The 144,179-nt window shown below is 44.8% G+C and overlaps 1 protein-coding gene and 2 pseudogenes across 1 annotated transcript; 1 reads left to right on the top strand and 2 right to left on the bottom strand.

Moving 5' to 3' along the window:
- Nucleotides 1-45,519: 45,519 nt before the first annotated feature.
- On the bottom strand, nt 45,520-94,319 carry LOC133746950 (protein-L-isoaspartate O-methyltransferase domain-containing protein 1-like; annotated as a pseudogene).
- A 15,758-nt stretch (nt 94,320-110,077) lies between these two features.
- Nucleotides 110,078-110,638, bottom strand: LOC133776686 (biogenesis of lysosome-related organelles complex 1 subunit 3-like). Its single transcript, XM_062215853.1, has one exon. It carries the CDS (start codon nt 110,636-110,638, stop codon nt 110,078-110,080), a length of 561 nt encoding a protein of 186 aa, XP_062071837.1.
- An 878-nt stretch (nt 110,639-111,516) lies between these two features.
- Nucleotides 111,517-122,986, top strand: LOC133746949 (uncharacterized; annotated as a pseudogene).
- Nucleotides 122,987-144,179: the final 21,193 nt, after the last annotated feature.

Raw genomic sequence — 144,179 nt, 5'->3', positions numbered from 1 at the left:
TGGCTGCAGGGGGCCCTGCATTCCCCGCGGTTGGCTCTGGAATCTGTGGCCGTGGCCATGGCCATGGGCAAAGCACAGTGAGTGGCAAGCTTGATCAGCTTCCCCTTTACCTCCAGGCCAGGGAGGCCAGCAGCACAGCCTGCAGGGGGACAATGCTGAGGTGATGTTTCCAGGTCTCTTGCTGACGTTCTCTATGCTAAGAATGCAATTTTTCTTTTCAATCAGCATAGTGTGTTGAAATGAATCTTTTGGGGCCAGTGTTGTGGTGCAGTAGGGTAAGCCACAGCTAGGGAGCCTGCATCCCGTACTGGACGGCCAGTTTGAGGCCAGCTCCTCTGCTTGTGACCCAGTTACCTGCTATTGTTGACTTTTAGGATATCAATACAATTCATTTGAACTCATTGTTTTTTAAGTCTTAAGACAATGAGTTGGCCGATGCCGTGGCTCACTAGGCTAATCCTCCACCTGCGGCGCTGGCTCTGCAGGTTCTAGTCCCGGTTGGGGAGCCAGGTACTAGTCCTGGTTGCTCCTCTGCCTGTCAAAAAAAAAAAAAAAGAGAATGAGTTGGCAAGTGTTTTGGTAGAGTTTGAAAAATATTGTTATTGTATCTTTAAATGCTAGATAGAATTCACAAAGGAAACCATCTGGGTCAGGACTTTGTGGTAATGTTTTAAATTGCTGATTAAATTCATTATTATTATTATTGTTTGATTTTTGACTGCTTTAGGCTACTAATATTTTTAGTTTCTTCTTGAGAGTGTGACAATTTGTATTTTTCTAGCAATGTATGTGCTTCATATAAATTGTTGGATCTTTTGACATATTGATTCACAGTATTCCTTTATAATCTTTTAAATTTCTGTAAAGTTATTGGCAATATACCATTCTTCATGTCTTAGTTTATGAACCGTGTCTCTTCTGTTTTGGTCTTGGTCTAAGAAAAATCATACCATCTTGTTGACCTCTGCAACAAACCAATTTTTGTTTCACTGCTTTTCTCTTTTGCTTGATGCCCCATACTTAAAGAGGTCTGGCAATTTAACTATTTCTGTGTGGACATCTATACTTATACCTGACTGGAAAAAGCAAGGAAGGTACAGAAGAATAAAATTCAAGTCCCTGAAGGGCTGTAGTAGAGAAGAAATGATCAGATTCTTCTACTCACCTAAAAGTGGAACTCCTATCGTGGAGTAGACAAGGCACAGATAAGCAAGCATGGGCATAGTTTGCCCCTATTCTGTAACACACACTGCATACTCAGATTTGGGCCCAGATCCCAAACTAGATGCTCTGCTACCTGTATGCATATAGTTATATTTTACACATAGTTCTTTTGATTTCCCTAAAGGCAATGGTGAACTTTTTACATAAATAAGATAACAAACCATCATCATGTGGACATCCATGAAAGGATTGAAGTTGTGAGACGTAGGTGTTTGGTGCAGGGGTGATGGTACATTTGGGATGCCTGTAGCCCATATTCATATGTGTGGGTTCATGGTTTAACTTTGCTTCCAATTCCATCTTCCTGCTAATGGGCACCGTGGGAAGCAGCAGGTAGTGACTCAAGTAATCTGGTCCCTGCCACTCCATGGGAGACCTGGATTAGGTTCCCAGCTTCTAGCTCTGGACTGGTGCACCCACAGGTCTTTAGGCATTTGGGTAATGAACCTGTGGATGTGAAACCTATTAGGTTATCTGTCTTGATGTCTCTCTGCTAGTGAAATAAATGGATGAAATAAAGTTAATAGTGGTGGGTGCTGTGGCGCAGCTGGTTAATTCCCTTGCTTGAAGTGCTGGCATCCCATATGGGCACCGGTTCATGCTCCAGCTGCTCCACTTCTGATCCAGCTCTCTGCTATTGCCTGGGAAAGCAGTAGAAGATGGCCCGAGTCCTTGGGCCCCTGCACTTATGTGGGAGACCTGGAAGAAGTTCCTGGCTCCTGGCTTCAGATTAGCTCAGCTCCAGCCATTGTGGCCAATTGGGGAGTGATCCCTCGGATGGAAGGCTTCTCTCTCTTTCTGCCTCTCCTCTCTCTGTGTAACTCTGACTGTCAAATAAATGAATAAATCTTTTTTAAAAAAGTTAATTACTTATCACTGCAAGGAATGCAGAGTTTGGAATTTGAATTTAGTCTATTGACTACATTGTAAAACAACAATCACTTGAGAAATATAACAGTACTCAATTTCTATAACATAATTTATAATATCCAGGAAGAAATTCAGAATCAACACCCATGTAAAGAAAGAAAAATGTGATTCATAATCAAAAGAAAAAGAATTACTAGAAAGAAACTTAAGTTAACCCAGATTTTGAAAGTAAAATATAAGATGTTTATGCTATATTTATGCTATATGTTTATAATACAAAGAATGATATATCAAAATTATCAGTAGAAAAAACAACTTGAAAAACAAGGGAAAATCTAGAGCTGTATGATACAGTAATAAAATAAAATAATGCACGTGGACTAAACTACAGGTTACAAAAGACAAAATAATAACCCATATTTTAGCTTTAAAAATACCATGGGTTTTTTTAAAGATTTATTTTATTTATTTGAAAGACAGTTACAGAGCGAGGTAGAGCCAGAGAGAGGTCTTCCATCTGCTGGTTCACTCCCCAAATGACCGAAATGGCCAGAGCTGAGCTGATCTGAAGCCAGGAGCCAGGAGCTTCTTCCAAGTCTCCCATGTGGGTGGAGGGCCCAAGGACTTGGGCCATCTTCTATTGCCTTCCCAGGCCATAGCAGAGAGCTAGATTGGAAGTGGAGCAGCCGGGACTCAAACCGGCACCTGTATGGGATGCTGGTGCTGCAGGCTGCAGCTTTAACCCACTGCACCACAGTGCTGGCCCCCAAAATGCTATGGTTTTAACATACCCCTTGTAATCATGTGTTTTAAAAATAGTCCTTAGTGGAACAGTTTCTGTCCTTAGGAATGGATTAATACCAGTGTTGAAAGGTCCTGAGTCAATGAGTTTAATTTCTTGCCCTCTCTCTCATCATTCAACTTTTTAAAAGATTTTATTTATTAGAGAGGTAGAGTTATAGACAGTGAGAGGCAGAGAGAGAGAGAGAAAGAGAGAGAGAGAGAGAAGTCTCCCATCTGTTGGTTCACTCCCCAAATGACCTCAGTGGCTGGAGCCGGGATGATCAGAAGCCAGAGCTTCTTCCTGGTCTCCCATGTGGGTGCAGGGACAGAAGCACTTTTGCCATCTTCCACTGCTTTACCAGGCCATAGAACAGAGCTGGATCAGAAGAAGAGCAGCTGGGGCTTGCTCTAGCGCCCATAAGGGATGCCAACAGTGCAGGGTTAGGATTAGCCTACTGTGCCACAATGCCAGCCCCTCATCTTGCAAGTTTGTCTGCAACGCTATGATGTGGTGAGGTGACCTACTCTAGATGCAGCTTCTTGACTTCATATTTCCTGGACCCCAGATTATAAGAAACAAATTTCTTTTCTTTTTAAACTACTAATCTGTGGTATTTTTAAGCAACCCAAAACATACTAAGAAAACAAATCAATAGTTGTTATCCAGTCTTTATAAAAGAAAAATGGGCCGAGGTCCAAACACATGGAGTGATTTACAAATCAATCTCATATTCAAAGACACTTTGAAAGTTTGTGGAGAGTGGAATTAATACCTAATTACATTTCAGGGTGAAAAATGCTGACAGCTGTGAGTACAATATCCATCCATTTTCATTAATATTTTAAAGCCTTCTATATTCATAGATTTGAAAAAATGCATGAAAATAAGCTTGTTTTACTTCTAATTCACAAATTTTTGAAGTACCCTCAATACATGAAACTAGAGTTTCAGAAGGAAGAGAAACAAAAAAATGTATGTTTGAATAAATCATAAAAGCTTCCCAAATTTTGTGAAAGACCCCAGTATATAGATTTTAAATGTTCAAAGTCCCCCTAATCAGGAATGATACAAAGAAAACTAGATGAAGCATCAAAAATTCAAAAATATCAAAAACAAATGCATCCTTTTGTAAATTAAAAATAGATTTATATGGAGTGGCTCTTTCACATTTTTATTTTTTACTCAATGATAAGAGAGAGAGAGAGAGAGAGAGAGAGAGAGAGAGATTATCTTTCATCTACTGGCTTAACCTCCAAATGCCTACAGCAGCCAGAGCTGAGCAGGTGGAAGCAAGGAGCCTCTTGATTTACCACTCTGTGGCAAGAACCCAAGTACCAAAGCCATGGCATGCTGCCGCCAAGGCTGTGCACAAGAGCAGAAAGCTGGAGTCAAAATCAGGGCCAGGACCCAAACTCAAAGACTCCAGCATGGGATGTGGGTCTCCCAAGTGGTATCCCAAGGGCCATGCCAAATGCCCACCATGAGGCAGAGATATTGAAAACAGCAAGAAAAACAACCCTACATGGCTTACTCAGGTACAACCATATGTGAATGATTGCTGACTTCTCAGATACAATGTTAGGGCATCTTCAAAGGGTAGAAAGAAGCTACCCTGCAGTATATGACTCCATATTCAATGGAACTATCCTCAAATATGAGGCAAACACAAAACATTTCTCTAAAAAGATTTCTAAAGCAATTATTAGAATACTTGCACTATAACAGGAAGTTCTCCCATTTGAAATAAATACTACAAGATATTTGGATGTACAGGCAAGAATCGAGATCATGAAAGTGGTAAATATGTGTTTGGGTAGATAAAAGGGAATATACATTTGCTTATTAATTCCTTTTTAAGTATTAGTTATTGAAAGTCACAGTTAAAGAGAGGGATATGCAAAGAGAAGAGACCTTATATCCACTGGTTTACTTTGGTCCAGACCAAAATCAGGAGCCAGAACCTTCATCTGGGTCTTCCTTCTGAGGGGCAGGGGCCCAGGCATTTGGGCCATCTTCTACTGCTCTCCCAGATGCATGAGCAGGGAGCTGGAAGCAAGTGGAGTAGGCTGAACTTGAACCTGTACCCATGAGGGAGACAGAGGAAGCTCCTGGCTTATGGCTTTGGATCAGTGCAGCTCAGGCCATTGCAGCCACATGGGGAGTGAACCAGCATATGGAAGACCTCTCTCTCTCTCTCTACCTCTCTCTCTCTACCTCTGCCCCTTTGTAACTCTGTTCAAATACATAATCTTAAAAAAATAGGGATACCTTGCCACACCCAGCAAATTAGTTCCCCAAATTATATTTGAAATATCAACATAGTGTGCAGCAGGTTAAAGCCATGGCCTGAAGTGCCTGCATCCCATATGGGTGCCGGTTCTACTCCCAGCTGCTCCTCTCCCGATCCAGCTCTCTGCTATGGCTGGCCTGGGAAAGCAGTAGAAGATGGAAAGTTAAAAAAAAACAAAAACCCAAAACCAAAAAAAAAAAAACCACAAAGAAATAGCAACATAGTAAGGATGCATTAGTGACTACATCCAATTAAATTGAATCAGTTGTAATTATCACTCACATTTGATCTTAGCCAAAAGGCCAAGAAGCAATCCATGAATCATCCACTTTCTCACTAATGTGCTTTGGAGACTTTGCAGATGCAAGTTGATGTGTCTATAATCATACTTTTAAACTTTAATTAATTAAATTATTGGATTAGAATGTTTAATAAATTACTAAAAATTAAATAAAATTTTATTTTAAATTAACTAAATTTAAATAGTGGTCATCACCTGTTAATTTAATAGCTAAAACTAGTGCAAGTGTTGAAAAAATATAAGGTGTCATGAAAGGCTGCCAAGGAACTGAAAAATCCACAATGATCACTGTGAAATTAATTTAGCAGATAATGATAAAAAGATCAAAAAAGCCTTCATCATTTTTTTTTTCTGCAGGAATACATTTGTGGTTTATGGGATAGTATTTTCCTGTGTGTCACATCTTAAGAATTAATTTTGACTAACAGTTTATTTTTTTGTTCTTTAAAGATTTCTTTTATTTATTTGAGAGTTACAATTACAGACGGTGTGAGGGAGAGACAGAGAGAGAGGTGGTCCTTCTGTTGGTTCACTCCCCAGATGGCTGCAACATCTGGAGCTGAACCGATCCGAAGCCAGGATCCAGCACTTCTTCCTGGTCTCCCATGTGGTGCAGGGGCCCAAGGACTTGGGCCATCTTCTACTGCTTTCGCAGGCCATAGCAGAGAGCTGGATTGGAAGAGGGCAGGTAGGATTAGAACCTGGTGCCCATATGGGATGCCAGTGCCACAGGTGGAGGATTAACCTACTGGTCACAGTGAACATTCGTTTAAAAAGTGCAAGACCTTTAGGAAAACATGTCTCATGCTGACTGGTCTGACATGTCTCATGCTGACTGGTCTGTATTACTAGAGGTATAAATTTTTATTTAACTTTTAGTTCTCATTCTTCATTTCTTATCTTTAGTAAATGTGAACACCAAATATCATAATACTCTTAGGTGATTAATCATTTTTCTACTTTTCATCAGTGTGTTTTTTTTTATTAGAGAAAGCATGTAGGTTTTTTTGTAAAGGTTTTATTTATTTATTTGAGAGGTAGAGTTTCAGGCAGAGAGAGGGAGAATAGAGAGAAAGGTCTGCCATCTGCTGGTTCACTCCCCAGATAGCCACAAAGACAGGAGCCAGGCTGATCCAAAGCCGGGATTTCTTCTGGGTCTCCCATGTGTGTGCAGGGCTCCAAGCACTTGGGTCATCTTCCATTGCTTTCCCAGGCCATAAACTGAGAGCTGAATCAGAAGAGGAGCAACTGGGACATGAGCCAGCATCCATATGGGATGCTGATGCTACAGGCAAAGACTTAGCCCACTAAACCACAGTGCCAGCTCCCTCATCAGTTTTAATGTATATTCCATAATATGGATTGTATTAATTTTATCTGTACACAATCACCAGATATTTCCATTCTAGTTTGTGTAAATGTAAACAAATGTTTGTGTGACTGTGTGTGTTCCCAGATTATGCAGTCATAATGAAATCATTACTATGAGGAACCCTTGCTCTCATTTTATTTTATTTTATTTTTAACTTTTATTTTATGAATATAAATTTCCAATGTACAGCTTATGGATTACAATGGCTTCCCCCTCCCATAACTTCCCTCCCACCCGCAACCCTCCCCTCTCCCACTCCTTCTCCCCTTCCATTCGCATCAAGATTCATTTTCAATTCTCTTTATATACAGAAGATCAATTTAGTATATACTAAGTAAAGATTTCAACAGTTTGCACCCACATAGAAACACAAAGTGAAACATACTGTTTGAGTACTAGTTATCCTTGCTCTCATTTTAAACACTAAGTCCCTACGGAGCTGGTTGCCTGTGCAGCAGAGCCCTGGGTCCCTTACTAATGTGCTGGACTAAACTTTTTCTCCCCAAGGTTTATACCTTAAATCCCTGAGCCCCTGTGTGACTCTATTTTGAGACAGGGACTTTAACGAGGTTATTAAAGTCAAACGTTATCAAAAGGGAGAGGCCATAATCCAAGCTGGCATGTATCCTTCCGAGGAGAGGCACCAGTGTGGATAGAAGAAATGCCATGTGAGGACACAGCAAGATGGTGGCCACTTGGAAGCCTGAGGGAGAATTCCCAGGAGAAAGAAATCCTGATATCATTCCATGTGGAACTTTCAACCTCCAGAGCTATGGGTCATAAGTTACTATCATTTAAACCACCCTATAAGTGGTATTTTATTATAGGAACCATGACAAATAAGTACACTCTCATCTCTGCCTACTTTTCCTGCAGATAGCTAGAAGGTTCATGCTATGATGTAACAGAAATACAGATATTAAAATTGTGACTTCAGATTTCATTGTGCCTAGACCAGGAAAAGAGAGAAAAAAGAAGCCAAGAATAAATAAAAAAAATATAAAAATCTAGACATAGAAGAAAAATAAAAAGTGAATGACTATACATGTATTAATTTTTGAAAACTCCATAATCTGATAAAATTGGAAGTCTAAAATTTACTTAAAAGTGGTATCAAAAGCTCTTCCAGGCCAGCTCTCTGCTATGGCCTGGGAAGGCAGTGGAGGATGGCCCAAGTGCTTGGGCCCTGCACCCGCGTGGAACACCAGGAGAAGCACCTGGCTCCTGGCTTCGGATCAGCGAGATGCGCCAGCCGCAGCGGCCATTGGAGGGTGAACCAACAGCAAAAAGGAAGACCTTTCTCTCTGTCTCTCTCTCTCTCTCACTATCCACTCTGCCTGTCAAAAAAAAAAAGCTATTTAAGGTATACAAGTTTCATGTCTTTCACACAGATCGATTTAGGAACATAGTGATCTTTCCCACTCTAGCCTCCATCCTGCCCACACATTCCCATCCTTCTTCCTCTTCCCTCTGCCATTCCCACTCATTTTTTACAAAGATCTATTTTCAGTTTATTTTATATTCATAAGATTCATTCTACACTAGGTAAAGAGTTCAACAAATAGTATGAAGAAAAAAACACTATTCCTCAATAGTAGAGACAAGGGCTGTAAATGTTCCTCAAATCTTAAAGTGTCAATTTCACTCCTTATGCATTACATTTCAGGTACTCTATTGGTAACCACAGGTCAGGGGAAACGTATGGTATCTGTCTTTTAGGGACATTATGCTTATTTCAGTAAGCATAATGGTTTCTAGTTGCATCCATTTTGTTAAAAAAGACAGGAGTTTATTTTTTTAACCATTGAATAGTATTCCATAGTGTATATATATCATCATATTTTTTATCCAGTCTTCAGTTAATGGACATCAGAGTTGAACAAAGCTGGAGGCAACACAATACCACTTTCAAGACATATTACAGGGCAGTTAAAAATCAAAGCATCCTAGTACTGGCAAAAAAAAAAAATGTGTAGACCAATGGAACAGAATAGAAACTCCAGAAATCAATCCATGCACACATCTATAGCCAACTTATCTTTGACAGAGGAGCTAAAACCAACCCCTGGAGCAAGGGCAGTCTCGTCAACTGCCCCTATTCCCACCCCCACCCCTAGCCCTCCTAAGATAAAAAAAGGCTGGGCAGCTTGTGTCTGGGGCCTCCTGCCATGTGTTCCACCAATGTGCACGGCTACAGTTGGTCACCCACCTCTGTGGATTTATTTTCTCTGAATAAATTCAGTCTGGCTGTAAATTCATATTCTGCCTCCTCTCTGTTCTGTGCCTCTTTTCCTAACACAGGGTGTGGAAGCACAGCAGGAAAACATGAGATTTCACATAAACCAGTGCTTGGAGAAAACTTACACACTTTAATGAATATGTTAGAATTGAACACAGAAAACCAATCATTTTGGTTCATTCTTAAGAATATATGCAACATTAAAAATATAGAAAAAAGATAACAGTAGGCATAGGTGAAATAGATACAACAAAAACAACAAAAAACAGTTCTTAAAAACTACCAAAAGTGAACAAAGAAAGAGAAAAGTAACAAAATCAACCTCAGTAATCAAAAGGAAATCATTATTTACAGAGTTTGTAGATCTTAGCAAGATATGAATTTTCTGAAATATTTAAGAGTAACTTTTTAAAACAGACACAAAAAATCCACTGAATTTTGGAAGTCATTTTATCAAAACACAAATGTAATATAAAAATAGAAAACTTATATAAATGAAATATATTTAGTTAATATTTGAAAGAGCATAGCAACCAACAAAAAGTATTTTATTATAAAGATTTTACTTTTTTTAGAATTTACTTATTTCAAAGAGTTACACAGAGAGAGAAGGAGAGGCAGAGGCAGAGAGAGAGAGAAGTCTTCCAACTGCTGGTTCATTCACCAATTGGCTGCAATGGCTGGAGCTGTGCCGATCCAAAGCCAGGAGCCAGGAACTTCTTCCAGTCTGCCACATGGAGGGTGGGGGCAAGGACTTCTGCTTTCCCAGGCCATAGCAGAGAGCTGGATAGAAGTGGAGCAGCCGGGTCTTGAACCAGTGCCCATATGGGATGCCGGCACTGCAGGCAGTGGCTTTAGCCACTATGCCACAGCACCAGCCCCCAAAAAGTTTATAAGCAAAATTTTAGGCCTAGATTTAATGAACATTCTAAACTTTTAAAGATGGAAAAAATTCCAAAGTTCTGGAGATTCACACAAAGTGAAATTAAACACAGTAGTCTGAATTCCTTTTGAAAACAAAATTAATGATCCAGACCATGACATAAAATAATAGGTACTTAAGGAGCATCTGTTCCATAAACAGATGTACAGGGGCTGGCACTGTGGTGTAGTAGGCTAACCCCTCCATCGGTAGCACTGGTCCATGTCCAGGCTGCTCCTCTTCCAACCCAGTTCTCTGCTATGGCCTGGAAAAGCAGTAGAAGATAGCCCAAGTGCTTGGGATGCTGCACCCACCTGGGAGACCTGGAGAAAGCTCCTGGCTCCTGGATTTGGATCTGTTCAGCTCTGGCCTTTGTAGCCATTTGGGGAGTGAACCAGTGGATGGAAGAACTCTCTTTCTGTCTCTCCCTCTCTCTGTAACTCTCTCAAATAAATAAAATTTTAAAAAAATATAAATATTTAAGTAAAATATTACATCAATTAAACCACATATGAAATTATAATACATAATTACAAAGTGAATATACTATATGATACTATTAAAAAGTAAAGATAAAAAGTCAGTAACACTAAAATAAATTATATAAATCATCCATGTGGGTGAAAAATACAAGAAACTCTAAATGATTACTTAATTAAATGTTAAACAGTATTCAATAAAATTCAGCATCTAGAAATCATCAAGCAAGTGACAGCATAATAGTAAAAATAATACATTGCTTATTCCAGTTAAGGCTGCGTACGATTATCCTGTAACAGTATAATTAACACAGAGCCTTTAAATCTTTTTCATGGGAGGAGGCCATCGCTCATTCTCAACAATTATACTGGAGATGCAGTGAGGAAATCAATACACAAAGGAAACATTAGATATGAGGAACGTTTTTTAAGAAACTAAATTGTCCATATGTGTGGAAGACACTACTATACACAGAGATGATCTAACATAGTCCAAAAAACAAATCCTACTGATAAGTGAGTGGAAGACGATCTGGGCTCCTGCTTCAGATCGGCGCAGCTCTGGCCGTCGCGGCCATCTGGGGAGTGAACCATCGGATGGAAGACCTCTCTCTGTCTCTCTGTCTCTCTCTCTCTCTCTCTCTCTCTGTGTGTGTGTGTGTAACTCTGCCTTTCAAAAAAATAAATCTTAAAAAAAAAAAACACATAGAAAACAATTTTAAATGACCAGACTAGGAAAGGATTTTTTAATCAGCATGACTTTATAAGAGAACTGAAACAAAGGATTAATCTATGTAGTATTCTGAAATATTCTTCAAATCAGTGATTGCTGCAGGTCCCTGCTCCCAGGAGGCAGGGGCATCAGGGAGGAGACAGCGCCCCCTGGTGTCCGGACAGTCGGGCCCGAGGACGCAGAGGCAGCGTCAGAGGAGCCCAGGCCTCTCCCTTCTCAACCCGCAGGGGTCACAACCCTAAGTGACCGCCCCCGTGCTAGAGGCGATTCTGATTGGCTGCGTCTTCTATGACGTCTTGCGTGCTCACTGGCTGTGCGAACTGTCTATTCAGGCGCACCAGGCAATGCTGCGTAACCTGGCGGGGTCTTCTCTGGCCGCCATACTGGGCTTCACTGCTGTGCGCTGAGGGCGCCCGCGGGTGGCTTAGACTTCGGCAGTCTGAACGTCCGCGCCCCTGAAGCCCTGCGGAGCGCCCGGGACTCCGTGGAAGCCGGGGAATGGTGAGCGTGCGGGGCCGTTCCCGGTGGTCAGTGGATGTGAATGCGGCCTACAGCATACATATATATTATTCTCAGGGGGGAAATGTCATATTTTTCTGTCTCTATAAGAGATGGACACAGTGGATACTTTTTCTCTTGGTAATGATTGAGCTCACCTCTTTCAGAAGACATTTTCTTTCTCTTCTGAGTAATTCGAATAAAATCTGGCCCTTGTGAAACCCTGGAAATCTTGTCTGTGGAGATACCAGGTTAAAGACATTCGAAGAGATTTGAAGTTCTTCTGTTTGCTTCCAAGGTGCCTGAAAAAAAGACGTGGTTACTGATGAGAAGATGAACTTATCTCGGAAATTGTGTTCCAACAGTAGCTTAATATTTTGTGGCGTGAATGCTTGTGAAGCTGACAGGGGACCATCTCAGAAGAACCAGGAAGGTTCCTTGACTTTTTGCTTGCTTTTCTGAACATTGTGAATATTACACATTCTTTCTAAATTGTTCTAGAATATGCAAATGTCAATGATGTGAAACTCCACTGTACTGGAAGAATTAATATACTGCTTTAGAAATGTACCTGAGCTAATTGAGGCATTGGGTGCATAGAAACCACCGTAATTCCTGTGACATTTTGAAGTGAATTTAATATTTTTGAAAATGCTTCTTCAAAAACCAGTGTTATATTTTTCAAATCAACACAAAGCACAATGATTACTCTAAACTTAGTATTTTCAAATTCACATATTTAAAGTCATGTGAGCCGCAACTTCCCTGTCAAAATTACTGCTTGCCAAATTTATACCTGTTTCCTCAGCTGTAATTTTTGATATTAGAATTTTTAAATTTCTGTAAAATTGATTTTGTAGAAAGTAATGTGTTCACTGCCTTTGTGAAGCGGTATATAATTGTATAATTTCTGTGTGTAAACTTGGCTTAGGCTTTCAATAAAGTATTCATATAAAGTAATAAATATTAATGCTATAAAATATTGGAGTACCTTTTTTATCAAAACATAAGAGAACACCTTTTTTAGTTTCAGATACCTGAAGCACACAAGTAAACTTATAAAACTGATGCAAATAATTCCTGACACTATACCAAATGCTTTTGCGCTGTTTGGAGGGAAACCACAAAATTTTGCATTTTATCAATTAAAATTGCTATGACTAAAAATACCAGAATGATTTGGATCCATAAAAGTTTGTAGGATAATATACTACTGACTAACTTGACTGCAAATTCATAGCAGCTAGATAATATATTTATGAATATGTCTTATATATCTATATATCTTATAGTTGAAATAAAAACTGAATAATGAGTTGCTGTACTCAAGAGGGAAGAAAAAACAAACTAAATTTTTCAAAAATTTTTTTGCAAAATGTTAAGATGAGGCTAATTTAAAATTGTGACATCCATTTTGTAGTGACCTATTAATTTTATCAAGGGATATTTTGCCAATAGGAACAGATTTTAAACATTCTAAGTTTTGAAATTTTCTTTAGAATATTTATGAAATTATTGTCAATAAACCTAGTCTTTAAGATCCTGTGACCTTTTGATATTTTTTTTTTTATTCTGCCATGGACCATTTGCAAACAAGTCAATTTAGTTTTGTTGGTTATTAGTTGAAGATTTAACATCACGACTTTTGAGGTCTGTGGTTTTATTTGTAAACTTGCAATGAATTGTTTTTGCAAGGGCAAATGTATTTCTTTATTAAATAAAGTACAATAATGGTGAATGCACCAAAATGACATCACTTAACTCTATGAGAAATCCTGCATTTTACTCTATAGTTAATAGTTTCACTATTTATTAGATATTCATGTTGATCATAGATCAAAGTTGTTTCTGTTTATACAGATAATTGTAGAATGCTAATGGAGTATCTTTAGGATAGTTGGAATACTTCTGTAGTTAAATTGGGAAACCTTGTTCAGCTGGTTTTAGGTACTGATGACAATTTGAAGTAAAGTTCCACAGGTATGTATAGGTGCACTTAACGTGAACTTTGCTTAATGAAATTGTCAGTTCCAATTTATTTGTGAATTTTAAAAAGGCAAATTTTAAGCAGGAGGGTGGCCATGGAAGTCGGAATCTGCTAAGGAGTGTGTAACAACTCACCTGCCAAAATCAACTAGCCCTGAAAATGGATGGCGCTGGAGTGTCGGGCCCATACCCGGCCATAGCTGGCAGCTGCCATAGCTGGCAGTCGGCAGAGCAAGAAAGAGAGTGGATTGAGCCGCGGGGCCCCCCCGCGGGTCCCCAGCCACCCCCCTACTGTGGATGCTACTCCACGCCCAGTAGGAGGGCCACTGCGGTGAGCCTTGAAGACTAGGGCACGGGCCTAGGTGGAGCCCCACAGGTGCAGATCTTGGTGGTAGTAGCATATTGGATTTTGAGACTTCTTGGCATTCTTGAAGGCATTCAAAAAATCAAAGTTTCAAACGATCTGGACTCTAAAATTTCCAGTAAATCCTGGACTTTGGTTTTTCCAGTTTGGGCCCAGCTGAAAAAATCAAAGGACCTATGTCTCTCATCTTATAGAGACACCAACTAATCAGGCTATTTGGATTATATTAGAAGTACTGTCAAGATGTGACATGGTACTAAATTTTAAGTTTCTAGAATGGAAAATGCTATTAATACAAATGTTTGAGAATTAAAAAGTCTAATGATCTTGTGTTACTAGACATGATAGTTATCTTAATGAGAAAGCCACAGAGGCCTAAAGGGTTAAATACTTGTAAAATTCTGCAGGTGCTTTCAAAAATACTGTGAAGTAAGCAAGTGCCTCTTGTTTGTTGATGAGTTTATAATTTTAAACATGGCAACTTAAAGTCTTTTGTCATCCACAGTTATATATGATGTGCTGCTCATAAAACTAAAGCATTGTTGGTTCTGTGTTTAGCTGTCCTCCTATAGGTTCCTATGGACTTTTTCCAGCCACTTCTATTGTATTCAGTACTTTGGGATGGCTCTGTAAACAGATGAAGCCAATAATGTATTAACAGTACCAACTGAGAGAAAGTATGGTTAACCGAGGTTACTAAAAACAAAAAGCAATTCAAATCAATTGGCAAGCCACAAAAAGAGTTAAAGATTTTAAAAGCTATTATTAAAATTGCTATATTGGTCTATTATGTTATGTTATATGTGTTTACATATTGTATGTCCTCATGGGAAAATATTATTAAGAATTTTATTTTAATTGGCTTATAGATAAGATTGTCCATAAATTTAAGCTAGTAAAATTAATCAAAGGTACATTTTAATTCCTGTGAACTGAATCTCTTCATCATATGTTTTAAACTTGTTGGTAGAAAGAAACTAAAAACATTTTATATGGTTGTGCTTAAGTTTACTGGCTAAACAAACTACACCATGTTAGATATTTAAGAGGTGTTTTCAAATACATGATTCTTAAAATTTATCAAAGGCATCAGATCTTCCGGTAAATGTTTTCTTAAGTTGTTATCTAATGGTTGAAACTGTTTGCTAAGTATTCATGTGATATTGCTATTGTCAGCAAGCGATCTAGGACTTGCTCCCTCATTTCTCTATTCTAAGCCCAACTTGTTCTTTCATTTCTCTATTCTCCTCAAGGTAGGAAACTAATTCTATTATGAAGGAATCTGTAGGACGCACAATTTAATCTTTAGACCTTATAAAAGAGATGGCTAACATTTTTCTGTAATAGCATAGCCAAAATAAGAACTTAAATAATAATCTCATAGCTAGATTCTCTTCGCCATCAGCGAAGTATACAGTAAGTAGAAGAAACCTCCCTTTCAGACGAAAGGGAAAGAAAGTTTTAAAGTGAGAATATAATTTTCCTCATGGGCATTGTCTACCTTAGAAAAACTACCTACAGAACATGCCTGTGACTATAGACTTGTAGTTCAGGCCACCGAAAATTAGAGATGGGACTTGGGCACTCCCTTGACTTGCATCCTCTGGTCTGCTTTAACAAAAAACCAGGAGGAAAAGAAAGCTCGGCATCAGAAGCAATGGGTGGCAGGCCTATTAATGGCTGATCTGTACAGTGATCTGCTCTCAAGGAGACCCAACAGGCCAGTCCACTGCAGTGGCTTTCAATGTGGTAAGCCTGGGCTTCAGCCGAAGTCAACTTGTGAAGAGCCCTGGCAGCTCTGCCAAGAGTTGGATCACTGGAAATGGACCTGCCCTGGAGTCGAAGGATGCCCAGGTCAGAGCCACAGATCTTATTGGCTCTAAGCTGAAAAGCCCTTTACTCAGCCCAACTTCCAAAGTGACCACTGCAGCTCAGGGGATGCCCAAGTAGGGTCAGCAACATTGCAGGCAGGACTGTAAATTTCTTGTTAGAGATGCCCCCTGCCTTTATCTGGCCAGCTCTCCTCCCAGGCCAGCCAAGTAATGAAAGTCAACAGAGTGCCTTCCCCTAGGAGGTTCACACCTCCCTTAGGATGTACCCCATGTGAAGAGATAGATAGGTCTGGGCCTCTTAACTTACAAGGCCTAAAGCCCACCAGATTATTATCAAGCCCCTTCTATCAGGTTCTATTTGTCTCTCAATCAGAAAACTTAATTGTAGCTTAGACAGCACCTTTCTTAGCTCCTCTAATAATGACTCTGTCCTTTGTTCTAGACCCTGTCTAGTGCACTTGGGCCTCATTCCTTCATAATCATAACCTCTACTCTACCTCCAATGGCTCTACTCCCAACCTGTGTGTACTGATGGTCCTCTTCCCCACTTAATACTGTATAATTGTTCAGACCTTGTTAATGCCACCCTTAGGATCATTGGTTACTATCCTCACCCTGTCTTTTATGACCTTGTCTAAATATGAGCAGAGTCGGCGAACTTGCAAGGCTTCCATAGCCTTGGCCACTCATGACGACAGCCTAGGGTGGTTACTGGCGCCATAAACTAGAGTGTCAATTTGTTGGGTCAACAACAGGAGCCACTGTGCACTTGCTCCTCATGTGGGATCTCTGTCCTTAATGTGCTGTACATTTTGATTTAATGCTATAACTAGTACTCAAACAGTATGTTTCACTTTGTGTTTCTATGTGTGTGCAAACCTTTGAAATCTTTACTTAATGTATACTAAATTGAGCTTCTGTATATAAAGAGAATTGAAAATGAATCTTGATGTGAATGGAAGGGGAGAGGGAGCAGGAGAGGGGAGGGTTGCGTGTGGGAGGGAAGTTATGGGAGGGGGAAGCCATTGTAATCTCTAAGCTGTACATTGGAATTTTATATTCATTAAATAAAAGTTTAAAAAAAATCATAGGTTCCATACAGACACTGTTAGGTGAAGTAAATGATTTCAACAAGGATATTTTTATAAGGGTCATGCAGCATTACATGTATGTCAGTTTAATTGATGTCATTAAAACATTTTCTAGTTTGAGCATGAAAAGCAGTACTTCAGAGAAAGTATTTTTAACTGCAACAGTTGTCTTATAAAAACATTAAATATAGAAATTATTTCATATTTAAATCATAATGCTTTTTGCATTTGTGACTGGTGTTCTATTTTGTAATTGTGAGAAATTTTCTTGGGGAGGGAAAATTGGAATGTGATTCCCTTTTTAGAAATTGAAGATTTTTGTGAAATTATTTTGCATTACCATTTACAATCAGACGTTGATCCTTGGTTTTGAAATCACTTATATTTGATTAAAAAAATTACAGTGTAAGATATTTTACACACATTCATTTTACAATTTTAAAATAGCACTTTATCTAATGCCTGTTTGAGACAATGCTCATTGTTCACATTGTTGATAGTGAAATGTCATGTTGATTTATAAGGTTACTGACCATTTGTTTTCATGTGGATAATTTTAGTGCATTGCTCACCCAGTACATTTCTTAAACTTGAACATTTTACTGTTTTTTTCCCTTCTGATTAGGTAATCACTTGGAAAATTCAACTGTTCATATCTTTTCATTAGGATCGCTAAACCATGGGTAGAATAAGTTAGAGGTTTTTAAGATGCGTCTTTTAGGGGTGGGGGAAATGTTGTGCTTTTTTTTTTTTGCAAGGATATGTTTGTAATGTATTTCATAATTAGAATATCCAATACAGATAAACTGACTTGAATTGTTTTGAGAAATTTTGCCCTGTGTTGTGTGTTTTACGTACATATTTGCAGTTGGATTTTTTCCAACAGAAAGTGGTTTCACTACTGGCACATTAATAAGTACCAATAGGTTTTTATTCCAACTCCAAGCACTGTGGTTGAGTAACATCACCTCAATTTTTTATTATCCTTAAAGATATTGCATTTTCATATTCTTTTTTTTATAAAGGATTAATGCTGCTGTAAATACAGGTTTTTTAATTTTTTAATTTCATTCCACCACCATCAGATGCAGTTCCCTATTTGGTTTAATGAAGGGATATATAAGCTTTCTAATGGTGTCTTCAGAAATTTACAAAATGTAAATACTGGTTTGATTGGTCTTTAAGATGTGTTTAACTGTGAAACTATTTAACAAATAGTGTGGATGTTATTTGTCATCCAGTATTAAGTTCTTTGTCATTGATTTTTGTGTTTAAAAAAATAGGAAAGAGGGAAACTACAGCTTTCATTTCAGACTCCTTGATTGGTAAGCTCTCCAAGTGACAAGTTCCAGCAAACTGATTTTTGCCTTTGGATAGCGGATCTGGAGCATTTCTCTCAGGCTTTAATTTGCAAAGCTGTGCACATATGTAAAAAAAAAAAAAGGTTATTTTGGCCGGCACCGTGGCTCACTAGGCTAATCCTCCGCCTTGTGGCGCCGGCACACCAGGTTCTAGTCCTGGTCGGGGAGCCGGATTCTGTCCCGGTTGCCCCTCTTCCAGGCCAGCTCTGTGCTGTGGCCAGGGAGTGCAGTGGAGGATGGCCCAAGTGCTTGGGCCCTGCACCCCATGGGAGACCAGAATAGGTACCTGGCTCCTGCCTTTGGATCAGCGCTGTGCGCCGGCCACAGCGCGCCAGCCACAGCAGCCATTGGAGGGTGAACCAACGGCAAAGGAAGACCTTTCTCTCTGTCTTTCTATCTCTGACTGTCCACTCTGCCTGTCAAAAAAAGAAAAAAAAAGGAAAAAAAAGTTATTTTAGGGGAGATGTAGGTGTAGAATTATGCTCTTAATGTTTAAAAGAAGGCTAGCATTGTTTGCACAAAAAGTTTGTCTTTCCCTCCCCCAAATAGTAATGAAATTACTTCTGTTGAGTAAACTTTTTATGTCATCTTATAATAAAAGCTGAAAAAAATCCCTTTGTTCCTATTTATAAAAAATGCTTTTCTATATGTACCCTTGATAACAGATTTTGAAGAAATCATGTAAGATGATAAAAGCATTTGAATGATACAGTAGATGTAAAAAAAATTCAGTTTAAAAGAACGTTTGTTTTTACATTAAATGTTTATTTGAAATCAAATGATTTTGTACATAAAATTCAACAATATAAAATTTGTAAAAAAAAAAAAAAGACAACAATGGAAGGCTGGCGCCATGGCTCACTAGGCTAATCCTTCACCTGTGGCACCAGTACTCCGAGTTCTAGTCCTGGTTCCGGTGCGGGTCTATCCTGGTTGCTCCTCTTCCAGTCCAGCTCTCTGCTGTGGCCTGGGAAGACAGTGAAGGATGGCCCAAGTGCTTGGGCCCTGCACCTGCATGGGAGACCAGGAGGAAACACCTGGCTCCTGGCTTTGGATTGGCGCAGCGCACCGGCCATAGTGGCCATTTGGGGGGTGAACCAATGGAAGGAAGACCTTTCTCTCTGTGTCTCTCTCTCTCATTAACTCTACCTGCCAAAAAATAAATAAATAAATAAATGACGATGATGGTAACAATGAGAATACAAGAATCACCCAGAATCAAGAGACACTTTTCCTCAATAGTTAATCGTCCCCTTCCTCCTCTCCTAATCTCATTTAAATTAACTGAAATTCTTAAAAAAACATTTTTCAATTAATCAAGAAACAAGTAGCATAAGTGCAATATTTCTTATTACTGCTACAATCATGGAGTGATATTTATAATATGCACTAGATATAGAAAGAATCTTAGATTGTTTGTTGAAATTATACTCAGCACTATGATTTCTTTATGGTTTTCTTTTTTTTTAATTTATTTGAAAGACAGTTACAGAGAGAAGTAAAGACAGAGAGAGAGGTCTTCCATCCACTCCCCAATTGGCTGCAATGGCTGGAGCTGTGCCGATCAGGAGCCAGGAACTTCTTCCAGGTCTCCCATGGGTGCAGGGGCCCAAGGACTTGGGCCATCTTCTACTGCTTTCCCAGGCCACAGAAGAGAGCTGGATCAGAAGAGAAGCACCCATATGGGATGTTGGCGCTTCAGTCCAGGGCTTTAACCCACTGTGCCACAGTGCCAGCCCCTATCACTTTCTATACATTGGACCCAACAGACAAGAGGTCATGCTGTGTGCCTGCAAAAGATCAACTGCAGTGTTCTCGTTGCAATAAGAAAGAATCCAGGTATTCTCATTTATTAAGCATTTATGTTACCACTTATAACAACTTGATGTGAAAAAGAATGAATCACAGAAATTGTATAATTTTTAATCTACAATAACCAGTCACCTAAAAATGAATATAAACAATAGACGACTTTGATAAATTACTGGGTTAAATGTTAGTGTACACATACAGCCACACACAAAGATAGCATTTTCATAAAAAACATAGCACACAGCAATATATATATATATATATATATATATATATATATGCATGTGTGTGTATATATATATATATATGTGTGTGTGTGTGTAATGTGAAATACATTTGGTGGGTTTATAAAAATAAAATGCCTAAAAAAATCTAGTAAGAAGAACATAGCAGAAACGTGGGTATATAAATAAGTATACTATAAGTATATTCATTCATTTCAACTGGTCAAGCTCATTCTAAAGATCATGCAGCAAGCTTCCACATATTAGTGGGATTATGCAGTATTTTTATGTGCCTGGGTTGTTTCACTTAACACAATGACCTCCAGTTCAATCGTTGTTGCTGATGACAAGATTGCACCACTTTTTTTTTTTTTTTGACAGGCAGAGTGGACAGTGAGAGAGACAGAGAGAAAGGTCTTCCTTTGCCGTTGGTTCACCCTCCAATGGCTGCCGTGGCCAGCGCACTGTGGCCGGCACATTGCGGCCAGCGCACCATGCTGATCCAAAGGCAGGAGCCAGGTGCTTCTGGTCTCCCACTGGGTGCAGGGCCGAAGCACTTGGGCCATCCTCCACTGCTCTCCTGGGCCACGGCAGAGAGCTGACCTGGAAGAGGGGCAACCGGGACAGAATCTGGCGCCCCAACCGGGACTAGAATTTCCTAATGCTCCTGGGAAAGCAGCAGAAGGTGGCTCAAGGGCTTGGGTTGATCTCTTGCACCCACCCGGGAGATCTGTAAGAAGCTCCAGGCTCCTGGCTTCAGCCTCACCCAACCCAGCCATTGCAGGAATTTGGGCAATGAACCAGTGTCCCTCTCTCTCTCCCTCTCTCTCTCTCCTCTCTACTGCTCTCTCCATAATTCTGCCTTTAATATGTGTATATATATATATATATATATATATATATATATATAAACATTTTTATAGTCTGTCAATGAGTAGAACAACATAACTGGTTAGGAGAGGGATGGAAATGATATGAATTCTGCCTTTGATAATGTGACTCAACATCAGTGGAGAAACAGCTTGTGTTTTATTTTTCTTAAAAAAAGCATGTATTTGAGATACTTAAAGACAGAGGGAGAGGAGAAATCATCCATCTGATGGTTCACTTCTCAGATGGCCACAGTGCCCAGTGCTAGTTCAGGTCAAAGGCAGAAGCCAGGAGCTTCATCTGGGTCTCACACATTGGTGGCTGGGGCCCAAACACTTGGACCAACATCCACTGCTTTTCACAGGCCATCAGCAGAGTGCTGGGACAGAAGTCGAACAGCCAGGACATGAATTGGCACCCATATGGAATGCCAGCATCACAGGTGGAAACTTTACCTGCTAATGCCCCAACACCAACCCCAGGCTTGTGGTTCCCTAACATCTTATTTCCCCTGCTAAATAATGTGCCACTGGGGCTGGTGCTGTGGCATAGTGCCTCTGCCTGCAATGTTGGCATCCAATATGGGTGCCAGTTCATGTCCTGGGTGTTCCTCTTCTGACCCAGCTCTCTGATTTTGCTTGGAAAAGCAGTTATAGATGGCCTAAATGCTTGGGCTCCTCCACCCGTGCGGGAGTCCTGGGAGAAGCTGCTGGTTCCTGGCTTTGGATCAGCCCAGCTCTGCCTGTTATGGCCATTTGGGGAGTGAACCAGTGGATTGAAGACCTTTCTCTTTGTCTCTCCCACTCTGTGTCTGTAACTCTACCTCTTGAATAAATAAATAAATCTTAAAAATGTTTACATGCCACTCCCAGTTATATGCTGAGGCAGTGGCTGAGGTCTATTCAATACTTTGCCTTGAACAATTGTTGCAAATACCAGTACATTTCCCCTTGGAAGAACCCTAGGTTACAGAAAAGTACAGACTTCTTTTAGCCAGTTAACTTCAAATAAGTTGATAGGCCCTTTGCCTTTTCTATTTTTAAACCTCAGCAAAAGGCATTAGCATTTCATCCAATTTATATTCTACTGTAGTTATATTTTTATTTTTATATTTCTTTTACATTTTAATTATTATTTTAATTTTTAAAAGATTTTATTTTATTATTTATTTGAGAGGCAGAGTTAGAAGGAGGGTGAGACAGAGGAATGTCTTCCATCTGCTGCTTCACTCCTCAAATGGCCCCAACAGCCAGAGCTAAGCTGATCCAAAGGCAGGAGCCAGGAGTTTCTTCCTGGTCTCTCACATGGGATCAGGGGCCCAAACACATGGGTCATCTGCTACTGCTTTCCCAGGCCACAGCAGAGAGACGGATTGGAAGAGGAGCAACTGAGACAAAAACCGGTGCCCACATGGGATTATGGTGCCACAGGTGGAAGCTTGGCCTATGATGCCACCATGCTGGCCCAAATTTTTATTATTTAAAATGCATAATAATCTTGGGAATTCTCTAAGAGTCCATCAAGTCATAAGGAGCAGAGCCTTTTGAGTCTGTTCCTAGGGTCAGTTTAACAGTTTTTTGGACAAGGATCTAATGAAGGAAGTAGAATTTCTAGATTGATTTTATTGCTCCTGTAATCAAAGGTTAAAAAAAAAGAAAATTGGAAAATGCATCAATGACTTCAAGTAAGACAGAGAGGTGCCCCTCTCTAGGATAAAGGATATTTGCATGGATAACTGGGCATCTGAGTAACCAGAGTTCAGAGAACACCCTTGGAATGAGAAATGATTGAATTTTGGAGAGGGATTGAGTGGTTATAAGAAGGGCCATAAGGGAAAATTTAGAAGTCAGGAAGCCAGGGGCCGGTGCTGTGGTGTAGCAAGTAAAGCCGCCTGCAGTGCCGGCTTCCCATATGGATGTTGGTTCAAGTCCCAGCCACTTCACTTATGATCCAGCTCTCTGCTATGGCCTGGGAAAGCAGTAGAGGATGGCCCAAGTCCTTGGGTCCCTGCACCTGTGTCGGAGACCTGGAAGAGGCTCCTGGCTCCTGTCTTCAGATCGGCCTAGCTCTAGCCATTGCAGTCACCTGGGGAGTGAACCACTGGATGGAAGGTCGGTCTCTCTGTCTCTCTCTCTCTCTGCCTTTCAAATCAATAAATCTTTTAAAAAATAAAAAAAGTTAGGAAGCCAAACATCTGGATAACATATTGCAAGAAGCAGAGGCTTCAGTCTCCTTGACACTGCTGCAATCATGAAGCTAAGAAATTAGAAATGGCACTGTCTGCTTCTCAGTGGCATTCTGAAAGTTTAAGATATTTGTCATTCTGTACTAGATAATACCTCACATTGTATTTACATTTAAAAGGTAAGAAGTGTGTATTGTCTCAAATAATCTGTTTCACTAAACATCATCAATAATATGTCAAGTGAAGCTTGGATTGAGTTTCCACCTACTGCTGTAGCCTCACCTGGGCAGTTTGCAACATTTAAGGAGTGAACCAGTGCTGGAAATTCTGTTTCCACTTCTTCTATTTCTGTCTGTCCTCATCTCAGATAAAACAGAATTGATTAAATACTATTTAATAGGAAACCAAATTAAAAAAAAAAACAATGTCAGTCTTCTTATTTTATTTTTTTTATGTATTTGTTTACTTACTTGAAATTCAGTAACAGAGAGGGAGGGAAATACAGACATTCTGGTTGCTTATATGATGGGCAGAGATTCAAATATTTGAGCTATTTCCTTTTGTTTTCCCAGGCACATTAGCAGAACCCTGAAACAGAAGCAGAGCAGCAAGGACTTAACTGGAACTCTGATACGGGATGCTGATGTTGTAAATGGCAGCTTAATCCATTGCACCACACGAGCCCTGAGTGTCAATATTTTGGCCTCTTTTGTGATATATAAAACACATAAACACGAAAATAATTAAGTTAGTAACTAATTTCTTTCTCGATAAAATTAAAAATTATATGTAGAAATCATAGAATTAAAAGGTAAAATCAAATCAAGAAGAACACGCCCAGTGACAAATGACTCAAATATCACCATTGTGAATATTAATTGCCTCCACCTTTCTAAGAAGAAATTTGGCAATATGTAAGATGAAACTTACAAATGGTATTAGCTTTCAGGGTAGGCATTTGGCATAGCAATTAAGACATGGGTTTGGATTCCTGCATCCCATACACAGTGGCTGGACTGGGGTCTCAGCTCCAGTTTGAATTGCAGTTTCCTGCTAATATGCACCTTGGGAGCATGGAAGTGATGCTTTCAGGAACTGGATTCATGCGACACATGTAGGAGAACTGAGCTACCAATTCCCAGCTTTGTCTTTATCCACACTGGGCATTGTGGGCATTTGGAAAGAGAGCCAGATGAAGCTCTCTCTGCCTTCCAAATAAAAATTTAAAAATAGTATATGCTTTGAACCATGAATGCAACTTACATTTGAGTATGTATATTTGAGTGTATATATTTGAGTAAATATATGAATAAATGTATATATTTGAGTATATATATATTCATATATATATATATAGATAGATAGATATTTTCAGTTCCAGAAGTTATTTATGTAGAATATCACAAGTATATATATATATATATGTATATATATAATCTAAAATATCAAATATTAGAATATTAAATATCCAGGATTAACTTGTAAATAATCTTTTTTTAAAGGTTTATTTATTTTAATTGAAAGAGTTACATAGAGAGAAAAGGAGGCAGAGAGAGAGAGAGAGAGAGAGGAAGAGAGAGAGGTCTTCCATCTGTTGGTTCACTCCCCAGATGGCCGCAACTACCAGAGCTGGGCTGATCCAAAGCCAGGAGTCGGGAGCCTATTTCAGGTCTCCCACGTGGGTGCAGGCGCCCAAGGACTTGGGACATCTTCCACTGCCTTCCCAGGCCATAGCAGAAAGCTGGATCAGAAGTAGAGCAGCTGGGTCTTGTACTGGCGCCCATACGGGATGCTGGCACTGCAGGCAGAGGCTTTACCCACTACACCACAGCGCCGGTCCCTGTAAATAATCTTAACCTGTTCAATGAGAAGTTTAAGCTCTTCATAGCATGTGGGTTTTAATTAATTTTTAATATATAAGGCAATTTTTTTAACCTTAGATTTATTTAATACTAAGAAAAAAATTGGGGGGCTGGTGCCATGGCATAGTGCTGCAGTGCTGAGATCCCATATGGGTGTCGGTTCAAGTCCCAGCCACTCCACTTCTGATTCAGCTTTCTGCTATAGCTTGGGAAAGCTTTGAAGGATGGCTCAAATCCTTGGAACCCTGGACCCATGTGGGAGGCCTGGACAAAGCCCCAGGCTTCTGGCTTCAGATTGGTCCAGTTCTGGCCATTGTGGCTATTTGGGGAGTGAACCAGTAGATGGAAGATCTCTCTCTCTCTCTCTCTCTCTCTCTCTCTCTCTCTGCCTCTGTGTAACTCTGCCTTTCAAATAAATAAATCTTAAGGAAAAAGTTGAGGCCAGCACCATGGCTCACTTGGCTAATCATCTGCCTGCAGCTCCAGCATCCCATATGGGCACTGGGTTCTAGTCCCAAGTTGCTCCTCTTCCAGTCCAGCTCTCTGCTGTGGCCCGGGAAGGCAGAGGAGGATGGCCCTGGTAATTGGGCGCCTGCACCCATGTGGGAGACCAGGAGGAAGTACCTGGTTCTTGGCTTTGGATCGGCACAGTGTGCCAGCCGTAGCAACCATTTGGGGGGTGAACAAACAGAAGGAAGACATTTCTCTCCATCTCTCTCTCTTGCTGTCTAATTCTACCTGTCAAATAAGTAAAAAAAAAAGAAAGAAAAAGAAAAAAAGGAAAAAATCTCATAGTCCACCACTGTTTTCTTCTTTTTTATTTAGTAAATATACATTTCCAAGGTACAATTTATGGGTTACATTGGCTTCCCCCCCCATAATTTCCCTCCCACTCGCACCCCTCCCATCTCCTGCTCCCTCTCCCATTCTATTCACATCAAGATTCATTTTCAATTATCTTTATATACAGAAGATCAATTCAGTATATATTAAGTAAAGATTTCATCAGTTTGCACCCACACAGAAACACAAAGTGTAAAAATACTGTTTCTTTTTTTTATCTTTTATTTAATGAATATAAATTTCCAAAGTGCAGCTTATGGATTGCAATGGCTTCCCCCCCCATAACTTCCCTCCCACCTGCAACCCTCCCCTTTCCCACACACTCTCCCCTTCCATTCACATCAAGATTCATTTTCAATTCTCTTTATATACCAAAAATCAGTTTAGTATATATAAAGATTTCAACAGTTTGCCCTCACATAGCAACACAAAGTGAAAAAAATACTGTTGGAGTACTAGTTATAGCATTAAATAACAGTGTACAGCACATTAATGACAGAGATCCTGCATGATATTTTTTAAAAAAATTGATTTTCTATGTAATTTCCAATTTAACACCATTTTTCTTTTTCATTTTCAATTATCTTTATATACAGAAGATCGATTCAGTTTATACTAAGTAAAGATTTCATCAGTTTGCACCCACACATAAATACAAAGTGTAAAAATACTGTTTCAGTACTAGTTATAGCATTACTTCACATTGGAGAACCCATTAAGGACAGATCCCACATGGGACGTAAGTACACAGTGATTCTTGATGTTGATTTAACAATTTAACACTCTTGTTTATGGCATCAGTAATCTCCCTAGGCTTTAGTCATGAGTTGCCGAGGCTATGGAAGCCTTTAGGGTTCACTGACTTTGATCTTATTCTGACAGGGTCATAGTCAAAGTGGAAGTTCTCTCCTGCCTTCAGAGAAAGGTACCTCCTACCTTGATGGCCCCGTTCTTTCCACTGGGATCACACTCACTGAGATCCTTCATTTAGGTCTTCTTCTTCTTTTTTTTTTTCCAGAGTGTCTTGGCTTTACATGTCTAAAATACTCTCATAGGCTCTTCAGCCAGATCTGAATGCCTTGAGGGCTGATTCTGAGGCCAGAGTGCTATTTAGGACATCTGCCATTCTATGAGTCTGCTGTGTCTCCCACTTCCCATGTTGGATCCTTCTCTCCTTTTTTGGTTTTATCAGTTAGATTAGCAGACATTAGTCTTGTTTGTGTGATCCCTTTGACTCTTAGATCTATCAGTGTGATCAATTGTGAACTGAAATTGATCACTTGGACTAGTGAGATGGCATTGGCACATGCCACCTTGATGGGATTGTATTGGAATCCCCTGGTATGATTCTAACTCCACCATTTGGGGTAAGTCCGATTGAGCATGTTCCAAATTGTACATCTCCTCCCTCTTTTATACACAGATCCATCTCTTTTATATTAAAGCACTAGCAAAGCTGGTGATTGTGCCTACTCTTAAAATCTTTCAGTAAAATGTAAGTACGTGATGAACACTTTATAAAATTGTAACTGACAGGCATGCAGTAGTGACGAAATGCTACTACCACTGTTGTTTTAATGTAAAGTAGAAAGCAGGCAAATACCATCGCTTTTTGAGTGCTTTTTAAACTTTGTAACAATGACTTAATACAGCTTTAAAAGAAATTACCCTCCATTACAGTCTGTAGTATCACCTACATGATATATGAAAAATGATTCAGATTTCAGTTTCAGAATTACCTGATTGCTTCCAAATAGGTGCTAAGCAAACAAATCCCCAATCTATCATTGGACTTTGGACTTGTACCTCATGTTTAATATGAATATTTATTTCCACATGTCCCTCTTTTTTCTTATCCTTCCTCTAGTTCTATTATTTCAGATATGTGATGTCACCTTTCCATATTATTGCCTTTCCATCATGGATGAATGCTTAATTATGAACAGTGGTTACTTTGTAGAGCTCACAGGCAGCATGAGTGTGGAGGTGAGTCTGTCAGAGGGCCATATGTCTTAGTGTCATTTAAATACAGCTGTGTATAGTGTAATTTTGTTTTGCACATAGTTTGTTGCCCTGAATGGTTTTTTTTTTTACCAAGTCATCTTTCTTGTATTTGTGGTCCAGAGCACAAGTTTCTCTTTTAAATACAGTGTAATTCACTTTATTTTACAACACTAAATGCGCTTTAAACTTTCAGTGCATTGGTGGGAGTGGAGACTGCTCCAGCCATCTTCGCAGTTTGGTTAAAGCAGCTCCTTCTGCTTCTGTTTTAAGCTTCAGCTTAAAGTTAGCGGGTGGGTGCCACTTGTGGTATTTAACATCTGATGTTAGGGTGATGATTGTACCAAATGCTGAGTTGTTTTATTGCTAGATGTAATTAGTTGACTTTATGTAATATTCTTCCTTTTCTCAAACTGACTTTAAAAACAAAGTTTTATCATTTTCATTGTATTTGTATTTATTACAGACTGTTTTAGCTTTGATATTCTTTGTATTTTCACTCAGTTGTTATATAAGCTTTATCAATAACATCTGTATAAATGGTTTTTAAAAATTAACTATTGTATGTGCCCATGCCAAAATTGAGCAATAAAATGAATGCTGTTTGCACTGTCCCAGCATCATTTTGGATAGGCCCAGCTCTGGCTGTTGTGGCCATTTAAGGAGTGAACCAGTGGATGGAAGACCTCTCTCTCTGTCTCTCCCTCTCACTGTCTGGAGCTCTACCTGTCAAATAAATAAATAAAAATCTTTCAAGGAAAAGATTTCCTCTTGAGCAATATGAGTTTACGATATAACTGGGGTTATATATCGCTCAAGTCTTAACCATCACCACAAAGGTGGGTATATCTTATTAGAATCAAGGAAAAAGAAAAACTGAAAGATACCTTACAAATACATCAACAGGAAAAGGAATTTTTGATAGTCTAGGGATACATACATTTCTGTTATCAGAGTCTGAAAAAAAAAAACACACACACCAGAACAGCTACCAGCGCCAGGCATATCCTTTCCATATAGATCAAGTAGATGCACTTGATGGTATGGAGACAGGTGGGGGTCCCAATGTGAATACATTGATTTGATAGGACTTAGATGGAAACTATTGAGTAAAAGCTTCCCGGAAATAGATTTTAGATGCAACACAAAGATTTCACTGTCCATATTTGTCCAAAGCTGCCAAGTAAATGCCGAATTCTTTATCACAAAGGTGTTTGTGACAAGCTTTACGGATTTAAACATACTCCAATACTTCCCTAAAATCATTCCAAGGGTAACATCACAAAATATGGTATAAAATGATTATTTGATGAGAAGTTGAAACTCTTGGTTTTAATCAAACTAATCTCATTTATTATTAAATCTGATCTATTATTAAAAATAACCTCTAACATTAAAATATAATGCTCTTCAAGGGCTTTAAGTTCTGTTTGAATTCATAGGCTTTGTTTTAACTTGTTGACAAGTCTGAGAGTTTGGATGCATAGGACACACAAACACATACACACAGAAAACATGCAAATGCTGTTTGAGAAAAAATCATAGTATTTTAATTTGATAAAGGACAATCAAACTCAGTAAGAGGAAATAAATAAAATTAAAATTAACTGATTAGAAGTGGACTGTTTATTTCTGCTATGTTTGGGGTACCCATGCATTTTGTGCTGATATATAATTTCAAACAATATATGAGTACAAAATAAAAAAACTAAAATCAGCTTCCCTGACAATTTACCCCAATTTTTCACCCATGATTGAATAAATATGCATCTCTTTTTCTTCAATCATTAGCAACTTTATTTTTTAAACTGAGTCTTAAAAAAACACTTAATTATTTCAAAGAGTCCAGAGAGAAAGTGGGAGACAGATCTTCTATCTGCTGGTTCACTCCCCAGATCTCTCCAATGGCCAGGAGCTTCATCTCAGTCTCCCATAAGGGTGGTACAGGACCAAACAACTTGGATAATCTTTTGCTGCTTTTCCTATGTTATTAGCATGGGGCTGGAAAAGAAGTGGAGCAGCCAGGACTCGAACTGGCAACCATATTGGATGCTAGGATCACAGGCAGCAGCTTAGCTATCCATACCATGCATCTTATTGCATGATATATATATATATATATATAAATATATTTTGTCAGTCAATCTTGATTGATAATATGAACATCAAACAGGAAGAATCAGTGGGAGAGAATAAAAAAATACTGTTATTAGTGAGAAAAAGAGTCCTTAGTTCAAATATAAGTAGCAATTCATTGTAGGCTATCTGTTGGTACTCATTCTCAGGTTAAGACTATTTCCTTAGATATATATTTCCTTATAAAACTACATTTTGTTTCTCTTACTGTGACTGTATGTATAATTTAATTTTCATACTTTTGATTCACATATTTTTAGATCATATGGCTTTTCACTATGTTCTTAGAATCAAGTAAACAAATATTAAATATCTATTGTTAAACCAAATTATTCATATTATCTTTTTCCTTGATATATTATTTTTATGTGGAACTATATTGGTAGATATTTTTCATCGTTAAGTATGAGTAGTTTTGTCTATTTACAGTCTTATTTGATGTTGACTTCACGCAATGCAAATGCACACAAAATGAGTTGAGAATTATTACTTTTTCTTCCAATTTCTTTTTAGTAGGTATTTATAATTACTATTTTAATTAATAGGCAATCTAGACAAATATCCACATTTCTCTCCTCATATTTATATAAGTATTGAGTTATATCTACTTATTCAATACATTGACTGAAACTACTGACACTCTCTTCCATTCTTTTATTTGTTTTGCATAGAATTAGTGTTGTGGGGCCTCCACCTGTGACACCAACATCCCTTAAGGAAAACTGTTTGAGTCCTGGCTGCTCCACTTTCTTTTCTGAGAGAGGAGAGGCAGAGAGAGAGAGAGGTCATCCATCCAATGGTTCACTCCCCAGATGGTCGCAACGGATGGAGCTGCACCGATCTGAAGGCAGGAGCCAGGAGCTTCTTCCAGGTCTCCCACACAGGTGCAGGGGCCCAAGGACTCGGGCCATCTTCTACTGCTTTCCCAGGCAATAACAGAAAGCTGTATTGGAAGAGGAGCAGCCAGGACTAGAACCGGTGCCCATATGGGACGCCGGTGCTTCAGGTCAGGGTGTTAACCCACTGTGCCACAGTGGGGGCCCCATGGCTGCTCCAATTTCAGTCCAGTTCCCTGCTAATGTCCCCTGAACTCACATGGGAGAACTGGAAGAAGCTCTTGGTTTCAGTCTGGCACTGCTCTGGCTGTTGCAGCCATTTGGGGATTGAACCAGCAGATGGGTGGTCTCTCTGTCTCCCCTCACTCTGTGAATCTGTCCTTCAAATAAGTTAAAATAAATATTTTTAAAAATTAGTGACATGGGGGCCAGTGCTGTGGTGTAGCAAGTAAAGCCACTGCCTGCAGTGCCGGCATCCCATATGGGTGCTGGTTTGAGTCCCGGCTGCTCCACTTCCAATCCAGTTCTCTGCTTATGGCCTGGGAAAGCAGTAGAGGATGGCCTAAGTCCTTGTGCCCCTGCACCCATGTGGGAGAACCCGAAGAAGTTCCTGGCTCCTGGCTCTGGATCAGCTCAGCTTCGGCCATTGAGGCCACCTGGGGAGTGAACCAGCAGATGAAAGACCTCTCTCTCTCTCTCTCTCTCTCTCTCTCTCTCTCTCTGCCTCTGTGTCTCTGTAATTCAGTCTTTCAAATAAATAAATAAATCTTTAAAAAAAGAGAAATATTTGAGAATGAGTCTTCCCTCTGCTTCTGATCTAGCCTCCTGCTAATGTGTACCCTAGGAGACATCAAATGATGGCTCAAGTGCCTGGCTCCCCTGCCACCCATTAAGAAACCTGAACAGAATACCTACCTCCTGGCTTTAACCTACCCCAGCCCTCATTATTACAGGCATTTGGGGAGTGAACTAAATGATTGAAGATATTTCTATCTGTGATTATACACTTCAAATAAAAATAAGTTAATACACCTTAAAAAGAAATCAGTGTCTCTATGAAAAGTGTATTACTCCATCCTATCAGATGGTGCTATGAAATGCAACTATATAGACCAAACCATGGATATATACATACTCATATTTATCTCCATATATATATATATATATTTATATGTTTGTATATGTGTTTGGGTATGAGGTTATAATTATATCTCAAACTCCAATCCAATATGAGGTTCACACCAGAAGTATTAAATGATGAACAGAATTTATTAAGCATATCCTTAGTAAGATTTTGTTCTCTCAATTGAGTCTTAGTAATTTTTCTGAAGGAATTCCTTCAGTTATTATAAGATTATTACATTTGATTTTAAAACTTTAATTTTTGTCTGACACTTAAAATTGTACAATAATTGCACATATTTCTGGGGCACAGTATGCTATTTTAATGTAGGAATATATGCAATCAACTCGGGTTAATTAGCATATACATCACCTTAGATAATATTCAAAAACCTCATTAGCTATTTCAAAATAAACAAACTATTAGTTAACTCTAGTTGTTTTTTGATATAATGTAAAGCCAAAACTTATTTTTCTATCTCTCTTTAACTTTTTAAGAAAAGATTTATTTATTTATTTGAAAGTCAGAGTTACACAGAGAGAGAAAGGGAGGCAGAGAGAATCTTCCATCTGGGTCACTCCCCTAATAGCCACAATGGCTGGGGCTGGACCAGACAGAAGCCAGGAGATAAGAGCATCCTCTGGGTCTCCCACATGGGTGCAGGGGCCCAAGGACTTGGGCCATCTTCTACTGCTTTCCCAGGCCATAAGCAGAAAGCTGGATTGGAAGTGGAGCAACAGGACTTGAACCAGTGCACATATGGGATGCCAGCACTGCAGGTGGCAGCTTTACCTGCTATGCCACTGCACTGGCCCCCCTCTCTGTAACTTTTAATGTTAATCAATGTCTCAAACTCTTCTCCTTTTCCACTACCCTTACCAGTTTGTGGTAACTGCTCTTCTACTCTACTTCTCCATGAGAGCAACTTTTTTAGATTCCATGTAAGAGTGAGATACCATAGTATCTGTCTTTCTGTGCCTGTATTAACATAATATTCTCTAATAACATTGCTGTGAGTGACAGATTTCATTAGTTTCATGGCTTCAAAGTAGTCCATATGTTTTATTTTACATGGCTTTTTCTTTATCCATTCATCCAATGATGGATACTTAGGTTAATTATGTCTTGGCTATTTTGAATAAGGGTGCAGTGAATCCTGAAGTGCAGAAATATGTTTGACATAATGACTTCTCTTCTTTTGGATATATACACAGTCTTCCTAAATCCCTAAAAACAGTATTTTTATTTGTATTTTTTCAGTAGCCTCTGTTCTGTTTTCCACGATGGATATACTAATTTATATTCCAACCAACAGGGTGCAGTGGTTCCCTTTTCTCCACATCCTAATCAACTTTTAATTTCTCATGTTGATTTCATTTGTATTTCCATGATAGTGATGTCAGGTATTTTTTTCATGTATCTGTTGGTCATCTGTGTCTTAAGAACTGTATATTGTTTTTTTTTTAAATCATTTTTACATCTTGTACTTTGTATGTTGTAATTCACTTGTTTCAATTACTTATATGCTTTGGATAACAACCCCTTATCAGATGTATGGTTTGCAAATACATCTTCCCATTCTGAAGGTGGTCTCTTGGCTCTGTTTTATTTGCTGTGTAAAGGCTTTTTTAGTTTCATGTAGGCTTATTTATCTGTATTGGCTTTTGTTGTCTGTCCTTTTGGGGTGCTATAAAAATGCTTACTTAGACTAAAGTCTAAGGTTTACCTTTATAACTTTTATGTATTTGAAAGGAGAACTGAAAGTGGGGGGCAGGCTGAAATCAGGAGCCTGGAACTCCATCCAGACCTCCAACATAGGTGGCAGACTCAAGTACTTGTGTGATCATCCAGTACTTACCAGCAATATTTGCAGGAAGTTGGATCACAAGCCTAGCTAAGATTTGAACTGATACTCTCACGTAGGCTGTGGACAACTCAAATATTTGCTTAATCCATTGCCCTTCTTTTTGTTTTCTTCTAGTATGTTTGTAATTTCACATCTTATACTTATCTGGAACATTTTAATTTTTGTATATGTTGAGAAGAGGCTGATTTCATTCTCCTGCATGTCAATATCATTTTCTCAGCACCATTTATTAAGAGTTTGCATTTTCCACATTATGTGTACTTTGCACATAATGTAAAAGTTAACTTGTGGTAGATGCATAGACTTACTTTCTATTGTTTTCTCTATTCTGTTCCACTTTTTCATGCATCTGCTTTTATCTAATTCCATGTAGTTTGTGTTACTAAACTTTGCAGTATATTTTTGTTAGGTAGTGTGATGCTTTCAGAGCTATTTTTTTTCCAATTGATGTGTCTGCCTGAAGTCTTTTGTGCTTTCATAATATCTAAGAATTTTTTAAAGATTTATTTTATTTATTTGAAAGAGTTGCAGATAGAGGGAGAGGGAGAGGGAGAGGGAGAGGGAGAGGGAGAGGGAGAGAGAGAGAGAGAGAGAGGTCATCCATCTGCTGGTTCATTCCCCAGATGGCCACAATTGCCAGAGCTGCACTGTTCCAGAGTCAGGAGCCAGGAGCTTCTTCCAGTTCTCCCACATGAGTGCAGGGGCCCAAGGACTTGGGCCATCCTCCACTGCTTTCCCAGATGCATTAGCAAGGAGCTGGATTGGAAATAGAGCAGCCAGGACTAGAAGCGGCACCCACATGGGATGCTGGTGCTGCCAGCCAAGGCTTTAATGCACTGCACCACAGTGCCAAGCCCCATATTTTAGAATTTTAAAAAAAAATCTCTAAGAAGGATGTCATTGGCATTTTAATGGAGATTACATTGGATCCATAGATTGTTTTGCACAGCATGGTCATTTTAACTATGTTAATTCTTTTTTTTTTAATTTTTCACAGGCAGAGTGGACAGTGAGAGAAACAGAGAGAAAGGTCTTCCTTTGCCATCAGTTCACCCTCCAATGGCTGCCACAGCTGGTGCACTGCGCTGATCAAGGGCAGGAGCCAGGTGCTTCTCCTGGTCTCCCATGAGGTGCAGGGCCCAAGCACTTGGGCCATCCTCCACTGCACTCCTGGGCCACAGCAGAGAGCTGGCCTGGAAGAGGGGCAACTGGGACAGAATCTGGCACCCCGACTGGGACTAGAACCCAGTGTGCTGCTGCTAGGCAGAGGATTAGCCTGTTGAGCCACAGCACCTGCTTAACTATGTTAATTCTAATCCATGAATACAAAGTCTTTTGGTGCCCTCTTCTATTTCAATTATGTATAGTTTTCATTGTAAATACATGTCCTATCCTTTGTTGATTCCTAGGTATTTTACATTTGTGTAACTTCTATAAATGCAATGCAATTTTGTTAGTTTTTCTAACAATTCACTATTGGAATATAAGACAGTTCCTGACTTTGTCCTAAAAATTCACTGAATTTGGTAATTCTAATAGCTCTATTGTGGATTCTTCTGATGTAATATCATATTGTCTACAAAGGGTAGCAATTTGAACACTCTCTTTTTTAATAGATGTATTTATTTACCTATTTATTTATTTATTTATTTCAAAGAGTTAGAAGGAGAAACACAGAGAGATCTTCCATCCACTGGTTCCCTCTCCCAGTTGCTGCAATGGGCCAGGGCTGAGCCAGGCTGAAGCCAGGAGTTTGATCTTTGTTTCCCACATGGGTGCAGGGGCCCAAGCACTTGGTCCATGTTCCACTGCTTTCCCAGTCCCAATAGTAGGCAGGTGCATCAGAAGTGAACTCTCAGGATTCAAGCCAATGCCTATATTGGATTGCAGGTCTACAGATGGCAGCTCAACCTATTGCTCCACATTGTAAGCCCCAACTTTCTTCTTTCCGGCTTGGATGTCCCTCAGTCCCATCTCTTTTCTGACAGCTCTACCCAGCACTTCCAGTACCATGCAGACTGACAGTGCACATCCTTGTCTAGATTTTAGAAAGCTTTCACCTTTTCCCCATTCAATATGTTAGTCACAGGTTTGCTATATATGGCCTTTATTATCTTCAACCCTATTCCTGATATACCGGATTCTAATTCCTCAAGCTTTGAAGGCTCTTTGAGGATGTAAGGTAAACATGTTAATTAGGGAAGTCTATTCTGGGTTGTTTGGTGGTTCCAATGTAATCATAGAGCTTTATAATGGAGAAGAGGGGAGAGGAGCTAGAGAAGGAGCTAAGATGAAGGCAGCAGAAGTCAGAATGATGCCTCTCCTGACTTTGAAGCTCAATGATGGTCATGAGCCAAGATTAGTGTTCACCTTCTCGAATCTGTAAAAGGCAGGGATAATCCTTCAGTGAAAGTTACAGGTGGAAAACAACTCTAATGACAGTAATTTTAGAAATACGAATTTGTATTGTTAAAGCTAAGTTTGTGAAAGTGAATATAATAGGAATGAGAAATAGTATATAAATAAATAAGGATAAGGAGGGACACAGGACCAAAGATACATGTTTTAACTTTTTAATTGTGGCTTATTGATTTTAGACATCAGTTTAAATATGTAATTTTGTTTCTTTTATGTTTGTGAACTTATTCATAATTTCTCAAATTTAAAAAATTTACTGTTTTGATATCTTTTATGACAATTTACATTATTTTGTAATTTCTTGAAATAATGCATTTGATATTATAAATTTCCCTGAGGAGCACTTTGGCAAATGTATAAAATATAAAATATATTTTAAAATTTAACTATAAAGGTATATTGTATAAGCATACTTCAAATAATTTAACAGCAAATGGAATTTTGAAATCCATGTATACAACAGATGTTTGAAAATTTTCATGATATATTCATGCTGTGAAAAATTTTATTTATGTATTTCAAAACACATCTTTAATTCCATTCTTCCATGAACTATCTGAAGTACAATCATATATGTGCTTTATATTTTTTCTATAATTTCGATATTGCATGCTGATCAGTGATACACAAAATTTGTTTCTGGGAACTATACATTGTTTTCTTAGTACTTGAAAATGAACTAGTTGAATCTTATTTTATAAACCTTTTTAACAGTTTTGATCTGTTCATTTGTGGTCAGTACATGCTAAATTTATCCGTCATAGTACTGTTTTTATATAATATCAATTTGTATTCATCAAATTAGTTCTTGTGAATCATGAGAATGCTGAGAAGTGTGGACTCTAACTTTATGAATAAGGTATCACTCTTTGTGCCTTTTGTATCAGTTCTATTGAATTACATTTTGAGATTTATATCAATACAGTGGCTTGTTGTAATCATCTTGGTCATTTATTTAGAAAACACCCAAGTTGGGGCAGCATTGTGGCATACTGGGCTAATACATCATATTATTCTAATTCTTATTTCTAAATAGATAAAAGCCAACAAAAAATCTATTTATACTTAACACATTACCAAGCAAAACAGTATATCAACATTCTCCTTTAAGTATGAATTATCCTTGGTATTTTGTTATCTTGAATCTTATTACCTGTGATAACCTAATCTTTCTATATGACCCAGACACTGAAAGTGGAATGGAAGACATTGTGTGTTTATGATAAGCCATGTGTGGAGTGAACTCTGTATTTTTGGGGTTGGGTACACCTGCTTTACTCAAATGATCCAGGCCACAATACAAAGAAATGATGGCAGCATAGACGGACTACTTCATGCTGCAATGCCTAGAATGTTGGGCAATTATTAGCTCAAACTCAGGAAGAGCTATATTCTACCTTATCCTTCTTGGGCAGTGTTTACTCCAGCAAACTGCACTTAAATGATGAAATCCAATGCGTATAGTTGGACTACTTTTTTTATGCAGTCCACTATCCTATCACAGCAGCACTGCCTTAAAGAAAGCTTTGCCCAGCCTACCTCGAAGGATCTCATCAAATAATAAAGCTTTTATACATTTTTTTCTTAGAAGTGGACTCACTTCTGGCACCATTATCCCCATAAAAATGTTCCTGGTTTTAGCTTTAAAGTTTCTTTCATATTTCTACTGCTTCTTATCATTCAAGGTGCCAGAAATTATTTATACTTAACCATCCCCTCTAACAGAGGTCAAACAAATGCTTTTAAACAACTACTCTTCATTCAAAATGCACACTAGTAGAAAGCAATCAATTACATAATTTTATTGATTTGCTAACACCCTAAAAGTGACTCCCATTGACAAGGAAAAGAACTAGTCATTGGTTTGACAATAATGTATTAACAGTACCAACTGAGAGAAAGTATGGTTAACTGAGGTTACTAAAAACAAAAAGCAATTCAAATCAATTGGCAATCTACAAAAAGAGTTAAACATTTTAAAAGCTATTATTAAAATTGCTATATTGGTCTATTATGCTATGTTATATGTGTGTACATATTGTATGTCCACATGGGGAAATTTTATTAAGAGTTTTATTTTAAATGGCTTATAGATAAGATTGTCCATAAATTTAAGCTGCTAAAATCAATCAAAGATACATTTTAATTTGTGTGACCTGAATCTGTGCATCATATGTTTTAAACGTGTTGGTAGAAAGAAACTAAAAACATTTTACATGGTTGTGCTTAAGTTTACTGGCTAAACAAACTACACCATGTTAGATATTTAAGAGGTGTTTTCAAATACATGATTCTTAAAATTTCTAGAAGGCATTGGACCTTCTGGTAAATGTTTTCTTAAGTTGTTATCTAATGGTTGAAACTATTTGCTAAGTATTCATGTAATATTGCTATTGTCAGCAAGCGATCTAGGACTTGCTCCCTCATTTCTCTATTCTAAGCCCAACTTGTTCTTTCATTTCTCTATTCTCTTCAAGGTAGGAAACTAATTCTATTATGAAGGAATCTGTAGGATGCACAATTTAATCTTTAGACCTTATAAAAGAGATGGCTAACATTTTTCTGTAATAGCATAGCCAAAATAAGAACTTAAATAATAATCTCATAGTTAGATTCACTTCGCCATCAGCGAAGTATACAGTAAGTAGAAAAAACCTCCCTTTCAGACAAAAGGGAAAGAAAGTTTTAAAGTGAGAATATAATTTTCCTCATGGGCATTGTCTACCTTAGAAAAACTACTACAGAACATGCCTGTGACTATAGACTTGTAGTTCAGGCCACCGAAGATTAGAGATGGGAAACGGGCACTCCCTTGACTTGCATCCTCTGGTCTGCTTTAACAAAAAACCAGGAGGAAATGAAAGCTCGGCATCAGAAGCAATGGGTGGCAGGCCTATTAATGGCTGATCTGTACAGTTATCTGCCCTCAAGGAGACCCAACAGGCCAGTCCACTGCAGTGGCTTTCAATGTGGTAAGCCTGGGCTTCAGCAGAAGTCAGCTTGTGAAGAGCCCTGGCAGCTCTGCCAAGAGTTGGATCACTGGAAATGGACCTGCCCTGGAGTCGAAGGATGCCCAGGTCAGAGCCACAGATCTTATTGGCTCTAAGCTGAAAAGCCCTTCACTCAGCCCAACTTCCAAAGTGACCACTGCAGCTGAGGGTATGGTCAAGTAGGGTCAGCAACATTGCAGGCAGGACTGTAAATTTCTTGTTAGAGATGGCCCCTGCCTTTACCTGGCCAGCTCTCCTCCCAGGCCAGCCAAGTAATGAAAGTCAACAGAGTGCCCTCCCCTAGGAGGTTCACACCTCCCTTAGGATATACCCCATGTGAAGAGATAGATAGGTCTGGGCCTCTGAATATACAAGGCCTAAAGCCCACCAGATTATTATCAAGCCCCTTCTATCAGGTTCTATTTGCCTCTCAATCAGAAAAATTACTTGTATCTTAGACAGCACCTTTCTTAGCTCCTCTAATAATGACTCTGTCCTATTTTTTTAATGACTTCTAATTAGAAGTTACAAATACTTATCTCCAAGCTCCCGTTCAGACAGACCGGTGGTTCTGCAAGGGGAGCGACCGAGAGGCTTCGGCGAGGCCTGGGAGGACAAAGTGGAGAAGCCAACAGCCTCGGTGGAGAAAAAAATGGCGGCGCTGACCAGGCTGGGTGGGGGAACGGCGGCAGGTGTGAGGGAGTGCGTGGCCACTGCTGGTCAGGGCGCCCCCTCACTTTGCCGGGCTCCTGGTGGTGATGCGAGTGGCCTGGCCCTCTAAGCAGAGCGCCCGGTGCTGCCGTCACCGTCACCGCTGCCCCCGTAACAAAAATAAAAGGGTGGGGTCCAGCCTCTGCCTCGGCCCTGCATCACCCGCTTCCAGATTTACCTCAGGATTCGGCAGCAACGCGGCCTTCAGACAGCGCCCATGGCTGAGGCTGGCGGCGAGTGGCCAGGCCGGGCTCCCGCAGTAGGCAGCTGAGGGAGGATCCTGACGTGGACAGGAGGGCGGCCCGGGAGTGCTGCCGGGGTCACAGGGAGGGAAGCTTGTTGATTGGTCAGAGCAAGGTCAGAGGTTATGACCCCGGTGCTGTCACCACCCCGGCACCACACCCTTTTAGATGGATTCTCTGCACCTACTCCAGAGCATTGCTAGTTATAACTGGAAGCTGAATTGCTGGGGTTAATGTAAAGCCTACGTTCATTCACTGACCTCAGCTGATTCTTTGAGTTACTGATGCAACAATGGTCTCTACATTTAGCGCCCCCCCCCCCCTTTTTTTCCCTCACCTGTATCTGTTATGGGCATAACGTAAAAGAGAATAATTTCTCAAATAACAAAATTTTTGGTAAACTCTTTTCTTTGAGCATAACAGCATCAACATGCAAAATTTTCGATAATATACTGTCTATTCCGCTCTTAAAGCCCAATCAACTCTCAGCAGCTAAGCCACCATCAACATTTTCTCAACTCCATGATGGTAAGGATCACCCGGGTTGTGCCTGACTTCCTGTGTTGTTTTAATTATATTGATAGAGCACTCAGGCTTATAAAGCAATTCAGAAGTGCACTGGGAAAGTTACAGCAATTTTATTCCAGACAAAAGTAAACAAATCATTTTTCAAACTGCTTTCAGCTTTAATTCCTGCACAAAAATACAAAACAGCAGTTTTTCCTTCTGGTATATTGGATGTTCTTTTTAAAATTATTTGTTCATTTGGGGCTGGCACCATGGCTCACTTGGTTAATCCTCAGCCTGTGGCGCCAGCATCCCATTTAGGTGCTGGTTCTGGTCCCAGTTGCTCCTCCTCCAGTCCAGCTCTCTGCTGTGGCCTGGGAGGGCAGTGGAGGATGGCCCAGGTGCTTGGGCCCCTGCACACGCATGGGAGACCAGGAAGAAAGTACCTGGCTCCTGGCTTCGGATCAGTGCAGTGCCAGGCATAGCGGCCATTTGGGGAGTGAACCAATGGAAGGAACACCTTTCTCTCTCTCTCTCTCTCTCTCTCTCTCTCTCTCTCTCTCTCTATAACTCTACCTGGCAAATAAATTTTATTTAAAAATTTGTTCATTATTTTATTTCTACCACTATCTTAAAGTCAATGATAACATCACAACTGTAAAATGAATGCACTTAAAAACACGAAAGATACATTTCCATGACAAAAAGTATTCAATGATCATGAAAAATCTGTACACTCTAACAAGGATGAGAGAATGAAAGACATTATAAAAAAGTTATTCTTCAAATATATGCCTAGCAAAAACACTCTCCTAAATAGTAAAGCCATTATTTAAGAACATGTACTTTTACATATCTGGACACCAGCTCCAATAAAATTAGGGAGAGAAGGGTGAGAAAAGATGGCTACGTCTCCCCAGGATTTCTTTTTATTTATGGAAAAGTTTATTTACAGAGGCCCTCCCTCTGTCATTCCAAAAGTTCCCTTTCAAACTGGACGTCTTCTTTTTTTTAATAAAGCTTTTATTTAATAAATTTAATTTCATAGGTACAGCTTTTGGAATATAGCAGTTCTTTCCCTCAAATTGGCCCTTCCACCTCCACTCTCATCCCACCTTCTACTCCCTCTCCCATCCCATTCTTCAGTAAGACACATTTTAAATTATTTTATGCAGAAGATCAACTCTATACTAAGTAAATATTTCAACAGCTTGCACCCACCCAGCCACCCACACAGAACATATAAAGCACCATCTGAAGACAAGTTTTACTATTAATTTTCATAGTACAACTCATTAAAGACAGAGGTCCTACATGGGGAGCAAATGCACAGTGACTCCTGTTGGGATTTAACAATTGACATTCTTATTTATGATGTCAGTGATCACCTGAGGCTCTTGTCATGGGCTGCCAAGGCTATGGAAGCCTTTGAGTCCACAAACTCTGACATTATTTAGACAGGGCCATAACCAAAGTGGAAGTTCTCTCCTCCTTTCAGAGAAAGGTACCTTCTTTTTTGAGGGTCCCTTCTTTCCACTCTTCCCAGGATTTCCAGATAAAAACATGTTCACAGCTACACTTTTATTTTATTTTATTTATTTATTTTTAACTTTTATTTAATGAATATAAATTTCCAAAGTACAGCTTATGGATTACAATGGCTTCCCCCCATAACTTCCCTCCCACCTGCAACCCTCCCCTTTCCCATTCCCTCTCCCCTTCCATTCACATCAAGATTCATTTTCAATTCTCTTTATATACAGAAGATCAGTTTAGTATATATTAAGTAAAGATTTCAACAGTTTGCCCCCACATAGTAACACAAAGTGAAAAATACTGTTGGAGTACTAGTTATAGCATTAAATCACAGTGTACAGCACATTAAAGACAGAGATCCTACATGATATTTTTTAAAAATTGATTAATTTTCTATGCAATTTCCAATTTAACACCATTTTTTTCATTTTCAATTATCTTTATATACAGAAGATCGATTCAGTATATACTAAGTAAAGATTTCATCAGTTTTAAAACAAGCACTTGATTCCAAATCAAATGAACATTTCCAACAGATGACAACGATATGAAGCTGTTTTCTAGACAGAAACCTGAGGAAGCATGTCTTAGTAGCAGCTTAACAATCATATAAGTAAAATGTAGTGGTACCCTCCAGCCTACTCCCAGCCACTGGAAGCAGTACTTTCCCTGAAACTGTCCTTCATGTCGCTAAAGCATCCTCAATTATCTGGAGCGATGTCATACTTGCATTATTTAAACTGCTTGTTTTCAGATGTGTAGAATTGTTAGAGCTGAGATTTTTGAATCAATACTTGTAACTTAGTAGAGAAATAAAAATCCATTTACCATACAATGCTTGGATTTCCTTAAGCATATCTGAATAATGATTATAATAATAATGCTGATGGTAGGGATACCTTCACATTTTTCCCTTTGAAAATATGTAATCCATATTAACATTAAGTGGCAGGTTACAGTGTATACTTTTTTATCAAGGCATGATTGTTTACATGCCTTCCTAGGGAAACAAAGTCAGAATGACATTTTCTGCCAGTTTTATCACTGATAAGCTATAACAAAATTCACATAATGAGTATATTAAGTACGTGATATTAAGCAAAAAAGTAAAACCATTATAATTTTGCTAAAAAACACATTAAAAAGTGAGTGGTTAGATGAGCATGTTGTAGATCCCAAAGTTTATATTGTGATTCTGAACTGGCTTTTCAAAATGGAAGTTGTCTACATACAAGTTCTGGGATTATTTCTTATACTAGAAAGATCCAAAGCAAATGCTGTAAGCTCAGCACCCCCCTTTTGTCAAAGATAAATATTCAGATAAACTGGAAGTCCCATTTACTGAGGTGCATCTGCTACCCACACCTGCTGTAGCCCTGAAATTCAGAGCTTTCCAGGAAAGTGGCAGTTACACATGCTTATTTCATTCACTCACTCACTGTCTATGCTAAGAGTCACACACAACACTGGAGCTCTTAAACCAAATACTTTATACAGTGAACCATAGAAAAAACAATCTTTAATAGACCTTGAAATCTTGAGAGAGTCAAGATGATCTCATTAACTTTAAATACTAAAATTGTAAAGGGTTCATACAAACTAAGAGTTGTGGTAAATGTATACTTTCTAATATTCACTTGCTGTGCTATTAAAAGTCTCTCAGAGAAGCAGATATCCCCTCCCACTCCTGCCCAGGTCTTTGGTCAACTGATTCAAAAGCAAAAGTTGCAGGACTGTAAAATTTCATGAAATTTGTGTTTTATGTAAAAGCTAAATTACTTATTATGTTGCATTATTATTGCACTCATATATTGCCTGGAATATGTCTCCAGCAATTCAGAAATAGTGATTTCAACAAAAGTAAGGTAAATAGGTCGGGGCCAGTGATGTAGTGCAGTGGGTTATTGCCATGGGCTGAAGTGCCAGCATCCCACATGGGCGCCAGTTCAAGACATGGCTGCTCCACTACTGATCCAGCTCTCTACTATGGCCTGGGAAAGCAATAGAACATGGCTCAAGACCTTGGGCCCCTGCACCCATGTGGGAAACTCAGAAGAAGCTTCTAGCTCCTGGCTTTGGATCGGTGCAGCTCTGGCCAATGTGACCAATTGGGGAGTGAACCTGTCTGTCTCTCTCTCTCTCTCTCTCTCTCTCTCTCTCTCTCTCTCTGCCTCTCCTCTCTCTGTGTAACTCTGACTTTCAAATAAATAAATAAATACATCTTTTAAAAAAGGTAAATAGGTCTACAAAGCATTTTATTTCTTTATGAGGGACTTTTATAGAGGAAATAAAATAACTGCAATTCAGATGAAATTTATATGCTTAACAATGGTCTTAATTTATATAAAATTATGTCTAACATTTACCACTATAAATCTGTAAGGAGTCAGAAAACAATTTATAGGACACAATGTCTTGACTGTAGTTGCATTCCACTTTCAAATCATTCTGAGACAAAACAGAATTTCCCCAAGATTAAAGAAAAATAGATTTTATAAAAAGGATCCTTTTAAATGACTGAATAGGCCAGCGCCATAGCTTAACAAGCTAATCCTCTGCCTTGCGGCGCCAGCACACCGGGTTCTAGTCCCGGTTGGGGCGCCGGATTCTATCCCGGTTGCCCCTCTTCCAGGCCAGCTCTCTGCTATGGCCCGAGAAGGCAGTGGAGGATGGCCCAAGTCCTTGGGCCCTGCACCCGCATGGGAGACCAGGAGAAGCACCTGGCTCCTGGCTTCGGATCAGCGAGATGCGCCGGCTGCAGCGGCCATTGGAGGGTGAACCAACAGCAAAAAGGAAGACCTTCCTCTCTGTCTCTCTCTCTCACTGTCCACTCTGCCTGTCAAAAATAAAAAATAAAAAAAATAAATGACTGAATACATCATTTCCATTACAGAAACAGGTTATACTTTTCCCCTACCATTCTGATTAAAGGAATAATTCTTTCAACTAAAAAATGCTACGTATTCAAGACTACAGGAATTATCAGTAGGCATTCTGTCTTCTTAATCTGTTATTTGTCTCTAAAATATGTCAAGTAAACTTTTAAAGACTCAGGGAGGGGCAGCTTTATGATTTTCTCAGTAAATTCTGAGACCCTTCTGGCTTCATGGCTTTGCTGTGGTCTTTCCCCTCCTCTTATTTGTGATCCTCACTGTCTAGAGGCTGAGGAATAAGCTGATTACCCACAAAGATCTACGTGTTAATTCTGTTTCATTCTCTTTTCATTTTGGGTGGAGCCTTTTAGGGAATCCCTTTGGCCTGCGTTTCATCATTTATGAAATTTTTAAGTGCAGTGAATGTAAATACAGGACAAGTCCCTCAGGTTCCTCAGAGCACAGGGTGGGGAGGAGTCCCACAGAATCAGGTTTGCTGTAATCATTCTTTCTTGCCTGCACAAGTAGAGCAAATAAAACAGCAAGGATATTTTTACTTTTCCAAGTGCTTTCTTCAGTTTGCATAATCTGTGTTAACTGATCTTCTACAGGAATGACTAGTAGGCCTCCCATGTTCAGTAAAATTTTCACGTAGCTTTCATTGTCTTTCTGGACTCCAGCAACACAATAATTTGATCATACTGATAACTGTCAGATGCTCTCTGGAGGCAATTACCAACCACAAATGCAGCATCACACAACTCAAATTTATCAAAGCTATCACTATGTTTGATGAAGTTTTCCTGTTTTCCCCTGGCATATTCCACCACATCTGAATGAAGCTCAATCCCATGAGTTCTTGGAAAGGCAGAATGGTAGAGAAGGGGAGAGGGAGAGGGGAGAGGGGAGAGGGGAGAGGGGAGAGGGGAGAGGGAGAGGGAGAGAGAGAGAGAGAGAGAGAGAGAGAGAGAGAGAGAGAGAATGAAGAGGAGAGGAGAGGAGAAGAGAGGAGAGGAGAAAGGGGAGGGGAGGAGGAAGGGGAGGGGAGGGGGGAGGAGAGGAGGAGGGGAAGGGGAGGAGGGGCAGAGGAGGAAAGGAAGAAGAGAGAAAAGAGGAGAATGAGAATGGTAATGAGAATGAATCTTCTTTTCAGTTTCATTCCCCAAATACCCTCGATAGCTTCAGCTGGGCCAAGCCAAAGCCAGGAGGCAGAAACTCCAGCCAGGTCTCCTAGGTATGTGGCAGGAACCCATCTAGTTGACCCAATATCTGCTTCCTCACAAGTGTATTATCAGGAAGGTGGATTGATGTGTGCATTCTAAGTGTCAGCTTAACCTAAAGTGCTACAACAGTCACCCTGAGATAACAATTATTCTGTGGATAAATATTAATGTTAAAATGAGCCAGGCATTACTAGCAGGAATGGAACATGGATAATTAACAGGCAAGTGTTAGTATGCCCCCTCATAGGTATTTGTTTAAATTATAATATCTTTTCTTAATTTCTCTAGCTTTCTGACTGCCATCTATTCATTTATCTAAAGGGAACATTTTTTAAAGCTTTTATTTAATGTATATAAATTTCCAAAGTACAGCTTATGGATTACAATGGCTCCCCCCCCATAACTTCCCTCCCACCCACAACCCTCCCCTTTCCCACTCCCTCTCCCCTTCCATTCATATTAAGATTCATTTTCAATTCTCTTTATATACAGAAGATCAGTTTAGTATATATTAGGTAACGATTTCAACCGTTTGCCCTCACATAGCAACACAAAGTGAAAAATACTGTTGGAGTACTAGTTATAGCATTAAATCACAGTGTACAGCACATTCATGACAGAGATCCTACATATTTTTTTAAAAAATGATTAATTTTCTATGTAACTTCCCATTTAACACCATTTTTCTTTTTCATTTTCAATTATCTTTATATACAGAAGACCGATTCAGTATATACTAAGTAAAGATTTCATCAGTTTGCACCCACACAGAAACACAAAGTGTAAAAATACTGTTTCAGTTCTAGTTATAGCATTAGTTCACATTGGACAACCCATTAAGGACAGATCCCACATGGGATGTAAGTACACAGTGATTCCTGACGTTGATTTAACAACTTAACACTCTTGTTTATGGTGTCAGTAATCTCCCTAGGCTCTAGTCATGAGTTGCCAAGGCTATGGAAGCCTTTAAGGTTCGCCGACTTCAATCTTATTCCGACAGGGTCATAGTCAAAGTGGAAGTTCTCTCCTCCCTTCAGAGAAAGGTAACTCCTAGTTTAATGGCCCCGTTCTTTCCACTGGGATCTCACTCACAGAGATCTTTCATTTAGGTCTTCTTTTTATCTTTTCCATGGTGTCTTGGCTTTCCATGCCTAAAATACTCTCATGGGCTCTTCCGCCAGATCCGAATGCCTTAAGGGCTGATTCTGAGGCCAGAGTGTTGTTTAGGACATCTGCCATTCTATGAGTCTGCTGTGTCTCCCACTTCCCATGTTGGATTGTTCTCTCTAAAGGGAACATTTTAAGAAATGTCTTTAAAATTGCTTTCTCTACACTTTCATTTATTGTAGAAAAAGAAAAAAACAAAAGTAAATATATACTGAAGTAAAAATGACACTGCTGTTTTGGTTTAGATGAATTATAATCAATGGCATCTTCTAATAGAACAGATAAGAGGAACAAACATCATTTTAGACTAAAAATTATAGTCTGCAAGATATCTGTATGACTTGGTAAATATTTCTCAAAGTTATACTCTTGAAATAATGTTAGTATTGTGCTGAGGTGAGGGGGGGTCAGACAATGGGAAGTCTTTTCCTTAATACCAGAGAGACTTCATGCATCATTTATTGGAGACTGAAGTACCATAAGTTACAACCTGGGTAAGAGATAAGGAGGGTGATTGATAATAATTATGCTTACTAAATAAAACAAAAAATTATTTCTATTAAGAATAAACCTGATTGAGTATAACAGATAATTGAACTCATGGGCTTATCTAAATCATTTTTATTTTTATTTGTAACAATCTCACCAAACTATATGATCAGGGACTAATCTGTTAGTCTGAGAGTGTAAGCAGTGACATGATCCTGTGTCATATTCTCCATATTCTTGCCTCATAGATACATAATAACTGCTGTATAACCAACAGACTATCTGTGTTTCAGGAAGGAATAAGGAAAATGATTTTGCAGCTAAGGCTTCCTCCTTTATGATGGACATTCCAAAAAAGTTATCTCAATGACTTCCACTGTCATCTTATTTTTCAAGAGAATACATCACAACAGATATTTTTGTTCATGTATTGTGGACTACAGTAAGTTATTAATCAAGATATGCTAACATATTTTACATGTCATGTTGATACACATGAAAAAATAGAGCAAAATGATCAAAATTGTTAACTGGGGTTTATTTAAAAATAAAATTAAAAAGGCAGAAATGAACTGAAAATGATAATCAGGCCTGTGCCATGGCTCACTTGGTTAATCCTCCACCTGCGGTGCCAACATCACATATGGGCACTGGGTTCTAGTCCCGGCTGCCTTTCTTCCAGTCCAGCTCTCTGCTGTGACCCAGGAAGGCAGTGGAGGATGGCCCAAGTGCTTGGGCTGCTGCACCCACATGGGAGACCAGGAGGAAGCACCTGGCTCCTGGCTTCGGATCCAGGCAGCGCCGGCCGTAGCAGCCATTTGGGGAGTAAACCAATAAAAGGAAGACCTTGTTCTCTGTCTCTCTCTCACTGTCTGTAACTCTATCTGTCAAAAAATAATGAAAATGATAATCAGATATAAATACATTTGAAGGTATAACATGGAAAATTAAAATAAAAAGCATGCAGCCAAAAAATCTGATTATGATAGAAAATAAATGTATTTGAAACAGACAAACAAATAAATCAGATCAAAATAGACATTGAAAATAAAAAAATATTATCTTAGAGTGTGCATACATTTAGGTAATAATCATTTTCCTACATACAGATATGGTGAATATGGGAGGTTGACAAAGAGTGTGGTGTAATGGGGTTGATAAGATGTTCTAATTTTAATCTGATGATTTACAAACATTTTTATTTATTTTTGTAAGACATCAATGTAGTGGAAAACAATCTTCCTTGCTGTTCAGTCATGCATGCATTGATGCTTAAATGTAGCTCATGATGTCATTTCAATCTACAATCTTTCAGAGACACTCCACCCATCAAATATATGAGTCTACACCTCACGTCTGTTTCAGAACCAACAATAGAATAATAAAATTACTGGTCTCCATTTTGTTATTGTATCCAGCTCATATATATTGATTATAATTCTATAAAAGTGCTTTTGTAACCTTTTCAAATGTCACATGGTGCTACATTTAAATACTGTACTTACTGTTTGAAATATGCATTTCCTCTATGTTTATTTTATCTTTCTATTATTCCTGTACTTGGTGGGAGAAGTCGCTGCCTGGTCCCTTCCAAGGATGGAGAGGGAGCAAAATGTCATCATGGCCATAGGGACTGTAGCAGCCATGCTGATGGAGGGAAACATGGGCCTAACATTAGTGTGAGGAAAGAGGATGGGGCACCTTCTGATAGATGTGGATGTTTCTGTTTCTACCCCCATGTAACCCATGGTGTCCTTCTCTCCAGGCCACATATTGGTGTGGACTGGGAGAGGGACCTACAGGGACTCAGAGACAACATAACAGCAAAAGCAGGGCCTGTGGGTGGAGGCCTTCAGACAGTTGGGGAGGGTTTACCCTCAAGTGTGAGGGAAGGTTGGTTGAGAGGGGTCCCCCAGGGCTTGTCCCCAACCTTCCCTGAATACTCATCAGGGCCACCCCTCACCACCAAGCCCCTGAGTCTAAGGCAAGAAGGGGTTGCTGGCTGAGCCCACCTGGCTGGGTTTCTCAGAGGATCAGTCAACTGAACTGGTTCATTTCCAAAAATAAATAATTTACTAAAAAGCAGCTTGCCAAACCCATGCTGATGCAGGCTTGTTAGTTGAAATGGAGTGTCCAGCCAGCTGGGCTCATTAGAAGTCACTCCCTTCCTCCCACCCCACCCATGTGCAGCTGTCAGGCCCAACAGGCCTGTGGCAGCAGATGTCCAAGCAAGGTCAGGTTGTGGGGGGCAGGGTGGGAGTTGGTGATTAAGGCTTCCCTGATATGATCTTACATAAAATATGACAATGACTTGTGCTGAGGCCCAGGACATGGGCAGCAGCAGCTGCCCACACGGTATAGAAGTTGCTGGTTCACAAAGCAGATATGTTCCTGAAAGCATTCCTCCAGCCTTGGCAAGTGGTGGTGACTGGAGCAGGCACAAGACCTGGTGACAGTGTGACAGGGGACCTGTCATGGCCAGGCATAGCCACATGGTCATTATGGAGCCAGTAAGAAAAACATCAAACCAGAAGGCCAGACCATGGACCTTCCCTGAATACAGAGTGTGGAGTTAGAATGAGAGTTATATTCAGTGCATATCTCTCTCTTTGGTATCTAAGAGGTCCCTGCACCATCTGAAATACTGTTACAGCCTTCCCTACCCTGCCTTTGCCACATCTGACATCCCACTGCAGAACCCGCCACCCCTGACCCCAGGTTACATCCCACCAATGCTTGGGTTGACCACATCCCAGAGTACCTGGGTTTGAGCCCAGGTTCCATTTCCAATTCTGCTTTTGACAACACATACCCTGGGAGGCAGCAGGTATGTGGTCCCTGCACCCACACGGGAAACCTAAATTTAATTCTAGATTCCTGGCTTCAGTCCACCTCACCCCAAGTGTTGTGGTCATTTCAGAAGTGGACCAGCACATGGAAGATTCATTCTCTCTCTCTCTAATTTGAAATATTTGGAAATGTAAAGGATATAAAAGTCATTGAAAAAAGGCCCTAGGATTTTGACATGGAAAACACAAAATAATGCTTTTATTTGATTTTGTCCCTATACAGATTCTTTCCTTCATGTAATTATGTTAATTTCTTTTGGATAAATTCTTATAATTTTATTAATATATCTCACATTAACACAGGATATGCAATTTTGCTACATTCCCTTTCCATGATCTTTTTAAAAGTGTATTAGTTTAGGGGCGGAGCCAAGATGGCGGATAGTGAGGATGTGCGCCTTAGTTTGGGAAAATAAAGTTTCATAAAAGTGGAATTACTGTAGCCTCAGAAAAAGATTCAAGAAAAAAACTGCAGAGGAAACGCTTCCAGATCTAGAGGATGTGACACAGAGGACCTACAGGGAGCCCACCGCGTGGAAACTCAACCGCAGGAGAGGAGCCGCAGACTCTTGCCAGCGCGGGAACCAACGGGAGGTAAGACAAAGACCTCAGAAACCCGAGACATTGGGGGGGGGAACAGAGGCCTCTCTCTTCACTCACCGAGCAAAACAAAGAGCACCGCCAGTTTACATATGTAAAGCGCAGCCAAACTCAGTAACTTTGGCGAAACTCCAGAACACATTGAGGGCTGCATAAACTCTTTGTGTAGTCCCAGGGGTAGATCAAATGAATACTCACAGAGGCCAGATTTCAACTACCCTCAATTCCACTCCCAAATGAGTCAAAAAAAAAAAAAGAAAAAAAAAGAGAGAGAGAGAGAGCGATCCAGCAAGGAGCAAGGGAGTGAACAACCTGGGAGAGTCGCTCTTTGCACAGCCTTAAACCTGAAGAATCAAGCAGAGCTCTCTGGGCACACCCATCACAGCCCCTAAGGATCCATCAAAGCAGACAGCCCACTTAGAGGCATAGTATAACGAGAAAAAAAAAAAAAACCACAGGGAAAAAAAAAAGATAAATTATCTCCAACATGCCAAACAACAAACGTAGAAGCCGAGGTAACAAGAGCAAGGAAGACACTATGATGCCTCCAAATGAACAAGACACGCCAATGCAAGATTATGAAGATGAAGAGATAGAGGAAATGCAAGAAGTAGATCTCAAAAAATTGATAAGAACATTTAGAAGTTCTCAAAAACAAATTCTTGAACTACAGAAATCCTTAATGGACAAGATAGAAAATCTCTCTCATGAAAATGAAATATTAAGGAGGAATCAAAATGAAATGAAACAACTAGTAGAACAGGAAACTGAGATAGTGACAAAAAAACCACAATGAAATGAAGAACTCAATAGATCAAATGACAAACACATTAGAAAGCCTTAAAAACAGAATGGGTGAAGCAGAAGAGAGAATATCGGAATTAGAAGACAGAGAACAGGAAATGAAATAGTCAAAGAAAAGAAGAAGAAATCAGAAATCTAAAAAATACTGTCAGGAATCTACAGGATACTATTAAAAAACCCAACATTCGGTTTCTAGGAGTTCCTGAAGGCATGGAGAGGGAGAAAGGATTAGAAGGCCTTTTTAGTGAGATACTAGCAGAAAATTTCCCAGGTTTAGAGAAGGACAGAGACATCCTAGTACAGGAAGCTCATAGAACCCCTAATAAACATGACCAAAAGAGATTCTCACCACGACACGTCATAATCAAACTCACCACAGTGAAACACAAAGAAAAGATCCTAAAATATGCAAGGGAGAAACGCCAGATTACTCTCAGAGGATCTCCAATTAGACTCACAGCTGACTTCTCATCAGAAACCCTACAAGCCAGGAGAGAATGGCGAGATATAGCCCAGGTACTAAGAGAGAAAAACTGCCAGCCCAGAATATTATATCCTGCAAAGCTCTCATTTGTGAATGAAGGTGAAATAAAGACTTTTCACAGCAAACAGAAACTGAAAGAATTTGTCGCCACTCGTCCAGCCCTGCAAAAGATGCTTAAAGATGTATTACATACAGAAACACAGAAACACGGTCACCAATATGAAAGAAGGTAAAGGAAGGAAACCTCACACCAAAAGATCACAGGAGTCTCAAACCATATAATAGAAAGTATCTTTGGCAAATGACAGGGCAAAGTTACTCCTTCTCAATAGTCACATTGAATGTTAATGGCTTGAACTGTCCAGTTAAAAGACACCAATTGGCTGATTGGGTTAAGGAACAAAACCCATCTTTTTGCTGTTTACAAGAAACTCATCTTTCCAACAATGATGCATACAGGCTGAAAGTGAAAGGCTGGAAAAATATATACCATGCCAACAGAAATGAAAAAAGAGCGATTGGCTCTAAGCTGAAAAGCCCTTCACTCAGCCCAACTTCCAAAGTGACCATTGCAGCTGAGGGTATGGTCAAGTAGGGTCAGCAACATTGCAGGCAGAACTGTAAATTTCTTGTTAGAGATGCCCCCTGCCTTTACCTGGCCAGCTCTCCTCCCAGGCCAGCCAAGTAATGAAAGTCAACAGAGTGCTCTCCCCTAGGAGGATCACACCTCCCTTAGGATATACCCCATGTGAAGAGATAGATAGGTCTGGGCCTCTGAATTTACAAGGCCTAAAGCCCACCAGATTATCATCAAGCCCCTTCTATCAGGTTCTATTTGCCTCTCAATCAGAAAAATTACTTGTATCTTAGACAGCATCTTTCTTAGCTCCTCTAATAATGACTGTCCTTTGTTCTAGACCCTGTCTAGCGCACTTGGGCCTCATTCCTTTGTAATCATAACCTCTACTCTACCTCCAATGGCTCTACTCCCAACCTGTGTGTACTGATGGTCCTCTTCCCCACTTAATGCTGTAGAATTGTTCAAACCTGGTAAATGCCACTCTTAGGATCATTGGTTACTATCCTCACTCTGTCTTTTATGACCTTGTCTAAATATGATCAGAGTCGGCAAACTTGGAAGGCTTCCATAGCCTTGGCAACTCATGACGACAGCCTAGGATGGTTACTGGCACCATAAACTAGAGTGTCAATTTGTTGGGTCAACAACAGGAGCCACTGTGCACTTGCTCCTGATGTGGGATCTCTGTCCTTAATGTGCTGTACATTGTGATTTAATGCTATAACTAGAACTCAAACAGTATGTTTCACTTTGTGTTTCTATGTGGGTGCAAACTGTTGAAATCTTTATACTAAATTGATCTTCTGTATATAAAGAGAATTGAAAATGAATCTTGATGTGAATGGAAGGGGAGAGGGAGCGGAAGAGGGGAGGGTTGTGGGTGGGAGGGAAGTTAGGGGAGGGGGAAGCCATTGTAATCCATAAGCTGTACACTGGAAATTTATATTCATTAAATAAAAGTTAAAAAAAAAGAAATGAAAAAAGAACGGGCATAGCCATCTTAATATCGGACAACATAAACTTTACCACAAAAACTGTTAGGAGAGACAAAGAGGGGCACTATATAATGATTAACGGATCCATTCAACAGGAAGATATAACGATTATCAATGTTATGCACCTAATTACAGGGCACCAGCTTATTTAAAAGACTTGTTAAGGGACTTAAAGGGAGACTTAGACCCCAACACAGTAGTACTGGGGGACTTCAATACTCCACTCTCAGAGATAGACAGAACAGAAGATCAACAAGGAGACAGTAGATTTAAATGACACTACAGCCCAAATGGATCTAACAGATATCTACAGAACATTTCATCCTACATCTAAGGACTTTACATTCTTCTCAGCAGTACATGGAACCTTCTCTAGGATTGACCACATACTAGGCCATAAAGCAAGTCTCATCAAATTCAAAAGAATTAGAATCATACCATGCAGCTTCTCAGACCACAAAGGAATGAAATTGGAAATTAGCAACTCGGGAATCCCTAGAGCACGTGCAAACACATGGAGATTGAACAACATGCTCCTGAATGAACAATGGGTCATAGAAGAAATTAAAAGAGAAATCAAAAATTTTCTGGAAGTAAATGAGGATAACAGCACAACATACCAAAACCTATGGGATACAACAAAAGCAGTGTTAAGAGGAAAGTTTATATCAATAGGTGCCTACATCAAGAAATTGGAAAGGCACCAAATAGATGAGCTTTCAAGTCATCTCAAGGATCTAGAAAATCTGCAGCAAACCAAACCCAAACCCAGTAGGAGAAGAGAAATAATTAAAATCAAAGAAGAAATCAACAGGATTGAATAAAAAAAAATTACAAAAAATCAGCCAAACGAGGAGCTGGTTTTTGAAAAAATAAACAAAATTGACACCCCATTGGCCCAACTCACTAAAAAAAGAAGAGAAAAGACCCAAATCAATAGGATCAGAGATGAAAAGGGAAACGTAACAACAGACGCCACAGAAATGAAAAGAATCATCAGAAATTACTACAAGGACTTGTATGCCAGCAAACAGGGAAATCTATCAGAAATGGACAGATTCCTGGACACATACAACCTACCTAAATTGAGCCAGGAAGACATAGAAAACCTAAACAGACCCATAACTGACAAGAAATTGAAACAGTAATAAAGGCCCTCCCAACAAAGAAAAGCCCAGGACCAGATGGATTCACTGCTGAGTTCTACCAGACATTTAGTGAAGAACTAACTCCAATTCTTCTCAAACTATTCAAAACAATCGAAAAAGAGGGAATCCTCCCAAATTATTTCTATGAAGCCAGCATCACCTTAATTCCTAAGCCGGAAAAAGATGCAGCATTGAAAGGGAATTAGAGACCAATATCCCTGATGAACATAGATGCAAAAATACTCAATAAAATTCTGGCCAATAGAATGCAACAACACATCAGAAAGATCATCCACCCAGACCAAGTGGGATTTATCCCTGGTATGCAGGGATGGTTCAACATTCTGAAAACAATCAACGTAATACACTACATTAACAGGCTGCAGAAGAAAAACCATATGATTCTCTCAATAGATCCAGAGAAAGCATTTGATAAAATACAACACCCTTTCATGATGAAAACTGTAAGCAAACTGGGTATGGAAGGAACATTCCTCAATACAATCAAAGCAATATATGAAAAACCCACGGCCAACATCCTATTGAATGGGGAAAAGTTGGAAGCATTTCCGCTGAGATCTGGTACCAGACAGGGATGCCCACTCTCACCACTGCTCTTCAATATAGTTCTGGAAGTTTTAGCCAGAGGTATTAGGCAAGAAAAAGAAATTAAAGGGATACAAATTGGGAAGGAAGAACTCAAACTATCCCTCTTTGCAGATGATATGATTCTTTAGGGAACCCAAAGAACTCTACTAAGAGACTACTGGAACTCATCGAGAGTTTGGCAAAGTAGCAGGATATAAAATCAATGCACAAAAGGGAAGAATGAGGGCACACACAACAGTTTGGGAAAAGAAATTTTAACAAGGGTGGAGTTACTGTACCCTTAAGAAGAGACTCAGAGGAAAAAACCGCAGAGGAAACTCTTCTGGATCTAGTGGATGTGACACGGAGGACCTACGAGGAGAGTAAAGTGGCCCACTGCCCCGCTGCACTGTGCTACACCGCACCGAGCCATGCCGAGCCGCATGGAGCCGCCCTGATCCGCACCTAGCAGCACCCAGCTGCGCCGCACCAACCCGACCTGACCCGCACTGAGCCGTGCCACGGACACGGGGGCCACTAGAGTTGGGAAAACAATGAACCCAGCTACAGAAGCCCACCCACAGAATTTGAGCCCTGGCACTGGAAGCACAGGTAACCCGACATTGGCCGCGAAGGTTAGACGGTGGTCCGAGCTCACACGGGGGGGAGGGGGAACTACACCAGGCTGACTGGAAGGAAAAAAAAAGGGGGGGGGGAACCAGCTGGGACACTAGCCTCTCTCTACTCTCCTTACAAACCCCAAAAAGACAAAGAACAGGGACCACTTTACATAAGAAAAACAAACTCTTTAGCCTAGGCAACACTGAAGAACCAAACAGAGCTCTTTGGCCACACCTCCAAGATGCCAAACAAACGTAGAAACCAAGGTAACAAGAGCAAGGAAGACACTCTCATGCCCCCAAATGAAAAAGGCACCCCAATCCAAGATTATGAAGATGATGAGATAGAAGAAATGCAAGAAGCAGATCTCAAAAAATTGGTAAGATCATTAAGAAGCTCTCAAAAACAAATTCTTGAACTACAGAAATCCTTAATGGACAAGATAGAAAATCTCTTTCGCGAAAATGAAATATTAAGCAGGAATCAAAATGAAATGAAACAACTAGTAGAACAAGAAACAGTGATAGTGACTAGAAACCATAATGAAATGAAGAATTCAATAGATTAAATGACAAACTCATTAGAAAGCCTTAAAAACAGAATGGGTGAAGCAGAAGAGAGAATATCGGAATTAGAAGACAGGGAACAGGAAAGGAAACAGGCAAACCAAAGAAAAGAAGAGGAAATTAGAAATCTAAAAAATATTGTCGGGAATCTACAGGATACTATTAAAAAACCCAACATTCGGGTCCTAGGAGTTCCTGAAGGCATGGAAAGAGAGAAAGGATTAGAAGGCCTTTTTAGTGAGATACTAGCAGAAAATTTCCCAGGTTTAGAGAAGGACAGAGACATCCTAGTACAGGAAGCTCATAGAACCCCTAATAAACATGACCAAAAGAGATTCTCACCACGACACGTCATAATCAAACTCACCACAGTGAAACATAAAGAAAAGATCCTAAAATGTGCAAGAGAGAAACGCCAGATTACTCTCAGAGGATCTCCAATTAGACTTACAGCTGACTTCTCATCAGAAACCCTACAAGCTAGGGGAGAATGGAGAGACATAGCCCAGGTACCAAGAGAGAAAAACTGCCAACCCAGAATATTATATCCTGCAAAGCTCTCATTTATGAATGAAGGTGAAATAAAGACCTTTCGCAGCAAACAGAAATTGAAAGAATTTGTCGCCACTCGTCCAGCCCTGCAAAAGATGCTTAAAGATGTGTTACATACAGAAACACAGAAACACGGTCATCAATATGAAAGAAGGTAAAGGAAGGAAACCTCACACCAAAAGATCACAGGAGTCTCAAACCATATAATAGAAAGTATCTTTGGCAAATGACAGGGCAAAGTTACTCCTTCTCAATAGTCACATTGAATGTTAATGGCTTGAACTGTCCAGTTAAAAGACACCAATTGGCTGATTGGGTTAAGGAACAAAACCCATCTTTTTGCTGTTTACAAGAAACCCATCTATCCAACAATGATCCATACAGGCTGAAAGTGAAAGGCTGGAAAAAGATATACCATGCCAACAGAAATGAAAAAAGAGCGGGCGTAGCCATCTTAATATCAGAAAACATGAACTTTACCACAAAAACTGTTAGGAGAGACAAAGAGGGGAACTATATAATGATTAAGGGATCCATTCAACAGGAAGATATAATGATTATCAATGTATATGCACCTAATTACAGGGCACCAGCTTATTTAAAAGACTTGTTAAGGGACTTAAAGGGAGACTTAGACCCCAATACAATAGTACTGGGGGACTTCAATACTCCACTCTCAGAGATAGACAGATCAACAGGACAGAAGATCAACAAGGAGACAGTAGATTTAAATGACACTATAGCCCAAATGGATCTAACAGATATCTACAGAACATTTCATCCTACATCTAAGGACTTTACATTCTTCTCAGCAGTACATGGAACCTTCTCTAGGATTGACCACATACTAGGCCATAAAGCAAGTCTCAACAAATTCAAAAGAATTAGAATCATACCATGCAGCTTCTCAGACCACAAAGGAATGAAATTGGAAATTAGCAACTCAGGAATCCCTAGAGCACGTGCAAACACATGGAGATTGAACAACATGCTCCTGAATGAACAATGGGTCATAGAAGAAATTAAAAGAGAAATCAAAAATTTTCTGGAAGTAAATGAGGATAACAGCACAACATACCAAAACCTATGGGATACAACAAAAGCAGTGTTAAGAGGAAAGTTTATATCAATAGGTGCCTACATCAAGAAATTGGAAAGGCACCAAATAGATGAGCTTTCAAGTCATCTCAAGGATCTAGAAAATCTGCAGCAAACCAAACCCAAACCCAGTAGGAGAAGAGAAATAATTAAAATCAGAGAAGAAATCAACAGGATTGAATCCAAAAAAGAATTACAAAAAATCAGCCAAACGAGGAGCTTGGTTTTTGAAAAAATAAACAAAATTGACACCCCATTGGCCCAACTCACTAAAAAAAAGAAGAGAAAAGACCCAAATCAATAGGATCAGAGATGAAAAGGGAAACATAACAACAGACGCCACAGAAATGAAAAGAATCATCAGAAATTACTACAAGGACTTGTATGCCAGCAAACAGGGAAATCTATCAGAAATGGACAGATTCTTGGACACATACAACCTACCTAAATTGAGCCAGGAAGACATAGAAAACCTAAACAGACCCATAACTGACAAGAAATTGAAACAGTAATAAAGGCCCTCCCAACAAAGAAAAGCCCAGGACCAGATGGATTCACTGCTGAGTTCTACCAGACATTTAGTGAAGAACTAACTCCAATTCTTCTCAAACTATTCAAAACAATCGAAAAAGAGGGAATCCTCCCAAATTATTTCTATGAAGCCAGCATCACCTTAATTCCTAAGCCGGAAAAAGATGCAGCATTGAAAGGGAATTAGAGACCAATATCCCTGATGAACATAGATGCAAAAATACTCAATAAAATTCTGGCCAATAGAATGCAACAACACATCAGAAAGATCATCCACCCAGACCAAGTGGGATTTATCCCTGGTATGCAGGGATGGTTCAACATTCGCAAAACAATCAACGTAATACACTACATTAACAGGCTGCAGAAGAAAAACCATATGATTCTCTCAATAGATCCAGAGAAAGCATTTGATAAAATACAACACCCTTTCATGATGAAAACTGTAAGCAAACTGGGTATGGAAGGAACATTCCTCAATACAATCAAAGCAATATATGAAAAACCCACGGCCAACATCCTATTGAATGGGGAAAAGTTGGAAGCATTTCCGCTGAGATCTGGTACCAGACAGGGATGCCCACTCTCACCACTGCTCTTCAATATAGTTCTGGAAGTTTTAGCCAGAGGTATTAGGCAAGAAAAAGAAATTAAAGGGATACAAATTGGGAAGGAAGAACTCAAATTATCCCTCTTTGCAGATGATATGATTCTTTAGGGGACCCAAAGAACTCTACTAAGAGACTATTGGAACTCATCGAAGAGTTTGGCAAAGTAGCAGGATATAAAATCAATGCACAAAAATCAACAGCCTTTGTATACACAGGCAATGCCACGGCTGAGGAAGAACTTCTAAAATCAATCCCATTCACAATAGCTACAAAAACAATCAAATACCTTGGAATAAACTTAACCAAAGATGTTAAAGATCTCTACGATGAAAACTACAAAACCTTAAAGAAAGAAATAGAAGAGGATACCAAAAAATGGAGAAATCTTCCATGCTCATGGATTGGAAGAATCAATATCATCAAAATGTCTATTCTCCCAAAAGCAATTTATACATTCAATGCAATACCAATCAAGATACCAAAGACCTTCTTCTCAGATCTGGAAAAAATGATGCTGAAATTCATATGGAGACACAGAAGACCTCGAATAGCCAAAGCAATCCTGTACAACAAAAACAAAGCTGGAGGCATCACAATACCAGATTTCAGGGCATACTACAGGGCAGTTGTTATCAAAACAGCATGGTACTGGTACAAAAACAGATGGATAGACCAATGGAACAGAACAGAAACACCAGAAATCAATCCAAACATCTACAGCCAACTTATATTTGATCAAAGATCCAAAACTAATCCCTGGAATAAGGACAGCCTATTCAATAAATGGTGCTGGGAAAATTGGATTTCCATGTGCAGAAGCTTGAAGCAAGACCCATACCTTTCACCTTATACAAAAATTCACTCAACGTGGATTAAAGACTTAAATCTACGGCCCGAAACCATCAAATTATTAGAGAGCATTGGAGAAACCCTGGAAGATATAGGTACAGGCAAAGACTTCTTGGAAAAGACCCCAGGAGCACAGGCAGTCAAAACCAAAGTTAACATTTGGGATTGCATCAAATTGAGAAGTTTCTGTACTTCAAAAGAAACAGTCAGGAAAGTGAAGAGGCAACCAACAGAATGGGAAAAAAATATTTGCAAACTATCCTACAGATAAAGGGTTGATAACCAGAATCTACAAAGAAATCAAGAAAATCCACAACATCAAAACAAACAACCCACTTAAGAGATGGGCCAAAGACCTCAATAGACATTTTTGCAAAGAGGAAATCCAAATGGCCAACAGACACATGAAAAAATGTTCAAGATCACTAGCCATCAGAGAAATGCAAATCAAAACCACAATGAGGTTTCACTTCACCCCGGTGAGAATGGCTCACATTCAGAAATCTACCAACAGCAGATGCTGGAGAGGATGTGGGGAAAAAGGGACACTAGCCCACTGCTGGTGGGAATGCAAACTGGTTAAGCCACTATGGAAGTCAGTCTGGAGATTCCTCAGAAACCTGAACATAACCCTACCATACAACCCAGCCATCCCACTCCTTGGAATTTACCCAAAGGAAATTAATTTGGCTAATAAAAAAGCCACCTGCACATTAATGTTTATTGCAGCTCAATTCACAATAGCTAAGACCTGGAACCAACCCAAATGCCCATCAACAGTAGACTGGATAAAGAAATTATGGGACATGTACTCCATAGAATACTATAGAGCAGTAAGGAACAATGAAACCCAGTCATTTGCAACAAGATGGAGGAATCTGGAAAACATTGTGCTGAGTGAATTAAGCCAGTCCCAAAGAGACAAATATCATTTGTTTTCCCTGATTGGCAACAACTGAGCACCAAAGGGGAAACCTGTGGAAGTGAAATGGACACTATAAGAAACAATGACCTGATCAGTTCTTGTCCTGGCTCTAGATATACAATGTAATACTTTATCCATTTTAGTATTTGTTGTTGTTGTTGTTGTTCTAGTACTAGTGGTTGAACTCTGTAATTAACACACAATTATTCTTAGGTGTTTAAATTTTAACTGAAAAGTGATCCCTGTTAAATTTAAGAAAAAGAGAGGGAGGAGATGTACAATTTGGGATATGCACAATCAGACTTGCCGCAAATGGTGGAGTTAGAAATGTGCCAGGGGATTCCAATACAATCCCATCAAGGTGGCATGTACCAATGCCATCGCACTAGTCAAGTGATCATCTTCGGTTCACAGTTGATCACACTGATAGGTCTAAGAGTCAAAGGGATCACACAAACAAGACAAGTGTCTGCTAATACTAACTGATAGAATCAAAAAGGGAGAGAAAGATCCAACATGGGAAGCGGGATACACAGCAGACTCATAGAATGGCAGACGTCCTAAACAACACTCTGGCCTCAGAATCAGCCCTTAAGGCATTTGGATCTGGCGGAAGAGCCCATGAGAGTATTTTAGTCATGGAAAGCCAAGACACCATGGAAAAGAAAAAAAAGAAGAAGACCTAAATGAAAGATCTCTGTGAGTGAGATCCCAGTGGAAAGAACGGGGCCATCAAAGAAGGAGGTACCTTTCTCTGAAGGGAGGAGAGAACTTCCACTTTGACTGTGACCCTATCGGAACAAGATCAAAGTCAGCGAACTCTAAAGGCTTCCATAGCCCTGGCAACTCATGACTAGAGCCTAGGGAGATTACTGACGCCATGAACAGGAGTGTCAAATTGTTAAGTCAGCAACAGGAGTCACTGGGTACTTACATCCCATGTGGGATCTGTCCTTAATGTGTTATCTAATGTGCAGTGATGCTATAACTAGTACTGAAACAGTAATTTTTACACTTTGTGTTTCTGCGTGGGTACAAACTGATGTGATCTTTACTAATTATATACTGAATCGATCTTCTGTATATAAAGATAATTGGAAATGAAAAAAAAAAAACCCTGGTGTTAAATTGGAAATGGCATAGAAAATTAATTAATTTAAAAAATATTATGTAGGATCTCTGTCTTTAATGTGCTGTACACTCTTATTTAATGTTATAACTATTACTCCAACAGTATTTTTTTTCACTATGTGATGCTGTATGGTGGCAAACTGTTGAAATCGTTACCTAATATATGCTAAACTGATCTTCTGTATATAAAGAGAATTGAAAATGAATCATGATGTGATTGGAAGGGGAGAGGGAGCGGGAAAGGGGAGGGTTGCGGGTGGGAGGGAAGTTTTGGGAGGGGGAAGCCATTGTAACCCATAAGCTGTACTTTGGAAATTTATATTCATTAAATAAAAGTTTAATGTAAAAAAAGTGTATTAGTTTATTTATTTATTTAAAAGACAGTGTGCCACAGAGAGAATGACAGAAAGAGAGAAAGCATCCTTATTTTTGTCAGTTTACATAATTATGGGACACATTTTATGTATGTGGGATCACATCATCAAAGGATAAATGTTTTATTTATCAAAGGACTTATTGTTTTATGATTATTAAATTATTAGAGTTCCTCATATGGCCTGTTTAAAAAAGTTTGGCTTGGCAGTGGATATTTGGTGTAGTAGGTAAGATGCTGCTTGGGACACTCATGTTCATATCCAAATGCCTGCTTGCAAGTCTTGGCTGCACTTTGGGACTACTACCCACATGGGAGCCTGGATTGAGTACAGGGCTGTGATTTTTGATTAGTGAGGCTGTTGCCATCATTTGGGGAATGAAGCAGCATAGGGACAGCTCCCTCTGTCACTGTCCCTATTTCTCTTTCTATATCTTTCTCTCCATGTGTCTCTCTCTCTTTCAAACCAAATAAATGTAAATACATTATTCAAATTTTTCCAAATTATTCCCCAAGTAAATGGCTCCCATATAATGGTCATGTATCACATCACAATGAGAATACATTTCAGGAAAGTCATCATTAGGAAATTTAGTCACTGATGCACATCACAAAATATATCTACACAAGCCAAGATCTATGCCATTACTAGTCAATATAATCTTACAAGATAACCGGGGTTCTATGTGGTGGGCTGTCATTCACTGAAGCTGTGTTATCAAGTACATGACAGGATGTAGTGTTTTCTGAGGAGTGAAATATTAGAAGTTTAATGTGCTACCATTTCCTGCTGTGATGTGTGTATTTATTTGGTATCCAAGAAATCTGGTCAATGATATAATCAGCATGGTTTTCTCCTATTATTTGTTCCTGAACGTTCCTTAACACAATCAAGGAAATACATGACTAACTCACAACCAGTATCATATTAAGTGAGGAAAAGCTAGAAGCATTTCTACTAAGGTATAGAACCAGACAAGGATGCCCACTCTCACCATTGCTATTCAATAGCATTCTAGATGTTTTAGTCAGAGCCATTAAGTGAGAAAAAGAAATCAATGTGATACAAATTGGAACAGAGAAAGTCAAATTATCCCTGTTTGCAGAGGACATGATCATATATGTAGGGAAAACACTAAGAGACTGCTGAAACTCAGGGCTGGTGCTGTGGCATAGCAAGTAAAGCCACCACCTGCAGTGCTGGCATCCCATATGGGTGCTGGTTCTAGTCCCAGCTGCTCCACTTCTGATCCAGCTCTCTGCTATGGCCTGGGAGAGCAGCAAAAGATGACTCAAGCTCTTGGGCCCCTACACCCATGTGGGAGACCTGGAAGAAACTGCTGGCTCCTGGCTTCAGATTGGTACAGCTCTAGCTGTTGCAGCCATCTGGGGAGTGAACTATAAGATGGAAGACCTCTCTCTCTCTCTCTCTCTCAATATCCCTCCCCCCCTCTCTGCCTCTCCTTCTCTCTCTGTGTACTCTGACTTTAAAGTAAATAAATAAATCTTTAAAAAAGACTGCTGAAACTCTTAAGAGAGTTTGGTAAAGTTGCAGGATATGAAATCAACACACAAATATCAATACCCCTTTGTATACACAGAAAAATGCCAGTATCATTTACAATAGCTACAAAATATTTCAATACCTTGGAGTAAATTTAACCAAGGATGTCAAAGTTCTCTACAATGAAAATTACAATATATTAAAACAAAAAATCAAAGAAGACACAAAAAAAAAATGGAAGAACCTTCCACACTTGTAGATTGGAGGAATTAACATAATCAAAATGTCCATACTATCCATAGCAATTTACATATTCAAAGTCATCTTAAAAACAAACAAGCAAAAAACAAAAAACAAAAACAAAAACCAAAGTGGTCAAAATCAAAGTACCAATGACATTCTTCTCAGATTTACAGGAAACAATGCTAAAATTTGTATGAAAGTACAAGAGACCCCAGATAGCTAAAGCAATTGTAAACAAGAAAAAAAAGCCAGAGGTATCACAATACCAGACTTCAAGTTATCTTACAAGGCACTTATGTTCAAAACAAGCCTGGTAGAGGCACAAAAATAGACATATAACCAAGGGAACAGAATAGAAACCCCAGAAATTAATCCACACCTCTATAGCCAACTAATCTTTGAAAAAGGAACTAAAATTGATCCTTAAAGAAAGGCCAGTCTCTCTCTCTTCTAAAAAAGATTTATTTATTTGAAATTCAGCATTACATACAAGAGAAAGAGAGGCAGAGAGAGAGAGAGAGAGAGAGAGAGAGAGAGAGAGAGAAAGAGAGAGAGAGGTCTTCCATCTGCTGGTTTACTCCCCAATTGTCTGCAATGGCCAGAGCTGTGCCATTCTGAAGGTAGGAGCCAGGAGTTTCCTCCAGGTCTCCCTCAAGGGTGCAGGGACCCAAAGGCTTGGGCCATCCTCCACTGCTCTCCCAGGCCATAGCAGAGAGCTGGATCAGAAGTGGAACAGCTGGGATATGAACGGGAGCCCATATGGGATGTTGGCACTGCAGGTGTTAGCTTTACCTGCTACACAGGCATTGGCTTTACCCGCTACACCACAGTGCCAGCCCCCAGGCCAGTCTCTTCAACAAAGTGTTGCAAGATGATTGAATCTCCACATGAAGAAGTACGAAACAAGACCTCTATCTTATAGGTTATACAAAAATCAACTCAAATGGATCAGGGATCTAAATCTATGATCTGATACCAGCAAATTATTAGGGAACATTGGGGAAATTTTGGCATAGGCAAAGACTTCTTCGAGAAGACCCAGAAGCATAGGCAATAAAAGCAAAAATAAACAAATAGGATTACATCAAGCTAACAATATTCTGTACTGCAAAGGAAACACAGCAAAGTGAAGAAGCAACTGATAGAACAGGAGAAAATATTGCAAACTATGCAACTGATAACAGATTAATATCCAGAACCCATAAAGAGCTCAATAAACTCATCAAAAGAAAATGAACAATCCTGTTAAGAAATGGGTAAAGAACTCAATCAAGCATTTTTCAAAGGATGAAATTCAAATGGCCAACAGACACCTGAAAGATACCCAGGATAACCAGCCACCAAGGAAATGAGAACAAAAACCACAATGAGGTTTTCCCTCATCACAATTAGAATAGCTACTATACTAAAATCAATAAACCACAAATGTCAGTGAGGACGTCAGGGAAAAGCTGGGAATGTAAACTGATACAGCCATTGTGGAAGACAGTATGAAAATACCTCAGAAATCTGAAAACAAATCTACCATGTGACCCAGCCATCACACTTCTGGGAATTTACCCAAAAAATGAAATCAGCATATGAGAGAGTTTACCTGTACCCCTATGTTTACTGCAGCTCAATTTGCAGTAGCTAAGATACAGAATCAACCCAGATGCCCATCAACCAATGTTTAGATAAAGAAAATGTGGTACATATACACTATGGAATGCTACTTAGCCATAAAAACAATGAAATTTTGTTGTTTGCAACAAAATGGATGCAACTGGAATCAATTATACCTATTGAAATAAACCAGTCCCAATGAGAAAAACGTTTTCCATGATCTGTGGTAAATAATAGAGTACAAAAATTTATTGTATATGAGTGAAATGGACATTTTGTGGTTTGATTATTGTTTACAGCTCTTGTCTCTACCTTTTTTTTTGTTTTTTTCCCCCTCCCAAAACTTTCCTCCCACTCACAACCCTCCCCCCTCCCTCTCCCTCTCCCCTTCCTATCACATCATGATTCATTTTCAATTCTCTTTGTATACAAAAGATCAGTTTAGTATATATTAGGTAACGATTTCAACCGGTTGCCCCCATATAGCAACACAAAGTGAAAAGAAAAGGAAAAAAAAATACTGTTGGAGTACTAGTTATAGCATTAAATAAGGGTGTACAGCACATTAAAGACAGAGATCCTACATAATATTTTTTTAAATTAATTAATTTTCTATGCCATTTCCAATTTAACACCAGGTTTTTTTTTTCATTTCCAATTATCTTTATATACAGAAGATCGATTCAGTATGTAATTAGTAAAGATCTCATCAGTTTGTACCCACGCAGAAACACAAAGTGTAAAAATACTGTTTCAGTACTAGTTATAGCATCACTGCACATTAGACAACACATTAAGGACAGATCCCACATGGGATGTAAGTACACAGTGACTCCTGTTGCTGACTTAACAATTTGACACTCCTGTTCATGGCGTCAGTAATCTCCCTAGGCTCTAGTCATGAGTTGCCAGGGCTATGGAAGCCTTTAGAGTTCGCTGACTTTGATCTTGTTCCGATAGGGTCACAGTCAAAGTGGAAGTTCTCTCCTCCCTTCAGAGAAAGGTACCTCCTTCTTTGATGGCCCCATTCTTTCCACTGGGATCTCACTCACAGAGATCTTTCATTTAGGTCTTCTTCTTTTTTTCTTTTCCATGGTATCTTGGCTTTCCATGCCTACAATACTCTCATGGGCTCTTCCGCCAGATCCAAATGCCTTAAGGGCTGATTCTGAGGCCGGAGTGTTGTTTAGGACATCTGCCGTTCTATGAGTCTGCTGTGTATCCCACTTCCCATGTTGGATCTTTCTCTCCTTTTTTGATTCTATCAGTTAGTATTAGCAGACACTTGTCTTGTTTGTGTGATCCCTTTCACTCTTAGACCTATCAGAGCCATCAATTGTGAGCTGAAATTGATCACTTGGACTAGTGAGATGGCATTGGTACATGCCACCTTGATGGGATTGTGTTGGAATCCCCTGGCACATTTCTAACTCCACCATTTGCGGCAAGTCTGATTGTGCATATCCCAAATTGTACATCTCCTCCCTCTCTTTTTCTTAAATTTAACAGGGATCACTTTTCAGTTAAAATTTAAACACCTAAGAATAATTGTGTGTTAATTACAGAGTTCAACCACTAGTACTAGAACAACAACAACAACAACAAATACTAAAATGGATAAAGTATTACATTGTACATCTAGAGCCAGGACAAGAGCTGATCAGGTCATTGTTTCTTATAGTGTCCATTTCACTTCCACAGGTTTCCCCTTTGGTGCTCAGTTAGTTGTCGCTGATCAGGGAAAACAAATGATATTTGTCTCTTTGGGACTGGCTTAATTCACTCAGCACAATGTTTTCCAGATTCCTCCATCTTGTTGCAAATGACTGGGTTTCATTGTTCCTTACTGCTCTATAGTATTCTATGGAGTACATGTCCCATAATTTCTTTATCCAGTCTACTGTTGATGGGCATTTGGGTTGGTTCCAGGTCTTAGCTATTGTGAATTGAGCTGCAATAAACATTAATGTGCAGGTGGCTTTTTTATTAGCCAAATTAATTTCCTTTGGGTAAATTCCAAGGAGTGGGATGGCTGGGTTGTATGGTAGGGTTATGTTCAGGTTTCTGAGGAATCTCCAGACTGACTTCCATAGTGGCTTAACCAGTTTGCATTCCCATCAACAGTGGGTTAGTGTCCCTTTTTCCCCACATCCTCTCCAGCATCTATTGTTGGTAGATTTCTGAATGTGAGCCATTCTCACCGGGGTGAGGTGAAACCTCATTGTGGTTTTGATTTGCATTTCTCTGATTGCTAGTGATCTTGAACATTTTTTCATGGGTCTGTTGGCCATTTGGATTTCCTCTTTGCAAAAATGTCTATTGAGGTCCTTGGCCCATCTCTTAAGTGGGTTGTTTGTTCTGTTGTTGTGGAGTTTCTTGATTTCTTTGTAGATTCTGGTTATCAACCCTTTATCTGTAGTATAGTTTGCAAATATTTTCTCCCATTCTGTCCGTTGCCTCTTCACTTTCCTGACTGTTTCTTTCGAAGTACAGAAACTTCTCAATTTGATGCAATCCCAAATGTTAATTTTGGTTTTGACTGCCTGTGCTCCTGGGGTCTTTTCCAAGAAGTCTTTGCCTGTACCTATATCTTCCAGGGTTTCTCCAATGCTCTCTAATAATTTGATGGTTTCGGGCCGTAGATTTAAGTCTTTAATCCACGTTGAGTGAATTTTTGTATAAGGTGATAGGTATGGGTCTTGCTTCAAGCTTCTGCACATGGAAATCCAATTTTCCCAGCACCATTTATTGAATAGACTGTCCTTATTCCAGGGATTAGTTTTGGATCTTTGATCAAATATAAGTTGGCTGTAGATATTTGGATTGATTTCTGGTGTTTCTATTCTGTTCCATTGGTCTATCCATCTGTTTCTGTACCAGTACCATGCTGTTTTGATAACAACTGCCCTGTAGTATGCCCTGAAATCTGGTATTGTGATGCCTCCGGCTTTGTTTTTGTTGTACAAGATTGCTTTGGCTATTCGAGGTCTTCTGTGTCTCCATATGAATTTCAGCATCATTTTTTCCAGATCTGAGAAGAAGGTCTTTGGTATCTTGATTGGTATTGCATTGAATGTATAAATTGCTTTTGGGAGAATAGACATTTTGATGATATTGATTCTTCCTATCCATGAGCATGGAAGATTTCTCCATTTTTTGGTATCCTCTTCTATTTCCTTCTTTAAGGTTTTGTAGTTTTCATCATAGAGATCTTTAACGTCCTTGGTTAAGTTTATTCCAAGGTATTTGATTGTTTTTGTAGCTATTGTGAATGGGATTGATTTTAGAAGTTCTTCCTCAGCCGTGGCATTGCCTGTGTATACAAAGGCTGTTGATTTTTGTGCATTGATTTTATATCCTGCTACTTTGCCAAACTCTTCGATGAGTTCCAATAGTCTCTTAGTAGAGTTCTTTGGGTCCCCTAAATAAAGAATCATATCATCTGCAAAGAGGGATAATTTGAGTTCTTCCTTCCCAATTTGTATCCCTTTAATTTCTTTTTCTTGCCTAATACCTCTGGCTAAAACTTCCAGAACTATATTGAAGAGCAGTGGTGAGAGTGGGCATCCCTGTCTGGTACCAGATCTCAGCGGAAATGCTTCCAACTTTTCCCCATTCAATAGGATGTTGGCCGTGGGTTTTTCATATATTGCTTTGATTGTATTGAGGAATGTTCCTTCCATACCCAGTTTGCTTACAGTTTTCATCATGAAAGGGTGTTGTATTTTATCAAATGCTTTCTCTGGATCTATTGAGAGAATCATATGGTTTTTCTTCTGCAGCCTGTTAATGTAGTGTATTACGTTGATTGTTTTGCGAATGTTGAACCATCCCTGCATACCAGGGATAAATCCCACTTGGTCTGGGTGGATGATCTTTCTGATGTGTTGTTGCATTCTATTGGCCAGAATTTTATTGAGTATTTTTGCATCTATGTTCATCAGGGATATTGGTCTGTAATTCTCTTTCAATGCTGCATCTTTTTCCGGCTTAGGAATTAAGGTGATGCTGGCTTCATAGAAAGAATTTGGGAGGATTCCCTCTTTTTTGATTGCTCTGAATAGTTTGAGAAGAATTGGAGTTAGTTCTTCTCTAAATGTCTGGTAGAACTCAGCAGTGAATCCATCTGGTCCTGGGCTTTTCTTTGTTGGGAGGGCCTTTATTACTGTTTCAATTTCAGTGTCAGTTATGGGTCTGTTTAGGTTTTCTATGTCTTCTTGGCTCAATTTAGGTAGGTTGTATGTGTCCAGGAATCTGTCCATTTCTGATAGATTTCCCTGTTTGCTGGCATACAGGTCCTTGTAGTAATTTCTGATGATTCTTTTTATTTCTGTGGTGTCTGTTGTTATGTTTCCTTTTTCATCTCTGATCCTATTGATTTGGGTCTTTTCTCTTCTTTTTTTAGTGAGTTGGGCCAATGGGGTGTCAATTTTATTTTTTCAAAAAACCAGCTCCTCGTTTGGCTGATTTTTTGTAATGTTTTTTTGGATTCAATCCTGTTGATTTCTTCTCGGATTTTAATTATTTCTCTTCTCCTACTGGGTTTGGGTTTGGTTTGCTGCAGATTTTCTAGATCCTTGAGATGACTTGAAAGCTCATCTATTTGGTGCCTCTCCAATTTCTTGATGTAGGCAGCTATTGATATAAATTTTCCTCTTAACACTGCTTTTGTTGTATCCCATAGGTTTTGGTATGTTGTGCTGTTATCCTCATTTACTTCCAGAAAATTTTTGATTTCTCTTTTAATTTCTTCTATGACCCATTGTTCATTCAGGAGCATGTTGTTCAATCTCCATGTGTTTGCACGTGCTCTGGGGATTCCCGAGTTGCTAATTTCCAATTTCATTCCTTTGTGGTCTGAGAAGCTGCATGGTATGATTATAATTCTTTTGAATTTGTTGAGACTTGCTTTATGGCCTAGTATGTGGTCAATCCTAGAGAAGGTTCCATGTACTGCTGAGAAGAATGTAAAGTCCTTAGATGTAGGATGAAATGTTCTGTAGATATCTGTTAGATCAATTTGGGCTGTAGTGTCATTTAAATCTACCATCTCCTTGTTGATCTTCTGTTCTGTTGATCTGTCTATCTCTGAGAGTGGAGTATTGAAGTCCCCCAGTACTATTGTATTGGGGTCTAAGTCTCCCTTTAAGTCCCTTAACAAGTCTTTTAAATAAGCTGGTGCCCTGTGATTCGTTGCATATACATTGATAATTGTTATATCTTCCTGTTGAATGGATCCCTTAATCATTAAATAGTGTCCCTCTTTGTCTCTCCTGACAGTTTTTGTGGTAAAGTTTATGTTGTCCGATATTAAGATGGCTACGCCCGCTCTTTTTTCATTTCTGTTGGCATGGTATATCTTTTTCCAGCCTTTCACTTTCAGTCTGTATGGATCATTGTTGGAAAGATGAGTTTCTTGTAAGCAGCAAAAAGATGGGTTTTGTTCCTTAACCTACTCAGCCAATCAGTGTCTTTTAACTGGACAGTTCAAGCCATTAACATTCAATGTGACTATTGAGGAGTAACTTTGCCCTGCCATTTGCCAAAGATATTTTCTAATATCTGGTTTGAGACTCCTGTGATCTTTTGGTGTGAGGTTTCCTTCCTTTACCTTCCTTCATATTGGCTACCGTGTTTCTGTGTTTCTGTATGTAATACATCTTTAAGCATCTTTTGCAGGGCTGGATGAGTGGCGACAAATTCTTTCAATTTCTGTTTGCTGTGAAAGGTCTTTATTTCACCTTCATTCACAAATGAGAGCTTTGCAGGATATATATTCTGGGCTGGCAGTTTTTCTCTCTTAGTACCTGGACTGTATCTCGCCATTCTTTCCTGGCTTGTAGGGTTTCTGATGAGAAGTCAGCTGTAAGTCTAATTGGAGATCCTCTGAGAGTAATCTGGCATTTCTCTCTTGCACATTTTAGGATCTTTTCTTTGTGTTTCACTGTGGTGAATTTGATTATGACGTGTCGTGGTGAGGATCTCTTTTGGTCATGTTTATTAGGGGTTCTATGAGCTTCCTGTACTAGGATGCCTCTGTGCTTCTCCAAACCTGGGAAATTTTCTGCTAGTATCTCACTAAAAAGGCCTTCTAATCCTTTCTCCCTTTCCATGTCTTCAGGTACTCCTAGAACCCGAATGTTGGGTTTTTTAATAGTATCCTGTAGATTCCTGACAGTATTTTTTAGATTTCTGATTTCTTCTTCTTTTCTTTGATTTGACTGTTTCATTTCCTGTTCTCTGTCTTCTAATTCCGATATTCTCTCTTCTGCTTCACCCATTCTGTTTTTAAGGCTCTCTAATGTGTTTGCCATTTGATCTATTGAGTTCTTCATTTCATTGTGGTTTTTTGTCACTATCTCAGTTTCCTGTTCTACTAGTTGTTTCATTTCATTTTGATTCCTCCTTAATATTTCATTTTCACGGGAGAGATTTTCTATCTTGTCCATTAAGGATTTCTGTAGTTCAAGAATTTGTTTTTGAGAACTTCTTGATGTTCTTATCAATTTTTTCAGATCGGCTTCTTGCATTTCCTCTATCTCTTCATCTTCATAATCTTGCATTGGCGTGTCTTGTTCATTTGGAGGCATCATAGTGTCTTCCTTGCTCTTGTTACCTCGGCTTCTATGTTTGTTGTTTGGCATGTTGGAGATAATTTATGTTTTTTTTTTCTTTTTTGACTCAGTTGGGAGTGGAGTTGAGGGTAGTTGAAATCTGGCCTCTGTGAGTATTCGTTTGATCTACCTCTGGGACCACACAAAGAGTTTATTCAGCCCTCAATGTGTTCTCCAGTTTTGCTAAAGTTATTGAGTTTGGCTGGCTTTAGATATGTAAAATCGCGGTGCTCTTTGTTTTGCTTGGTGAGTGAAGGGAGAGGCATCTGTTCCCCCCCCCCAATGTCTTGGGTTTCTGAGGTCTTACCCTCCTCTGTTGGTTCCTGCGCTGGCAAGATTCTGTGGCTCGGCTCCCGCCGCTCGGCTCTGCTTCCACCGCTCCGCTTCCGCCGCTCGGCTCCCGCCGCTCGGCTCCGCTTCCGCCGCTCGGCAACCACCGCTCGGCTCCGCTTCCGCCGCTCTCTTGTCTCTACCTTTGAAGAACAGTGTTTTGTTTGTTTTTCCTTCTTACTGCTTGTTACATGTGACTTGTTACTACTTGTGTTAGTGGGGGGGTTAAGCTTATGATTATAAAATAAACTGATATTAAGTCATTGTAAAAATTAAAAGAAGGCCGGTGCCGTGGCTTAACAGGCTAATCCTCTGCCTTTCAGTGCCGGCACACCGAGTTCTCGCCCCGATTGGGGCGTCGGATTCTATCCCGGTTGCCCCTCTTCCAGGCCAGCTCTCTGCTATGGCCCGGGAAGGCAGTGGAGGATGCCCCAAGTCCTTGGGCCCTTCACCCGCATGGGTGACCAGGAGAAGCACCTGGCTCCTGGCTTCAGATCAGCAAGATGTGCCGGCCGCAGCAGCCATTGGAGGGTGAACCAACGGCAAAAACAAGACCTTTCTCTCAGTCTCTCTCTCACTATCCACTCTGCCTGTCAAAAAATTTTTAAAAAAACTAAAAAGAAAGAGTAAGAAAGGAATGATAAGGGAGGGTAGAGTAGGAAGTATCACAATGCACCTAAATCTGCATATGTGAAATACATGAAATTTACTCAACTTTTATAAATTTAAAAATTATTTTAAAAACTCAAAGTGCTGAGTTTTTTTTAAAAAATGTTAAAACTATCACTCCTTCAAATGTCACTTACCTAATGGCAATGCTGGTTATTTTTTCAGCCCTAACTTCCCCCAAATAACTGCAAGGCATATAAGATCAGAAGCCATTTCTCCCTTTCATATCTTACATCGTCCCTCACTCCATTCCAACACCAATGGTGGTATTTCAATATATATGGTCACTAATACATTCCACAGCAAGTAAAGTAAATGTGTTCCTAAAACTTATTGAGATTTTCCTATATGTTTTATTTTAAGCACTTTAGAAAGATTAGCTGCTTTCTCACATTTATCCTAGAAATTGCAGCTTTTAATGCCTCCATTTTACACATGAGAAAACTGAGATTCATTAAGTAACCTAAGAAACAAGTAAATGACAGAGGCAGAATGAAAACCCAGGTGGTTGAGTCCAGGTTCCATGCTACTACTCCACATGGGCTCTGAAGGGGCCTATTTATTGAACTCTATAACTGTGTGGCCAAGTTCCTACAACCTGAATTCTTATTTGTAAGAACTCAGAGGAGCAGTGAAGAGGAGGCAGACATTGAAGGAGAAACACCTGCAACCATGAACCTGGACCATGTCTTCTGTGACAAGGACAGTAACTCCCACACTTCCAGAAGAACGACCCTGATCCCAGAACCCTGACAGAAGAGGCAAAGCAGCTTCAGGGAGCAGTGATGAGGAGTTGGAGGAGTTGTCTTTGAGCCAGGTGATTAAACCTCTCTGATTTTTCTGGCCCTAGTCATAATCCAACTGGTCCAGATGCTACCCCTTATGCAAGCATAAGCTGGGAGCTTCCTGAGGAACGCCTGGGCCTCAGAGAGCATGGCCAGGAGCTTCCCAAAGAGTATGAATGGAGGCACGATCCTGACAGTGCAGACCTTGGCTCCTGCCATCAAAACCAGTGCAGTGCTCACTGCCTATCAAGACAGTCCCTGGGGCCAGCACCAACAAGGAGTCTAGCTGAGTATCAGAGGCAAGAAACAGGAGGCAACAGCCATGCAGGTGACAAACAGGCAAACAGGAGTCCATTTTCCTTCCTTCTGACCAAACTACCCCGAATTTCCTTGTCCAGAAATGAAGTAAGCCCCAGCCGCCTATGGCCAGACTTCAAGGGGGGTGATGGTGCTGTGGGAAAATTCCCTGTGATGAGACTCCAGAGTGCCCCTGTCCAGGACACAGTGACCAAAAAGCTTGGTAAAACCAAGGGCTAGCGGACCAGAGTCCCTCCTTCAGGGAACCCCAAAACCAAAGACCTGGAGCTCAGACAATAGTGAGAAGAGCAGAAACAGTTCTTCAGGGAGGGAAGGGCCCCAGATGGCCAACTCAGGTCCCAGCTTGGGTTTAAACCCTACTGGGAGGGAGTGAATTACAGAGAGTAACCCTAGGCTTACCCTGGCCTGTTCTCTGGTGTCAAAGGTTACTTCCAGGCCAGATATCAACCTTCCAGTTCCCTCTACTCTGGACACCAGATTCCCTTGATGTCAAGTAGCAGACACAGTCCCAACAAGCAACAGGGATCATGTTTCCCAATGCAAGTAGAAAAGAGGCCACATGAAGCACCACAGCTCAGAAGCCCAAGAAGTGGGTCATGGGCCTCTGGACCACAATCATTCTAATCAATAGTTCCCACCACCTCCTGAGAAAACCTAGCTAATGAGTGAAACCAGATGCAGGCCTTGGTGGGGAAGGTCCTGATGCAGCTGCTGAAGCAGGAAAGAAAAAGGCCATGGACATCACCAAGATCAGCAAGAATGATTGCAGTAGCTGCAAAGCAGGAGCTTCCAGGGTTCTGTTGGCAACGAAGGCCCCCAGGAGCAAGCAGAAGCAGAAGTCAATGACTGGGGAAGGTGGAGATGGTGCTGGTTCCCAAGAAAATGCCTCTAGGACTTACAAGAGGAAATAAAAAAGGAGTGCAAGTGGTAATGGCAAAGGAAAAAAAGGTCCCCTGACTCCCACAGATCCAAGGACAAGCCATAAGGGGATTTGGGAATGGTGAAGATGAAGAGTGGAGGTCAAAGCAACATGAAAACAAGGAGAAGCAATCTAAGAAGGAAAAAGGACAGGACAAAATGGAAAAGAAGAAAGCAAAAAGAAAACCCTCATCCAAGATATCATCCAGGAGAATAAGTAGATGGCAGACAAGAAGGAGTTGTGAGGGGTCTGTGGCATAGGTGCATAACCAAGTGGGGAGCATCCTCATGTCTATGGGCTGGAACTACATTTTTAACTCCAGTCTCTCACAGCAAATTCTGGCCAGCCCCAGGGGCTGGATGCTGGACAAGCTAGTGAGCCTTAAGGGAGGCTGGTCCAATATGCAAGTGTGTCCTGATCCCTTAACCATATCCTACTTCTCCTAACACAGAATGTTTTGTACAGATGTGCTCAGTGGGTGAGTGTGTGTGTGTGTCTGTGTGTGTGTGTGTGTCTAGTTGTCAAAGTCAACGTGCCTAAAGACCTCAGAACTTTCCATTACCCTGTTCTACTTTGTCTCTGACAGGTCCTCAGGATGTCTCCTTGGTTTCAGTTTTACCATTGTGTTTTTTTTTTTTAAAGAATTTGGAAAAATCATTAAAAGAAAAAAAAAACAAATAATTAAAAGAAAAAAAATCATTCAATACATCTGTCTAACTGAACATTAGAGCTCAACAACACAGCACATTGTAAAGAATCACTTGCTTGACCTCATGATTTTTTGGCTGATGATGGGAAGCTGTGGCTTGCTATCACCGCCCAGAATTGCAAGAGGGTATCATAACATAGATTATGAGCCTAAGGAAAAATCAAAATTAAAACTGTGAATATGGCTTCTATTGAATATGTATCACATAAGTTCTGTGTATCAGGCACAGGAATAGAAACACATGTAGCCCATATGCACATGCAAGTGGAAACACTGGGAGGCCTACAGGGTCTGCACATACAGGGTTTGGAAAGAGAAGAGGGAATCCATGGGCTGGGATAGATACAGAGATTATAGCCTTAAGTGACTATATTAGAATAAAATACTAAAAATCAATCATCACAATTCCCTTTTAACAATTAAAAAGAAAAATACATGAAAGTACATAAAATAAAGACAACCAAAAAGAGCAGATATGAAATGCTTTTTTTCGGTTTTCTTTATACTCATAAGATTAACCCTAAAGTAAGTAAAGAGTCCAACAAATAATAAGGGGAGAAAAAAGTTCCTCAACTACAGATACAAGGGCTGTAAACAATCATTGTAGCTCAAGATGTCAATTTCACTCCTATAGATTACATTTTAGATGCTCTGTTAGTTATGACAGATCAGGGAAAACATGGTATTTGTCTTTTTGGAACTGGCTTATTTCACTAGGGATAATGGTTTCTAGTTGCATCCATTTTGTTGCAAAAGACATGATTTCATTTTTTTTTAGCACAGAGTAGTATTCCTGAGTGTATATATGCCATAATGTGAAATGCTTATTGAAAAGTCCCACAAACATGGATATACTTTTTAATATTAACAGAATTAATAAACCATGAGTAAAAGTATTAAGGAAACACAGGGAAAAGTAACACTAATGTCCAGTTTCAGGTATTAAAACAAGTCTTTACAGAGAATATAGCCTAGTCAAGATGCTAGAAAAATTCTTTTGTAAAACTCAGGAGTAAAAATTTGACCAGAGATAAAAATCTACCACACTTTGGAAATGAAATTCCCACAAAACAAATATCAATTTCCCAAATCCAATATAACAAATGTAAAATAGGAAAACTCCAAATTAAACTAAGAAATTTGAATCACAATTTGAAGACTACCAACCAATAAAAAGTTACAGAAACAAAATTTAAGTTATAGAAATACAAAATATTCCAAACATTTAAGAAAAAAACAGACACCCTTATATTTCCCAGACATACCAAGGTAGAAATAAGCACAGAATATTTTCACATTTTTTAGAAAGCCAGCATTACACTGATTATGATGCAAATTGATCAGAACTTGAAATATGAATTTAGTATAAGCCTGTCTTTTAAAAACACATGCATATCTCCCTAGTCGTTTTATGATAAATGAAATACATATGAAAATAAAATTAATGACAAGTGAGATAGAAGAAAAAATGCAAGAGGTGGTTAACATTTTGAACAAGCCATGTAGATTGTCCAGGTAGTGGAAAAATTCAAGAAAATCACATGACCATTTAGATTGAATGTTGAAAAGCATTTAAAAAATCAGCATGCAATTAAAAAAACTTACTTTTCTTTAGTAAAAATAAACTGTGGCTTCCTTACTCTGATCAAGGCATTTATTCCAAATAGAAGTAATATATTTATACTGGAAAGTGAGGCCTATGAAATTCACACATGCACTTGTCTTCCTTAGCATAGAGTTAGTGAACCTAAAAATCCTCAATTCCAGAATTCCAGGCTGTGGTTCTTTTCTTTCCTTTCTTTCCTTCCCTTTCCTTTCCCTTTCCTTCTTTCTTTCCTTCTTTCTTTCTTTCTTTCTTTCTTTCCTTCCTTCCTTCCTTCCTTCCTTCCTTCCTTCCTTCTTTCCTTCTTTCTTTCTTTCTTTCTTTCTTTCTTTCTTTCTTTCTTCTTTCCTTCCTTCCTTCCTTCCTTCCTTCCTTCCTTCCTTCCTTCCTTCCTTCCTTCCTCTCTCTCTCTCTCTCTCTCTCTTTCTCTCTCTCTCTCTTTCTCTCTCTCTCTTTCTCTCTTTCTCTCTTTCTTTCTTTCTTTCTTTCGTCTCCAAGTAGTCGGGGGAGAGGGAAAAAGAACAAAAGGAAAAAATAAGGTGTAAAAATCAATTTCTAAGCAATACAATGTCAGTATATTATAGATCTTTATTTAGAGAGAATCCATAATATCTAAAAACAAAAACTGATAAATGAATTGAACGAGATTTCAGGAATGATTGATATTTTTAAAATCCATTAGATTACCAAGCACCAGCAAAAAACAAATAGAAGATATTAAAGGTCAGTAGGCAGAGTGGAAAACATATATTGACAGGAGCAAGAAAAAGGATTCAATTATGTGATGCCTTTAAGCATTCTTCAAATCCGTATTAAAACATGATACAAATGGCCCAACAGAAAAATGAGCAGAAATACAATGCGAAAGCCCCTAAGCCAAGAAGCAGAATTTTAACTCACCTGAAGCAGGTGACCGCAAGCTGCAGCCAGGATCCGCCTGCGGGAAGCACAGGGCGACCCCAGGGCGACCCCAGCAGATGGCAGGTGCACCACGGGGAGAGGAGGGCAGGGGTCTGCTTCCCACCTCTCCTGATTCACACCAAGCACAGACTGGTTAAGGAGCCACACCTTGGAGGAAGCTGATTGGCTGAGTCTTTTGTGACGCTGTGTGCGCCCCCATCCAATCAGGCATGGTGATGTCATCACGCGGGATCTTGACGTCACAGTGGTCTTAGAGTTCCTCCGCAGAGCGAGGTGAGCCCAATCGGGGTCTGTGCTCTCCACCTTCACAAGCGGGGGGTCGCCGGGTACCTAGGAACTGAGGACTGCGACATGGTGAGTGTGTGGGCCCGGGAGTCCAGACAGGGGGAAAGCGGAACAGGTGGAAGCTGCCTGGGACCCTGGAACCCTTCCCTGGCACCCGGGACCCCCGACGCCCGGCCATACCAGGACACCCGGGACCCACGACGCCCAGCCTCTTCCCTGGTACCCGGGACCATCGATGCCCGGTCCCTCCCTGGCACCTGAGAACCCCGACTCGTTCCCTGGTACCTGTGACCCCTTGACGTTCGGCCCCCTCCCTAGCACACCGGATCCCCAGAGCCCAGCCCCTTCCCCGAAGCCCAGCCCCTTTCCTGGCATCCATGACGCCAGACGCCCGGCACCCCTGGCACCCAGGACCCCTGATGCCCGGCCCCTCCCTGGCACCCAAGATCCCCGACCCCCTCCATGGCACCCGTGACCCCAGACACCTGGCCTCTTCCCCGATGTCCAAGATCTCCCTGGCTCCCAAGACCCCGACGCCCGGCCTCTTCCCTGGCAAACGGGACCCTCGATGCCAGGACCTCCCTGGCACCTGGGACACCGGATGTCCGGCCCCTCTATGTCACTTGGGACCCAGGACGACTGGCCTCCATCCTTGCACCCAGGACCCTGACGCCCGGCCCTTTCCCTGGCACCCAGGACCCTCAATGCCCCGCCCTGGGACCTCTGATGCCCAAACCCTCCCTGGCACCTGAGACCCCCGAACACCTCCCTGGCACCCGTGAGCGCCGACTCCCGGCCCCTCCCTGTCACTCGGGACCTCAGACGCCCAGCCTCCTCCCTGGCACCCTGGACCCCTGATGCCCAGCCCTTTCCCTGGTACCCGGGACCCCTGACACCAGGCCCCTTTCCAGGTACCCGGGACCCCCATTGCCCAGATCTCTCTGGGCCCCGAGACACCTGAAAACTTCCCTGACACCGGTTACCACCATCTGGCCCCCTCCCTGGCACCCGTGACCCCTGACACCTGCCCCCCTCCTTGACACCCAAGATCCCTGATGCCCGGCCTCCCCCCAGGCACACTGGAACCCCAACACCCAGCCCCTTCCCTGGTACCTGGGACCCCCATTGCCCAGCTGCTATTGGGCCCCAGGATCCCTGATGTGTGGACCCATCCTTGAAACCCGTGACCCCTGAAGCCCAGCCGTCCCTGGCACCTGGATCCCTGACGCCCGACCCTTCCTAGAACCCGGGACCCCCAACCCCCTCACTGGCACCCGTGACCCACGACGCCCGGCCCCTCCCTGTCTCTCAGGACCCCAGACGCCCAGCCCCCTCCCTGGCATCCGGATCATCGACTCCCGACCCCTCCCTGGACCCAGGACCCACGTCGCCTGGCGCCCTTCCTGGCAATCAGGAACACTGGGCCCAGATCCTTCCCTGGCACCTGGGACCCTGACACTTAGCCCCTCCCTGGTACCGGGACACCCGACCCCCTCCCAAGCACCCGGGACACCTGATGTCCGGCCCCCTCCCTGGCATCCAGGACCCTCAACACCGGGCCCTCTCCCTGACACCCAGGAACCCTGCTGCCCGGCCCCTTCCGTGGCACCCAGGACCCATGAGACTTGGCCGCCTCCCTGGCACCCAGGACTCCCAACGCCTGCCCCCTTCCATGCACCCAGGACCCTAACACCAGGCACCTCCCCGGCACCTGGGACCACCGACCCCCTCCCTGGCACACATGACCTCAAAGACCGGCCTCCACCATGGATCATGTGACCCCCGAAGTCTGGCCCCCTCCCTGGCACCCCAGACCCCCAATATCTGGCCACTTCCCCAATGCCCAACCTATTCCCTGGTACCCGGGACCCACAACATCCAGCCCCTTACCAGGCACCCGGGACTCCCAATGCCCAGCCCCTCACTGTCACTGGGGACCCCAGACACCAGGCCCCCTTACTGGCACCGGGGACCTGTGATGCCTGGCCCATTCCCTGGCACCTGGACCCTTGACGCCCAGCCCTCCCTGGCACCTGTGACTCCCGACGCCTGGCCCTCCATGTCACTTGGGACCCCCGACCTCCGGCCCCCTCCCAGGCACCCGGGATAACTGATATCCGGCCCCTTCCCTGATGCCCAGCCCTTCCCTGGTACCTGGGACCCCCATCTCCTGACCCTCTCCCTGTCTCTGGGGACCCCAGAAGCCCAGAACCTCCTGGGCATCCGGGACACCCGACATCCAGCCCCTCCCTGTCACTCGGGACCCCAGACACTCAGCCCCTCCCTGTCACATGAGACCCCAGATGCCCGGCCCCTCCCTGTGACCTGGGACACCTGAAACCTCCCTGGCTCCCATGACCTCAGATGCCCGGCCCCTTCCCCAACACCCAGCATCTCCCTGGAACCCAAGAATCTGACTCCAGGCCTCTTCCCTGGCAGCCAGGACCCTCGACGCCAGGCCCCTCCCTGGCACCCAGGACCCTCAATGCCTGGCCCCTCCCTGGCACCTGGAGCCTCCAAACCCTTCCCTGGAACTCGGGACCCCCAACACCCGACTCCAGAAGCACAGGCCCCTCCTGGGCACCTGGAACCCACATTGCCCGGCCCCCTCCCTGTCACTCGGGACCCCTGATGCCCAGTCTCCTCCCTTGCACCTGGAACCCCTGACACCCAGCCCCTTCCCTGACACCCAGGACACTCGGTGCCCATCTCCTCCTTGGCACCCAGGACCCCTGATGCCCGTCCCCTACCTGGCACCCAGGACCCTAGATGCCTGACCCCTCCTTGGCAACTGAGACTCCCAACCCCCTCCCTGGCACCCGTGACCCCTGACGCCTGGCCCCTCCCTGTCACTTGGGACCCCAGACACCCAGCCCTCTCCCTGTTACCTGGGGCTTCCAACCCCCTCCCTGGCACCCATGACCCCAGACACACGGCCTCTCCACTGATGTCCAAGATCTCCCTGGACCCCGACGCCCGGCCTCTTCCCTGGCACCCAGGACCCTGTCACCCAGCCCCTCCCTTGCACCCGTGACCCCTGATGCCCAGTTCCTCCCTGTCACTTGGGACGCCAGACACCCAGCCTCCTTCCTGGCACCCTGGACCCCTGATGCCTAGCCCCTTCCCTGGTACCCGGGACCCAAATTGCCTGGCTCCCTCCTGGGCCCAGGAATCCCTGATGCCTGGACCCCTCCTTGAAACCCATGAACCCAGACGTCCAGCCGCCTCCCTGGCACCCATGACACAGGATGCCCAGCCCTCCCTTGCACCCGGGACCCCTGGTGCCCGGCCCCTTCCCTGGCACCCGGGACCCTGATACCAGGCCCCTTCCCTGGTACCCGGGACCCCCATCACCCAGCTCCCTACTGGGCCCTGGGATCCCCGACGCCTGGCCCCCTCCTTGACACCTGTGACCCGTGTCGCCCAGCCCCTTCCCTGGCACCCAGGACCTTCGATGCCCGGGCCCTTCCTGACACCTGGAACGTCGACTCCCAGCCTCTTCCCTGGTACCCGGGAAACCTGACCCCTTCCCTGACACACAGTACCTCCGATGCCTGGCCCCTCCCTCGCTCTTGGGAACCCTGGCGCCCGGCCCCTTCTCTGGCACCCAGGACCCTGACACCAGGCCCCTTTCCTGGTACCCGGGACCCCTATCGCCTGGCTCCCTCCTGGGCTCCAGGATCCCCAATGCCTGGCCCCTCCTTGACAACAAGGATCCCTGACACACGGCCTCCTCCCTGGCACCCGTGATCCCCGACACCTGGTACCCTTCTTGTCACCTGGGAATGCTGACGCTCACTGCCACCCAGGCATACTGGACCCCCAATGCACAGCCCCTTCCCTGGTACCCCGGACCCCCATCACCCATCTCCCTACTGGACCCCAGGATCCCTGACGCCTGGTCCCCTCCTTGATACCTGTGACTCGAGTCACCCATCCCCCTCCCTGGCACCCAGGACCTTCGATGCCCGGCCCTCCCTGGAACCTGGAACGTCAACTCCCAGCCTCTTCCCTGGTACCTGGGAAACCTGACCACTTCCCTGACACTCGGGATCCCTGATGCCAGGCCCTCTCCCTGGCACCCAGGAACCTTGATGCATGGTCCCTCCCTGGCACCCAGGACCCCTGATGCCCAACCCCTCCCTGGCACCTGGGACCCCCATCCCCTTCCAAGGTACCTGGGAAACCTAATGTCTGGCCCCCTCCCTGGCACCCAGGACCCTCAACACCCGGCCCCCTCCCTGACACCCAGGAACCCTGCGGCCTGGCCCCTTCCATGGAACCCAGGACCCACGAGGCTTGGCTGCCTCCCTGGCACCCAGGACTCCCACCGCCCGGCCCCTTCCCTGCACCAGGACCCTGACACCGGGCCCCTTCCTGGCACCCAGGACCATGGACCCCCTGCCTGGCACACATGACCTCAAAGACCGGCCTCCACCATGGGTCACGTGACCCCCGAAGTCTGGCCCCCTCCCTGGCACCCCAGACCCCCAACACCTGGCCACTTCCCCAACACCCAACCCATTCCCTGGTACCCAGGACCCACACCATCCAGCCCCTTACCAAGCACCCAGGGCTCCCGACACCCAGCCCCTTACTGGCACCAGGGACCCGTGATGCCTGGCCCCTTTCCTGGCACCTGGACCCTTGACGCCCAGCCCTCCTTGGCACCTGTGACTCCCGACACCTGGCCCTCCATGTCACTTGGGACCCCCAACTTCCAGCCCCTCCTAGGCACCCGGGATCCCTGATGCCCAGCCACTTCCCTGACACCCAGCCCTTTCCCTGGTACCCAGGACCTCATCATCTGGGCCTCTCCTTGTCTCTGGAGACCCCAGAAGCCCGGGCTCCTCATGGGCATCTGGCATACCCAATATCTAGCCCCTCCCTATCTCTGGGGACTCCAGACGCCCAGCCCCCTCCCTGTTACCCAGGATGCCTGACCTCCTCCCTGGCGCCCATGACCCCAGATGCCCGGTCCCTTCCCCAATGCCCAGCATCTCCCTGGAACCCAAGAATGTGACGACAGGCCTCTTCCCTGGCACCTGGGACCCCTGATGCCTGGCCCCTCCCTGGCACCTGGGACCCCTGATGCCCAAACCCTCCCTGTCACCCGAGACCCCCCCCAACCTCCTCCCTGGCATCTGTGACCCCCAACGCCCAGCCTCTTCTCTGGCACCCTGGACCCCGACACTTAGCCCCTTCCCTAGTACTCGGGACCCAAATCGCCCGACTCCCTCCTGGGCCCAGGAATCCCTGATGCCTGGACCCCTCCTTGAAACCCATGACCCCTGATGCTCAGCCATCCCTGGCACCCAGACCTGATTCCCGACCCCTCTCTGGCACTCCGGAACCCAACAACTTCTCTGGCACCTGTGGCCCTGACACAAGGCCCCTCCCTGTCTCTTAGGACCCCAGACACCCAGCCCCCTCCCTGGCACCCAGAACCCCCAATGCTCAGCCCACTCCCTGGCACCCAGGACCCTCAATGCCCAGCCCCTCCCTGGCACCCAGAACCTCTGACCCCTTCCCTGGTACCCGGGATCCCCAACGCCTGGCCCCCTCCCTGGCATGCAGGACCCTCGACGCCCAGCCCATCCCTGGCACCTGGGACCCCTGACACCCAACCCTCCCTGGTACCCAGCCCCTTCCTTGGCACCAGGGACCCCCATCGCCCAGCTCCCTACTGGGCCCCAAAATCCCCAATGCCTGGCCCCTCCTTCACCCAGGACCTCTGACACCTGGCCTCCTCCCTGACACCCATAACCCCTGACGTCTGGCCCCCTCCATGGCACCCATGAACCCTGACGCCTGGCCCCCTCCTTGTCACCCCGGAACCCTGATACCCGGCCTTCCCTGGCATCCCGGACCTTCAACACCCAGCCCCTTCCTTGGTACCCGGGACCCCCATTGCCAAGCTCCCAACTGGACCCCAGGATCCCTGATGCCTGGACCCCTCCTTGACACCCATGACTGCTGAGGCCGGCCCTTCCCTGGCACCTGGGACCCCTGACACCCGGCCTCATCCTGGCACCTGGGACCCCCGACGCCTGGCTCCTCCTTGTCACTTGGGACCGCAGATGCCTGGCCCCCTCCCTGGCACCTGTGACTTCCGATGTCCGGCCCCCTTCCTGGCACCTTCTTGGGACCCAGGACTCCCACCGCCCGGCCCCCTCCCTGGTACCCAGGACCCCCAAGCCTGGCCCCCTTTCTGCACCTGGGACCCCAATGCCCAGCACCTCCCTGGCACCGGAGACCCCTGACCCCCTCCCTGGAACCCATGACCCCCAACGCCCGGGCCCCTCCCTGCACCCAGAACCCTAACGTCCAGCCCCCTCCCTGGCACCCTGGACACTGACACCCGGCCTCTTCCCGGGCACCCAGGACCCTCGACACCCTCCCTGGCACCCATGACCCCATCGCCTGGCCCTCCCTGTCGAGACCCCTGACATTTGGCCCCCTCCCTGGCACCCCTGATCCCCAATGCCTGGCCCCTTCCCCGACGCCCAGCCCCTTCCCTGTACCTGGGACCCCCATTGCCCGGGCCCTTCACTGTCTCTCAGGACTCCAGAAGCCCAGCCCCTCCTGGGCACTTGGAACCCCCATCGCCCAGCCCCTTCCCTGTTACTCGGGACCCCTGATGCCCAGTCTCCTCCCTTGCACCCAGGACCCCTAATGCCAAGCCCCTTCCCTAGCATCCAGGACCTTCGACGCCCATCCCCTCCCTGGCACCCTGGACCCCTGATGCCTGGCCCCTCCCTGGAACCAAGGAACCTTGACGCCTGACCCCTCCCTGTCACCCAGGACCCCCGACCTCCTCCCTGGCACCTGTGACCACCGACTCCTGTCCCCTCCCTGTCACATGGGACCCCTGATGTCCGGCCTCCTCCCTGGCACCCTGGACCCCCAATGCCGACCCCCTTCCCTGGTACCCAGGACTCAAATCACCCGGCTCCCTGCTGGGCCAAGGGATCCCTGACACCTGGCCCCCTCCTTGAAACCTGGGACCCCCGACGTCTGGCCTCCTCCAAGGCACCCGTGACCCCAGACGCCCAGCCCTCCCTGGCACCCGGGACACCCAACCCCATCCCTGGCACCCGGGAGCCCTGATGCCTGACCGCTACCCGGCACCCGTGACCCCTGACACCTGGCCCCCTCCCTGGCACCCCTGATTCCCCATGTCTGGCCCTTTCCCTGATGCCCAGCCCCTTCCCTGGTACCCAGGACCCCCATCGACTGGACCCCTCCCTGTCTCACAGAACTCCAGATGCCCAGGCCCCTCCTGGGCACCTGGGACCCACATCACCCAGCCCCCTCCCTGTCACTTGGGACACCTGACGCCCAGTCTCCTCCCTTGCACCTGGGAACCCTGACACCCAGCCCCTTCCCTGACTCCCAGGACCCTCAATGCCCATCTCCTCCTTGGCACCCAGGACCCCTGATACCCATCCCCTACCTGACACCCAGAACCCTTGATGCCTGACCCCTCCCTGGCACCTGAGACCCCTGATGCCCGGCCCCTCCCTGTCACTTGGGACCCCAGACACCTGGCCCCCTCCCTGTTACCTGGGACTTCCAACCCCCTCCCTGATACCCATGACCCCAGACACCCAGCCTATTCCCGACGTCCAAGATCTCCCTGGCTCCCAAGACCCCGGTGTCCAGCCACTTCCCTGGCACCCAGGACCCTGACGCCCAGCCCCTCCCTTGCACCTGGGACACTGATGTCCATCCTCTCCTGTTCACTCAGGACTCATGACACCCGACCTCCACCCTTGTACCCAGGACCCCTGACACCCGGCCCTTTCCCTGGCACCCAGGACCCTCGATGCCCAGCCCCTCCCTGGCACCCCAGACCCCTGATGCCCAAACCCTCCCTGGCACCCGAGACCCCCAAGACCCTCCCTGGAACCTGTGACCTCCGATGCCCTGCCCCTCCCTGACACCCATGATCCCTGACACCTGCCACCCTCCTTGACATCCGGGAACCCAGACTCCCGGCATCTTCCCTGGCACCCTGGACCCCTGACACCCAGCCCCTTCCCTGGTACCCGGGACCCAAATCGCCTAGCTCCCTCCTGGGCCCAGGAATCCCTGATGCCTGGACCCCTCCTTGAAACCCTTGGACTCCGACGTCCAGCCGCCTCCCTAGCACCCATGACAGCCAACACCTGGCCCTCCCTGGCACCTGGAGCCCTGAAACCTGACCCCTCCCTGGCACCCGGGACCCCCAATGCCCTCCTTGGCACCCATGACTCCCAACACCAGGCCACTCCCTGTCTCTCAGGACCCTAGATGCCCGGGCCCTCCCTGGCACCCAGGACACCTAACGTCCGACCCCTCCCTGGCACCCAGGACTCCCGACTCCCTCCCTGGCACCCGTGATCCCTGATGCCCGGTCCCTCCCTGTCAGTGGGACCGCAGACACCCAGCACCTTTCTGATACCCGGGACCCCCATTGCCCTACTCCCTCTGGCCCCAGGACATCTGAAAACTTCCCTGACACCCTTTACCCCCAACGTCCGGCCCACTCCCTGGCACCCGTGACCCCTGACACCTGCCCCCCTCCTTGACACCCAGGAACCCTGATGCCTGGCCTCCCCCCAGGCACACTGGAACCCCAACACCCAGCCCTTTCCCTGGTACCCGGGGCCCCCATTACCTGGCTCCCTATTGGGCCCCAGGATCCCTGATGTGTGGACCCATCCTTGAAACCCATGACCCCTGAAGCCCGCCCATCCCTGGCACCCGGATCCCTGATGCCCGACCCCTCCCTGGCACCCAGGACATCCAACACCCCCCTGGCACCAGTGACCCATGACGCCTGGCCCCTCCCTGTCTCTCAGGACCCCAGACGCCAAGCCCCCTCCCTGGCATCCGGAATATCAACTCCCGGTCTCTCCCTGGCACCCGGGACCCATGACCCCCTTCCCTGACACGCGGTACCCCCCACACCCAGCCCCCTCCCTGGCACCCAGGAACCCCAAAGACCAGCCCCTCCCTGTTACTTGGGACTGCAGACACCCAGCCCCCTCCCTGACACCTGTGACACCCTATGTCTGGCCCCCTTCCCTGGCACCCAGAACCCCCAACACCCAGCCCCCTCCCTGCCCCCGGGACCCTGACGCCCAGGACCTCCCTGGAACCTGACCTGGGACCCTTGACCCCTTCCCTGTCACTTGGGACCCCCAAGTTCTGGCCCCCTCCCTGACACCCAGACCCCAACACCAAGCCCCTCCTTGGCACCCAGGACACTTGACACCCTCCCTGGAACCTTTGACCCCAGATGTCCGGCCCCTTCCCTGACACCCTAGCTGTTGACACACAGCACCTCCCTGGCACCCGGGACCCCCAACACCCGGCCCCCTCCCTGCACCCAGGACTCTGAAGTCCAGCCCCCTCCCTGGCACCCTAGACATTGACACCCAGCCTCTTCCCTGGAACCCGGGACCCTCGACACCATCCCTGGCACCCGTGACCCCGTCGCTTGGCCTTCCTTGTCATTTGAGACTCCCGACATCCGGCCCCCTCCCTGGCACCCCTGATTCCTGATGCCCAGCTCTTTCCCTGATGACCAGCTCCTTTCCTGGTACCCAGGACCCCCATTGCCCAGCCCCCACCTGTCTCTCCGGACCATGATGCCTGGTCTCATCCCTTGCACCATGGACCCCTGACACACGGTGCCTTCCCTGGCACCAAGGAACCTTGACGCCCATCCCCTCCCTGGCACCCGGGACTCCGACCCCTTCCTTGCACCCAGCCCCCTCCCTGGCACTCAGGAACACTGGGCCCAGATCCTTCCCTGGCACCAGGGACCCCGAAACCTGGCCCCTCCCTGGCTCCCAGGACCCCCAACTCCTTCCCTGGCACCCAGAATCCCTGCCGCCTGGCCCCCTCCCTGTCTTCCAGAAATCCTGCTGCCCAGCCCCTTCCGTGGCACCCAGGACCCATGAGGCTTGGCCGCCTCCCTGGCACCCGGGACCACCAACCCCCTCCCTGGCACCCATGACCTCGAAGTCTGGCCTCCACCCTGGCTCCCATGATCCCTGAATCTGGCCCCCTTCCTGGCACCCCAGACCCACAACACCCAGCCCATTCCCTGAGGCCCAACCCATTCCCTGGTACCCAGGACCCACACCATCTAGCCCCTTACTGGACACCCAGGACTCCCGAAGCCTGGCCCCTCACTGTCACTGGGCACCCCAGATTACTGGCACCGGGGACCCGTGACGCCCAGCCCCTTCACTGGCACCCAGGACCCTTGGTGCCTGGCTCTCCCTGGCACCTGTGGCTCCCAACGCCGGGCATTCCATGTCACTTGGGATCCCCGACTTCTGGCCCGCTCCCAGGCACCCGGGATCCATGACACCCAGCCCCTTCCCTGCTGTGATGCCATTCCCTGGTACCCGGGACCCCCATTGTCTGGGCCTCTCCCTGTCTCTAGGGATCCCAGAAGCCCAGGCCCCTCCTGGGCATCCAGGACACCTGATGTCCAGCCCCTCCCTTTCTTTTTTTTTTTTTTTGACAGGCAGAGTGGACAGTGAGAGAGAGAGAGACAGAGAGAAAAGCCAGCCCTTCCCTTTCACATGGGATCCCTGACGCCTGGCCTCCTCCCTTGCACCCTGGACCCAATGCCCAATCCCTTCCCTGGCACCAAAAACCCTTGATGCCCTGCCCCTCCCTCGCACCTGGGACCCCTGATACCTGAATTCTCCCTGGCACCCAGGACACCCGACCCCCTCCCTGGCACCCATGAACCCAGATGCTGAGACCCTTGCTGTACTCGAAACCCCAGATGCCCGGCCTCTTCCCTGGCACCCTGGACCCCTGATGCCCAGCCTATTCCCTGGTACCCGGGACCCAAATCGCCTGGCTCCCATCTGGGCCCAGGGATCCCTTACATCTGGACCCCTCCTTGAAACCCTTGACCTCTGAAGCCCGGCCATCCCTGGTACCTGGACCCCTGATGCCCGAACCCTCCCTGGCACCTGGGAACCCCCAACCCCCTCCCTGGCACCCGTGAACCATTATGCCTGGCCCTTTGCTGTCTCTAAGGACCCCAGAAGCCCAGACCCCTCCCTGGCACCCGGAACATCAACTCCCAGCCTTTTCTGGTACCCGGGACCCATGACCCCTTCCCTGACACATGGTACCCCCGATGCCCGGCCCCTCCCTCGCACCTGTGACCCCTGACGCCCAGCCCCTTCCTTGTCACCTGGTACCCTGATGCCAGGCCCTTTTCCTGGTACCCAGGACTCCCAATCCCGGCCCCTCATTGTCACTGGGGACCCCAGATGCCAGGCCCCCTTACTGGCACCAGGGACCTGTGATGCCTGGCCCCTTCCCTGGCACCCAGGACCCTTGACGCCTGGCCCTCACTGGCACCTGTGACTCCTGGTGCCTGGCCCTTCATGTCACTTGGTACCCCCGACTTCCAGCTCCCTCCCAGGCACCCGGGATCCCTGACGCCCAGCCCTTCCCTGGTACCTGGCCCTCTCCCTGTCTCTGGGGACCCCAGATGCCCAGCCTCCTCCCTGTTACCCAGGACACCTGACCCCCTCCCTGTTACCCGGGATGCCCAACCCCTTCCCTGGCATCCATGACCCCAGACGCCCGACCCCTTCCCCAGTGCCCAGCATCTCCCTGGAACCCAAGAATCTGAGGCCAGTCCTCTTCCTGGCAACCAGGACCCTCGACACCAGGCCCCTCCCTGGCACCTGGGACCCTCGACGCCCAGCCCCTACCTGGCACCCGGGACCCCTGATGCTTGGCCCCTCCCTAGAAGTCGGGACCCCTGATGCCCAAACTCTCCCTGTCACCCGAGACCCCCCCGACCTCCTCCCTGGCACCCGTGATCCCTGACACCCGGCCTCTTCTCTGGCACCCTGGACCCCCAATGCCCAGCCCCTTCCCTGGTACTCAGGACCCATATCGCCCAGCTCCCTTCTGGGCCCAGGGATCCCTGATGCCTGGACCCCTCCTTGAAACCCGTGACCCCCAACGCCTGGCCATCCCTGGCACCAAGACCCAATTCCCGACCCCTCCCTGGCACCTGTGGCCCCAACACCAGGCTCATCCCTGTCTCTCAGGACCCCAGACACCAAGCCGCTTCCCTGGCAACCGAGATGACTGACTTCTTCCCTGTCACCAGGACCCCTGACGCTCGGCCCCTCTCTGCCACTTGACCTCAATACCAACAACCTCCCTGGCACCCGTGACTCCTGACTCCCGGCCACTCCCTGTCACTTGGGACCCCAGACACTCAGCCCCCTCCCTGACACTCAGAAGCCCAGGTCTCTCCTGGGCACCTGGGACCCACATTGCCCAGCCTCCTCCCTGTCATTCGGAACCCCTGGGACCCCAACCTCTGGGGACACTTGAGCAGTTTCCTGATCTGCAGTGAATCAAGCATCCCACCACCACAGGGGCCCTGGGTGGTGGCCTCCCCTCCATCCCCTTGACAGCTGGGAGCCACAGCCTGGGGGCCTCGGCCTCTGTCCTGGGGACAACCTTGGCAGGTGGTGAACCCTGCACATGGAGGGTGTGGGCTCTGAAGTGAGGCCGCTCCCCCTGCTCACAGCAATGACACCAGGAACTTCAGGGTGGCCAATGTGGCTCTGGCAGCTGGGGAGTGGCCCTGTCCAGCAGGACACAGCCTAGCATGGACTCTGACGCCCCTGAGTTCACTCCTAGCTCTGCCAATAGCGAGGTGCCATGGAGGCTGAGGACACAGGTCTCATTGAGTGTGTCTGCATGCCTGCCTTGTGGCTGTGGGCTTAGTGCCATCTGATATGGCGGCCCTGGAACTGAAGCTCGGCTCAGGGAGATTCACACATTGTGCAAGCCCCAGGGTGACAAGTGGTGGTGCTGGGAGGAAGCCAGCCCTGGAGAGGGTGCCAGGGATGCACAGGCGGCAAGGGTGCCATGGAGAGAGCTGCCGGCCATGACCATGTGTGGAGCATGCTCCTAGGGCTTCTGTGTGTACACAGCACCAGAGCTCCCTGATCCCTCCCCAGGTACCAGCACCGCCCAGACCCCCCTCTTGAAGGTTCCACTGCCTCTGGATGTGGCCAGGCTGAGCAAGTCCCTCTCAGAGCAGAATCCTCTGCTGCTCCTTGCACAGTCCTGCAGCTGCTGGCTGCAGGCCAGACCGGGGTCAGCTCGTCCCTGGGCCTGGATGACAGACTGGTATGTGGCATGAAGAAATGGGGAGGTTCTGGAGCTTGCTGGGAGCTGTCTCTCTCTCTTTCTCTCAGCAGCTCAGCTCTGCTGAAGGCCTTGAGCTCCAAGCCCCACTAGGCCAGGCCCAGGCCAGTGGGCTGCCTTTGCAGGGCTGTCCCATAAACTAAGGCACTAAGGCGTGCACTTCAGTGCACTTCTGGGACCACAGAACAGAGCCTGTAGAAGATACCAGTCTGCCTGCCTGTCATCTAGCTGCAATTATGCATCTGTCATTATCTGTCATCTGTGATCACCATCTATCACCTATTTTCTATCATCTATCATCTGTATCTATGATTATGTATCTGTCATTATCTACCATCTGTGATCTCCATCTATGATTATCATCTGTGATCATCATCTATCTGTTATCTATTATCTATTAATCATCTACGACCAAATCTATTATCTATGATTATTCATCTATCATCATCACTCATCTATGATCACCATCTGTCATCTATGATCGTCACCATCTATTGTCTATCTACTTGTCATCCATCTATAATTTTTTATTATTATTATTTTTTTTTTGACAGGCAGAGTGGACAGTGAGAGAGAGACAGGGAGAAAGGTCTTCCTTTTGCCGTTGGTTCACCCTCCAATGGCCGCCGCGGTAGCGCGCTGCGGCCGGCGCACCGCGCTGTTCCGATGGCAGGAGCCAGGTGCTTCTCCTGGTCTCCCATGGGGTGCAGGGCCCAAGCACTTGGGCCATCCTCCACTGCACTCCCGGGCCACAGCAGAGAGCTGGCCTGGAAGAGGGGCAACCGGGACAGGATCGGTGCCCCGACCGGGACTAGAACCCGGTGTGCCGGCGCCGCAAGGCGGAGGATTAGCCTGTTGATCCACGGCGCCGGCCTCATCCATCTATAATTATCTATCATCTATGACCACCATCTATTGTCTGTCTAGCTATTATCTATTAATCATCTATGAGCATCTATCCATCATCTGTGATCATCTATCTACCTGTCATCTATCTATGATTATCTATCATCTATATCACTTACCTATCTAGGATCATCATCCATCATCTATCTGTTCCCATCTCTATCATTTATCTATATATGTATCTTTCTATCATCACCAGCATCATCATCTATCAAAATCTATGAATAATTCCTGAAATTCCTTGGGTAGATTTTTATGGTGGATTTGCCTGGAGCATGGTGGTGCTGATGCACACTGTGTGGATTGCTGACAGCACTTGGAAGTCAGTGAGGGCAGAGGGAACCTTCCTAACTGGCTGTGTGTGTTATGAAAGGAGAAAACTTTTAAGGAACTGGCTCACACAACTGGATGGCTGGCAGGTCCTCCACCTGCAGGACACTCAGCTGAGAACTGATGGGCAGAGTCTCCAGGTCACCATCTCAGCTCAGAACCACCTGCTCCTCAGGGTGCCTGAGACTTTGCTCTTTAACCTTCTACAGATTGGGCGAGGACCCCTGCGACCCAGAGGGGCAGCTGCGACACAGAGTTCACAGGCTGTACCCACCAATTACATCTGAAAATGCCCAATAGCAATCTCAGGCCTATAAAAAACTGGGCACCCTGGTGCAAAGTCAGCCATCACGCCACGTGAGTGCTGGGGCTGGCAATGGGGCGTAGAGGGTTAAGACACTGGCATCCAACATGAGCGCTGGTTTGAATCCCAGCTTCTCCATTTTCTTTAAAGATTTTTGTGTATTTGAAAGTCAGAGTTACAGAGCAGGAGGGAGAGACAGTGATGAGACATTTTCCATCCACTGGTTCACTCCCCAAATGGCTGCAATGGCCAGTGATGAGCCAGGCTGAAGCCAGGAGCCAGGAGCTTCATTCAGGTCACCTGGGTATGTGGCAAGGGCCCAAGTACCTGGGCCATCTCCCACTGCTTTTTCCCAGGAGCATTTGCAGGGAGCTGGATTGGAAGTTGAGCAGCTGGCACACAAACTGGAGCACATATGGAATGTCCATGAACCAGGTGGTGGCTTTACCAGCTATACCACAACACCGGCCCCTTCTTCACTTCTGATCCAACTCCTCACTAATGGCTGGGGAAAGCACTGGATCATGACCCCAGTACTTAGGTCCCTGTACCATGTGGGAGACCCGGATGGAGTTTCTGGCTCTTGGCTTTGGCTTGGCTCAGTCACAGCAGTTTTAGCCATTTCATGGGATGAAAGATTCTTTCTCTCTCTCTCTCCCTCCCTCCCTCCCTCTCTCTTTCTGTCACTCTCCCTTTCAAATAAATAAATAAATCTTTAAAAAATTAAAAACCCTGGCTGGCGCCGTGGCTTAACAGGCTAATCCTCCACCTTGTGGTGCCAGCACACCGGGTTCTAGTCCCGGTTGGGGCGCCGGATTCTATCCCAGTTACCCCTCTTCCAGGCCAGCTCTCTGCTATGGCCCGGGAAGGCAGTGGAGGATGGCCCAAGTGCTTGGGCCCTGCACCCGCAAGGGAGACCAGGAGAAGCACCTGGCTCCTGGTTTTGGATCAGCACGATGCGCCGGCCGCAGCGGCCATTAGAGGGTGAACCAATGGCAAAAAGGAAGACTTTTCTCTCTGTCTCTCTCTCTCACTATCAACTCTGCCTGTCAAAAAAAATTAAAAACCCTTGTGAATATTTTTAGAATAGTCCCTGGCTAATACCAGGGCACACCTGATAATTTTAGCAATTATTATTTTTCACCAAGTGATTGCTTAGCATCCACTGAATTGTTTAATAGGATAATAAATTTGCAAAGTGTCACAAGGAATTGCTGGCCTTGGGAGCCTCACAGTTCAGGTCATCACAGCCTCCCTGGAATAGCAGAATTTTTTCTGGGTTAGAAACTCATTAAGGTCCCCCATAGTATTAATTTCTGGGATCCTATTACTTAATCAGGACTTTAAGTTAAAAAAAATGTATTATTTTATAATAAAGAAAGACCTAGAAACCTGTAAGATTCTTGTGGTATTTGGGGATTTCCACTCAAGAGTGCTTTTCTGCACATGGACTTCAATTTCAGATGGCCTGGCTACGGGGCCATGGGTTCCACATGGTCCCTGTGCACCTACTTCGTGTCTAGGTGGATTAGAAACTGGAAACCTGCTGACACAGCCTATTCTTGGTGTGGCACTATAAGCAGGGAAGACGGGCACACCGAGTGTAAAACAGTCTTATGAAATCCTTCAGTAGCAAAGGAGAGAGGGAGAGAGGCGGGGGGGGGGGGCGGTCTGGGGAGCTGAGAAATTGGCCGCAAAGAGTGTCGTGATTCCAGGGCAATTGTGACATGGCTGGAGGTGAGCAGGTGTGAGGAATCGAGGCAAAATAAGTAGAGCCATTCCTGACACTGTTAACACATGCCACTTGTTATAATCATCACTATTAATACTACTGTTACACACACCATACTCACCAGCAACCACACATGGATCAAATGTTAAAGTGAGAAATACCAGTACCAAGTGACTGACACTAAGGACACCTACTTCCACAGAACGTGAAATCACAAAGCCAAAATGTAACGTGAAGTTTTGATTATGCAATATCATCATCGTTAGCAGAAGCACGCATCTCAGTAACAGCTTTCATCACAGTTATTCTCACTGGGGTCATTGAACACCTATGCTTTAACAGCCTCTCAATCAATCCTAACATTTTCATGTTTTGGATATCAGGAGTACATGAACCCTGGGAATGAAGGGTTTCTCTCACGGTTCTGACAAGGCTGCAGCAGCAAACTGGCCCTGCCCTGAAGAAAATGTCAACCTGGGGAGGAAGCAAAAAAGTGGAGAGATGGGAAAGTGTGCAGCTTGCAGGGGCTCAGGCCCCAGAGAGGAAGGATGCAAAGGTGGGGGGAGGGAGAGGAAGGAAACACACACACACAGAGGGAGAGAGAGGAAGGACACAGAGGAGGCTGACACTGTGCCCCTCCCCATGTGAGCCTGGCTGTGTGGTCACACAGTGCTGGCCATCTTGGGACGAGAAGGAGGGCCTGAGTGATGCCTGGGCTGTAGATGTGAAAGCTGTCTCCTAACACTAGAGACCCAGCAGAGGTCCCCTGGCCATAAAAGGTTCAAACCCCAGCCTTGCATGAGGACTTAGCCTGATGGCATTGAGCTGCATTCGGGAGGATGGAGAGAGAGATCTGGGGAAACTGAGATGTTTACAAATCCCCTGAAGTGTTCACTTGTGTGACTGAGACCTGATGCCCTGACCAGCAGGTGTCTGATGAAATGCACACAAGAGAAGAACCAGGCAACAGGATCTGACGGACAGGTGCCCATGTGCCGGATGATCAGACGGACAGGCGCCCATGTGCCGGAGGATCAGACGGACAGGCACCCATGTGCCGGAGGATCAGACGGAAGACGCCCATGTGCCGGAGGATCAGACGGACAGGTGCCCATGTGCTGGAAGAGATGGACAGGTGCCCATATGCTGGAGGATCTGATGGACAGGTGTCCATGTGTTGGAGGAGATGGAAAGGAGTCCATGTGCTGGAGGATCAGATGGACAGGTGCCCATGTGCTGGAGGATCTGACGGACAGGTGCCCATGTGCTGGAGGATCAGACAGACAGGTGCCCATGTGCTGGAGGATCTGACAGACAGGTGCCCATGTGCTGGAGGATCAGACGGACAGGTGCCCATATGCTGAAGGATCTGATGGACAGGTGCCTATGTGCTGGAGGATCTGATGGACAGGCGCCCACGTGCTGGAGGATCAGATGGACAGGTGCCCATGTGCTGGAGGATCAGACGGACAGGTGCCCATATGCTGAAGGATCTGATGGACAGGTGCCCATGTGCTGGAGGATCAGATCGACAGGTGCCCATGTGCTGGAGTAGACAGACAGGTGTCCACGTGCTGGAGGATCAGATGGACAGGTGCCCACATGCTGGAGGATCAGATGGACAGGTGCCCATGTGCTGGAGGTGTCAGATGCAGGTTTGAAATAACAAAAACATGGAAGATAGGTGATGAGGCAGAAAAATTCACAACAGAATTACAATATTTAAAAAAACAATTACAAATTACAGCCTTGTAAAAATAGAATAGCTGAAATTAAGAACTTGAGAGACAGGGTTTGCTAATAGAAAAAACATAGTAGAACTAATGAACAGAATCATAGACCATTAGAAAATATCCAATATTGAGAATGGAAAGAAAGACAAAAAGTAGAGAAGAGAGCACAAGAAATATTTGGGGGCCGGTCCCATGGCACACTAGGTTAATCCTCCACCTGTGGCACCAGCATCCCATATGGGCACTGGTTCTAATCCCAGTTGCTCCTCTTCCAGTCCATCTCTCTGCTGTGGCCTGGGAAAGCAGTGGAAGATGGCCCAAGTGTTTGGGCCCCTGCACCCACGTGGGAGACCCAGAAGAAGCTCCTGGCTTATAGCTTCGGATTGGCACAGCTTGGGCCATTGCAGACACTTGGGGAGTGAACCAATGGAAGGAAGACCTTTCTCTCTGTCTCTCCCTCTCACTGTCTCTAACTCTACCTCTCAAATAAATAAATAAAATCTTTTAGAAAAAGAAATATCGGAAGGAGGAGGAAAATCATATCTATCTGTAGACCCATTCAGACAGAGGACAGAAAGAGAATTGATACGTGAAGAAGTCACAGCCAGAAATGTTCAGAATTGATGGGAAATATGAACCCCCAAGTTCACGAAGCACTGTGTAAGCCACACAGAGGATGGTGCACACGGATATGCACATGGCACTCTAAGCCACACAGAGGATGATGCACATGGATATGCACACAGCACTTGGTACACGATGCTTTAGCCACTGAGGTCAAAACTGCAGAATACTTCAGGTGTGCAGAGTGTGGAAGTGAGAAACTTTGAGACTATTAAACCAGCCCCAGGGAGACCGGCAGCCCCCAGGAACACTGACAGCCCCCAGAAAGACTGACAGTTCCCAGGAATTCTGACAGCCCCCAGGGAGACTAACATCCCCCAGGGAGACTGACAGCCCCCAGGGAGACTGACAGACCCCAGGGAGACTAACAGTCCCCAGGAACACTGACAGCCCCCAGGAACTCTGACAGCCCCCAGGGAAACTGACAGCCCCCAGGAACACCTACAGTCTCCAGGAACACATCCCCAAGAACACTGACAGCTCCTAGAAACACTGACAGCCCCCAGAAAGACTGACAGCCCCCAGGAATATTGACAGTCCCTAGGAACACTGACAGCCCCAGGGACACTGACAACCCCCAGGGACACCAAAAGCTCCCAGGAACACTGACAGCCCCCAGGGACACCAAAAGCCCCCAGGAACACTGACAGCCCTCAGGGAGACTGAAATCTAGGTTTTCGATGGACAAAGTATGTCTGAGGACACTGGGTTATCTTTAAGGTGACAAAGAGAGTTAAAGGCTTCCTAGTTTTACACACGCTGCAGAAAAAGGACACGAGTGTGCAGGCGTACTGGAATCGCCTCTCACCCAGTAAAGCCGACAGATCCCAAGGTCAGCCAACCCAGAGCAATGAGTAGATTTGTGCAAGAAGACAAAAACTAAGGAGAGGACAAAGAAAGGTATGCACACACGTTTAAACAAGTATTAACTATGCAATTCATTAACATTGCTGCCATCTTGTAGGAATGTTTGCATGTGTGTGTGTGTGTACACACATGTCAGAATATTCATGGGAAAATGGAATTAACAGATGAGGAGTTTTGGGGTGAGTGTTGTGGTGCAGTGAATTTGGCTGCTGCATCCCTCATTAGAGTGCCTGGTTCAAGGCCTGGCCTCTCCACTCACCCAGTCCAGCATCTGGCTAATACATCTGGGAGACAGCAAGTAATGCCCACGTACTGAGGTCACCCACCTGGGAGACCTGGAGGGAGTTCCTGGGTCCTGGCCACAGTCCTGGCAGTTTTGGACATTTGGGGAGTAAATCAGTGATAAAAGGTTTCTGTCTCTCCTCTTCCTTATCACTCTATCCTTCAAACAAGTAAATCTTAATTTTTAAAAAAGACATAAGGATATTTTTGGCTGAAGTCCTGGCAGTTTTGGACATTTGGGGAGTAAATCAGTGATAAAAAGTTTCTGTCTCTCCTCTTCCTTATCACTCTATCCTTCAAACAAGTAAATCTTAATTTTTAAAAAAGACATAAGGATATTTTTGGCTGAAGTCCTCTGAAACACATGCATAGATTTTTCACAACATGCATTTCCAATACTAGCTAATTGAAGACAACAACACATAAGAAAGATCCTTTGCTCAGACCAAGTGAGATTTATCTTTTCTGCAGGGATGGTTCAAATTTGCAAATCAATAGTTGTGATACATCACATTAATGGATTAAAGAATAAAAACCATATGACCAACTCAACAGATTTAGAAAAAGCATTTGATAAAATACAACTTCATGATGAAAACCTTAAGCAAATTAGGTATAGAAGGAACACTACTCTACACAATCAAGGCAATATATGACAAATTCACAGCCATCCTCATACTGAATGGGGAGAAGCTGGAAACATTTCCATTAAGATTTAGAACCAGACAAGATGCCCACTTTCACCAACGCTATTCAGTATAATTCTGGAAGTGTTAGACATAGACATTAAGCAAGAACAAGTAATCAAAGGGATACAAATTGGAAAAGAGTAAGTCAAATTATTCCTGTTTGTAGATGATACATTTCTATACATAGGAAACAAAGACTTTTCTGAGAGACTATGGAAACTCATAACAGAGTTTGGTGAATTTGAAGGATATAAAATTAACACAGAAAAATCAAGAGCTTTTGAATATAGAGACAAAACCATAGCTAAGAACCTGTAAGATCAGCTCCATTCACAATAGCTACATAAAACTTAAACACACTAGGATAAATTTAAACAAGGAAGTAAAATACCTATATGAGAAAAATTATGAAACATTAAAGACACATAAAATTGGAAAAACCTTCCATATTCATGGATTCAAAAAATTTATGTGATCAAAATGTAAATACTACTGAAAGCAATTTACAGATTCAATGTGATCCCAATCAAAATACCATTCTTCTCAGATCTAGAAAAATATGCTAAAACTCATATGTAAGCACAAGACCACCAAATAGCTAAAGAAATTTTAAACAACACAAACTCAGAGGCATCAAAATACCAGACTTCAAGACATACTACAGTTATAATAAAAATATCATGGTACTGGCACAAAAATAGACATGTAGACCAACAGAATAGAATAGAATCCCCAAAAGTCAATCCACACATCTACAACCAACTAGTCTTTGTCAAAGGATCTAAAATCAATCCCTGAAGAAAGAACTGTCTCTTCAACAAATAGTGCTGGGAAAATTGGATCTCCATGTATGGAAGTATGAAACAAGACTCCTACCTTAAAACTTAAAACAAAAAGCAACTCAAAGTGTATTGAAGATAGAAATCTATGACTTGAAGCTATCAAATTACTAGAGAAGAACATTCAGGAAATTCTGCAAGACAGTAGCATATCCAAAAATTTATTGGAAAAGACCAAAGAAGCACAGGAAATAGAAGCATAAATAGACAAATAGAATTTCATAAATTTAATAAGCATCTACACAGCAGAGGAAACACTTAACAAAGTGAATAGACAACTGACAGAATGGGAGACAATATTTGCAAACTATACAACTGATAAAGCATTAAGATCTAGAACCTATAAAGAGCTCAAGAAATTCAACAACAACAAAATAATTCAGTTAAGAAATGAGTAAAGGACTTTAACAGGCATTTTTTAAGAGGAAACTCAAATGGCTAACAGATACATGAAAAACCGCTCAGGATCACCAGTGATCAGGGAAATGGAAATTAAATCCACACTAAGGTTCCACCTCAACCCAGTTAGAATGGCTCTCACACAGAAATAAAAGAACAATAAATGCTGATGAGGATGGGGGAAAATGGTTCCCTAATCCACTGTTGGTGGGAATGTAAATTAGTATAGCCATTGTGGAAGACAGTATGGAGATACATCGAAAAGCTGTAAATAGATCTACTGTATGATCCTGCCATTCCATTTCCAGGAATTTTCCCAAATGAAATGAAATCAGCATGTTAAATTGCTTTCTGGACCCCCATGTTTACTGCAACTCAATTCATAATAGCTAAGATTTGGAATCAACCTAGATGTCCACCATTGAATGACTGGATAAAGAATATATGTTATATAGACACTATGGGATACTACTCAGCTGTAAAGAAGAGTGAAATCCTGTCTTTCTCAAGCAAATGGATGTAACTGGAAACCATTATATTTAGTGGAATAAGCCATTCATAAAAAGAGAAATACCATGTTTTCCCTGATTTGTGGTAACTAATACAAAAACATAATGTATAATTATTTGCATTGCAATTGGTATAAATATATTCCTGAGCATAAACTCAGAGGAAATGGCTTAAAAGATAAATTAACTTAATTATTATTTTTGTAACCACAAAGGAAATATTTAGTTATTACATTATCATGGGTTCTGTTTTATTGAAAGAAATTATGAAGGACGAGCTGGCAAAAATGCATACAGGTTTATAGCCTTTGTGTATATTCTGACTAAACTGGGGTCCTTTTTCTTGTTAAACTCCCCATCTAGTGTAGCATAAAGCCAATTTACTGTAATGTAATCACAAAATGTAATGTTATCACAAAAACTAAAAAGAAAGACATTGAATTTGTCAAAACTTAAGTAAAAATGACATAGAAAAAAGAAAAGGCTGATAATAGAAATTCATATTTCAAATTGAGTATATTTTACAGTAAGAAATTACATAATATTTAATAGACAGCTGCATAATATACATTTCATATTTCTAATGTCTTAAGTCTGATTTAAACTGAGATGAAATAGTGATTTTACTTTTTATATGTAGTACCTGAAAGTGATTCAGGAATGTTTCAGCATACACTGATGACTAATGTGATGCATAACATTGACAAAATAAAGACTAAATCCATATGATTGTCACAATGGATAAAGAGAAAGCATTTGATAAAATACAATAGCATTTCATTATAAAATAATAAGAAATGGGTACAGAAGGAACATACCTCGGCACAATAAAGGAAGTATGACAAGCCCACTGCTAATATCATGTAGAATGGGGAAACATTGCTACTATTTTGACTAAGATCTGGAACCAGACAAGGATCTCCACTGACACCTCTTTAATTCAATATAGTTCTTGAAGTTTTATTTTGAAATAAGGCAAGGCAAGGAAAAGAAACTAAAATGATACAAATTGGAAAGCTGGAAATAAAAATATTACAGCAGATGATATGATTCTTTACACTGGGAAACAAAAAGTCGCTCATAATAGACTATTAGAATTTACAAACTTATTCAGCAATTTTAGGATACAAAATCAACACACAAAACTTGATATCATTGATACATACCAACAATTATCTGGCTGAGAAAGGACTTAGAGAACCATGCCATTCAGAAAAGCTACCAAATGTTAAATAATGGGATAACTCTAACAGAAGATGTGAATGATCTCTACAATGAAAATCATAAAATATTAATAAAATAAACAGAAGATACAAAAAAAGAAAACAATTTTCCATGGTTCAACTATTGGAGAAATTAATATTATTCTAAGTGTTCATACTATCCCCCAAATTTACAGATTCATTGTAATCCCCATCAAAATTATTTTCAGGGCATTCCTCACAGAAAAAATCCTAAATTCAATATAGAGATATAAAGACATCAAAAGGCCAAAGAAATCATAAACAATAAAAATAAAGCTAGAAGTACCACAACACCAGATTTCAAGACACAGGGCTATTATAATCAAAACAGTATGGCACTTGCATAAACATTTAACTCGATGCCGAACAGAAACACCAGAAATAACTCTTTGCATTTATTTATTTATTTTGTTGACAGGCAGAGTGGACAGTGAGAGAGAGAGACAGAGAGAAAGGTCTTTCTTTACCATTGGTTCACCCTCCAATGGCCGCTGCGGCTGGCACAACGCACTGATCCGAAGGCAGGAGCCAGGTGTTTCTCCTGGTCTCCCATGGGGTGCAGGGCCCAAGCACTTGGGCCACCCTCCACTGCCTTCCCGGGCCACAGCAGAGAGCTGGACAGGAAGAGAAGCAACCAGGACAGAATCCGGCACCCCGACCAGGACTAGAACCAGGGGTGCTGGTGCCACAGGCGGAGGATTAGCCTAGTGAGCAATGGCGCCGGCCAGTCTTCTCATTTATAATCAATCTTTGACAAACATGCTAGAAATCTCCTTGAAAAGGTATTGGGAACCTTGGATTTCTGCATGCAGAAGATTGAAACAAGACCTCTACTTTATACAAAAACTCGACTCACAATGAATGAAGGATATAACCTTAACATCTGAAACTATCACACTACTGGAAGAAAGCATAGAGGAAATGCTGTAGAGGATTACTCTAGGCAAAAAAAATTTGTATAATATCCCAGAAGCACAAGCAATATAGCAAAAAATAGAGAAATGAGATTATATCAATCTTAATGTGTTTCTGCACAGCAAAGGAAACAAAGCAAAAGGAAAATTGACAGAATGGAAGAAAATACTTGCAAATTATGTATCTGATAAAATATTAATATCCAGAATACATAAAGAGCCCACAAAATCAATAACAATATAATCTAGCAAAGAAATGGGCAAAGGATAGCAATGGATATTTTTTAAAGAAAGAAACACAAATTACCAACAGAAACATAAAAATGCTTAGTATCACTAGCCATTAGGGAAATGAAAACGAAAACCACAATGAGATTTCATCTCACCCAAGCCAGAATGGCTATGATGCCAAAATCAAAATATAAAAAATGCTGAAAAGGCTGTAGAGAAAAGGGTACCCTATTACAACATGGTGGGAATGCAAATTATCATAACTATTGTGAAAAACCTCAATAAACTCAAGGTGCATTTCTTTTATGATCCAATTGTCCAAATCAGGGAAATATAACAAAATTACATTGAAATCAGCATATTTAAAATTAAATATAATGAAATCAGCATATCAAAGAGTCATTCCCATGTTTATTGCAGCCAAATCCACAACAGAAAGTTATGGAATCAGTCAAGATCGCCATAAACTGAAAGTCAGGTAAAGCAAATATTATATATACATGGCATAGTATGACCCAGCCTCAAAAAATGAATGAACTCCTGACATTTGCCACAAAAGAGACATACTCATGCTAAGTGAACAGACAGACCCAGACACAACTATATCACATATCTCCTGTTATTTGTGGAAGTTTATATCAACAGAGTATAATAATTACATGGATATATATTTGTATATAGTTATAAATACTGCTTTTCTGAATTATACCATGTATATGAGAATATGCCACTTTCCCCATGTTATGATCACTGCCATGAATCCATTTTGTAATACTAATATATTTGTTTTCAAAGAAATAAATACAAAATACATTATTATGAGCTGCAGGCACCTCTTTGTGCTGTGGAACATTAAAATTTATTTATTCTGTTTTGGTACTCTTTCTCCAACCTTTCTCTATCCTGCCCCCCAAATCCTTAGTCTCTACTAATCATTATTCCAACTTCAGCTCTACATTTGATAAACTTCCACATGACAGGGATAAAATGTAATATTCAACTTTCTATGTCTGGATGATTTCATCTAACATAATAACCTCCAGTTAAATCCATTTTTCATGGCTAATGTTAGGAACTTATTCTTTTTATAGCCAATTTTTTTATTTTATATATTGCATTTTCTTCATCTATTCATGCATCAATAGACACCTATGTTGATTTCATACCTTGCTATTTAGAATAGTGTTGGACACAGGAGCTCTCTTTCATGGGTTCATTTAAATTTCATTCACACTTATGATTAGATGTTGGATAGTTCTCTAAAATGGTCATATTCAATTTCATTCTAATAATTTATAAGGACCCCTTTTTTTCCACATCTTCATCAGCATTTTTTGGTCTGAGAATATCACTCTAACTGGAATATTAATTTGCATACTTGATTCATGAGGGTATAAGAACCTAAACAGACCAATAAGCAAGATGGAGATTGAGTAAGTAATAAAGGACACATGCAATCGCCCAAAATTGATTCCTGAAGCCATGGGAAACCTAAGCAGAGCAATAATCAAGATGGAGATTGAATCAATGATAAAGACTCTCCTAACAAATAAAAGCACAGAACTGGATGGTTTCACTGCTGAATCCCACCAAACTTTTAAAGAGGAACTAGTTCCAATTCCCAAACTATTCAAAACATTGAAAAGGAGGGAACCATCCAAAACTGTTTCTGTGAGGCCAGTATTAACTAAATTCCAAATTAAAAAAAGATACAAAAGAGAAAAAGAACTATAGACCAATATTCCTGATGATCATTGATACAAAAATCATCAACAAAATACTAGCTAACCAACAACACATATGAAGTGGGATTTATCAACATACAGAAAATAATAAATATGACAGATCACATTAACAAATAAAAGCAAACCATAAGATTATCTCAAAAGATGCAGAAGAACAACTTGATAAAATACAACATCCTCTCATGAAAAAAACCTTCATGCCTTAACATATTCAATGCAATAGATGACAGACTCACAGGCAGCCTCATACTGAATGAGCAAGCATTTCTTCTAAGACCAAGAACCAGGCAAGGATGTCCACTCACCATTGATAGTCAATACTGTTCTGAAAATTTTATTCAGAGCCATTTTGACAAGGAAAATAAACCAAAGTAATACCAACCAGAAAGGAGAAAGTCCAATTATCCCTGTTTGCAAATGACACAATCCTATATCTAGTGAAATCAAAAGAGTCCCACCAAGAGACTACTAGAACTCATAAGAGAGTCTGATACAGTCACAAAATATAAAATCAACACATAAAAACCAATAGCCTTTGTATATACAGTGCATGTCTGAAAAAGAACTTGTAAGAACAGTGCCATTCACAATAGTTACAAAAAAAAACTTTGAAATAAATTTAACCAAGATGTGAAAGATTTTACAATGAAAATTATAAAACATTTAAGAGAGAAACAGAAGAAGACACAAAAATGGAAGACTCTTGCATGTTCATGGATTGAAAGAATTAATATCATCAAAATGTCAATTCTACCCAAAGCAATTTACAGATTCACTGCAATCCCAATCAAAATGCCAGATCTAGAAAAATCAATGCTAAAATGCTGTGGAAACAAAAGAGTCCCTGAATAGCTAAAGTAATCTTGAACAACTCAAACAAAACTATAGGCATCACAATATCAGATTTCTAGACTTAGTACACAAGGTCACTGTAATCAAAACAGCCTGGTACCAGCACTAAAATAGACATATAGACCAATGGAACAGAATAGAAACCCCAGAAACTAACTCACATCTATCATAAATTAATATTTTACAAATGAGCTAAAATCAATCCTTGGAGAAAGGACAAATGATGCTTTAACAAATGTTGTTGGGAAAATTAGTTTTACACATACAGAAGTATGAAATAATATAGGTACCTTACACCTTATACAAAAATCAAAACAAAATGGATCAAAGATCTAAATCTATGACTGAATGCCATCAAATGACTAAAGGAAAACATCAGAGAAACTCTGCAAGTAATCGGCATAGCCAAAGACTTCTTGGAAAAAACCCAGGAAGCAAAGCAATAAAAGGAAAAAAATTAGGCAAATGCAATTACACTAAGCTAAGATGCTTCTGTACTACAAAGGACCCTTAACAAAGTGAAGAAGCAGCCAATAAAATGAGAAAATGATCTGTAAATTATGCAATAAAGGATTAATATCCATAATTTATTAAGAGCTCAAGAAACTCAACAACAACAAAACAAAAAAATCCAATGAAGAAAGGTCAAAGGGCATGAGTAGACATTTTTCATAAGATGAAATTCAAAATGAAAAATAAATATTCAAAATGAAAAAATGCTCAGGGCCACTAGACATCAGGGAAATGCAAATATAAACTACACTGAGAGGCCTGTGCTGTGGGCGGTATATGAAGCCACCACCTGCACCGTCAGCATCCCTCTGGGTGCCAATTTGAGTCTTGGCTGCTCCAATTATGATCCAGTTTCCCGCTAATGCACCCAGGAAAGCAGTGTAAGGTGGCTCATGATCCTGGACCATGTTGGAGGACAGATGAAGCTCCTGACTCTGCCTTCAGTCTGACCCAGTCCTGACCATTATAGCTCTTTGGGGAGTAAACCAGTAGAAGGAAGATTTTCTTTTCTGTAAACAATCTTTAAAAAAATAAACCCGATAAGATTCACTTCATCTCAGTCAAAAGAGCTATCATCTGAAAGTCAAAAACCAATAAGGTGGATCTGGGAGAAAAGGTACCCAAATACACTGCCAGTATACACTGGGGTTTCTATTCTGTTCCATTGGTCTACATGTCTATTAATGTAAACTAATACAACCATTACTGGAGACAGTATGGGGATTCCTCAAAACTCTGACAATATAGCTACCATATGACCCCGACATTTGATTCCTAGGAATTTACTCAAACCAAATACAACCAGCATATGAAACTGTTTTCAATATCCCCATGTTTACTGAAGCTCCATTCACAAGAGCTCAGATATGCTATCAACCCAGGTGTCTGTCAACTGATGACTAGATAAACAAAATGTGGCATATATACACTATGGCATACTATTCAGCCTTAAAAAAGGATAAAAATCCTGTCTTTTGCAATAAATGGATGGGACAGCAAACCATTATGTTTAGTGAAATAAGCCAGTCCCCAAGGACAAATACCATATATTTTTTCCTGATTTATGTTAACTAATATATAGATTACAAAAAAAAGAGATGCAAGACATTTTGAGATTTGAATAATGCTTACAGCCTTGTCTATACTCAAGGAACAGTGATTTTTTTTTTCTGGCACTAGCAACATTCAGGTTTATTCACGCCTGCCCCCCGCTGGACAGTGAAGGCGGGCAGGATCCCCCCCCCCCCATTTAGCTCCCATCTCCAAAGGCATGTGAATGAACGGAAAACAACCCGTGCACAACAGCAAAGCCCTGCCCACCCAGCTGCAGCTCCACTGCTGAGGAGGCAGGCCCAGGGGGTCTTGGGACGCCCACATCACCAGCCCAGGGCCCCCCAGCTCCTCCCCGCTTCTCCCTAGGGGCTCAGATCTCAGGCTCCAGGGCCCAGGGGAGGGAGCAGGTGAGAAGCAGCAGCAGAGCCCCTGGTGGAATCAGAAACCCAGCACCTCTGAGCATCCAGGAACCAAAGCAGTGAGCACCAGGCCCAGGGTTATCTCCAAAGCGGTGCCACCTCCCACCCAGAGCACCGGGCTGGACCAGCCCAAGCACTAGGTCTGGAGTGGGGAGGCTTCACTGGGGGCCGGAGGAGGGAAGCTGTGTGTGCGTGGGGGGGGGGGTGCCCGGGGGGAGGATGTCGGTAGGATGGGAAACCCCAGAGGAAGCAAAACCCACCCTCAGGTCCAGTGTCAGGATGAGGGGGAGGGGCTAAGCCCAAGGGGGAGGAGCCACGAGGTGGCCAAGCAAGACCAGCGCTTGGAGATGGAAGCCCTGCCAAGCCTGGGGGGTGAATTTCAGGAGGTGGGGCTGGCCCCCAGGCGCAGGGGGGGGTCACCCTGGCCAGGCCCCAAGCCCCCGGCCCCCCGCGGGAAGGACAGAAGCCTGGCCAGAACCCAACACAAGGCTCTTACCCAGCGGGCGGGTTAGCCACGAGGGTAACAGGAAGGCGGGGGTGGAGGCGACAGGGGACACGCGGGGGAAAGCCCACCCCCAAGTGGCAGAGTCCGGCGGGGGAGAAGGGCCGTGGCTAGGCCTGTGGTCCCGGATTTTGCTCGGGCTCGGCCCCCGGGAGGCCGCGGATGTCCGGCAGCAGGCAGCAGCTGGCCACGATGTCCAGGCGCTTGGCCAGCGCGCACAGGTCCCCTCGCGCCAGGCGCACGCTGTGGGCGGCCGCCAGCCTGCTGGCCAGCGCGGCCACATCGCGGCTCGCGCGGCGGTCCACGCCGCTCACGGCGGCCGCCACGTCGTGGTCCAGCCGGGCCTGGCTCTCCGCCAGCCGGAGCTGCAGCAGCGAGCGCGCAGGGGCGGCCGCCGGCGCCTCCACCACGCCCCTCTCCTCGCCCGCCGCTTGGCGCTGCACCACGAGCGGAGGCAGGTCCCGGGGCGCGGCCGTGGGCTCCGGCTCCGGGTCGGTCTCCGCGGCCTCCCCCGCCACCCGCAGCCCCGTGGGGCGGCCGCGCGTCGGGCCCGCGGGTCCCCGGTACAGCTCCTCCTCCTCAGACGAGGACGCCGAGAGCTCCGAGTCCGTCTCGGCCGCCTCCCCCGGCACCATGGTCTGCGGCCTCCGCCGATGACCCCGCGACGCCATGCCGCGGCGCTAGGGGAGAGGAGCAACCGAGGGGCGGTGTGAGGCGCGGGTCCGGGCCCGCGCCCCGCGCCCACTCCAGCACCCTGGGTGCTATCGCGGCCCCCGGCCCTCAGCGTGCAGCTGGGGGAACCGACACCCGGCCCCAGGGAGCCATTTGCGCCCGAGCGGAGGCCACACCCTCCGCGCCGTCCTCCAGACCCGGAAGCTTAGGGCTCAGCCCGGTGGGAACCTAGGGAGGCTGCGTTCGCGGTGGCCAGGGGCAGCGCGTCGCCAAAGGACCTACCAGACCCCCGGAGCTCAGAGGCCGCAGAATCCGCTCCCTGGCCGAAGCGCGGCGGCCCCGCCCCGGAGGGAAAGGGCTGCGGGCTCAGCCAATAGGACGAGGGTTGGGCGTGCCTTGGCGGCCAAGTCACGTGGTGTTGCCCGGCTACAAATCAGGAAGCAAGTTGTCAGCAACGAGATTTGAAGGCTGGCGTGCAGGAGAGTCACGTGGTCGGAGGTTCGACCAATAGGTAAGCGTCTGCGCCGGCGCTTCCGGGTTGTGCAGCAAGCAGGCTGTAGCGGGCAAATAGGAGTTTAAAAAAAAAGCGTGTCACGTGTAAATACTGATTCTGCCAATGGCAATGCTCGAGGACCCGGAAGTGGGGAACAAACTGAGGTAAGGGCGGAAGACGTTGTCGCGTGTGGCCCATGAACGGAGTCTGCCCTCCCCGCTGTCGCCCAGGCTCATGCTGTGTGCTCGGGAGCCTGGGGCGGGAAGGCGGGCTAGTCCAAAAGGCCAATGGAAGCGGAGGTAGGCAGGGTCGCGCCGAGGCGGGAGGCGGGGCTTGCCCAGCCTGGCCAATGGGAGTAGGAAGTGCTGGGCGGTCGTTTGGCGCATGGCGGATTCCGTGCTGTTGGAGTTTCTGCACACGGAGATGGTGGCGGAGCTTTGGGATCACGATCCCGACTCCGACCCCACCCCGGGGGTGAGCGCCGGGACCTGGGGGGAGGGGGCGCGTCGCCGCCAGGGTCTGAGCTCCCGCCCTGCTCTGGCTTCCGGGTGTGCGAGGCCGGGCTCGGCGGCTGGAGTGGAGGGCGTGGAGGTGGTGGGCAGTGACAACCACCGCTTGTGCTGGGCGTGCGACCGTGACGTAACCCCTCTGCCTCGGTCTCCCTCTGTCTCACGGACCTCACAGCCATAGCTGGGACTCGCACTGAGCGCCTGCTGGACGCAGGTTCTGAGCTCAGACAAGCATCCCGTCCTGTGTACAGTACACACTCGCGGGGTCGGGGAGGGGGATGGGAGAAAGCCTTTGCCAAGGGGAAAAGGGTCCCATGGATTGGGGGAGAGAACCTTCTAGAAGGGAGGCAAGTGGGCTCAGCGCGCGAAGGTGGTCCTTGGGAGGAATAAACGAGTCAAAAGTGGGCATCGCTGCAGCACCCAGTCCACAGCCCTCAGACTCGGGAGCCCTGTCCCCCCGGGGTCCTCACTGGGAGCAAGACAGACCTGCAGGGTGCCAGACCCCGGGGAGCCCGCGGTGACCCACTCGGAACTCCAGTCCCTCCCCCACCCCTCCCCGTGGGCTCAGGGCGTGTGCATGGCCCGGGCTTGGGGAGGGCGATGTGCCTCAGCTCCCTGTCCTTGATGGCTTCCAAACACCTGCCTCCCCCTCACCTCCCGTTCACCCCCGGCCTCAGCTCATTCCTTTCTTCTCAGCTCCAAGTCCCTTCCCCCCCGCGGAGTCTGGGTCCCCTCTCCCAGTCCACCATCACAGCTCAGTACTGATCTGAACTGCGCCCCTGTGCGGCCCTTTGATGGACGCCTGTCTCCCCGGCCCGACTGTGCCCCGCGGGGGCCGGCACCAGGCCTGGCACACAGTGCGGCCTCCCTAGGGACTTGCTGAATCCGTGCAGGTGATGGGGCAGAGAGTGGGAGGTTGGTTTCCATGGTCACCACCAGCAGCTCCTCCCACCTGCCACAGTTTCCCTGGCCCCCCTGAGCTGCACACTGCTGATTCCACAGCTAGCTGGGTGTGAGGGTTCCCGCCTAGCAGATCAAGGGGCCAGGGCTTTGATGGGCAGGGTAGCAGGGTCAGGGAGGGGACAGCCTCATGAACTGTGGCCGCATTTCCCGGCTGGGCCCCCACGCTGTCTGGAAGGGTTTGATGGCTTCCTGTGATCCAGCCTGTGGGTTACTCAGCCTGGCTCACTGCAGGGTTGTGGGAGGCCGTGCCCAGGGGATTCTGATGCTGGCCCCATACCTGGCCTGATGGACGTGGCCTTGGTGGCAGCGAGACCCAGGGCCATTCTTGGCACTCTCCCACTCTCAGGCTGGGGAGGTTGCTCTGTGCTTGGTCTCTCCAGTTCTGGCCCTGCTTCCTCTCTCCACCCCTTCTCCTTGGACCAGCGTGTGCTCTTCTGAGCCAAGTGCAGGCCTGGCTTGTGGATACGGCACTGGTTTGGGTTGTTTAAAAGCAGACTGGCTCACTTCCCAGATGCCTGCAAGGGCTGGATCAGAGCCAGGAGCCAGGGACTCAGGGCAGGTCTCCCATCGGTGAAGGAACCCACTTACGGGGGCCATCACGGCTGACCTCTGGCGAGGCAGGCTGGGAACACAGTTGGCCAGGGTTAGCGAATCCAGCACTGTCCCCTAACCAGACACAGGCCATTCCCGTCAATCAAGCCTCTGGACCCCAGTCCCCTCCTGACACTGACAGATCAGCAAAACCAGCTTGCACAGGCTCCAGTGGCCTCAGCCGGTGACCAGCCCCGGGAGGAGACTGGAGAGGCTAATGACACAGCAGGTGTACTGGAGTTGTAATCTCCCTGCACCCGCCCTTGACAGAGGCCCACCCTGACCCCACCCTCTCAGCAAAAGCCCAGACACCAGAATCTCCCTCAGGCCCTGGCACTGCAGCAGCCTTCCCGTGGTGTCCTGCCCCCCCCATCTCTCACACCACCATCCCGCAGGCTGCCCGGCGACAGGTGCAGCGCGCGCCAGGCCCAGAGCAGGAGCGGCCCTGCCTTGCCCCTCTGTTTGAAGCCCAGTCCCCAGAGCTCTGCAGGGCTGGGGCAGGGCCCGCTCCCCACTTCCCTTTCCTCCCTCCCACTCCCAGTCTTTGTAGCCCAGGTGCCGAGCTCGGCCAGTGCCAGGCACACCACTGCAGTGAGCAGGGACAGTGAGGAAGCTGGGGCACAGGCCGCAACCTGCCCCAGGGCGCACACCCTGGAAGCAGTGCAGCCAGGACTGAAACCCGGCCCCGTCACATTCCCAGAGGAAAAGCTTGAATCAGGCCAGCCCTCCCGGCCTCCGGTCAGGCCCTGCTCAGCCCCTGTCCTGGCCGCCACCTGGGCCTGGAGGGGCTGCCCAGCCTGCACCTGTGGTTCTCATGTGCTCCCCATGAGCAAGCCACCTGGCAGGAGCACCGCGTGACCAGCACCCAGCACACGTGGCAATGGCCCAAGGATTGGCTGCCCCTGGTGACCCCTGAGTCAGGCCTAAGCTGTGTCGAAGGAGGCCCCTGCCTTCGCCACACCCTTGGCCGGGAATCCCCTCCCTGCCCTGCCCTGTGGACCTCGAGCTCCCAGCCCTGCCAGGCTGTGGGTGGGCACCATCTGGGCGTGGTAGTCAAGCTCCAGGGGCACCTGGGAAATGGCTGTGGGCCGAACGAGGGCGTGCTCGGGAGTGGACAGATGGGCTGGGTCGGTGTACAATGGCGCCGCCTCTGGGTGCTGCGGGGGCAATCCTGGAGGCCGCTTGGGAGTCGTGGCTGCTGTGGGGCACATGGCAGAGCCCTTCCATTGTGGGCCTCCTCCCCCGTGAGCCAGGGGCCAGGAAGGACCAGGGCGGGGCGAGCTCCAAGCCCACCTGGCACTTGGCTTAATTCACCAAACCCTCCGCTCCTCATCAGGACCCCAGGAGAGAAACTGAGGCACAGCAGCCACTGCTCCAGGTCCCCACGGGGGCTCTGGCACTGTGTGCGGCTGTGAGGGGGATGCCTGTGGCAGGGACCTCCCTGCATGTCATTTGTCACCAGCCTTCCCTGAGCCCTGCGGTGTGGAGGCAGCCAGAGAGCAGTGAAGTCCCACAGGAGGCTGTGCCCCCCCCAAGTCCCGCACCAAGCTCTGACAGCCGTGGCTGTGGCCACATGTGGCTCCCGGACAGCCCCAGGACTGTGGGGGCCTCTGGCAGGTTCTCTTGGCCCCCCTGAGCCCACCAATGGGGTTGCCCAGCTCAAACAAGAGGGTCCGTGGTGCACCTGGCGCCTGTTCCAGAAGCATCTCCTGTGGGCCAGGCCCGGGGCCCCAGCCTCACAGAGCCGGGTCCGAGTGGGCAGAGTTGGGCTCCATGACCCACGTCCCAGAGTGGGACGGGGCTGAGTACAAAGCGGGAAGCCTGGGCTGCTGAGCCCCCACAGGAGGAGACCAGGACATCCTGCCTGGGGTGGGATCTCCACAAAGACCTCCCACCACTGCTGGGATAGCAGCTGCTGGAGCAGCCAGGGCCTCGGGGCAGGGCCAAGGGCAGGGCCCAGCAGGAGGCCAGAGCTTCCTCCTCCAGGGCTCTGTGCCTTCTCCATTGTTCCCCACCCCTTTCACCTTGGGTTCCACTGAAAACGTGGCTCCCATGCCCCTGGCTGCCCTGTGCCCCTCCTGCATCCAGGTCACCCAGCTAGAGAGACCCTGCGCAGCCTGCAGGGGTGGGTAGGGGAGTGGCGCTGACTCAGGCCCTGTCTGTGGCCCCCTCCCCTGGATGGCACCCCGGGGGCCCTGAGCCTCTCTCCCCTGCCCCTCTAGGGACAGAAGCAGAGCCTGTCCATGCTGGAGGGCATGGGCTTCCGCGTGGGCCAGGCCCTGAGCAAGAGGTGAGAGCTGGCCCCCTGCAGGGGTGGGCAGGGCCCACCAGGAGGACTCAGGCTGGGCCTGCCGGGCTGGGGAAGGTTGTGCCCCACCCACCCTGAGCCCCTGCCCAACCCAGGCTGCCCCAGGATGCAATGCATTCAGGGAGGAGCTGGATGTGCTCAAGTTCCTGTGCAAAGACCTGTGGGTAGACATGGTGCGGGGCCTCCAGGGGGCTCCCGGGGCAGCTGGGCCCAGGAAACACTGGCTGCCTGTGGGGTGCTAGGTGCAGGCCTCCTCCCCACTGCACCTGCCCTTCCCTCTTCCAGTTCCACTGGCCACTCCCGGGGGCCCCTGGGGCCAGGAGGGCAGGTCCTGAGCGCCACATGCCAGGGAAGGCTGGTGGCCTGGGCCCCTCCCCGTGGCCTACATGCTTGGACTCCATCCCTCTCATCACCCACACAGCCAGTCCTGGGGTGCAGGCCAGCCGGAGGGAGCGTCACCCCCTCTGCCCCACTGATCAAACCGGGTCCGTGCCCAGGCCACCCAGACTATGGTCCAGGGCAGAGATGAGCATCTCCGGGCTGCTTGGGTGCCCACTGCCTCCCCCCATGCCCCAGTCTTGCACTAAAGCTAGTCCTTCTCTTCTTCCAGGTAAGTTCCAGGTGGTGATCCAGAAACCCTGAGGGACCCGGCCCAGGGACTGCGGGTCCAGTGCCGTCATGCTGATGCAGGGGTCCCGGGTGCTCAGGAGTGGGCATCGGAGGGAGGTGGGGGGGGTCCGGGAGGCAGGGTGGTCGCAGCCACGGTCAGTCATGCGGGGGGCAGGGCTGGTGGCCAGGTTGGGCATCTCCCTCTGTGCCAGACTCAATAAAGGTTCTATGTGTGGCATCCAGCTTGCAGTGGGAGTGGGGGCAAGCGGGGAACAACGCAGGCCCAAGTGGTGTCCGGGCCCCCCCCCCCCAGCCCTTGGCCTCGGTCCCCCCCCACTCCGTGTGCCTGGCACAGAAGGGGGCCCTGACTGTCTCTCTGGCAACACTGCCATGCCAGCAAGTCTGGGGCTGCCCTGGGCTTAGTGAGGGATGGGGTGGGGGGAGCAGGGCCCAGGGCTCTCCAGCAGCAGGCTGTGGGCAGGCCTGGAGCTGGTTGGGACCCGAGGATGGACAGTAGAGGGGTGCAGCCAGATGCCCCAAACCCAACCCACCCCCAACACGCTGTTGTACTTCTTGAGCCTGGCATCCCTGAGTCTCACCCAGGACAAGAGCCCAGCTGTCTGTCCCCAGGCAGCTCCGGCCTCTGCCTTCCCTGCTCTGTCTCAATGCCCGATGCAGGTAAGAGCCCCAGCCTTAGAGCCGTAACCCGAGGCTGGGGCAGAGACCCCCGCTCGAACACTGCTAGCGGGCAGGGTCCCCACTAGACCCCATCCCGTTCCTGTCTGGCCCCCCTCAGCTGAGTGCACATGCCTACCCCTGCCCAGCCCACTCCCCAAACTCCGGCTCCTCATTAGTACCTGGCAGCTTCTGCCGACCCACACCCTCCTCCGGATGTGGGTAGGGTGGGTGGGGGTGCCCCCTGGACCCCAGATGTCTCCCAGGGAATGGAGTGTGCCAAGCTGGGGGCAGGGGACCCACAGACACACCTCATGCCCTGCACTGGACATGTGCCACAGCCAGGGTGGTGGGAGTGGGGGGAGGGCAGAGCCTTCCCCAAAGGACTGTACAGGACTGTCTGGGTGGGAGGCAGGGGGCAGTGCTGGGTGGGGTCCTTCCGGTCCTGTGACCCTGGCCCCCATTGTGGCTCCCCTCTGGGCACATCAGACCACCCCACCTCTCAGCACGCAGGCAGATGGGCCCCCGGAAAGCAGAGGGGCTTCTATGGTATCGTAAGGTCCCTCTTGTCCAGCCCTGCCCTGGCCTTCACCTGTCCAAAGATGTCCCCAAGGAGACACCCACAGGGCACTGGCCCAGGAGGCAGAGCCTGTGGAGCACAAGCTACCGCCTGCGAGTCAGGGCCGGGGCTTCCCGCCAGCCTGCCTGGGAGCCCCTCCGCCCCATGCTGTGGCTGCCATCCCCCCGGGATTTGGAGCAGTGCCAGTAATTGGGTCAGTCCGTGCCCAGCATGTGTCAGCCGCGGCCCGCTGAGGGCCAGGCCCTGAGCCAGGGGGATGCCCACCTGATTCGCCCTGCCAGCAGAGGCTGCCTGGCCCCGGCCCACTCAGCAATGAGGAAGCCCAGGCCAGAGGGATGAAGTCACCTCCGAGGTCGCACAGCTCTATGGTGCAGGAACTGCCCGCCCTCGCCCCGCGGCAGGGGCGCCCAGGGCCCCCAGGAGACCCGTGCAGCGGGCACAGCAAGGCGGGCCCAGTCCCCGGCCCCCACCCGCGGATCATCGACAGCAGCGCCTGCCAGGCCAGCTGCCCTGGAGGGCGGGGGGCGGGGAGTGAGGGCGGGGCCAAGGCCAGCGTCCCATGGGACAGGGCTCTGGGGCTGCAAGGCCGCTGCCAGGTACATTCTGGGGACCCTGGGCTGGGGGAGGGGGCGGGCCGGGCCCCCAGCGGGCCACCCACCCTCACTGCAGGGGCTGCATCTTCCCTGCAGGTCTGGTTCCTTCGAAAGCCAGCCTCTGGAGGGGGAGGGGAGGAGCACTGATTTCATTGGTCCCTGGGTACCCCCTCCAGCCCACCCCCACCTCCCAGGTACACCTGGCTCTGGGCTTTGTCACCCCCCTCCTCAGCTCACTGGCCTCCCACTCCCACAGCGCCTGCCTGTTCCCCCGCCCACTCACCCAACACTCCCTGTTATCCCAGACCCAGGAGCTCCTGGACACCCAAACCCATGGCTCCCAGTGAGCCCCTGGCCTCTCAGCAGCCCCTCCCCCCACCGCTGCCATCCCTCCCCATCCTGGCCTATCATTTTGAGGAGCACCTCCATCCCCCCAAGATGACCCGGGGAACCCACCTTGGTCAAGGGGGCTGGCCCTGAGCTCTGGTCCCCCTCCTGCGCCAGGAGCAGGCCCCTGGCCCTGCCTGCCATGCACAGCAACTACAGCGTCCACTTTGTCAAGGGCGCCACTTCTTGGATCCTGAGCTAGGGCGCCAAAGAGGTAAAGGGGACCGAGGGGGGGCAGCGAGCAGCTGGCAGACATAGACCCGAGGTCCCTGGAGAAAGCCTGGGGCAGCCCCATGGGGGCTTCTGCAGAGTGGGGTCCTGACCACAGCATAGGAAGAGTCCCCCTCCCCATCTACAGGCCTGAAGCCCCCTCCAGGGTGGGGAGCAGCCTGGCGGCAGAGGGCGCCCCCTCCCAATGTGCCTGATTCAGGCTGGGGGGGTCGTCCCCCATGCTAGCTGCAGGTGCACTACAGTGGGGGAGGGACCCTCACCTCACCTCACAGCCAATTCAATTAGGGCTGGCGTGGGTCCCCAGCCACAGGGGCCCACACCTTCCTGCCAGCCTGCCTCTCCCCAGTCCCTGCTGTCCCCTCTCTGTGCCGCCACCCATGGCATGGTTCCCTGTTCCCCTACTCTGAGTGAGGACCCTCAGGGGCCCAAGGAACTGGGGCGGCAGGGACACCCACCTTCCGCCAACGATGCAGGAGCCTTGGGCCTGGTCCTCCTCTCTCTGGTCCCTGCACCCCCCATGGGTGAGCAGCCCAGCCCTCACCTCCGCTGTCTCTCTAACTTCCCAGAATGCTCCTGTGGAAGACCCCTCTGGTTGGTACCACTCTCCTCAGGGGACCCAGGCCCAGTTAAAGCCACTTCCTTCCTTCCAAGATGCTGTCACCAGCGACGCCAGGACCCAGCGGCCTCCCGAGCCCCTGGGCCCTGTCGGCCACCCCCCAGCCACACTGGCGGCTAGCCTGCCAAAGCCCCCAGAGCGGTGGCAGCGGTAGCCGGCACCAGGGCCCCCAGTCCCCCATTCTGCAGCAGCGGTGGCAGCCTCAGCCTCTACCTCCCAGCCCCTCGTACCCACAAAACTGCCCAGTTCACAGGGCCCAGAAAGGGCCACCTGCAACCACCACTGCCCCCGTGGGACCAGCCACCGCCCCACAGTGGCCCCCCACAACCACTGCAGCCCCTGCCATGGCCAGCAGCGGCCAAGCCCTCCCCTCGGCAGCCGGGGTCCTCCTATAGCCCAGCGAGCCCACAGATGCCCAGCCGCTGCAGGCCCCAGCAGCCTGCGGCTCCTTCACCTATAGCTCTGGTGCTCCCCCAGGCTCCCCAAGCTTCTGCCCAGCGCTGCAGCCGCCGCACTCACTGCCTAGGCCTCTTGCTCCCTGGCTGGCGCTCTCCGGTCCCCTGTCCAGGAGGGATGTGCATCCCTGCCACCCTGGGACTGGGGGCTGCCTCTGCTTCACCTGTTGGGGTCCAGGGCTGCCTGGTGCTGCTGCCCCAAGCTGGGTGATGAAGTCCTCCCTCCTGCCCTCGGCCGCTGCTGACCTGGCAGCCGTGGAGAATGTGGAGTGGGGGCCAGGCCAGGCGTGCAGCTGCAGAAGTGGTTTCCGGACTGGGTACTGAGTGCCTGCCCCAGGGCCAGGCTCTGCTCTGGGGGCGCAGTGGGGAGTGGGGCAGACAGGGCACAGGTGCAGGTAAGAAGGGGCTCAGTGAAAGGAGCCCAGTGGGGGAGGCAGAGGGGCGGGGGAGGGCCGCAGACCCCATCATGGGGATGCAGGCACAAGGCTCCCAGGAGTTTGTCCCCGGGATGGCTCAGAGGCATGGGCCACAGGTGGGCCCTGTGGTGGCCATGGTGGGGACACACAGCAGGGTCCAGGCCCAGTCTGAATGTGGAGCAAAGCTGAATGGGGACTTGGTCATTGGATCCTTGGGGCCAGGGTGCCCAATTCACAGCCAGGGCAACAGAGCACCCCCCCCCCCAGCTATCACGCTAGGTTCCACCCTGGCTGCCACTTCAGCTGACCGCCTCCTCAGCTGACCTTGTCCTAAGTCCTCTGCCTGCCTGCCTGGACCTGTCCCCAGTCCCAGCTGCTTTCCTGCCCTCCTATCCCCCCAACCCGGGTCTCTGGATGTGGGTGTTCACCACCTCTGAGTCCTCTCTCTGGCTCCTCAAGCCCTGGTCAAAGAAGTGGCGCTTGGTGGTGGGGGTGGGGCTGCCTCGGTGTGCTTGTTAATGGCTCCCCGGGAACCTCAGGGTGGAACCTAGGTCCTCCGTGGCCATTAGACACCGGCATCGCCTGAGGGCATGGCCGGCTCCCAGAGGAGGGGACTGAGCCACTCAGGGGTGTCGCTGTCACTGGGGGGTGCAGAGAAAGGTGGTGAGGCCAGGACTGGAATGTGGGGAGGGGACAGGGACTTGGGGCCATGGAGGGGGAGAGAGGAGAGAGCCCAGCAGAGCTTTCCTGGGCGAGGGAGGGCCAGGACCACTTCCCAGACTCAGCCTGCCAGCTCCAGGGGTGGGTCCTCCTGTGGGGCCCCAAGGGACGCACGCATGGCCTTGGAGATGGAAGCTGCCAGTGGCCGCAGCTCCCTCTGTGGCCTGCGCTGCCTGTGGGAGCGAGCGAGGCAGGGATGCTGGTGCTGGTGGGCGGGTGTGCAGGGGTGCGGTGCCCAGCCAGCCCGCTGACTCGGTTTCTCCACCCCAGACATCCTCACGGAAGATGACATCTACTGCAGCTGCTTGGCCAAGACGCTGTGCCACGTGCCCGTGGGCTTCTATGCGCCCTTCAGCTGCCGCCTGCACATGATGCTGGACAAGATCACCAGTGAGGCTCTGGGTGGGGGGTGGGGGGATGAGAGGCGGAGCCCCGGCCCCTCCCTGGCGCACACCCCCTGCCCAGGTCCTCCCTGGTCTCACCCCTCCTCACCCTCCTGCTAAGTCCACTCCAAAGAATCTTTCAAAAGACCACAACTGGTCTTGCCCCTCCCCTGCTCCCCGTGCTGGCCCCTGCACCCTGACACAAGACAGAGGACACGCCCACCAAAGACAGGGGCCCAAGCCTGGCCAGGCCCCGCAGGCGGCGGCTTTGACCTGGTTCAAGCTGCACAGGGCTCAGTGCTCAGCCTGTGCCCTGGCCACAACGGAGTTGGGCGTGACCCCTCCCTTGGGTCCCAGCCCTGGTGCAGGCCGTCACCTTGGTGAGTTGCTCACTCTCGGGCCTGGGTTCTGGCCCTGTGCTGTCAGAGGAACCAGTGAGGGCCCTGGGAGGAGACAGGTCTTGGGGCCAAGCCTGGGGACGCACCCTGCACCCATTCCCTGCCCTGGGGCGGCTCCGGACCCGCACTGCAGGCCTCCTCCAGCTCCTGCGTGGAGCCCAGGGAACCCGGCCCTGCTGGGGCGCTGTCCATCCTGGTCCTGCACACACTGGCGTCCCAGACTAGGCAGAGCAGCCGGCCCCTGGCTCAGCCTGGCACCCGGGAGGGCTCCCTGGAGGAGGAGCGGCAAGCCAGGCTGGGTCTCTGCGGCCTTGCATTTCGCATCCTCAGCATCTCTCCTTCATGCCCCAGAGCCCCTCCGGACATCAGACCCACCTCTAGCCCCTTGCCCGGCTCTGGCTCTTACCCCCCACACCTGGACACCACTTCCCGCCCACCCCGGGCGCCTTCTGGTTAAAAACCAGCCCCAGGCTCCTCCAGGCAGCACCCTATGCACCTGAGCTCTGCTAATTTTTAGGGCAACCTGTGGCTCACCGGAAGTCCAGGCCCGCTGCTCACGGCCCCCCACCCCCACCCCGTCTCGGCAGAGCGCCCCGCCCCCTCAGGCACCGCCCCCTCCCCCCGCATTGCTGATGCAGCAGGAGGGGGCACAGCGGGAGGCCAAGGAGCTGTAGCACATGCGGTGGTGGCCCCTGGCCATGGGCGGCCAGGGCTTCCCGCGGCTGCTGTGGTACCTGGTGTTCCTGCAGCCCGCGATCACTGAGCTGCACCTGAGGCGCAAGAACGTGCAGTTCCTCTTCATCCGCTTCAGCACCTGGCAGTACGCGGGCATCGACAAGCTCTGGGCCGGCCTGGGGACCACGCTGTGCGAGGGCATCCACCGCCACTAGGGCGCGCTGCCCTCAGCGTGTACTGGGTGCTGGGCAACAAGCCGGCCACGGCGCGGGGCCTCTGCAAGCGCGAGTGGCACTGCCGGCGCTGCTGGCCGCGCTCAGCCTGCTCTACCTGTCGCTGGGCGGCCACGGCGCCGCGGCCGGCAGCATGCTCAAGGTGTTCTGCGGCGCGGCCACCACGCTGTCTGGCTCGGGGCTGCTCATGGCCGTGTACTCGGTGGGCAAGCACCTGTTTGTGAGCCAGCGCAAGAAGATTGAGCTAGAAGTTCGGCAGCCAGCTGGGCTTCATGTGCCAGGTGAAGAAGGAGGTGGAGCTGCTCACCGACTTCCTGTGCTTCCTGGAGACCTACCAGCGGCACCGGCTGTGCTTGGTGCTCAGAGTCACCGGGCTGGACACCTGCTACCCAGAGCGTGTGGTGGGCGTGCTCAACGCCATCAGCACGCTGCTGTCTGACAGCCACGCGCCCTTCATCTTCATCCTGGACCCCAGCATCCTGGCCGCGTGCCTCGAGAGCGCGGAACAGTGATTTTTTTTTCTATTTACTATTTACTGAATTCTAAGGTACAGGGTTAAGCTTGGGATTAAAACATAAACTGAAAGCATATCATGGTAAAATTTAAAAGAAAAATAAGAAAGGAAGGAGGGAAAGAGGTTGGAAGCATGGGTAGGAGAGAGATTAGGGTGGGATGTATCACTATGCTCCTAAACCTATATATATGAAAATCATGAAATTTGTTCACCCTATTTAAATAAAATACTTTAAAATTAAAAATGAAAAGAAATAAACAGATCAATTGGATTTTCAATAACCTCAAAAGGAATACAGTGTTTAGCACTAAACTTAACCAAGGAAATAAAATATTTAAACACTGACACTATAAAGAATTACTGACAGGAATTAATGATCACACAAATAAATGGAAGTATTACCTGTGTTCATGGATTACAAAATGTGTATAAGAAATCAACATGTTCCTAAGTGATCTATAGTTTCAAATCTTTCTTTTTAACACCTCTATAGTTTGTTTTAGCAGAAAATATTAACAACTATACAGAAAACTCATATGGAAAGTCAAAAGATCCAAACACCCAAAATATAGTTGAAAATAAGTTCAAAATTAGAGGACTCAGATTTCTTTAATTCAATAGGAAGAGTAATCAAAATGTATAGTGTTAACATAAAAACAGAGACACAGAACAAAGGCATGGCATGGAGAGGCTAGGGTGGGCATTTGGCCTCTCAGTTAAGATGCCCATTAAAGCTGCCCGCATTCCATATTAAGTGTTTTGAGTTCAATCCTCAGTTCTGGTTCGTGACTCTAGCTCCCTGTCAATGAAGAACATGGGAGACAGTAGTGATTGGACAAGTGATTGTGGTCCCTACACCCACAATGGAAGCCAGGACTGTGTTTTTGGCTTTTGCCTCTGGTTCCACTTCCAGGCCAGACCTGGTCATGGCAGATATCTGGTCAGTGAACCAGAAGATAGGAGCTCACTCTCTCTTTCTGTCTCTAAAATAAAAAAAAAAACTTAATGATCAATATTTAATACAATAACGTAGGATAATCAAGATTTGATAATGTCATCGATAAAACAAAATTGACTAAATTCAGTTCATGATTAATCCCTAAACAAAATTAGTTGAAGAGAATTCCCACCACAGGAAGGGCACCTAAGGAGAATCTACAGTAAACTCCTATGTGGTGTGAACAAGGCAGATACTTTCATCATTTGTAATTGAGAGTGTAGTGGAAGATTCTGCTAAAGAAATCACCTAAAGGAGAAAAATCTCCAGATTGCAAACAAAAGAGCAATGCAAACAAAGTCATGTTTATGACTTGTAATGCCCAAGACATAATCTTGTAAGTAAAAGACTTCCGAAGAATTCATTAAGAACTCAATGTAAAATTCAGTAATTTTGCAGAATATAAAATAAAGTTATAAGTATCAATTATATTTCTGTATAGTAGCAACGGACATGATGAAAATAAATTAACATTCAAGGTAGAATCAAAGTGAAAATACCACTAAGAAATTTAAGAGAAAAATCTTGGATTTTGTATCAAAAAATACAAAAGATAAGATCAAGCACATGATTTTAAAAATGAAGCAGTGATTTCCGTAAGACATTTTGATATTTCAAAAAGGATATGATTAATAACAGTCATTGTGGAAATGCAAATGAAAACCTCAGGAAAATAACACTTCACACTCAGTGAAATGACCGATTCAACCATAGATAAACACTGACAGAGTCATGGAGATCATGGGATCCTCATACACTTCCAGTAACTACTGCAGCCGCTGTGAGAGGTAATTTAGCAGTTTCTCGGCAAGTTCTACGTGGGACTGTTTGTTGCCTCCGCAATTATCCCACAAGGAGACACAAAAAGGTTCATGAAAAATTAGATTAGCAGATCATGTGAATTTTCCATAAACTTTTAAATGTCTCCTCACATATCAAAGCACAGGGTTGCAGACCTTGAAGATAAAAAAATTTTGTTAACTAATATCCAATATTCATGAAATATTATCCTATATTAAAATATAAATTAAAAATAGCGGAATCTAGGCTTGTATCTACATGATTGGGAAGGTTATCCTATAACAGAAATAATATTTAAAATCCTCATAAATGTGACTAGCTAAAATTTGTACTTTTAAAATTCAAAGACAAATGACAGTCTGTCGACCAAGTACCAAATTACAGTGTCCTCCTGTCCCCCCACAACTTGGACAGAATCCCTGAGCCACATAAAACTGTTTAGTCTTTAACTTACCTAGTCCACAACACTGCTGTTGGCATCAGAAAATGAGCTCAGAACCCCCAGAAAGAGCTAATGTTGAGAGGTCAGGGTCCATGATCTGAGACCCTGCTTCCGACACATTCATGAAACGGGGTCAGGTCACCCTGGGGAGAAAGGAGGCACCGAGGACCCCAGAAACGACAGTGCCTCATCTGCACGAATGCCATTTGCACAGCCCGGATTGTCCCCAGAGATTACCGGGTCCCCGCTGCACAATGGAGGAAGACGCGAGGCTGCCGCCACACAGCTGCCCAGAGAAGGCTCCTGGGCTCCCAGGCCGAGTCCCTGCCTGGAAGGGGCAGGACTCCTGGAGTCCTGGGTGCCAGTCCAGCCGCACACTGTGGACTGGAGGGAGCCCAAGGACGTGCCGGCCGTCGGCAGCGAGATGGGGCCATGGATTCCAGAGACCTCTGGGAGGCTGCTTCCTGCCAGCCTGTTTCACCGCCAACACCGCCTCCCCATCCCTGCAGCCTGCCCTACACTGACCTCCCAAGGCCTCTGAGGTGTGCGGAATCCTGTGGGAAAAGGCGGTCAGAGGAGAGTAGACGAATTATTCCTTCATAATCTCCAGCACCAGGTCCTCTTTGGACCTCTCCCCGCAGAACTGGAGGAGGATTGTGGCGTCACGATTCCCTGTGATTATGAGGCACTAACGCCGCCGCTCCTGACTGGACAGTTTAGCTGGCCGTGAGAGCTTCCTCCACTGCGCTGACGCATCTCTTCGTGTCTTCCAGATAGGAAAATATAAGAGGCCAGTCCTGGGTGCTGTACCAAAACTGCATTCTCCAGGTGCCACCATCCCTGGGGCAGGAGGGCTGTTCACCCCTGGTGCTGCCCGCTGCTGGGCTCCCTCCTGCCTCCCGGTTCCTGCTCCTGAGAGGATCCTACCTGCACAGTGCCCTAACCTGCTTCAGGTCAGTTATGACTCAATGGCTGTTTACTGGCTTCAGAGCCTTACATTTTCACCAGATATATGGTGTATTTTTCTGTTGAGTCATTTGTGTTTTTTTAAATATTGATTTTAAAAATGTTAAAAGATATCACATAATGCAATCATTTTACCCTTACTCTTGCCATTTTTTTCTCATCTGCCTATTGCCCCTAAATATTTCCTATTTGTTTCTTGCTAGTATGTAGTGATATATATTTAATATTGACCTTTCTGATAATCTCATTTATCACTTGTATTTGTTTTTACAGATCACAGATATCTTGGTAAATATGTGTGTGGACAGAGAAAAGGAAATATACATTTGTTTAGTTGCCTAATTTCTTCTAAACGACTTATTTAAAAGGCAGAGTTACAGAGAGGGACACAAAGACCAAGACCTACAGGCCAGTGCTGCAGCTCATTAGGCTAATCATCCCCCTGCGGTGCTGGCACCCCAGGTTCTATTCCCAGTTGGGGCGCTGATTTTGTCCTGGTTGCTCCTCTTCCAGTCCAGCTCTTTGCAGTGGCCGAGGAAGGCAGCGGAGGATGGCCCAAGTGCTTGGGCCCTGCACCCTCATGGGAGACCAAGAGAAAGAACTGGCTCCTGGCTTCAGATCAGTGCAGTGCACCAGCTGTAGCAGCCATTTGCGGAGTAAACCAATGGGTGGAAGACCTTTCTCTCTGTCTCTCTCTCTCACTGTCTAACTCTGCCTGTAAAAATAAAAAAATAAATAAATAAAATAAAAAAGAGCAAGACCTACCATTTGCTGGCTCACCCAAAAGTGGCCACAATAGTGAGGAGCTAAGTCAGACCTAAGCCAGACCTTTCATCTGGGTCTTCCACGTAGATGACTGGGGCCCAAACACATAATGCATCTTTTCCCAATTTCTTGGGCACGTTATCAGGGGACTGGATTGGAAGTGGAGCAGCCAGGACTCAAGTTGGTGTTCAAACAAGATACGAGCATCACAGGCAGTGGCTTAACCTGCTGTGCCACAATGCTGGCCCATATTCTTTTATTTCTTTAAATTATATATGATTTAAAGCAAAACTATCACATCATGTCATATATTCATAAGTTGATTGCATATGTATACACACACATATAGGATGGAATTTAAGTGGTCATACATAAAATTATTCTGAAAATTCTCCTTATTATATGTCTTCCAATAGTACCTAAATTATGCTGTGATACAGATAAACATATATTTATGTTTTATATATTTTATCTTCTTTTAAGAAATATTTTATTTATTTATTTGAGAGTTAGGTTATAGACAGTGAGAAGTAGAGACAGAGAGAAAGGTCTTCCATCCACTGGTTCACTCCCCAAATGGCCGCAATGGCCAGAGCTGTGCTGATCCGAAGCCAGCAGCCAGAAGCTTCCTCTGGTCTCCCATATGGGTGCAGGGGCCCAAGGATTGGGCCATTTTCTACTGCTTTCCCAGGTCACAGCAGAGAGCTGGATTGGAAGAAGGGCAGCCAGGACTAGAGCCAGCACCCATATGGGATGCCAGCGCCGCAGGCAGAGAATTAACCTAGTGTGCCATGGTGCAGGCCCCTTATATATTTTGTCTTAGGGGAAATTGCTACACAATGAATTAAGCTGTCACTTGGGAGCTCTGCATCCCATTTTGAGTGCCAGTTTGAGTCCTGGCACCTCTTATGCTCCAGTTTTCTTCTGATGCACATCCTAGGAAGCAGCAGGTGATGGCTCAAGTTGTTAGGCTTTTGCAACCCATGTGTTAGACCTACACTGATACCCAGGCTTCTGTCTTTAAACAGGGCCAGTCCCAGATTTTGTGGCATTTGGGGAGTGAACCAGCATTTCTGGTGTGGCTATGAAAGCATAGAACCAATATAGAAATTAGTACTGAATATCCTAGAAAACAGAAACCAAATTACCACACTATCCAGAATTTATCGTAAATTCTCGCCCTAGAAATTCACCTGAAGGAGGTAAAATAGGTGCTGGAAGAGATATTCATACATCCATATTCATAACAGTTTTACTTACAATAAATAAAAGGCTGAAGCAACCCAAGCTTCCAGGAAGGGATGCATGGATAAACAAATGGGTATTTATATATGCATTATTTTCTCTTTTCCCAATACCACCATGTAAGACACTGAGCAAGTTAAAGAGAGAAGAGGTGTATTCTGGCTCACAGTTCTGGCTGAAGCATATGGAGCTTCATCTGTTGATGGCCTCCTCCTTGCTTGCAGATCCTCAAAGCAGTGCATGGCACTGCATGGCAAGAGACAGGGAGCATACAAGTGTCTCCTTAGTCTCTGTCTTTTCTCTAAACCCAAGTACTCAATCATGGGAGATTTCCTTGATTACCTACCTAATTCCAATAATCCCCCAAAGGAACCACCTCTAAACTCTATAAAGTTTCAACCCTCTCACTATTCCATAATAGGAATTAAACCTCTGTAAATTATTTTCAAACCATAGTAATGCTGATGGTAGCAATGCAGTCCCCCAGCCCAGGGAAAGAGTGGTGTTTGTTGGTTTGTTGGTCAGGTCCTGGGGCTCCTGTTCCTACACTGTCACAGGAACATCTGGGGATGACTATGATATAATGGCTCAGACCATCATTCGTGGGCTCTCAGTTCCAGGTGCCCCACAGCCCATTGCATGACTCTTCTTTGCAGAATATACAAGCCAGAACTATCCAGCCACAGTCCATGGTGCCCTGCTGAGTGGGCTAAAAGAATTGCAGGCCAGTTCTTAGGGGCCATGTACATATCATCTCACCAGGCTACACTAGGCATGCCTGCTCAGCAGTGCCCAAGTATATGAGAGACATGCCCCAAGGACAGAGACTCTGGTGCCAGTCTTTTGTTGCATCAGCAAAGCTCTTCTAGCAATACCAGATTCCACCAAGAATCTCTCACACTGGCATCTGGGATAGTGATTAGCCAGTGGAGGGAGCTTCTGGTTTCACAAAGGGAAGCTGCCTCCTGTGAGTGGCTTGGAGCAGAGCGAGGAAATTGCCCTTTAGTTTGGGGTTGTGTTGTTCACAAAGACTGAAGCGAGCAACTTTTATGAGATAATATCCCAGTTTCATGGCGAAAAAACTGATTTTTAAAAAGAAAATCTGGACAAATTCTCCAAATAAATGAACCTGGTAGACATTATGCTACATTAAATAAGCCAATAATAAGAAAAAATATTGTATGACTTGGCTTATATGAGGCACTAACATAGACAAATACATAGATACTGAAAGCAGAGCAGGAGCTGATGCTGTGGTGTAGCAGGAAAAGCCATAGCCTGCCGTGCCAGCATCACATATAGGTGCCGGTTTGAGTGAGTCCCAGCTGCCACACTTCTTATCCAGTTCTCTGCTGTGGCCTGGGAAAGCGGTGGAAGATTGCCCAAGTCCTTGGGCCCCTGCAGCTGTGTGGGAGACCCAGAAGAAGCTCCTGGCTTCTGGTTTCAGATTGGCACAGCTCCAGCCATTGTGGCCAATTTGGGAGTGAACCAGTGGATGGAAAACCTCTCTCTCTATCTCTCTATGCCTGCCCTTCTCTCTCTGTGTAACTTTGATTTTCAAGTAGATAAATAAATCTTTAAAAAAGAAACTAGAGCAGTTATTGGTTAGATATATTGTTGAGGGGTGGGGACAGGGAATTACTGACTGATGGTTAAAAACTTCTTTGGGGGATGGTGCTGATGTTGCAAAACAATGTTATGTATTTCTTGCCACTTAATCATGCACTTAAAATGGACTGTTAGATTTTAGTATATATCCCTATAGAAAACAATAAAAACTTTGTTATCTACAACCATTCTAGTACATAATCATAGTTATGATTAATACATATATTCATTGCCTCATGCCCATGTAGAAATGACTAAATGATTGCAGGATAATTTTTATAGTTAAGAAGCTTTCCAAGGGGGGGGGGCGATGTGGTACACTCAGTAAAGCCTCTGCCTGTGATGCCAGCATCTCACATGAGCTCTGGTTCATGACCCAGCTGCTTCGTTTCTGGGCCAGCTCCCTGCCAATTTCCTGGTAAAATGACTGGAGGATAGCCCAAGTGTTTGAGTCCCTGTTACTCACATGATGGATAAGATGAAGCTCCTGGCTCCTGGCTTCGGCTTGGCCCAGCACTGGTTGTTGTTGCCATCTGGTGAGTAAAATAGTGTATGGAAGATACCTCTCTGTCTCTTCTTTTCTCTGTGTAATTTTGACTTTCAAATAAATAAATACAGCATAAAATGTTTTTACACATGAATCCTTTCTGATGGTTTGTGTGTTTATAATACAAGCTCAATTTGCAATTATTACCCATTCTCCTAACATCATAGTTGTATTCCACAATGTGCAAAGAATGATGTAATTCTGCTATGCTGATATAAAGAATTTCTTCATTAATATGGTAATGTGCTATTTACTAATGATGCTACATTTTAATGAGTAATTTTTGATACCAAAATTGAAATAAACACATTTTCATCATTTAAAAAAAGTTTCAAAGTAAAGTTTACTGGTTTGGCAACTTTCATCTATTTCATACTGTTGCAACCCAAAAGCACAGGACAAAAAGCAAAAATAGACAAATGTGAGCAAATCAAACTAATAAACTTCTGCATCATGAAGAAAGCAACAAATAGAAAACTGACAGAATTGGAGAAAATATCTGCAATCTGCATCTGGTAAATGATTAACATCCAGAATAAATTATGAGCTCAAGAAACATAACAGCAGCAAAACTGACAATCTAATAAAGAGGTGGGCACAGATGTGAATGGGCATTTTTCAGAGGAGGAAATACAAGTGACCAACAGACATATGAAAAAATCTTCAGGTACCCTAGCCATCAGGGAAGTGCAATAAAAATATAACAAGATATCATCTCGCTATCATTAAAATGGGTATCTATCCTCCAAAAATCAAATAATTACACATGCTGGTGATGTTGTAGAGAAGAGGATACCATAATACATTGAGATGTGGCTGCAAATTAGTATAACCATTAGGGAAAACATTATTAAGACTCCCCCAATAGGGAGAAATAGATCTACCATAGGATTCAGCTATCCTGTTTCTGGGAATATATAGATAGGAAATAGAGTCAGGGTACAAAACACATACCTATGCTCCCATATTTATAACACCCCCAATTCACAATGGAGAAGATACAGAATCAAACTAGATGTCCATTAACTGATAATGGATAATTAAAATTTGGTATATATACACATATGTGCATGCACATATACACATGTATGTGATGGAATATTATTCATAAATATAATTAAACTCTGATATGTGTATCAACATGGATGGAAATGGAGATAATTATGTTAATGAAGTAAAAAAGATGCAAAACATAAATATCATATTTTCTTCTTTGTAGAAATTAATATAGAGTATAAAATTGTGTGATGGCATGTTATTTGGTATATACATAGTTATAAATTTGGCCTTCACTGAATTATACCATCTATATATACCTTTCTTTTCACTTTACAATAATTTAATGAATACTAAATTATATAACATTAATGTTTCAATTTTAACACAAAAATGGTATGCATGGATGCATATATAATATTTTCAGATGAAATGAAAATGACAAAATGTTAAAAATATTGAATCCACAAATAAATTTACAAAAATGCTTCTAGGATCATGAAGAGAAAAATAAATGTCACAATGTACCCCATACATGTGTTTAATTGTTATTAATAAAATATTAAAAAATAAAAAAATTAAAATGAAGGAGGACTTTATTCATAGAATGGAGGAATGGCTCAAAATATAAAAATAAATGTATGAGAGGGCTGGCGCTGTGGCACAGTGGGTTAAAGCCATGGCCTGAAGCACCAGCATCCCATATGGGAGCCAGTTCTAGTCCCGGCTGCTCCACTTTCAATCCAGCTCTCTGCTATGGCCTGGGAAAGCTGTAGAAGATGGCCCAAGTCCTTGGACCCCTGCACCTGAGTGGGATACTAGGAAGAAGCTCCTGGCTTCTGGCTTCAGGTCGGAGCAGCTCCAGTCATTGTAGCTATCTACAATGAACCAGCAGAAGGAAGACCTCTCTCTCTGTCTCTACCTCTCTCTATAACTCTGTCTTTCAAATAAATAAAATAAATTTAAAAAAAAAATGTATGCAACATGCCCATAGAATCAAGAGGAAAGCACATACATTACCATATCAATTGATGCAGGAAGAAAATTTATAAACTGTATCATCCATTCCTGAAATAAACTGGAAATTTCTTCAAACAAATAAAAGAATGTAGAAAATAACTATAGTTAACATCATACTTCTTCTTAAATAGTGAAGTTTTACTGTTAAGATTAAAATCAATAAAAATATTTGTTTTCCTTGTTTGCTATCAACATTTCAGTATTATGGCCAGAGCTAGTAAAACAAAAATGTTCCTGTACAAAACAAACAAAAAAATTCAGTGTCTTCACAGATGGAATGGTATTGTTTGTAGAAAAGCCCAATTTATTGATCACAAGATAGTTAGACCTCACAATTCATTCAGAAAAATTCATGAAGGAAAGGAACATGAAAAATCAGGTATATTCTTATTCATTAATATATAATGAACAATCTTAAAGTAAAATAAATAAAATAATTTCATTTAAAATGACACCAAATATATATGATACTTAGAAATTAATTTAACCAAAGAGATTAAAGATTTGTTCATTGACAACTATAAAACTAGGTTGAAAAAAATTAAACATCAATAAATAGAAAGATATCCCACATCCATGCATTGGAAAATTAACTATTGTTAAGATAGTAATACTACCCAATATAATGTACAGATACAAAGTGGCTGTCAAAATTCCAACTGAATTTTGAAAGAAGGGAAAAGCTCATTCTACAATTCATATAGAATTTCAGTTTGCCTGGGCTTCAGCAGAAGTCAGCTTGTGAAGAGCCCTGGCAGCTCTGCCAAGAGTTGGATCACTGGAAATGGACCTGCCCTGGAGTCGAAGGATGCCCAGGTCAGAGCCACAGATCTTATTGGCTCCAAGCTGAAAAGCCCTTCACTCAGCCCAACTTCCAAAGTGACCACTGCAGCTGAGGGGATGGTCAAGTAGGGTCAGCAACATTGCAGGCAGAACTGTAAATTTCTTGTTAGAGATGCCCCCTGCCTTTATCTGGCCAGCTCTCCTCCCAGGCCAGTCAAGTAATGAAAGTCAACAGAGTGCCTTCCCCCAGGAGGTTCACACCTCCCTTAGGATATACCCCATGTGAAGAGATAGATAGGTCTGGGCCTCTTAACTTACAAGGCCTAAAGCCCACCAGATTATTATCAAGCCCCTTCTATCAGGTTCTATTTGCCTCTCAATCAGAAAAATTACTTGTATCTTAGACAGCACCTTTCTTAGCTCCTCTAATAATGACTCTGTCCTTTGTTCTAGGCCCTGTCTAGTGCACTTGGGCCTCATTCCTTTGTAATCATAACCTCTACTCTACCACCAATGGCTCTACTCCCAACCTGTGTGTACTGATGGTCCTCTTCCCCACTTAATGCTGTATAATTGTTCAAACCTGGTAAATGCCACTCTTAGGATCATTGGTTACTATCCTCACTCTGTCTTTTATGACCTTGTCTAAATATGATCAGAGTCGGCAAACTTGCAAGGCTTCCATAGCCTTGGCAACTCATGACGACAGCCTAGGATGGTTACTCGTGCCATATACTAGAGTGTCAATTTGTTGGGTCAACAACAGGAGCCACTGTGCACTTGCTCCTGATGTGGGATCTCTGTCCTTAATGTACTGTACATTTTGATTTAATGCTATAACTAGTACTCAAACAGTATGTTTCACTTTGTGTTTCTATGTGGGTGCAAACTGTTGAAATCTTTATACTAAATTGATCTTCTGTATATAAAGAGAATTGAAAATGAATCTTGATGCAAATGGAAGGGGAGAGGGAGCGGGAGAGGGGAGGGTTGCGGGTGGGAGGGTAGCTATGGGAGGGAGAAGCCATTGTAATCCATGAGCTGTACACTGGAAATTTATATTCATTAAATAAAAGTTAAAAAAAAAGTAAAAAAAAATATCAAGGGAAATTGAAAGGAAAAAAAAATAAAAGAAAATGAAATATCATTTTTAAACTGAAAAAAAAAAAGATAGTAAGAACCAAAAAAAATTTTAAAATTGAGGTCCTATCTATCCAACACTCCCAACGTGGTAAAGAAGGCACTAAATAGTGGCGTTGGGAAAGAGAAGAAAGAAACAGCCCTGCTTTGTTTTCCGTAAGACAATTTTTTCTAATGTCCTAATGGAAGCAGCAAGGAAGTGTCAAAGTGACTGAGACGTCAAAGAAATAATCTCACAAAAGAAATGCTGCACTTGAAGCAAGAAGCCACTTCCCATTAATGTCTGCCCGCTAGCAATGGTGAGGGTCAGGTGCACACACATTCTCCAAAAGCGCTTTCAGTGGGAAGCCAGGGATTCACAAAGAACGGGAGCGCAAACAAGTTACATAACTATGCGGAGCAGTCACTGAAATGTTTAAACTAAAACGATCTCAGGGGTAATTCATCTGGAGAATAAATGTTTCGGGCTTGAAAAAGAACATGGAGTTGAGGTTCTTTTATTGCGAACGACAGGAAGGACTTAACCGGAGGATAGCTAATGACATCAGTGGCCTGCCGGAACACTGCCTGTGGAGTCGAGGGAGTGACGCTTTAAAACGGCCAGGGAGAAAGGCTGCGGAAAAAATGAGGGGCTGCTGTGGAGGGGGCTTCTACAGACGTGGGCGAGCACTGCCGCCTCGGAGCACAGCCGGCACTGGACTGAGCCTCTGGCCGCGACGCCAGGCTCTTTGGGAAATATTTGTTCCCTGCTCATTCCTTTTAATATTCTCCTCGATTTCTATTAAGTGTAAGCAAGCCTTCCCCAAGAAAGCTAAGCCATCAGACAAGTGAAATGCCTTTGGTGACTTGGGGTAATCAGAGGCTCTTTGTTATCTGGGTAGTGGAATCTTAGAGCAGCAGAAGCCCCCTTTGCCCTCCGTGCTGCACTGTCTCTCCCTGAGCAAGGATGTGCAGGCTGGCCTTGCTCTCTGGGGGCTCCACACTCTCTCCACACTTAATTCAATAAATGTTTGTTCAGAGTGAGGCTTCATGTTAGATCCGAAAGGATAAACAGCTAGCGGGGAAGTGTCTGGCTAGTTGTCAAAAAGCAACTGCTGCAGCCCTTCTTGCCCAACCGAAATCAGGCAAATATTTAATGCTCCTAAGCTTTCCTCTCAGGATTGTGGTAACCATGAAATATGGTGATTGCTTTGTAGCTTGCAAAGCAAAATGTAAAGGAAAAATGTTAGTACTTATTAGAATCCTGTCCTCTAGTAGCTAACAATCTAGCAAAGTGATTCTTAGATAAGAGTAGCAATACACTTTATTTACACAAACCACTTAGTTTTTAAGAGTAAAATTATGGGGCAAGCATTTGGCACAGCACTTAAGATCATGCTTGGGGTGCCTGCATCCTATATCAAAGTGCCTGGGTTTGAGTCCTTGTTCTACTCCTGTTTCCAGCTTCCTGCTAATGTGTACACTAGAAGGCAGCAGGTGATGGCTCGGGTGTTTGGATCGCTGCCACCTACACAGGAGACCTTTACTGAATTCCTGGCTATTGACTTGGGACTGACCTGGCCTCTGCCTTTGCCAGGCATTTGAAGACTGAGCCAACCAATTAAAAAATCTCTGTCTATTTGTGTCTCTCTGCTTTTCAAATAAATATCTTTAAAAAAAAAGAATTTCAGTTTGATCTAAATAATCAAAAACAATCTTGAAAATGAATAAAATTAGAGTACTGTTTATTTTCTAATTTTACAAAATGAAGGGGTAGACATTATGGCACACTGGATTAGCCTAGTACTTTCCGTGTCTACATCCTACATAGGAGTGACTGGTTCAAGTCTTGACTACTCCGATTCTGATTTAGTTTTCTGCTAATGTGTCAGGGAAAATGTCAGATGATGGCTTATGTACTTACATCCCTGCAACTTGTGGGAGACCTAGATGGGATTTTCTCAGTGCAGGTAAAAGGACACTGAATTTTAAACCAAAAACATATAAATATAGAAATTTCACCAGGAAAGATAAATAAAAAGATATAAACATCAGTATTATTGAAATTTTGGTTTCTAACTCCATTTTCATTCTTCTGGGTTATAAAATTTAAATCATAAAATATTATAAATCTATATTAATAAGTATATGGTATACAAAGAAATAATCTGTGATATTAAGAACAAACATTAATGATGTAACATTAATTATCATAAATAACAAACTACTAAGGACTGGAATATTTGCATGGATCTGAAGTTAAGTTGGTATCAGTTTAACATGAATCATTACAACTTTAGAACAATATGAATAATCCCCATAATAACCATAAAATATTTTTACGTATAAAAAGAAAATGAAAAAGTAATAAAAAATCAACTAAACATAAAGTAAACCAATAATGTAGGCAACACAGAAAAAGAAAATATAAGACTTAGAGACATCAGAAAACAAAATAGCAAAACTAAGCACTTTATTATCATAATTAATTTGCCAGTACATGGATAAAATTTATCAATAAGAAAGGTATCCTGAATGTATAACTGACAGAAGCAAACTATATAGTGTCTATAAGAGACTCACTTCAGGGGCCGGCACTGTGGTGTAGTGGGTAAAGCTGCTGCCTGCAGTGCTGGCATCCCATATGGGGTCAAGTTTGAGTCCCAACTGCTCTACTTCCCATGCAGCTCTCTGTTATGGCCTGGGGAAACAGTGGAAGATGGCCCAAGTCCTTGGACCCCTACACCCACATGGGAAACTCAAAAGAAGCACCTGTCTTCTGACTTCAGATTGGTGCAGTTCTGACCATGACAGCCATTTGAGGAGTGAAAAAGCTGATAGAAGACCTCTCCTCCCTCCCTCCCTCTCTCTCTCTCTCCTTCTTCTCTCTCTGTGTAACTCTGACTTTCATAAATAAATATATCATTTAAAAAGGGACTCACTTCAGATTTAAACATATTCATATTTTGAAACTTCAAGGATGGAGAAAAGCTATTTTATGAAATTAGCAATCAAAAAACAGAAGAGATTTTATCATTATTAGAAAAGTAGGATTGGTGCCAGTGCTGTGGCATAGCAGGTAAAGTCACCATCTGCAGTGCTGGTATCCCAAATGGGTGCTGGTTCAAGTCCTGCCAGCTCCACTTACCATCCAGCTCTCTGCTATGGCCTGGGAAAACAGTGGAAGATGACCCAAGTCCTTAGGCCCTTGCACATGCTTATGAGACCCAGAAGAGAATCCTGGTTCTTGGCTTTGGATTGGTGCAGTTCCAGCCATGGCAGCCATCTGGGGAGTGAACCAGCACTCCCTCTCTCTCTGCCTCTGCCTCTCTGTAACTCTGCCTTTCAAATAAATTTAAAAAAACTTTAAAATTGAAGAAATAGGAAAAATAAAAGCAGGATTTATGAGAAAAACTGCTACAAGAGATAAAGATAAAATATGACAAAATGGTCAATCCAGTAATAGCTATAACAGTTGTAAAGTTATATAATATTTGCACCTCTAAGTACAGAAATCAGGCATGGATGAAGATAGAGTGAATACATCCTATATTCAATAGTAAATATAACAGAGAGTAGTTCAATAAGGAAAAACAGTACTAGAATACTACTTTAGACTAAGTGGAACATATATGTAGATATACTCATGTGTGTATTCCACATAGGAACAGCAGAATAACAATTGGTAGAAGTGCAATGCAAAACATTTTCTAGAACAGAGCATGTTAGGATACAATACTAGTGTTGATAAATTAAAAAGCCTGTAGTCATTGTTTAGGGTCGCCTCGAGCAAAATAAACCAAAAGCAATGGAAGTGGGAAAATTTGTTATAAATATATGTATATTAACTAGTGGATTAACAAAAAACAATCATGAAGGAAACTAGGAAATGTCCTGAGAAAAAGGAAACATGGTGTACCTAAACCAATGGGATCCTGCAAAAGCAAAGCAGAAAGGAGAAATATATAGCTCTATCACACACAAAAAAAGAAACAAAATTTGCAAATAAAATACCTTTTACCTTATGCAGTAGAAAAAGAACCCAGTGAACTTAAAGATACCAGAAGGAAGAAAATAATATAGTTTAGAGCAGAGATACACAGCACAGAGAAAAGAAAAACAGTCCCTGCGCTGTGGCTCAACAGGCTAATCCTCCGCCTTGCAGCACCGGCACACCGGGTTCTAGTCCCAGTCGGGGCCAGCCCTCTGCTGTGGCCAGGGAGTGCAGTGGAGGATGGCCCAAGTGCTTGGGCCCTGCACCTGCATGGGAGACCAGGAGAAGCACCTGGCTCCTGGCTTCAGATCAGCGCGGTGTGCCGGCCGCAGTGGCCATTGGAGGGTGAACCAACGGCAAAGGAAGAGGGTGAACCAATGGCAAAGGAAAACCTTTCTCTCTGTCTCTCTCTCTCACTGTCCACTCTGCCTGTAAAAAAAAAGATAAAAAGAAAAGAAAATACAGAAAACCAATTAAACTAAGATTTGATTCTTCAAAATAGTGAACAGAAGGTAAATGTTAGCATAGCACTTAATACATCACTTGGGGAAGCATATCACACATCTGAGTGCCTGGTTTGGACCTATCTCTTCTGCTTCTATCACATATCTAAGTGCCTGGTTTGGACCTATCTCCTCTGCTTTTGATCCATGTTCTTACTAAGTCACGTCTTGCACACCTGTGAGGCAGTAGATGATGACTCAACTGCTTGCATTGCTTCCACCTATATTGAGTTCTGTGCTCCTGGCAAGAACTGACCCAGTGATAGCTGTTGAAGGCACTTGGGAAGTTAACCAGGATACCAGATCTCTCTCTCTCTCTCTCTCTCTCTCTCTCTCTCTCTCTCTCTCTCTCCCTTTCAAATAAAAATGAAAGTGGTTTTAATGTAAATAATTTTTAAAAATGAGCATAATTTATAACATGCAGGAGAATTAAGAAAAAAGGGAAAACAAATAGCAAAAATTTAAAAAATCAAGTGACTAAATAAGTAAAAAAGGGGGCATTGCTATACTTTTACACAAATAAAAAGAATTATGAGAATTATGAGAGCAGCCAGAACTCTGACTGATGCCCATATGGGATGATGGTACTGCAGGCAGTGGCTTTACCCACTATGAAACAGTGCCAGCCCCATAGAAGCACAGTCTTTCAAAAATATGTTACAAAGAAACTGAAAATTTCAAATGAATCATAATTAATGATAAAATTGAAAGGCGATATTAGATTATAAGAGATATTAAATAGACATTAATCAATATTAAAATGACAGAATAAGGACAAATCAAAGGACAAAATGCCTTTATTGGTGAATTATAAAAAAAGTGCAATGCTCTGGCCATTGGTGCCAGCGGGGGAGTGAACCACCAGATGGAAGACCCTTCTCTTTCTCTGGCTCTCTCTGCCTTTCCTTCTGTCTCTGTGTAACTCTGACTTTCAAATAAATACATACTCAAAGGGTATTTTTCACTTTGTGTTTCTATGTGGGTGCAAACTGTTGAAATCTTTACTTAATATATGCTAAAGTGATCTTCTGTATATAAAGAGAATTGAAAATGAATCTTGATGTGAATGGAAGGGGAGAGGGAGTGGGAAAGGGGAGGGTTGTGGGTGGGAGGGAAGTTATGGGGGGAAGCCATTGTAATCCATAAGCTGTACATTTGAAATTTATATTCTTTAAATAAAAGTTAAAAAAATAAAATAAACAAATCATTAAAAATTACAAAATAATTAATAATTTCTAACTGATTATTATGAGACAAGCAATACCCTGATAAGAAAGTCTGGTAAAGCTGCTAGAAGAAATGGGAAACCAATAATCAATACTTCCTATGAATATTGATACAAAATGCCTGTACAAAACAATACCAAAATAAATAGAACAGTTTGTTTAAAAGATTTTACACAAAAGCTTTATTCTCAGAAAGCAAGGTTAGTTAAACATGTGGAAATGTATCATTGTAATAATGCCACATTATCAGAATGAAGAGAAAAACATGACCATTTAAACTGATACAGAAAAAGATTTGTCATAACACCCCTTCATGATAAAGAGATTCAAAAAATTAGTACTAGAGGGAAAGTATCGCAACATAATAAAGGCCATTATATGAAAAAAAAATTATCATCAACAATAATGAAGTAAATTTTTCTAAGATCAGGCACAAGGTAAAAATACTCTCTTTTTCTTAGAGGAAAGGTTTATTGTCAGGTAGGGGATGCTCAATGGACAGGAGACAGAGAGTGAGAGGGTAAGAAAGAGTAGGAGAGCTGAAGAGAGAGAGCACGTGTTTGGGAACAGCTACTGGTAAACCTTTGCTGGGGGTTGGGCAGGGAGGTATCAGTGAATCCCATTAGTGTGGGGGTGGAGCTGACATCTGAGGTTGGACCATGTGGTCACCTGGCTTCCAGCAATGGCAGCAGGGGTCCAGAGCATAGGATCGTGTCTGGGGCATAGATTGCACCAAAGGTAAGACTGCACCATATTACTAACATTCCTCCTTTTTGATTTGTATTAAGCAAGAGCTGTATGGGATTACATCAGTCCTAAAGTCCAGGAGGGGTGGAGGAACAATGATCTGCCTTTAGAGCTACTTCCTGCTGACATGTGGCAATGAGTTACTCTCTGCTAGCACAGGGCAATGTCTAAAGCCACTGTCTCCTGGGTGGGGAGCTACGCATATCCCTTTAGCAGCATTTGGTTAACCACCTGGTTAGTGAAGGCTTTGGTTCATTCCATTATCACCACCTCTAAACACTTAAACAGACACAAAAGGTACTCACTTTCAACATTTGTAATCTTCATAGTCCTGGGAGACCTGACCAGAGCAGTTAGTCAAGAAAGAACACATTCAAACTGAAAAGGAAGGGGCTGGCACCGTGGCTCACTTGGTTAATCCTCCACCTGTGGTGCCAGCATCCTATATGGGTGCCAGGTTCTAGTCGTGCTTGCTCCTCTTCCAGTCCAGCCCTCTGCTGTAGCCCAGGAGGGCAGTGGAGAATTGCCCAGGTGCTTGGGCCCCTGTACCCACATGGGAGACCAGGAAGAAGCACCTGGCTCCTGGTTTCAGATTGGCATGGCGCCGGCCGTAGTAGCCATTTAGGGAGTAAGCCAATGGAAGGAAGACTTTTCTCTCTGTCTCTTTCTCTCACTGTCTATAATTCTACCTGTCAAATAAATAAAAAAATTAAAAATAAATAAATAAAAAAACTGAAAAGGAAGATGCTTTTATCTACATATGCATGCACACATATATTTGCATGCCTATATTTATTAATCTGGAAATTAATAAGTGATTAACATGTTCATTAGAGTGTGCAGAGTGCCTTGGATCCCATGGGGATTGTGTGGAAAGACCTGGGCTGAGGCTGTGGTGTCAGCCTCATGGGCTATGGAGAAAAATGGCACCTGGTGGTGTGGATGTCAGGCTGTGTGTAGTGGCAAGGAGGACGTGCACATATGCATGGAAAATTTTCTGAGTGAGGTACGTGAGACAGACCTAGAGGACTTGTTCTATAAATAGGCTTTATCCAGGGGACCAAGTTCAAGAACTCACACTCCCTGTACCCTTCCTGTTCATGAGCTTTGAGGACCCCCAGGATGCAGAACACACAATTTATGGGAGGAATGATTGAGATTCTGGTCAGTGTCAGATTCAGCAGCAGTTCCTCTGCTTGCCGATATCAGGGTGGGTGGCCCCATTGTGAGAGGAATGGGCTGTTTCTAAGATCTGATCTGATGAGTTCTTAATTTAGGAATATCAGGCAGTTAGGACCAGAAGGATGAAATGCAAGAAGAGGAGCAGTCTGTTATGCAGATGTTCAGAAGGCTGGACTGGGGATGATTAAATGTCTTAGAAAAGAACAAACACAGAATATGTCCTGGGTAAAATGGACAACACTAAATTCTGTCTCATGAGTGTGTTACTTCCTGCATCTGAGTTGATGCTGAAAGAATGGCTACTCACTGTCTCATTCTGGGACAAGGGGCTGTAACTCTCCATACAAAAGCAGGCATCCCTCACAGTATTTCTCTCCTTTAAGGCTCTAGCGAAATAGGGTATTTTATAGTTTTTAGGTGAACTGAATTGCTTTGTGTTCTGAATGTACATTCCAGGTTGATGATTTAGTGTTGTATGATTTTTTTAGCATTTTAAGGAAATAAATCAGACCTGCAAAATCTCTACAAGGGCTGTATTGGCAGTGAAATATTTAAACTTGCAGAAATTGTGGTTTTAATTCAGAAACAAGTTGTATGTTATTCACTCACAATTACAAGGGAACCTAATCAGTGCTATGTATTTTGTGGGTTGCTCTGCTAAGGCTAATCAATATTGCTGTGACTGAGTTGGCACCATCTTTCCCCATATTTCTACCTTTTTTATTTCACCAGGTTTTCAAGGCATTTTTGGTCTTACAAATTCTCACTATTTAATTTGGATATTTTCCTCATACTTCATACTTTTCTTTCTTACTGTTGTACTATACATTCCCTAATATATAATTTAAATAATCTGTGACCACTTGCTCAGGTGTATTTTCTTCAAAGCATGTAACCACCTAAAAATAACTGAATGCAGAATTTCTCTGGAAAAATAAATATTGATAAAAGGAAAGGTTAGAGGGGATTCAAAGATGAATAGGAAAAGGAGGTGCTGATCCTGACCATGGGAATATAGCAGAAGAAAAGTGGAGGAAGTGTATTCCCAGAGGAGTGTTGGAGAGAAATGTGCAGTGGAAATTGAGTAGAAAGAAGAAGAATGCTATGGAGCAGCATGGAAACTTCAGATGTGGAGCAGCAAGCAGGACACCACACACGAACCCCAGAGTCATTGGCTGGAAGAGACATCAGATTCTCAGAGCAAGGGGAGGGCAAACTGTGGTAGCCTGTGCCACAGGTGATACTTCATGAGGGAGAACCTTGTCCATTCTTGAGCCCTAGCAAGGGACAGGGCACTCACCTAATCCAGGGAAGGAAAAGCACATTGTTCTCTCCCCATCCCACACAAAAGTACTGACAACCATTGGGGAGAAAGTGCCATTGTGACAACAGTAAAGACTGTGGTGGCTCTCTTGGAGATTTTTTGTTTTATTTAATTTTATTTAATTACCAGGGGATTTTGCCAGAGGGGAAAAGCTGTATTACCTGCTGACTTTGGGCAGGCTGATGGGGTGGGCATGACTTAGGATTGAGAGGTACCCCCAAAATCTCAACCTACCACATGCTCATGTGCTCAAAATGCCAAGAGGAAGTGCCCACAGGAAGGTGGCTCTGGAAAGACTCTGCTCTTTCCATGGACAGGGAAGGCTCACATGGCAGAGTGGGGATCCCCTGCATCCCATGACTGTGGGAATCATGTGACTGCAAAATGTGGAATGGGGCCTAGCTGGCTTGTTGGGCAATCACTGGGTCTGGCCTAAGAGGCTGAGTTCTTTGACTGCCTGGCCTGGTTTCATGCTGACTGAGCTCCCTAGCCTTACTCAGTACACACATCTGAGTATTCAATGAAGGAGCAGACACCCCACTAAACCACATAGGCATAGGTTGAAGATAAAGAATATCAGTGGAGAAAACCAACAAGTGTTTTCATAAGTGACTAAAATAATTACACAAATACAAGAAACAAGAACAAGAAAGGCAATGTGACTCCCCCAAAGGAACACAAAAACACTCCAATATTAAAATGTGAAGACAAGGGCCGGTGCCGTGGCTTAACAGGCTAATCCTCCACCTTGCGGCGCCAGCACACCAGGTTCTAGTCCCGGTTGGGGCACCGGATTCCATCCCGGTTGCCCCTCTTCCAGGCCAGCTCTCTGCTATGGCCCGGGAAGGCAGTGGAGGATGGCCCAAGTCCTTGGGCCCTGCACCTGCATGGGAGACCAGGAGAAGCACCTGGCTCCTGGCTTCGGA

This window comes from Lepus europaeus, chromosome 18, assembly GCF_033115175.1.
Source record: "Lepus europaeus isolate LE1 chromosome 18, mLepTim1.pri, whole genome shotgun sequence".
In the NCBI taxonomy this organism is placed as follows: Eukaryota; Metazoa; Chordata; class Mammalia; order Lagomorpha; family Leporidae; genus Lepus; species Lepus europaeus.
This window is presented reverse-complemented; position numbering and strand designations above follow the sequence as displayed.

What these genes read in the sequence shown, in the direction of transcription:
- LOC133776686 (XM_062215853.1), bottom strand. Translation starts at nt 110,638, where the DNA reads ATGGCGTCGCGGGGTCATCGGCGGAGGCCGCAGACCATGGTGCCGGGG.